The sequence below is a fragment of the Myripristis murdjan genome, chromosome 21 (genome assembly GCF_902150065.1).
Source record: "Myripristis murdjan chromosome 21, fMyrMur1.1, whole genome shotgun sequence".
In the NCBI taxonomy this organism is placed as follows: Eukaryota; Metazoa; Chordata; class Actinopteri; order Holocentriformes; family Holocentridae; genus Myripristis; species Myripristis murdjan.
In genome coordinates this window covers 5,296,217-5,424,585 of record NC_044000.1, presented here as the reverse complement: position 1 = coordinate 5,424,585, position 128,369 = coordinate 5,296,217, and the positions used below count along the sequence as shown (strand labels likewise).

The following is a 128,369-nucleotide window of genomic DNA, read 5'->3' as shown; positions in this document are numbered from 1 at the left end:
TTTAATGCATAGTGACCACCCAATTGTCATATCAACATTTTAATTAATATGAATATAGCAGCACTGTAAAAGATAACCCTTTAATATGTCCCTGAATGCCATTGATAATGCCATTATTGCAGTGTGAGACCCGAGTGTAGCTCCTGTGCAGATGCATGCTGGGATATGCAATGACATATTGGTGCTTCTGGGCTTTGGGCTGCATCAGCATTTGGTCTAGCTGAACACGCCAGCTTTGTCCTTTGGGAGAGTCTACAACTAATACAAGATGCACTGCACAACTGTCTTGCCTTTAGTGTATCATCACCAAAACATTACTCAGAGACACATAACATCACCATCATGTGCTGCGTCTGATTTGGATGTATTGCCACCTTGTGGACAACTTAGCCTTCTTATGGGGACCGAATCGGCCACAAACATAAACAGATGACTCTATCTATCGATGTATCTATCTATATACACGGAGAAATCTACTGGCAAATAAATGAAAAAATAAAAGTTAACAGTCCAGTAAAACAATGCCTTGTTCAACTATTTCAACGATTTCCTCTCTTACATTTTTCAGTATTTCTTTCTGTATTTTATATTCCATAAAATGATTTAGTGAGTGTGGTGGAGCAAGGACTTCACTGACTCTAAATAATTGTGCAATGTCCACAGCTTTTCTGCAGTCGGAGCTCCTGGGACTTGGGTGTGAGGAGTGTTCAAACAGCCCCTCTCTCCACGTCTCTGAGTTTGTGTGGACACTCCCTCCTCACGCGAAAGGACTCAGCAGTCGGTCTGCTAACTGCTTGCATCAGACTGAAGTTATTGATTATTGTCTCTCATGCAAAGTGGGTAATCAGGGGAGGTGGTGGTGTTCTCTGCAGTGGCGGCTGAATCTCTTAATTATCTGGATATTGCACCTTTATATCATGGCAGCAGCCAGCCTGGCCAGGGGTCTCGACAGCAGCCAGCTGCTGGCTTCATTATGAAGTTACACACCCATGAGGCAGCACTTTAAGTTTGTTGTCAGCCAAGGAAGGCAAATCCAACAGAGCAATGCCAGTGTGTTATGTTTTTTTTTTTTTTTTTTTTTTTTTTTTGCAGGAGTTTAATAAAAAATAATTAAGGAAACAAATAACCTTGGGCTGAGATCAGGTTTATTGTTAATGCGTTGTCTTACTCAATTACTTAACTAATGCTTGCTATTATATTTTCATGTATGCGTTTGTGGGCAACCATGCACTTTTTGTATTTTGTATTGACTTTGTTTGGCTTCACTTCACCACTGTGTCTGTTTTTTGTTTTTTTTTTCTTTCAGATGCCTTTCACAAGCATTTAAACATACAGCAAGTAATATGACACTGATCCAGCATCAGTAATGAGATGATAAATTCATTTTCTTGTCATTTTTTTAAAACAATATTTTAGTGCAATTTTTTTGATAACTTTGTTACCATTTTTTTTTTTAACCCTAATTTTTTAGTAAAATTTTTTGGGGACTTTTTTTTAAAATCAATTTGCTAATTGCCTTTTCCATTGTTTTGGAAAGAAAACAAGTAAATGAGTGAATTTGCTCAAGTTTCAAAGATATATAGAGCAGTCTATGTGGTTGCAGTTCATGTGTATCTGAGAGGTGTGGCAAGGCCAGGCTGCAGAGTGAGACTGTCTTTAAGAGCCATAAGCAGGATGCATGTCTTCCCAGTCTACAATGTAGGAGACATTTTTGAAAGCGCTTGCCAGAGTACCGCTCACAGTCATACGCAGTCAGGATTAATGAGTTTCCTGCAGCCTTAACCTTATATTATAAAATTATAGTGATAAGCATTGTTACATTATATATTTCTGTATATAATGTAACATGTAATTACCTGTGCAATTTTGAAATTCTCAAAACAGCAGTGAAGGCAGCGCAATCAGCTACTGTACTGTTCGGCTGGGATGAAAACCTGCTGACTCCTTCATGTCACAGAGGACACCACTGGTTTCGAGGGAATTCATCACCAATTTTACCATGGCGATTTGTGTGATTGTGATGCTGATTGTGATTACAACAAACAACAATGGCTTTTGGTGTCTGGCACTCCGTGAACCACATGGAGCAGTGTAATTTCCTGTGCTCCGAATGGATCTCTCAGCGGTGTGACCTGGAGGGGAGCAGCCTTCATCTTGCCAAATCTCTTCAACACAAAGATGGCTTTCAGAGACCACTGAGTCGACACTGCCAGCTCCCCAGCCATCAGCACATCCACTTACAGCTTGGGAAAGAGAAAGCTCTCAGCCACATCAAGGAACAGCGTCTGAACAGCTCCCACTGCCTGCCACGGCATATCAGCCTCATTGGAATGTGTTGAAATTCATGGTGCCATGATAACTGCAGGTGTGTGTGTGTGTGTGTGTTCATGTGCATGCACTTGCACACTTATTTAGACACACAATAACAGAAACTTCCAAAGCCTAACTTCCTCTTATTACCCAAGTTTGGCTGTGCATCTGGAAAACTATTAAAAAAAAATCATTATCAGCCCTCTAACAGTTGAAAGATCCACAAATCCTTTTTCATCGGGGATAAAATTAACTTGGCAGTGAACGACTACAGGTTTTGGCTTTCGCTTTCAAGGTCATCTTAACATTGAGGCTTGCATTTTTCCCCACGGCCTGAGGATATTTCAGCACTGCCAGAACTAGACTGGGATGATAAATCAACCACAGAAATAAACGCCTCTTCCAGCACACTAGCTTACCCTAACCATCTCCAGTGACACGTCCTAACCTTCAGATGTGCAGACAAATAATCTCACTATAATAGCACCGTATAATACTTTTGATAGCCTAATCAAGCAATTGCTTTTTTAAGATGGGTATCTACCCAAAACCTACCTCTATGCACTAGCATTAAAAGGTTAGTTCACCCATTTTGTGAAATTTAATATTATTTCAGCATTGCCAGGTTGAGTGGTTTTCTGCCTAATTGGGTGGTTTTGGTTTGCATTGTGCAGGGAAAATGGGTGTGGGAAGATGGAGAAGATTTAACATAAGAACATAAAAAATTACAATTGATTAAAAAAATATAGTAACAAATTGAATTAAACCAACAGATTTATTGTGTGCATAAAGTGATGAATTATTTCCTCCCCACAAAGGTTTTATTTCAGTGGCTTGCATAAAGCACACAGACTACCTGTAAGTGATACTTTTCAAATTTCTCGCTCTGTCCTATTAACCGTCACAATGTGTTAGTGGAATAAAGTGCAGGGAACGGGTCAAAGTATTTGCCGCAGCCTGGCCTGTGGTCATGCCAGTGTGCATGAATGAACAACAACAGCATCCATGACATCTGCGGTATGCAGATAAATATCTCTCATTCTCGACATTTTGAAGAATACTTTGAATCTTTGTCTCATCGTGTGAGATGTAACCGCTTGTGTCATTAAATAAATGAAGGTTACATACTTCTCTCCATATAAAGTAGGCTGCCTCTCTCTCTTTCACACACACACACACACACACACACACACACACTTCCCCCCTATACCAGCCAAGTGTGAGTCAGACTGTCTTAGCACCATGTAGTTCCAAAGGACTCACTACTTTGTTATTGGTAATATATTATGACTAATGTTAGCTGACACATCGCATAACAAGACAAAGTTACAAAAGAAAGTTTTACATTACAAACGAGTTAAATAGCTGTTTCTTACCTCTAATCTCTTATTCTCTAATCCGTTGTCACCAGACTGTCAAAGAAAAGTCCCTGACAGTTATTTAATAATCATACAGAGAGAAATGTGTGTTTACATAAGGGGATTTTGGAGGCGTATTTAAATCCATTGTTTCTGTGTTTTGTAATTTTGAGAGAGGCTTTAGCCTGAAACACTCTGGTCCTTATGTACCAGTAAAGACATCCACCCATCCATCATTTAACATTCACCAGTCTCCAAGACAAATTTGTTCTTCCTTTTCAGCTTTTTCTAGTCAGCTGTTTCTAGTTTTACACCTTGCTTATAAAGAGAGGTTTTTGTCACACATAAAGAGATTTGTCAGTAAAGTGAGAGGTTTGCGGAAGTCAACGGCAGTTATCACCCCCTTGTTCTGTTAATTCACAAATCCCTGCTCTTGTCTTTTTGCAGCTCCCACTGCAGAAAATGTGCCATGAACATTACACTGCAATTTATCATCACAGCAAAGGTTCCTCCATAATATTTTATTTTACATAATTCTGTATGGATAAAATCAGCTTTGGATGTCCTTAATCAGTCAGAAATTATTGTGTGTCCGGTGTATAAGCACAATGCACAGTGTCAAGAGCGGTTCATATATTAACGTGCATCTAAAAATGGAGTCTGATTAGGATTATAGCAGTCAGGGATCTGCAGAACTGCATGACTGCATAAATTAATGCAAATACGAGCAATCACACTGCAATCATGCTACTTCACATCCAAAGCCTGATATGGCTTTCAGAAATGCTGCATGTATTACTTGGTTTGAACAGGCTTGCCGGCATAGAATAGTGCACTGTCACCTGTCCATAAGAAGTGAGTGAGTGCTCTGAATACAGATGCTGACAGCGTGGGTCCCCTCAGGTGGAAATGGTATGGCTTTGAAGTATTATGAACAAGTCTTGTCAGGTGCAAGGTTTTTTGTGTGGACCTGACATCTGACAGATTTCACGTTGAGCAGTCAATGCCACTCAAATGCAGCTCTCGACACAAGATCAAGCTGGAAGCCGATCCCACTCACTCTCTCCCTCTCTCTCTCTGCACACCTGGTTCGTGGCTCACAGTTGCTGTCATCAAGCCAACACACTCAGGAAACATTACACATCTTTTCACCAGCATCTTAAAAGGATAATTCAACCATTTTGATATTATTTCACTTCCCCCCTAGCTGTTATGTAGGACAGTAGTGGTGCTATCTTCCTGAGTTACTGAGTGCTGGATGCTGGCTGGATGCTCCAAATGCTAACTGTTAGCCTCCTATATAAATACTATATAGACTGCTCTCTTCTGGAAAGAGATCTCAGGTGTTGTTCCTGGAATCTGCTGGAGCCACTCTCCCAGTTTGGGGGTCACAGCCCCGAGAGCTCCGATTACCACCGGCAACACTGTTGCCTTCACTCCCCACATCTTCTCTAGCTCCTCTCTCAGCCCTTGGTATTTTTCCAGCTTCTCATGTTCCTTCTTCCTGATGTTGCTATCATTTGGGATAGCTACATCCGTCACTACTGCCTTCTTCTGCTGTTTGTCGCCCACCACGGTTGATCAGCCACCACCAGCTTATCCGTCTAGATCTGGAAGTGCTGCAGGATCTTGGCTCTGTCGTTCCCTACCACCTTTGATCCTTGGACTTTCAGCCCCAATTCAGTGCAGATGTTCCTGTACACTATGCCAGCCACTTAGTTATAGCGCTCCGTGTGTATATACATATACATATACATATGTATGTATGTATATATGTATCAATCTTTCTATCTATCTATACATATAGATAGATAGGAGGCAGGAGGCTAACAGTTAGCATTTGGAGCATCCAGCACTCAGTAACAATGAGAGGAAGATAGCACCACTGCTGTCCTACATAACAGCTGGAGGGGGAAGGGAAATAATTTAACATTTTTCAAACTGGGCGAACTATCCCTTTAAGACAAGTCAGGAACAACATGTGCATCGTAACATTTTTTGTATCCTACATCCATAAACATTACAAACCCATCTCTCTTCCTCCCACCAACATGATCCCCTGTTGCTCACAGTAGTTTTAGTGAAGATTGGCTCCGTCAACCTGTGCCATCTTAGACTCTTCCCTTCATTATTATTAAATACAGTATTTCCAGTGGCCGCTCTCATGTTCCCCTTTCAGTCATCAGCCAAGCATGGGGATCTAAGGTTACCATTTTGGTTAATTCATTGTGTCGACTTTCAGCTAGACTAATGCAATGAATTATTGAATAAATAACAATGAAAAATTATAACCTGTCCATTCAACATGAAAGCCATGAATCCAAATGTTTGTGATGCATTATTATCCTGAAAACAGCTCATCTATTGTACCCAAGTCTCTCCATAAACACCCTTTAGAATACATTTTAAACCACTTTCTCTCCAGTTAAGGTTTGCTGTAGCGTGCCTCTTCACATTCACACAGTTACACACACACATTCGCATTCACACAACAGTCTTCTGCTGTTGTCCACTGAGCAGCTCTATTGTAGCAGTGAAGGATTTCGGTTAAGTGCCTTGCATAAGAGCACCACAACGGTTGTCGGCGAGTTGTTTTGATGGAGTTCAACTTTCACTGTTGGTAATGAAATCATCCCCGATGCAAGTGAGGTAGAAAATGTTTTCCGCTCCATTTCTTTGCTGTAATGAATCCTGATCTATCACAGTCGGAGATCAGGCCGCGGGACGTTGCTTTGTCAAGCCAGTTGACTCTTCCTCGACAAATGTGAACAGCTGAGTGGGAACATTGTATTAGAAACACACTTTTCACCAACTGTATGTGAGGCTCTTGCCCTTTAGCCCTCATCCTTGTCCATCTGATAGCCTAAACAAACACTGAAAGGTTATGTGTATGAGTATACATTCCTGCTGTAGAATGTGTAGGTCTCTGTTGGACAGTTACCTAAGACATACAGCTCTCATCATGAGCATATCGTGACAAATCCTGCAGCTTTAGTTTGCCTTTATTTGCACTTTGCATACTGTACATAGGATTATGACAGGGGGAAAAAGGAAATGGGATTTATGAGTAAAAGGAAACACTGAAATCAAATTAAATAAAAAATGTAATGGGGAACAAGGCATTTGTATGGCAGTAGTCCAAAGACTGGCTTACGACTGAAAGGTCACTGGTTCAGATTATCAAATATGGGCTGGGAAACAGAAAGAATAATGCTTGAGCACAACACATAACCTTCAGTTCTCCTGGTGAAGCTGTTCAGTTGCCAACACACAGAGTGTGGTTGTATTGGACAGCGTCCAGCTGTGAATATGTGGATCTGCATGAATATAAAACAGTGTGTCTCTTATTGAATTTGATTTTCTTTTTCCAGTCCTTTTTTTCTTATCCTGGTACAATGGAAGTACAGCAATTCCTAGCTGGCTTGGTGGACAACAGTATGTGTGGGAATAAAAACTCATGAATGACTCTGCTGGGCCTGGGTATTTAAACACCTAGTACACTGCACTGCAATTTTGTGCTAAGAGGGCCGTCCAACAAAAATAAAGCTGGCATCCAGGCTGGCTTCCATTCAGATTGGGGAGGCTCAGTGGACACAAGCCCCAGACAGAGGCACAGACACCCTGCCCCGCATCACTGGGCATGGCCTGCCGCTCTCCATGGCCTAAGCCTCTGTTGTTTCAGGAATTTTACATTGGTTTCACCAACATCATCACTGCTCTACTGTCACAGCTCCATGTCTTCAAGCTCAACAGTGTTTAAACAGCCTGTTTAACAGTCACTTCAGTTTAACAGTCTATAGTGGACGGTGTAGTCACAAGTGCGGACAGCCATAACCCTAGGGAGGACAGTGCACTGGTCACTGACTGCTGGCATATTTTTTAATTCATTTGATAAACCATGGGCTCCTGCACCTCACCACCCAGAGATCACTTACCAATCACTTTATTTAGTGCTGCTATGTTGATTTTTTTTTTTTGTTTTAATTTCTTTTGCTGGTGAATTCTGAATTTCTGTATTTGGTGCTTTTGTTCTTTTCTGCTCAGTTCATGCAGTTGTACTTCAGTGTGTTTCTAACAAACCTGAAACATAAAACACATCACTTCCTGTGTGCCAGAGGATTTTTCCCGGGATGGAGCTACCAGACACGGGATGTTAAGATCAGTGAATGTAAAAGCTTCAGTGAACAGATTATATCTTAAATGGCTATCAGTCGGTAACAGTGTGGCGAAATAGACATTTGTGTATATGAAGAAGTTACAACTTCTGAATTTCACTCATTACAGGGGTAAGTGTTTACAAAATGAATGTGAAGCCCAGAGTGTAAATTGAGCATTATTGTTAGGGTAGCAGCACAATAGTGCTGTGTGTTTTTTTGTTGTGGAGTGCCAGTGTGATTTAAAGCTGCTGACAGCACCAGACGCTTACACTGCACTAGGCTCTCGCTGGCTCTCTCCCTCCATCATTTGTATGGATGGGTACAGCCTGTCTGCCTGCCTGACAGTCAATCTCTGCCTCCCTCTTCCTCTTCGCTCTCTCTCTCTCTCTCTCTCTCTCTCTCTCTCTCTCTCTCTCTCTTTGCTCCTCTGCCTCATTGACGAAGCACTGCTATGTCCTTCCTCTCTGAGAGTTACCTCAACTGCACATCTATTTTCAGCAAACTTTTGCTTCCCTGTTACACCCCACTGAAACCTAGTGACCCAAACTCCATCAATTCTCAAGATTTGCCTTGTCAACCTGCTTGTCCTGCTGGTGAACCTTCCTCTCTTAATCTTGTTTATATAAATGTATGTATATATCTCTATCGATGTATCTATCTATAGATAGATAAAAACAAATATCAAATAAATTTGACATTAAAAAAATCTGCAACAGTATAACATGTTTGATGTTCCCACCCAATACAGTGTCACAGGAGGAGAAAGGAAAATTTGTTGTAAATTAAGTTATTTACAGAACAAGGTCCTGGTGTCCAGAGGTGAACAGAAAACACCAGAACATACAAAATGGAGATGCATGTTCAAAGGCTCAGGCTTGTCTCTTTTTTAACAGGAAAGTTCATTGACCTGGAGTGACAACGTTACAGACCCACAAATGTGTCCATTTGCTCTGTCTCTCTCGTCCACACAGACAATCAGTTAGTTTGACCATTCTTATGAGGATAAAATCGGTGATCTACAGATATATATGGATGCATTTGTATGTGTGGCAGAGGGGGAGAGAGAGAGAGAGAGAGAGAGAGAGAGAGAGAGGGAGAGAGAGAGAGAGAGAGAGAGAGAAAGAGGGAGAGAAAGAGGGAGAGAGAGGCCCCAAACAGTACCTGTATGTAGAATAATCCTTCAGTGCAGTGAACACATGTGTCTGCAGAGAGATCTAGCACCCCTCTGTCTACCTTTGTTTCAGAAACACTGTTGTGATGTTGTGTTTTGCTCCATCCACAACATTCATTTTTACGTCAGAATATGTTTGTACAAGATGTTTGCCATGTCAACTTGTCATGCAGGCCTCCCACATATTGTTTTCAAATAGTAGCATGATTGGAAAACATTTTTGAACTTACTAAGGTTTATTATGGAGCCAGATCATTGACTATGGACTATTTCTTACCCACCTTTTTATAAGAGGGTAGGATTTCATTAATCCTTCTGTTACCTTCAAATTTACAAATATTTTTTATCAACTGGGTTCAAATTGACCTCTGCAATTTAAACACCCACAAAATAATTTTAATTAAAAATGTTGTCCAAACTTATGTGTAAGGCACTTTATGTGTCAAGTTGATGACTAAAACAGCCCTTTAGATAAAACAAAAGCTCCCCCACTAAACCCCTTATACATCAAAGTTCCTGTGGGAATCAGTTTTTTTTCCTCCCAAATGTCACATGAACTATCAGTGGTTCTCACACTGCTACAGGAGGGCTATGTTTTGGTGAGGGCCCTAAAGCAGATTGAAGAAGGAAGAAGTTTATAAATGGCATGTTATAGTTATAGTTCCCAAGTGTAATCCAAAACAACTAAAACTAATTTGCATAAAATGTTGATATTTTGTTACATGTTTATTCAGCTAAGAGAAACACTAATGCTTACAAAATGTGACCAAGACACTGAAAACATGTCATCATGTTCATTTCATGTTTACCCACCTGACCCCATTAAATTACAAAAAAGTTAATCATATATTTAGAGACGTTGGACACTGAATGAGGTTAAACTGACCCCAAAGATAACAGAAGGGTGGATTGGTGCAGCTTGATGGACTATTTGGGTTATAAGTCATTTGAGAGTAACAAGCCACTGAAACTCAATTAGTTGATAGCATCTATTACCATTAAGGCAACTGATGGCATTCATTATAATGAACAGACTGATTGAAACATGTTTTATTCCACCCAGTGCTTCTTTCTGGTGTGTCTCATAGGGCTACTTGTTATTTACTTATCACTGTACCTGTTTTTAAATGGCTAAAATTACATAGTATTCCACACCCACTGGCCTGTGTATTTCGTGAAATTCAAACTATTCTCAGTCATTTCTACATTTCCTTGCGCATGATGATAATAGTAAAATCTTGCACCTTCCTGAACATATCCCAGCACCCTGGCTCCGGAGGGAGTGAAGCTGCCTTTCTCTCGGCAATTTCCGGAACATTTCGCGAACCCCTGCTCGTGCACGCCGCCCCGTCGCCGCTCCCCACGCCGCTCCCAGACTGCTTTATGTCTGGCTGCCCCGGCCGGCAGAGACCATGCGCGGTCGCCATATTACCAAGCACTCCTCCCCTCCCGTCTCGTCACAGACCGACAGCAGCGGTGCAGGAGGCGTACCGACCGTACCGACACAGGATAACGCTACTGTTGAGGAGGAGTGATACAGCAAAGATTGGACTAAAAAACCAAGACTCTACGGAATGGATTAAGTGTTTTTAACGCCACTGTTCTGTGAAGGTATACTTTTTGGCATCACCGTGCACCGGGCGAAAGGTTGCTTGTTTTCGTTTTATTTTCCTTTGAACAAAATTCAACAGCTAACGTTAATGCGACTCACCATAGTCTGTATTTAGCTAGTCGGGGGATGGAGACTGTGGCAGCTAGCTAGCTGACGTTACATTTCTGTCAGGCTAGCATTTAACACACAGCCGCCGCATACTGATTTTGCTTAAAGGACGAGTAGTTGTTCCAGTTGAGTATTTTATTACAGGAACCCCGAAATGTTGGCTTGTGTGTAACAAAGGGGCAAACAGCTAACACCGGTAGCTCGCCGCTAACTATCACTGGCAAGCTCATCAGCTGACGTTAGCTCGCGACTTAGCAAGCGGCCACTAGCTTCCTCTGCCTCGCGAACTGTCATCGGAGAGCGTTTAAGCGTCTGAACAAGGGTTAATATATCGGCGCAACTTTGCCTTATATTTGGGGAGAGCCATCCAATACTTGGTTCAGATATTTATTTTTGAGTCGTGTTGTCTGTTGACCGTAGCTTTGTCAAAACGGCGGCGTTAACGAACTGCAACGTTATTGGATACTACTGTCAGAGACCAACTACCTCCCGGATTCTCTCAAAATGCATCATCCGGACCCTGCAGGAGACTCTGGCAGTGTTAGAAAGATGGCGCACCCGGCAGTCTTTCCTAGAAGGGGTAGCAACACGGGCAGCGGGAGTGGCTCTACGTTGTCAACGCCGGCAAACGCGGTGGTCAATAACAGCCATGTCCCAGTCGATGATTTTCAGTCCTCCCTGTTGATTCAATCCCAACCTCCGGCTGGCTCGTCCTCCCCGGTCCCCCAGCATCCTCCTCCCCACAGCCTGAATCTGCACTCCCAGCCCCAGCCCACACAGTCAGCAGGAGCTCAGATGAAAAAGAAGAGCGGCTTCCAAATCACTAGTGTGACTCCAGCACAGATATCCGTGAGCACCAACAATAGTATTGCAGAGGACACAGAGAGCTACGATGACCTGGATGAATCCCACACGGAGGACCTGTCTTCATCAGAAATCCTGGATGTGTCCCTCTCCCGCGCCAATGACATAGCCGGAGCAGAGAGAAGCTCTTCTGAGGAGACTCTGAATAACTTCCATGAGGCAGAGACCCCTGGAGCTATCTCCCCTAATCAACCTTCACAACTCCACTCCCTGAGCCAGCCCCCCCAGCATGGAGGGACTATGGTGAATGGGATTGTTCATCACCACCATCAACATCATCATCATCATCATCATCAGGGGCATCATCATCCTCACCAGGCTCAGGTCCAGTCCGTCTCCTCTGGGCCTGTGGGGGCCCCATCTGCCCTCACTTCTGGAGCTTTACCTTGTGTCACCCAGAAAATGCCTTCTAACGTGGGGGTCCCCCAAGAGAATGTTGTCCCAGCTGGGCCTCCAAGTATTATTGCCCAGCCTGTGGGGGCCGTGGCCCTGGGATCTGTCCCTGGAATGCACAGCTCTGCCACGGGCACTACTGTTAGTATAGTTAATCCCCAGACCAGCAATGTTAGTAATGTGAATATGTTGAGCTCTGCCAACGTGCCTGTGAGGGGGGGGATCAGCACCAGTGCGAGCAGTGGCAGTGGTGGATTCCCTCCTAGTGTGATAAGCAGCAGTGGGGGGAGCGGAGGCGGAGGTGGTGCCGTTGCTATTGTGGGCAGCCTCATCACCAGCCCTAATGTCAACATGATCCAACAGCACCAAACCATCAACTCCAGCATCACTATGAGCACGACTACCACTACAACTGCTGCCGCTGCTGTCAGTGCCTCTGGGGTGATGGGACTTTCCAGTGGGACCCAGGGAAGGGTTGGATCTTCTCTGTCTCAGCCTGGCAGTGCCTCTGTCCCAGCCATGGCCGTAGCCCCTGTACCCTCTACTCTGCCCCAGCCCGCCCCAGCCCCGGCCCCGGCCCCAGCCCCAGCCCCAGCCCCTGCAGCTGCTACTACCAGCTCTCGTTTCAGGGTGGTGAAGCTGGACTCCAGTTCTGAACCCTTCAAGAAGGGCCGATGGACATGCACTGAGTACTATGACAAAGAAACCCCAGCCTCTGCCTCTAGCTCCTCGGCATCTGAAGCTGCATGTACCAGCATGCGTCAGTTTGTCCCTGAGAATTTTGCTGGGGCTTCAGAGAGGGAAAGCACCAGTAGTAGCTCTGTGAGTAGCACCGTCAGTACGTTGAGCCATTACACAGAGAGTGTGGGCAGTGGAGAGGCTGGGGGACCGTCAGCACCCCAACAGGCGCAGGATTATGCCTCCACCCCTCAGGCCTTCCAAGCACTCCTCCCTAGTGGCCTAAGCATGGGAGTGTCCCATACCCAACCTCACATGCACCCCCAGGATCTAACCCATGCACACCTGAAGACCACCGTGGCCCCCTCTGCTCCCACCAGCATTCATCAGCCTGCTGCCATGTCAGGCCATCAGACCACTATAGGGCACCCTGCTCCTGTTATGCCCCAGCAGCAGCTCACCTATGCCCAGGCAGTTGCTGCTCAGCCTCCAGCCTCCACCCAGGGCCTAGTGGGTGTTCAACAACAACAGCAGCAACAGCAACAGATAGGCTATGGCTCCCTGGCCCAACAGCCTCCTGTTCCAACCCAGACGGCCCCAGTGCAGGTCAGGCCTCCTGAGTACACCCAGCCTCACCCTGGCCTGCCCCAACCCGTCGGGTCTCAACCTCTATCCCATCAGGCTGCATCAGCTGCCTCTGGGCCAGGGAATGGAGCATGCCACATGATAGCGGGGCAGCAGCAGGCACAGGTTCTCCTCCAGACTCAGCCCCAGCAGACCCCCTCCCTCCAGGCCACCACCTCTACTATGGTTTCCCAGATGGGAGCAGCAGGCCTTGGTCAACAGCCTCAGAGTCACCCTGTCCCTCTGGATCGCCAACAGCAGCAGCAACCGCAGCAGCAACAGTCACTCCCAACCCAAACCCAAAACTCGGGCCTTGGCACCCAGCTGCCCAGCACAGTGCACCCTAGCCAAGTGGCTGCATCAGGTGTGCCTCCTCCCAACCCTCAGAGTGACCCCCAGCCCCAAGCCCACAACGGAGGAAATAGTGTCAGGGTGCCGACCCAGTCTGCTCCCCATATCCAGCCGCCCCGTATGAGCTTGTCCCAGGACCTCACCAGTGCCCAGGCCCAGGCCCATGCTGCCCAGGCCAGTGCCCTGTATGCTAGTCTGCCCACCTTCACTACCACTCAACTTGAGGATGCCCAGCGGCTGCTCCTCCAGCACCAGTCAGCTCTGCTGGGGCTGCCGAAGCTGTCCGGAGGGGAGGCAGGCTCAGGGTCCAGCGCTGGTCAGGGTCAAGAAGCTGAGGGCAATGCTGCAGCTGCTGCTGCTGCTGCTGCTGCTGCTGCTGCTGCCGCTGCCGCCAGTGCCTTATCTGCATCAGCCGGGCTCCTCAAGACTGTGGATGGAGAGGAGGATGGGTAAGAGATGTCATTTTCTGACCTTTTTATGTCTAGTTTGTTGGCTGGTTGATTGGCTTGACTGGTGAGTGGACAGAGGATGCTGCAACCAAAATCCTGAGGTTTGAGATAGAGCATCATACAATCATCCCCAGTATTTCCTTTGTCTTTAATGTTATATCTTGAACTGCGGAAATCTGCTTGCCCTTAAATATCAAAAGCTTTGAACTTGATGTATTTTGATACATGTGATTGTTAAGGTCTTAGGTTTTTGCTGTTTTGATTTTATTCTAAATCTTACAAATTACGTTGATTTGAGAACTTTGCTTACATCCTGAGTATTATCATGTTGTATTGTAGTCCAAAGTCCAAACAGTGAACATTACAAATGAGTGTGCTTTATATGGCAGAGGTCAGGATTCAGAGTGGGTAACCGAAGGATGTTTCCTCACCAAGTAGAAATTGGTAGCCTTGGTCAGCACTTTATCTGCTTTAGGCTGGTTTATTGAGGTGGTTGCTGTGATAGCTTTGAGTGGAAAAAATGTTCTTTTTGTTTTCCCAGATAGGTAGCACAGGGGTTTTCAAACCTTTTTGTGTTCTGGACGCCCAAGTTGAGACCCATACCCCCACTTGAAATGGTTTTGCCCTCAGAACTCTAATATGAAAAGATATTTTAGTATGTGCTAATTATTGAATTTGTCATACTTGTCAGATAATTTCAAAGTGGTGTGATTAAAAAGTAATGTTAAAATAATCACTGGTATTAAGTGAACTAACCTACTGAAACCTGAGCAAATTCAAACAATTATTATTATTTTTTTTAACATAAGTTAAAGACTTAAGTTAAAAAACAAAAATTAAGCAATTACAATAAAATGAAAGGAAATTTGCAAAACATAGCTAACAGAAAATTTTACAAAAAAATACCTAAAATTAGCAAAATGTTTCAGAAAATGAGAAGAAAACTATATTATCGTTTTAACTAAGTATTAAAACGATATATTTAAATGTCAGATCAGTGATGCTGGATCAGATTTCTTTTGTTTAAATGCTTTCAACAGTTAAAGTATCATTAAAATTAACCTATTCCTCATTTGCTGAGGACCCCCGTGAAGAACCCCCTGGGGTCCCCAGACCCCCTTTTGAAAGCCAGTGAACTAGCAGACAGTGGCCGGGCTGACCCAGGCTGTATGTCCTCTGTCAGTGGGCCACAGTGCAAGGCTCAGCTGGATGTGACGTCTCTTGTCTGTATCAAGAGGCTGCAGTGACTCTGCATTTAGCCTAGCAGACTGCTCCCCTGCCCGCCTCCCACTGTCTGCTTCACGGGGCACAATTTCTGCTGGGTACACAAGCTCACTGTTCACCCTTTCAGCACATTTGTTGTTGCAAAGCAGGAAACGGGGTGCAGGTTATATTAACATCTAATAAGAGGCAGAACAAGGCAGGTGGGTGCAATAGCAATGGAATAAACAGGAACACAAAACACTACCACTAACATTTAATTGTGTTTTTCTAGTTATTAAGCTAGGTAAAGAATTAACTCAGTTTTTTGATGACCTCGGGAGGAATAGTTGACTGCGTCTATGTTGACATGAAAACTACTGAACAGAAACACTTCCTCCATGCCTGAAAGCTTATTGATTTATCAAGTGGCCATTCTGTCTCTGTTTCTCCCTCTTCTCTTTCACACTGTCTCCCTCTCCCCCCAGTCACTGCCTTGGCCCAGTGGTTAATGCTACAAACTGGAGGAAAATCCCATGGAATGTCCTCCCCTTAATAAGTTTTAAGTACTGATTTTGAGGTTACTGGGGAATTTTAATCACCTAGCAGCAGCAGAAGTTGCTAGCATTTTAACTACTCTTGTAAAACTAAGGATTTTTTTCTGACCTGACTTGAGAATTTTTTTTAGAATGATGAGCATACCTGATTTATGACAAAAAAATATGATTGTCGTTTTTCTGATCATCGGACTAGTTTTAATTGACTATGTATCCTGTGATGGTAGTTTTGTTTCAGCATAGATATCAGGCCTGTCTGTCTTCATGGGCTACTCAGATGGAGAGTGAAGGATGGCTACTGTTATCACATGATGGCCAGCTCTGAGGAATGTCTAATCTATGGGGGATCGGGTGGATTATTGTCTTTGATGATAAAACGCAGCACTTGGGCAAAACCAAAGCCCTTGACACAAATGAGAAGACTGTCTTGGTGAGTTAGCCTCAGAGTTCAGCCCCTCTGTGATTTACCTGCTGTCAGTGAGGAACAAGCGCTTGACAAAGCCTTCTGAAAGCCGTGCCTCCCTGCTTGATGGATGGCTGTGAAACATCTTTCTCCTGTTGTCGATCAGCTAATCACCATATCAACAAGCTAACCCAAAAGGCATGAGCTGATGCAAACATACACAAGCTCACACTTTTTTTTTTACTGTCTTGTAGGAAGAAATTCTGCTATATGATGCAGAGTACTGTATTATGTCATTTGGTCTTTGCAACAAGGGCCATGCAAAATGGTCAGTTTATGCAAGGAAATATAAATCCTAACTAGCCAGGTATAATGGAAGTGGTTTGTCACTGGATTTTTTTGGGGAGAAATGCAGAGTTGTGTATTTGTATGATGCTATTTCGCATTACAGAGGCAATTAGGCCTACCATTTCAGTGCACAACAGTATTGAACTGTCATAGATCACAAAGTATTAGTATTATAAGTGGAGCTGAATCTGTTAGTCATGTAGTAGAAAATAAATAATTATCATTTTGAAAATGGATTAATCACTTGTCTTTTATCAAATAAAATATAAAATATTTGCTGGTTGAAGCTTTTTTTTGTGAATGAAATTAAAAATCATCAGATTCCTCAACACAAAGTTCAAAAGTTCTGCTTTGGATTTCAAGGATTACTCTCAGGATAAAAACAAAGAGTTTCAGTAATGATGTGAAGATTGCTCTTGACAGTCTCCAGAATTATTTTAAAAATTTGAGCTAACTTTATTTTAAAATCAGTATATTGGATGTATTGCAAACACATTTAAAGAGCTACTGTATAGCCTAACTCTATCCATTGCTTAGATTTAATTCCATTTCCCAAGAGCCTCACTGGCTATGCTGTGCAGTCAGAGACAGTTCAGGGACTATGTCAGTGACAGAAGGGCTTGCAGAGCTCATGTGCAAAGACGAGGAGTGGGGAAAAATTTAACAGCACAGACAACTGAGGAACAGTCAGTAGGGAAAAGACATGCATTGTGTCACGACTTACCAGGTCACTTTCTACAACTTGTAACCCCTGGATATATTGAAGTGGACAAGGATGTGTTTTATGCTTATTTAGCCAAATGTTGTTTGATAGGTTATTCTTTTTATCATAAAATGACAGTGTTTTAATATCTACTGTTGGTATGCTTCAGTTTCTAGTGAATCTTCTGTGTAATCTATGAATTGTGCTGGAAAATTGCCAGTTCAAACTATTATGTGCAGTGTAAATATTTAATCAATGGTGTGTGAAGTGCTGGTCTAAATTTGCTGTTTGAAACATGAAGGGAAACTCCATGCTGTTTGGTTTATGGTTGGCAAACAAATTGGCCAGCGGTGTAAGGTCTTGTTAGCCATAACATGACAAGAAAAGTTGAGTTTGTAAAAGAGCAAAAACCTTGGTAACAATCTTAACAAATTAGAAGACTTAACTTGATCTCTGTTTAAAATTTATATTATTTAATTAATATTATTGCATGAGACAGATGCTTATTGCCATATCATTGTTACCTGTATAATACTAAAGTTTAAAGTGTAATTCAAAGGACATCAGTTGAATGGTCACACCTGCAGTTACTTTGTACCAACATTTTCTAGTTATATCACCTTTGTAAAAAGGGTCCTATTGAAACAAAATACAGTGTATCCACTAAGGCATGTTTGCATCAAAATTTTAAAAGCAAGTTATGTGTAAATTTATGCAGCAAAATATATAGCAGTCTGGATTAAAATGTTTTAACTAAAGTGACTAAGCAGGATCAAGTCTATTTAGTATGATGGGCCAGAGCAAGTAAAGAGCCATGCAAGGACAGTAACTTCAGTAGTTGCTGTCCTGACCAAACACTGTTGTTTCACAAACTCTCTTTTGTCCAGTGTCTGCACATCCTAGAGCAGTCATTCTCAGTGGGTGGGATGTGGTCCAAAAGTGAACCACAGGTTGATTTGAGTGGCCCATGGGCATGTTTGCCCACTTGCCAACTTTTATGAAGTGCAGATATCCAGTACAATTTTTTTTTTAAATTTTGAACTACCTTTACCCAGTGCAGTCCTTTTGTTCAATCAATCAGTCATATTTAACTAAAAAGACCTTTGTAAAGTTCAAAAGAAAGAAAAAGTATGTCAAATTAAATTCGAACTTTAGTAATGTTTTAAACAAAATGGAAAAACAAAAATTAAATGTGAAGAAGAAATTTAAAAATACAAAAAAGGTCCTTTAAAAATGAGCTATCGCTACTTTCGCCTATGAAATTGGGCATTAAAAAAATTATTTGAATGCATATGCTCATATGCATATGCACTGCATCTTTAAAGGTAAAGTAGCATTTTTTACATATTAATGCATGTTTCATTTTACACAATCACTGTTGAAAACTTTACTCGGTCACAATGAACAAAATTTTAGTTATCTAGTTTTCTGCTTTACTTAGCAGCCCCTTTGTGTGTTTTGCTCTTGATCAGGGTATACAGTCTCAGATAACAGCAGTCCTTTAATGGTAAGCTGGATTTCTTGAAGCAGTGCATCTTGCAGGACACATTATTGCTGACTGAAAGAACAGTGTTTTGGTGGATTGTATTTACAGCCCATATGGCTTCCTGATGCTGGCAACTTCACTTGCAAACCCTGGTCTCCAGTCCTCTTGCTTGGCACAATGGGCATTTTCTGCACAATTAGCTCTGTCATTTGGATTACTTTCCAGTAAGCTTAGCTAGCACAACAGGTCCAACATGGACTTTCTTGTTTCTTGAAAAGATTTCTAATGCCTAAATTGTTACATTTTCTGTTTCATTCAATATGCCAAGTGTCAAGATTCTTTGTATTCTCTTGGGGTATTAGTGAAGACAGTAAGATTATAAGCTAACAGTTTACGATTGATTTTAGACTCTGACCAAACTATGCAATGTATTCTCCTCAGTCACCACCGCTCCACAGGTTTGTGAAGAGACTGTTTTGGAAAAAGGAGCAAGCATGTGTATGTGCAGGGGGTGCATAACCTCTAAAATGTCTACTTTTGACTTTGGAGGAAGGAATGAGTGAGCAAGCCACAATCAATAAAGGTCAGCTGCTGATGAACTCTGTAGGGTTGACGCCGTTTTTGTCATTGTAGCCTAGACTTTAAAATCACTTTTTAGAGCAGGCAGTGCTGGATCTTTTTCCTTTGTGTACTAATTGCATAGGAGCCAGTCCCTCTCATAATAGGTGATTCGTTCTTTGTCTGGTAGGAATGCATTTACGAGCATGCTCGGGCTGGGCAGGCAGCATGCCATATCAGTGGTTGTAAAGCTCCTCTGGTCTGTGCTGTGGTTCCTGTTGTCATGTTGTCTTTATGTGTGGGGTGACCCTGCGCTCCAGGCAGGGCTGAAAACCGGGGAGACAGAGAACACCAGGAGACACAGAAAGACAGAACAACAGATGCTATTGTATTTACCTGAGGTCTACTGACAAATCTTTAACAAATTAAGATGTGGGAGGGTGTGTGTGCTAGTGGGCAGGTTTCTGCTGATTGATGGCTGGGGTTTAAGGGCCCAGTGTCTAGTGCACAGTGTCTACATATAAACAGATGCTGTGACATTCATCTATAAATGTACATGTACAGCGCCGAAGACCTTTTTTTTTTTTAATGCCCTCTTACTAAGGAGGGCCTTACCTACAGCCACACGTTGCACATATAATTGCAAATGTAGTTCTACTCCCCTTTTTTCTTTAGCGCCTTGTGCATACTGGAGACTTCAGAGTGAATCCTGGAAAAGAATGAATCCTGAGTCTGTGTCCAGCAAGCCAGATATCTGCCTCTGCCTCACCTGTAACACTGGCTACATACAACCATTTGACCTCCTTTGATGTTACGAAGGATTATTTAAGGCCAAGCATGTTGGCTTGAGCCTGACTTAAGGCTACGTGTGCCTTTTGTGCCAATCTGCCATTGGGAAAAAAGTAGCAGAGGGCCAATTTTCTTCACCAGCCTGGAGGATGGCTGCAGTGAGGATGGTTGAAGCTCGATGTTTGTGATGCCTCTTCCCACCTCCTCCTCCTGCCATGTCTGTGGCCACAGTTCCCCTTACTGCAAGAGCTTGCATCAGAGGTGGCAAGTTCACCTGGAAATCAGAGAGCGCTGGGCTCCTGGTACATCTCCTGGAGTTAAAGAGGTCACCAACTGTGGCCTCCCACTGGTGCCCCTGCTGGAGCTTACCATCTTTACCTCTTGTATATCTCTTAGCCTGGTATTGAATCAATAAAGTGAGCCCCCTCTAACTTTTTTTTTTTTTTTTTTTTTTTTTTTTTGGTGGCAGGCGACAGGTTACTGCTCAATATCAAAAAAGTTCTGTTTGGGGAGTGGGAACTCATGGCTTGCTAGACATCTGTCAGTGTGGTGACCTTTTGTTGGGAATTTTAGGTATGTGACTTTAATGACAGTATATTGTGTGCCTTTGTTTACTTCAGTGTTTGATGCGGTGGGTAAAGAGGATCTGCCATATTATAGAGAAGATGAACTGGGTTGGATGATAAATCGTAAAGTTGATTAATGACATGGATAATTGAGTTTGACTGTGGCAGTGATAAATTCATGTGGTGTGCCTCAACTGTTTTCCACAGGTTGATTTTACTTGGTGGGAGTTGAGTGTAATAAGTGTGGTCTGGAGAAGAATTATTTGATTGTCTGTAGTTGTGTGTAGTGATGGCAGTGTGTTCTGTGGAATCCTGTCACTGTACTCCTATGAACTTTTAATCTAAGTATTAGGCAATTTGATACATTTCCCTTAACTTACAAGTGTTAAAGCTTGTGTAGGTAACTGTTTCCTTCATAATTTTGACAAATCACCATTATACACAGAGGATTTTGAGCCAATCTAAATGCGCTGACGAAAAAATCTGGTGTTCCAGGCTGCTCCCAGGGCTGCTATCTCATTTGTTAAAGTCTGTTTGACGCGGATGAAGTAATCACTTCAAGAAAGCGTTGCCACCTCAGTCCAATTATACACACCTGCACAACTTCGCTTCCCCTCCCCCCCAAAATTCTGTCTAGCCCCACCTAAGCTCCGGTGCTTAAGCTTGGTTTACCATAGCTATGGAGTGACAGAGATGGTTAGCTTGCTACCCACTTCTTACTCCCCACTGCATTGGCATTGGAGCCACATTCATAAGCATGCACAAGGGTGGGAGTGACTTGGACGAGCCACTGGTACCGGTACTGGTCAGGGCTGTTTGAGCTGTCAAATTTTTGAGCAAAGACTGCCTGCACTTAAAGGTCACCTACTTTAGTTTTATGTTCCTGTTAACAAACACCATTACTAACTGTGGAACCTTGACACTTGGTATGTTCATGTGTGGAGCAAGCAGTCACTGTAAGTCAAATGTCCAATTTTCAGTTTTAGGTTTAAGATTAAGTTAACTATATTTGCTGTAAGCTACATAATATTTTGAGTGTAGGTTAACACTTTTTGAGTGACTGAATGAATCTGTATTCACAAGTTAGCTTGTACATCATTGCGCAGTGTTAGTTGTCATCAACAGCACACTGGCTGTATGTGGGTTTGTTGTGGCCATAAATGTAGTTTTTTCCTTCCCACTATGGTTTGTCACCTGTAACTCCGGAGAACATTTACAAAAAATAGTCCAATTTAAATAGATTGCATCATTTCAGTTAAGGTTGCTTTTCTTTCACTCGGTTGAGCCCTTGTAAACACCTTTTCCTTTCTAGTGAAATAGGGTGCCATTTAATCCTTAGACATGCTGAAACTAACTTACAGTAGGTGTTTTAATAGCTGTTTTACATTTGATTGCATTCACTGACATGGATTGTTTTCCCTTCCATTGGGCGTGGGTTTTCACGTACAACACATGGCACTCTGTCTGCTTCAGTGGTTCACCAGCATCTTTTTAATGTGTTATGTTCTTGTCAAGTGTCAATTATTATTTTTCAAATAGTTAATTGTAGCTTATGATTGGCTACTTCAACCCCGAAAGTTTGTCTAACTAGTTCCTCAATATCCTCCTTGTGTTTTATATGTGTTTTAAGAGTTGGAAGCTGGAAGAAGTAGGAGGCACATGGCTTGTTTACACATTAGCTTAACTCAGAGCTGAGCACCTCTTTAGAGTCAATAGAGGTTTGTTTTACTCTGTTAGTTACTTCTCCTGTACTGCCTTGTGATGTATAAGCACCCACTGTCGTTCCCTGTTGTTCTGCAGGGCTGCTTAAAGGTCACCCAGTGTAGTTCCTCTAAGCATTGTACACTGAAAAAAGCATAAAGGAAGAGCCTCACGTACTCTTTCCAAACACCTGCTAATTCCTCTTTGCTGCTTTGCTCCAAGCTTTCGATTAACTGAAGCATATACACTCCATACACAGTTGTACAGATAGAACATAACAAATCACAGGATTGCTTCTTGGTCACATGTGGTTCTAATCTCTTTTTTCTCTTGTCAGTGTGGGCAAGTGACAAATACTTGCCACTTGTCCAATTTTTTTTGTTTTTTTTTCTTGCTTCTTTTGACAATTGGTCTGTCATTAATGCTGAACACTGAAGTGTAAGTGTATGTATCTGTGTGTGTGTGTGTGTGTGTGTGTGTGTGTGTGTGTGTGTGTGTGTGTGTGTGTGTGTGTGTGTGAATGAGTGTGAGGGCTCAGGGGAATGTGGGCTGGCGGGCAGCATGATGGCTATCTCTGCTGCTGGCTCTGTTTTGAATGTAATTTCCCCCCTGGCAGTGCAGGGAGCTGGTGGGTGCTGGGCCTGTCGCTCATTGTGTGGAGATCAACCAGATCCCCAAAATTCACAACACACAGAGGAAGTGACCCAACTCGACCCAACCCCACTCAGTCAGGTCTGCTGAAGCTGGTTGAGACCACAACTGGGCACACAGCAGACTGGACCAGATGGAACCAGACTGAAAAGAGTTGGGCATCATTGTTGTAGCTCTGTTAATCCTGCCATTGTGTTGGTTCACTCCTCCTTTCATCAGTGTCTCCTCTGTGGATTGTTTGATACCAGTGTTGGCATGGAGGATGCTACTTCTTCGTCTGTGTTAGACTGGTTGTCCATCTTATTCCTAGTTGTAGACAAAGCTGCACTTGTTAAAGGGATAATTCACCCATTTAAAAAAAAAAAAAAAAAAGAAAAAAGATAATACCCGCCCGCCCCCCAAACAACATGACACATGTGGTTATTCTTAAGAATAACCACATTAATTCACTGAAATTGTTAAATAAACAAATGTGTAGCAGGGTAGCAGGGTTTTTTACAGTCTAAAATGGTGTAAAAATGTTGTTTGTCTTCCAAAATAAAACAAAATAATAATAATAAAAAAAACTGAAGTGATATTAAACCTTTTTTGAGAGGTTAATTTGAAGAATGTTAGCTGGGGGGAAGTTCATCTCAATGGCAGGAGGCTAACAGTTAAGAGGAGTTGTCAAAGAGCTTTTCTATCTTTCTTTGTCAGTCAGAAGGATGCATACAGCCTTTTGTTATCATTTTCAGACCAAATGTCCCACCGTGACAGCCACAGCTGAATGAGTTCAGAGGACATGCTGTCTCTGGTTGAGCCCTGACACGTTTCAGTACTACTGTATTCTGTCAGTAGGTTTTGGTAGCAAGAACATGAAACTGTGACATTCTAGCTATGCACAACTTGTACAATACCAAATACTGACATTTACCTTGACAAATGGCATGTGGACTGTACATTTATATATCTTTTAAATATTGCTCATATTTTACAAAAATTAATCCATCCATTGATTTTTTTTTTTTTTTTTTAAATGGATGGATTGCCTGGATGGTCTGATTTGAATCGCTTTTCAAATCATCTCCAAATGTGGTTTGAGCAAAAATCACATTTCATGCGTTTTTTGGCCGTCCAGACTTTGTAAAATCAATCTGGATACCATGTAGATATGCGGAAATGGATTTGGTTGTACCTCCAGTTCACCTGAATGCGTGTGTTTGGAAACTAGAGCACCCAGAGTAGATTCAAATAAACATGGGACAAAAATTCAAACTCGACACAGAAAGCACCTGGGCTGGGTTTCGAACCCAGGACCTTCTTGATGTACGGCAACCATTGAGCCATTGTGATGCCCTTTTACTTATTTACAATTAATGAAAATGTAATATGTCAAATAAGTAATGTTTTAAAACTTAACTGTAATTTTTATCTCAGTTTACTCTCACAGTTTTCTAAAGGTGGAAACATTTAATTGTTTTGGCTGATTAGTCCAGTGCTGACGATGTTAAAAGTGAGCCTTTAATCTCCAAGCCTCTCTATGCCCTAAGGTAAATGGGAGCTGTGGTGCATTTTACTTTTGTTACATTCAGTCACATTACTGTCAGCTATTTATGTCACTGTATGGCAGTAGAAATGCTCTGGTTGTAACGTTGGTACAATAGTGCTCTGTGAGTGTACAGCTTAAGTGTTTGCTGTGATCCTGGTTTCTCGTTGGAAGGCTTGTGTTTTTATCAAACTTTGAGTGCTCTGTAAACATGCTGCTTCTTTAAGGGAGTTGGAAGTAATCTGCAACTTCAGCCATGTGGCCAGTATTTTTGTTTTATTAAAACTAGAATATCAGCCAATGAATGGATAAAATGCAGCTTGTTTGATTACATATTTATTTTAAATTTGATCAGTACCACAGTAATTATATATGGAAAACACATGAAAGGAATGCATACCCCATTCACTATAACTGCTTACATCACTGAATGGTGCAGGTGTATGTAGGTGTATGTATGATTAAAGGACCTTGTCCTCATAGACGACATCGCTTCCAGTGTATCTTTGTCTGATGACTGAAGTCTTGGTGGGTCCCTCTAAACCAGGAGGGTGATGATGTCACTTGGATTAGCTCCTTTTGCATTGGCCTCATCCTCTCTTTCCTAACTCTTTTTTTAATATCTGAGGTCAGAATGTGGTAGAACAATCGAGTGCTTTAGCACCACTGAAATGTGAGAACCCAATTAAAATGCCAGCCAACCTCCACTCAGTCTTCTCTTCATCACCTTCTTTATCCTCACTTGAACCCAAAAGTCAGAAAGAGGCAGTAACCAGCTACCTCTCTGGCAGGCTGACTTTTAGATTGGTTTACTAAGTAGCCCTGGTACAAGGCCTCCTGTATAGCATGTCTTTTGGTCTACAACCTTTTATAAGCCTAACTTTTGTGGCTCTCCCAACCATTGTCTCTATACATCTTCCAGGATGCCTGCTGTGTACGGCAAGATCTAATTGGATCTTCATGTTGACTTTAGACTAATTGTTTTATTGGTTGTTATGTTGTTGCTGCATTCCATCTGATTGCTTGTTTGATATTTAAAAAAAAAAAAAGTATGCTTGGATTTGAACAAACCTTGTGGAAAGGTTAGTCATGGGCCAAGAAAGAGCTGGTTAACTTTTCATGCTGACTGGTCAAAAGGCAGCATATAACTTACAAATGGATTCATGTAGCATGGCAAAATTTTGTGGAAAGCTTGCTGTTGGGGCAGGAAAGACCTGAATATGCCAGTTGGCCAAAGAGGGGGCATGTACTGGGTGTGTCCTATCATGAGAAGTTGCATAACTTTCGTAATGATAGCATGGTTAAATTTTGCTGGATCATGGTATGGTGTGGTGATATGCCATAAATACTTTTTTTGTCTCATTATAAATAATCAATTCACACCCCAGTCACACCTCCCTTTTTCCTGCCAATGGGATCGGGCATCCACCTGAGTAATCCACCTCTCTTCTTTTAAATATGGTGTTGACAAAAACAAGATGGCAGAGGTCATCAGGGAGAGTGTCCTTTTTAGTGGTGTCTGTGTCAATCCCGCAATCGGCAGCAGGAAATACCTGGAGCTAAGCCATTCAGGCCTCCAAACAACCCCGGACATCAGCAGAACATGGTGAACTTCTTCCAGGCACTAATATCCTGTGAACACAGTTGATCAACTGACCAGTATTGGAAGTAACTCTGACAGCGTTGCAGCATTGACGTCAGATGTTGGGTTAATTTTCTTTTTGAGAAGGTTTACTCATGGGTGTAGAGTGCAGAACTGATAATATTGCCAGTTGTCCTTCATTGTTTTGTTTGGGAAGTGGGTCTACTCAGGACATAATACTCTGATTTATACTGAACTTGCCTGCGTTTGTATTGTTACTGGTTATTGCTTCATTTGTTTGCATTCTGTTCGGTGGTTCACATTTTGGATAAGTGCAGGGGTTTCCCTGGCTTTTTGGAGGACTTAGTCGCTGCGTTTAGATATATATCTATATCTAGATATATATCTAGATATAGATATCTATATCTATATATAGATATAGATATATATATAGAGATATAGAGCTAGATAGATAGATATAGATATATATCCAAAGCCGTTTGGATATGGCCTGGTCTGGATCTTGCCTTTTACAGAGTGGAACACAAATATCTTGTATTCATCATGTTTTAAATTAGGAGGGGCAGTCTTCTCGTCTGGTGTTTTGCACCATGATGCCAGCAGCAGGCATGTGTATGCTAACAACAAACTGCAGGCAAGTTGAAAATTATCAGGAAAGCTCCACAAACTCAGTGTTTAGTATTTGAATGCCTTTGTTGGTCAGGTTGGGACTTGAATTCATCAGGATAAATGATGATTTGTCTGACCTGTGATTGAAATTAGAATATTGAATTTGATAGCCGCACATTCTGATTATTGCAGAATCATATTTTCATTTTTACAAATGTCTGAAATGGATCTGTACACCGCTGGTGATCATGGAAGTGTCATCCATGTAAATTTGCCATGGCCAGTTTGTTTATATTGCTCCTTGTCAGGTAACTTGAAACCATTGCTTGTCTCATCAGCCCGCTTGTGTTTGCTTCAGCTAACACAAGCGGCTTCAGCAGCTTCCAGGGAGTACAGAGCTAGTCTAATTCTTGTTAAGTTCACTGTTGCTGTGCCAGAACACAACTAGGCCTATTATATAGGGCTCTGTTCTGTCCAGTTGTGTATTGTTGCTCAGCCTGTTTTCGCAAAATGTGTAGCTAAAAGTAAACAGCATTTGTTATTTGTTATGCTGCTGACACCTCCCCCATCTCTACCACATAGACCAAGCCAGAGAGCACCAGAACACAACAGAGCAGCAATACAGTCCGTGTGTGTGTGTGTGTGTGTGTGTGTGTGTGTGTGTGTGTTGGGGGGGGGGGGTCCTCACTACACCCTGATGAATGTTTACCATACCTATTCAAGCCAAGTGGTGAAAGGATAAATAGAAGAATGAAATTATATGAGGAGGATGAGAGTGGGGCTGCAGAGTTACTATTTCTAATACAATTAATACAAGTTACTCGCACATACTACTTCCCTTTCTTTGTCTTCTCACCCTCTGCTGTGTGTGTATGTATATACATAGCACGCTTTGATCCCACATGTGCCACTGATTTCATTTGTCACTGCCCCTTTCTTTCTGATGATTTATTTTTCCATCAATAAAAGGGAATGTTTCACTTAATGTGTAGCGGGGGGAGCTAATGGCTGGTAATGGATGGTAATGGCTTTTGTTTTTAGTCTCCCTTTCATTTGTGGAACCCACCCCACCCCCATCTTCACCCACCACACACACACACACACACACACACACACACTAACATATATGCAAGCACACATTGATTGTCTCGCCTTGTTGTCCAGATCCCAAAGCTGTAACTGCTGTTTTTATTGGATTTTACCATTATATTTTGTACATGGAAGGAGATAGTTGGTGTGACACCTCTTAACCCACTTTTCTTAATTTTTTTCTACAGTGAGGACTGATTTGATCATGAGGCTGAAATAATTTAATAGATGGAGCTGTTTTATCAGTGCTGTGTAACCAATATTATTTGGCATCCGATTGATTGTGTGTTGACAGAACTAAGTACAGATGGGAATGGGCAGGGACTCCCCAGTACAATATGATTCACAATCTTTGGCTGCCGATGCAATACATATTGCAATTCTGTAATTTTTGCAATTTTGTAAGTAGAACAATTTGGCATTGTATAGTACCCTACTGGTATATTGGTCGGCCATTATTGGCCAATCACAGATATATCGTCATCAGAATATGCTGACTGATATGTGTCAAAATAAAAACGTTGGTAACAAGTGGACTTGCGTCATCGTTTGCACAGCTGCATCGTCCAGTCGACTAAACTGCAGCTAAACTGGTAATTGCGATGAATTTTCATTCCGATTGCCAATTCAGTCGTCAGTCGGCCCAAACCTAGTAACAAGCTCAATTATAGCATGTAATGGAGGTATAGAAGGTTGGCAAGGAGGCCTTCACCTCCAAATATCTGAATGAAAATGGGTTCTCTGGGCACCCAAGGATCTTCCCCTTGCAGACATGGCCACCTTATGCTAATCCCATGCAGAACACATGTTTTCCTTTGGCCTGTTGATCTTTATTTAAACAGTCAACAAATGAATGATACTAAACAGTGCTGATATTTATTTAGCTATTTATTTCTTAATTTTCTTAGTATTCATTTCTAGAATTGTTTGACAGTGTACAGTAATGAATATTGTTTTTGAATAGTCTTGAATAGAGCTATTTGTTTAAGAAAACAGCCTTCCGAGAACCTTTGCATAGTCATTTCGGTGCATAATCCACATAGAAGAGGTCTATTTTCATTCCAGCGTAAAAATTGTCGACACCGGCTGCCATATCAGTAGTCACTGACTTTTGCCCCTCTTGTCTTGGTTTCAAAATTCTGGCCAGGTGCTAATATTGTGCCTTTTTAGCCAAAGATAAAGACTTTTTAATTTTAGAATGATTGTACTTAAAGTAAATAAATAAATATGACAAATAAAATGTTAAAATGTAGCTTAACAATTAAAGAGAAAGATAACAAAATATAAGTAAAACTAAAAAACCTGTAATAAGGACGTCACATACAAAAGGAATGTATTTTTGGTATGTTGTGAATTCCCTCATGCTGTCTAAATGGCAGTCCCTGGTGGATAGGACAGTCACTACAATTGAACCCAATCATTCCCTGCTTGATGGCCAGTTGCAGGTGGGTGTGCTTCAAGTCACTATCTAAGGCTCCCAGTCAGAGCTGCAGGTCGCTGTTCTCCATCCAACCTCCCTGCCCTGAGAATTTGAGCCTGTTATGGTTATCTGTATTTGTTTACAATTCCTTTAGTGTGTTTTAATATTTTGAGTTCATTACAAATTGCAATTCAATCCAGCTGGTAATTGTTTCAGAAGTTGAATAGTATTTAGTTTGTATTATTAATTTGTCATAATGTATTGCTTTTATTGCAGAATCAATGTTTTGGATGGGTCATAAAATGAAATCTATAGTTGTATATTTTGATGCACTTTGATGAACTTATGAACTTTAATTTGATTTATGTTCAGGAAAAAATATTGATTCAGGGTTAGCATGGCAATATAAAAAAAAGTGATTCATCAATTTTTTTTTTCATCCCTAGAACTTACAAAATAGCTGTTTTCCCAATTAATAAACATTGTTAAGAAAGTACTCTGTTTGGAATTTAGCTGTTAGTGCTGTGTTTCTTAGTTTTCTAGAGGTTGATGGCTTATCGTTTGCTGGATGCTTGGGCAGGTTTCTCTCCTGTGTGTTTGAGGTGATGCTTACGGTATAGTCTGCATTGCCGCTCATACAAAAATGCAACAGGATTTCTGTCAAGGAGAGAAATGGATGGTCTGCGGACAAACTAAATGAATGCATTTTGTGACATGTCATAAACTATAAGCTTGGTCCCACCCTGTTTGGCAATGCCATTGTCAAAAGACACACCTCTTTTGGCAAGTCAACAGGGAAATTTGGTCAGTGCTCCCTTGACCCATAACCTTCCCTCCGGGTTTTGTGACGCTACATGGATTCATTTGGAAATTATGGCATTGTTTGTATTAAACCCTCCCCCTTTTCCACAGTGTTGTTGCTAAAAGACTTGAACTCGTTGAGACAATCAGTGGTCAAGGCCACTATAGCCTATGACCAGCCTTCCCGACGGGTTTCAGGCAGATTCATCCTGTTCGTTTTGAGTTATCAGCTGATGGACGGACATAGACAGTGATCACATACACCCCTGACAAGCTTTCCACCTCCTTGGCGGTGGTAATAAAACTATTAGCCGATTTGATTTTAAGATCTGGACCTATACTGCCATACAGTTATGTTCATACTAAATGAAAAAGAAAAGACGACACAACAACCTGTTAATGTTAGTAGGTTCAACTTTCTTTCTTTTTTATGCAGGTTTACCTTCACTGTATATGTTTGCTTATCTGCTAAATACAAAACCAATGCATTTTTTGGCACAGGGCTGTCTTGTCCTGTGGTTTCTGAGAGGTTGTACTGAGCTGTACATGTGATTGCTACTTTTACTGACTGGTTTAAGACAAGCTGTAAAATCACACTCCATTTACAATGTGTTTCCTGTGCAGGTCATGCTACTGGCCTAAGGAAACAGTTGTAACTCTATAGGATGATGAGTTAATCTATCTAGATTAATTCCTCTGTCAGTGAAAATCCTTAGTTGCAGCTTAATGAGCTCCTTTTTTCTTGAGGTAACTGCTGGTTAGTTAAATTGAATATGCCAAAAGTGGACTTCTTGAACCTTTATTTTATTTTATTTTATTTATTTATTTTGTTATAGGTTGAACAGCAAATGCTTTGTCACAGCAGGTAACAAATACATAGTTGCAAGCCCCTAGGGTCACTCATCAAGTATTACATTATAAAGTGCTGCTGATTGATGCTTCTTATTTAGCTAGCCGTTTTTATTTTATAGGCGTTAGTGGGCTGGCACTGACTGCAGTTACCCTAAGCATGCCGGCAATGTGCTGAATCATGGCCGGCATTCTTGTGACCAGTACACTGTCCAGTCAGCTCCAGGAATGTCATGCACGCGCACATGTACACACACACACACACACACACACACACACACACACACACACACACACACACACACAGAGAGAATGGTGGAGTGGATAACTCACCATTACTCTGTACCTGTCTACCTCTCTCACACGTTAAGACTCCATTTCACAGAATTGGCTTCTGGGCTACACTGATATAGTTTGAGTGCAGTAGGCTATTTTGAACAATCACTGTTGGAAATCCTATGAAAGAATTTTCATACAGCGTTGATTTTAATTATTGTCTTTGCAACAGTAAACGTCATTCATTATTGATGTAAGGTTAGCTAGCCACCTTGTATTTGTTAGAGGCCCTATTATGTAACCAGAGCTGGCAGATGGCTTTGAAATGAAACAAAAGTGTGTACCTCTCATCTAATAAATCGGAAAGGAAAACAAAGGGATTCTATTCTACCCTTCAGCCCTTGTACTGTCTTCTAATTTAAGGGTATATACTCAATCATCTGTGCTCCTCTCTTAATTACTTGCCTCACTGTTTTGAATTCAGGCAACCATTATGATTTATCCAAATAATATTGGGTTCCAGGAAAGACAATTTGAAAAACATAGTCAACTGGGTTGCATTACATATTAATTTCAAATTTACAGTTTTATTCATTTTGGTATCTGAATACATCACCATACCTCTAAGTGGAGTGCTACTCTGGCTCAAAACTCCATGGTCCTTCCCGTAACTGAGAGTATTTACTGAAATGTCAAAACCAGAGTGAATGTGGATGTTGAAATGGCTTATCATGAACTGTTGTGGGATTGTTGGCATTATTATTGTTCTTTTTGCTTAACTTGATGGAGATTTGGACATTCTGCATTCAGTGGTGATGATGTGAGAACTCTAGCCAGTGTGTCTTATCCCACTGGGTTTGAACGCCATTCATGCCCACTTTGTGTGAGCTAATCCCCTTCTCTATGCTCTGTGACTGAATGAGGAAAGAGAGGGAGGGACAGGCGGGGAGTTTTTACCTCCAATAGTTGAGCCAGCTGCTTCTCTGCTAGTGTTATTAGCATGCGTGGGGTGCAGAGACACTTGGCTTTCCATCATCTCTCTGTCCTTTAGTTAAGTGTACACACATCATTCACATTGCCTTGTTTCTTGGTAGCCTATGCTAGTGAGTAGCATGTTGAATGCTGCTGTATGTTAATTAGCTGTCATGTTTAGCATAATCATAGCCAAGCACTATGGCAAACTATGCATAGGTACTTAGTATGTTCATTATTTTTCATATGATTCCTGTAAGCACTGCATTGTTTTTAGCATCAGTGCCAACTTGTTGGTTGGCTGCCAGCCATGTTGTGCACTGCCACCAGTGCTCCACCGCCCCCTGCTGGTTGGCAAGCTGTGGACTGCCTGCATACACCTGGCTTTGTGGACTGTTCTGGCTGTGGTCCAAACAGTGATGTTTGCTTTCCTTGGGGAACCACTGAACATGTATGACTGATGTATTACTGAACACAGTGAAAAGTGCTAAACAATAAAGAACAGTCTAACAAGCCACTGTATACTAGCAGGTCTACCACAGCCTGTCTAACCAGAACAGTACAGAATCCCTAGTACCTTTAACAGGGCTGTAGTAAAGGTAATTTAACACACTTTGTTACTGGCTGCTTTAATTATTGGCTTGGCTACATTAGTCATATAACATATTTAGCACCTTCCCCAACAACCTGGCATTTGTTAGAAACCGCAGTATACTTTGGCCAGCCATAACTCTGAAATGTGAAAGTGGTCTGGAAAGTAACACATTAGCTTAGGCTATCCTTTATTTGCCATCCTTAATTGCAATCGAAATAAAGGCCATTCATATAATTTCAGGGTTTTCCCTGGCCAATTTTAGGTCTTAGGTGGTGGAGGGTGCGGGGGGTGCCCACCCGAGGGTTTTGGGAGGTCCAGGGGGGCCAAGCCCCCTGGCTGAAAATTTTGAATATATGGAATTGAAATGCATCAATCTGTCGCACTCTGAGACAAATCAAGAAGCTAGTATAACAATTTCAGAGTGTTTAACAAACTGCATTTTGATAAAAGGCAGTTAATTGGCAAACACAGATATTGATTAATTGATTTATTTGGGCATTAGATTAACATTTTATAATTTAATTATTTTTAATTATTTTCTCATATGTCTCCACACACAAATGGCAAGATCCAATATACTGACAAATACTGACAAAATAGGTAACACAAACAGTAGCAGGAAATGAAGTAAAGTACAGAAATTAATACAAAAACCAAGTGGTTGGAAACTAGTATATACAGCTGATTGTTTATGTTACAAATACGTCTCTGATTAACGTTAGGGGAGTTTGGAAAGTCACTAAGTTGTCATTGTATCAGCAAGTGGAACGAGGGAGAGATGGGCGGCCAGCGCACGGCATATCGGCACAAAAACAAACACAACAAACGTTACACAAATACGTTTCTGACTAACGTTAGGTTATTAAGTCACTTGGGGGGAGTTTGGAAAGTCGCTATGTTGCCATTGTATCACTGGTATTTGTGAGGGCTTGTGTTTTTCGCGCTAGGTGATTCATACGTTCCACCACCGCCTAGCCTACAGCGGATGTGTCGCGGCTGAAAGCCATCCTCTCAGCGTTCAAGCAGAAACTGTTCTCTGCAGTGATTGGTTAATTCCGTTGGCAGTATTTCATGACGTATGGCCCAGTGCCCGCCTAACTCCCTCTGGACAATCCAAGCTAGCATCAACAACAGATTCCTAAAGGAGCTGCAGATTGAATATTTCGATGTGCGTTTTTTCCCCTCTTTCCTCATTCATTTGATCTTGGCGGTCGGTGAAAACATCTAGGCGGTGCGCCTAAGAAATTATAAGGCAGGGAAAACCCTGCAATTTGTAGTATGGCTGACATGTCGAAGTCATAGTACATCAGTATGTTTGTAGCCTCAGTGAATGCTATCCACAAATGCAGAGAAAAAGATTTTTTTCTTCTTTATTCTGTATTTAGCATTGCTTTGAAAATTACATTGAATTTGATAAATATAGCCACAAGTGGTGGTTCTGGGGTTCAAGCGAACACTGACCATTAGAAATTGAAAGCTTTAAAGCTTAATTTAAAAAATCCACGATTTTTGATGTTAGGACAAACTGTCATCGGCTTATTGCCAAATTCGCGCCAGGCTCATGCACATGAGAGAGGGGCTGAAATGCAGCAAAGGGTCTGGACTGGATTCGAACACAGTCTGCTGCAGCTTAGCCTTTGTATTATGTGGTGCACACTCCACATGGTGAGCCACTGGGGTGCCTGCTAGATTTTCCTGTCTTGACTGAGGTGTTTTGCATTAAGGTAGTTTGCTTTGCAGGCTAGATAAGTAGAATTTTTATCAGCCAGTTTGAATGGATGTATCTCGAGGTCCTTATCTATCAACATAGGTCTTTTACCTTTCAGTCCCCCCCACTGTACGCTATAGTGAAGGGAATAGTGTTTTACTGGATGTGAAATAGTGCCCTCTGTCTTTCTATGTAGCCAGTGGCTTGCTTTCCTGTCTGTTTAAGCTCTCACTGCATGACTGGCTGGCACAAAGCTCTTAGCACAGCCATTCCACAGCCAAGAATGACTGCATCGCCCTCAATGAATCTCTCAGCTCAACAGAACACACACGCGCGCGCACACACACACACACACACACACACACACACACACACACACACACACACACACACACACACACAAATAAACACAAATGGCATGCAGTTTTGCTCACCTTATGTTGAATCACTGTGTTTTTGAAACAAGTAAAAATGATCTGCTGTAGAGAAGCAGAGGAGTTGAGCGCTTGCCAAAGAATGAGGCAAAAGAGCACATCTTACAGGGCAAACACTATGAAATGTGTTCTCATTGTGAGGTGTGAGTTCTGCCTCTGGAGTCTTAAGTGAGATGTTGTCTTTTATTTGATAACACATAAGCTTGTACATCGACCAAACAAGAAATTACCAGAAACTTAGCGGAACATTTTTTTAAACTAAAGTATTCACCTGAAAATGAACAAAAGTATTGGAAAAAAAAATGCAATTATTCTTTGATGAGAACTAAATAACTATTAAATGACATTTTATTGCATTTGAAATTAAATTACAAGAAAATTAGCATACAGCTACCACCCAAAAGAAAGGACTGAAAATGAGACCAAACTGCTTACAGTTCCCTGTAAGTAAAAATGTGTGGGGGACAAAATAGTCATTTCTAAAAGTTTCTAAAAATATACTAAATGACAGTCCTATCACTGTAGGCCTGTGGTCTTTTGAGTTTATGTTAGCAAATTAGTTTATGTTTGAATCTACAGAATAGTTTGATGAATTGGCCACAAAACTACATTCTTGTAAAATGCAATGCCTTGACATTTATAATCCACAGAGGGGTGACAAATTAAAGGAAAAACCAAAATGACGTGTAGTAAGGCACCAGAACAGCTTCAGTTCTCCTTGGCAATAGTTCTCATATTCTCTGGAACTGTCCTGGAGGGATGGAGCTCCATTCTTCCAAAAGATATTCCCTCTTTTGGTGTTTTGGTGGTGGAGAGTGCTGTCTAACATGTCGCTCCAAAACCTCCCTTAGGTGTCTAACTTGGTTGACATGTGGTGAGTGTGAAGACCGCAGCAAATGATTTACATCATTTTCATCCTCACCAAACCAATCAGTGAGCCCCATTGACACACACAAACACACACACACACGCAAACAAACACAAACACACACACACACACACACACACACATCATAGCAGAGCCAGGCCTGTAGCGTTCTCTCCTCCAGCATCTGATCAAGGAATCTGACCACATCACTTTTCTCCACATCTCTGGAGACCAGTGCCCATCAACTCTCAGATGTGCATTTGTCTTTGTAATGAGGCTTTATGCACTGCAGCCCTGCTGTGATATCCCTCTCTGTACAGGATTTTTTGGGAGAGTGGAGCTCCATCCCTCCAGGAGAGTTCAGAGACTTGGAGAATCTCTGCCAAGGAGCACTGAAGCTGTTCTGGTGGCCTTTGATGTCCCAACACTTTACTAAGACACTTAACTGTTGCTGTCACTCATCTGTAAATTGCATGACTATAAGCCTGGCTACACCGTACAAGTATTAGGCTACTGCCTCAAAAGCACATGTTGCGTGAACATGAAAGGTCATTTCTAAGAATGATTGATAATATTATTTCTCTTTTTGGTGTATGAATATACAGATGTAAGCACCATCATTTCTTAGCAGTTTTGTTCTTTAATTGGTTTATAAATTTCCACTCCACAAAAAAATTTGAGTAATTACTGGTTTAATTTCAGCCTTACTTGTATGACTATGTTCTTTTGTATTTCTAACTTCATAACCTGGCCTTCACCCTCATCTGTGCATGCCTAAAATATACCCTCTAAGTAACATTTACCCTCTCTGAATCAAATTGTAACTTAAACCTCTAACCTTGAAATATTCAATATCCTAATGTTGTCTGTTATAAGGCCTGATGAATCACGTATGCAGGTCTATTTCTTTTTTTCTTATACTGTGTCATGATGACAGGGTTGTTATTTGACCTCTGTACTGTAATATTAGAAGCTGAGCCAGCTTTCACTAAAACAATCGGAATGTCTCGGCTCCAGATGGATTAAGTACTTACATTTATACTTACCTGCAATGCATATTTGAATTAGAAAAGGATTATTTGTCAAAAAATGGTCTTAATTTTTGTAAACCTGTTAACACCCTAGATCAGCACCAAAACCATGACTTATCATAATTTTATTGTTGAGGTCTTTTGTGTATGATGTGTTACGAGATAACATCATTTGCCCCTGGGGATCTTCCTGCCTGTTTACTGTCAGTGCAGACTGGACTGAGAGGTACCGGTGCTGCTGATCCAGCCGTAACATTTAGAAGATCTGTGAAAAATAGCTTTAAGGTATTTTTGACACCATCCACTGGCAAGCAATACAGCAAACAGAGGCTCCCCTAGAGCTGAAGGCGCTGTAGAGAAGGAAAGATTGTGCTGTGGGTCCATCTTGTGGCTAAAAGAGAACACTACATGGCAATAATGAGGAGGTAGGCTGTTATTTCGTGCACTTTGAAGCTTTTAAGGACTTACTTGGTCACCTACGTTATTTTTTCCCATTCACTTGAAAAATATTTTAATATACATTCCAATTTAAAAACAGAACCTGGATGTCTAAATAAATGCCAGAACAATAGAAACATTCAGTTTATTATGACTTTTGGCCAGTAATATTCTAATTTAGAAAGCATGTTGTTCATTGTGAGCAGTTTAGTTCAGATCACATTGTAGCTCAGCCTAGTGGTTATGAAGTAACATAACTTGTCAGAAAGCTACTTGGTGTAGGTATTGTTTCATCAAGGAGTCATGAGGATGTGGATTAGTTTGTGCCCATCCAAAACCAACCAGACTCCTTTTCTCACATCTTCTCATTCACTCCTTCTCTCAGTTTTAAATTTTGCATCCTTATCAGACAAGGTGGTGCAAGAGTAAGGCAATGAATGACCCATTAGGTTGCTGATCTTTGTTTTGAGCCAGATGTAAGCATTTTTCTCATCAGGAGCACACAGATGATTTTAAATAAAGAGAGAGAAAGAAGGGAACTCTTGAGAGAGCTCAAGTTGGTAAAAGCATCGACTAGCAGACAGTAAAATTTAGGCCAAATTTCACTAGAGTAAACAGCAGTATACCTAAAAGACTTTGCTCAAGAGGATTTACCTTTTTTCCCTTCAAGATTTTTGGTCAGTTTTTCAATGTGCATAAACACAAACACTAAAGTGGGTTGAGCTGCGATCAAGTGTTTAACTCGCAGTAGACTAATCCTGAACCCCTTTTAACGAATGAACCCCTTTAAATCGTAGAGAGCCTCGCCGGTTCATTTTTTACAACTGCTTTGATCCAGTTTTCACAGCACAGTTTCAAAGTGCAAAACTGTATTCTCCCGATTTTGGATTCAGAATCCCCTCCACCATGTAACACAGCAATACGTTTTCAGATTATTAAGAAATCATCAAGCAAAACACCAATCAATAGGTTTTAAAATTTAGTTGACATAAATGAAAGTACATCTTAAGTTTATTTGGTGATCTGCATATGCAGTAATAAACATTGGAATATTGTATAAATATGAGGTTTGTATTCTGGGAAGTGAGGTTGTGATTTAGTCTTTTCCACTTTGTCAAGCCTTTTGTGTCTTAAGGTAAGAATTTGGCATTCAGCTTTGCAGCTTGCACCATTACATGCATTCAAATTGCTGTGAAAGCTGTGCCAAAGAAATAATGAATGTTCACCAGCAGATGGCAGCGCCCACCAGCCAAGGTGAAGGCATCTTTTAGCAGCAAGTAGGACAGTCCATACACACCCTGACAAAACATTGTGTAAGTGCATCAATATTAAAAGACATTATGTGATTGTCTTCATTAATTGATGTGAACGCTGAGTTGTACCAGTAGAGTAGGCTCCTTTTCTCAGTCAGGTCTTTGTTCAGGGCTGTAATAAGAACTAGTGTCAACAGGTGATTGAGTCAGCACTTCTATATAGGTTCATGTTATAGTCACAGTATCAGAGACAGCAGCATCACTCCATTTAGATTGGACCAGCAGTCACGATCAGCAGGTAGAATACTGACCCCAAATCTGTTTCCATCCAATTTATGAAAATGACGGAACATATTTTGGGCAATTGGGAAGATGTTCTTTGTTTTCAAGTATTGTTGGCCTTATTACATGCCTTAGTGGTATTCTAGTACACCAGTTTATGGTCATAGAACAATGATGGAGGTCAAATCAGTCAAACCAATCATTCGGTCAACCCTTTCCTCTTCTTTCCATTTTCTGTCATTAAATTTCCATTCATATTTTCTGTCCAAGTCACTAGCATATGCTGCCCAACCATGTACATTACAGCTTACGCTATCCCCCTCTTTAGGTGCATTTCTGTCCTGTCCTGAAATGACCTCTGATGCACTGCAAGGAGTAAAGAGCTTGTATCCATATTATTATCATGTGAAATATTATCATTAATGCTTTCCCCCCCTTTCTTTCCCTTATGTCTGTCTGCTGGCCTGACCTGGTTTCTGCACATGTGCAGGTAAGAGATTCTATTGACTTATTTTTGTTTGCTTGTTTGTTTTACTCACATGGATTCAGTTTGATAATTCAGTAGCTGAAAATGAATAATTACCCCCATATTTTTTAATATTATTTTTTCAAAAATGATGAACACGCTGTCCAATGGACTAAATAAGAATCATTTTATAAGCATTTTTGAGCATACCTACATGGCACACACACACACGTAATGTTTCATATGGCGATGTGAACCCCCAGTGATACTAGGCTAGTTAACCGATAGCCATCCATGCAGTGAAGAAACATAAATTTAGGTCAATAGTCAGAGGTGTGTTTGACACAGAGCAATTATTTGACGATGATTTGACTGGCTCATAAGTGCAAGTGAGCCAATGGGGTTTTATTCTGGTGTTTCCATTACGTTGATGTTTCAATCGAGCTGTGTTATTGAGCCGATGTGTTTTGGGGTCAGCAAACTATCAGCTTGTCTTGCACTGTTCTGCTGGTGGATGAAATCCTTTCATGAAGCAGGAGAAAAAGTCCTGTTTTTAGCTTTAAAGCTGTGAATTTTAACAAATAACAAACAAAAAAAAACAGTCATCCAATGCTTAATCCCAAGACCCATAGACCAGTGGTCACAGGCCCTGACATAAACACACATTCAGGGCATTTTAGGGTAATAGAGTGCAAATAAAGTGAATTTCCATTTTGCTCTTGCCTTCAAGAGCCATATAGTCTCTCACATCTCTCCTGCTTTCTGATCTGAATTTGTCACCTGTTCCACCTGCATGGTGCACTATGTGGAAAGCTGACAGATATGTTTATATGCAAAACATTCTGCAGGAACAGTTCTTGGCACATATGAACACAAATGTTGGTGTTTTGGTGTCATAATGTGTTACATGGCTCGTCAAGTAATGGTACATGACAGGATAGAAGGTGTTGATTTACACTGATATCGTTTACATCAGGTTAGCTGCATGTAGAAATTGTCTCAGAAAGATAGCCTCTGTGAATAATAGATAGGCCTTCTTTGGTGTCCATGCAGCTAAGCTGTGCTTATGATAGCTGTGCTGTCGTCAAGAGATTTAGGCCCTGACGATGTGGTTATCATTAGCTAATCCACTCACTGCTTCATCCTTTGCTCTGCACATCTAATCAGATACAGACACACTCGCACGCACAAACAAGGGAGAAGGCAGTGAAAGGGGTCAGGGCTTGAAGCACAGTTGTTTCACTGATTTATTGAACTCTGTCTGACCTGTATTTAGAACAGCTGATGCTTACAGGGAAGTACATTAAAACAGAAGGCCACCTCAAACACCCACTAACCTACAGTAGCTTTATGTAGATGTCAGTGTATGATAACAATGGATTGTTCTATGCAGTGTTTTGCAGAAATGCTGTGGGCACAATGAAACCCTGGAGCCTGTGGGTGACTTTATTTTAAATTTTTGACAGATTTTGTTTGCTTCTTTGTTTGTTTATTTATAATATACATTTTGGAAGCATTTTTAATAATGTTTTATTAATTTCGGATGTTTTCTTTAGTGAATTTTTATACTAATTGTTCTGGTAATTTTCTTGTAATTTAATTTAAATATGTAATAATAATTACTTATATAATAATGACAACAACAATAATAATAATAATAATAAGTTTCTGTGTAATTTTACTTTATTTTACTTATTTTTGACTAATTTTTTGGTAAAGTTTCTGTCCTTTGCAAATTTTCTGATTTTCTGAACTTTGTTTATTTTCTTGTAACTTTTTGCTACTTTGTTTCAAATTTTGCAGGACACTTCTTGCAAATTTTCTCCTCACCTTTTTCCCATGTTTTTGAAAGAAAAAAGGGGAATTTGCTCAGGTCTCAAAGGCTTTAGGCTGAACTTAGTGAAGCATTGATGTTCAAAATACATCTAAAAATTCCAATAACTGTCCAGAACTTGTTAATATCTCATCAGATATGTTATCTGTATTGTACATTTTGGTTACACGGTTCAGCTTGCTGTCTGCTAATTTGCATGTCAAACAAAACATGCCACTTTTTTGGTTGCTAAAATAGTTAAAGTTGTACCATCGCACCATTGCGCCATCGTCCAGATGGCACCAATATGTGAGTGACAGGACTGCACACAAGATCCGTGAACCTGAATGGAATGAAATGAGAAAGCCAATCAGGGCCTCTGTAACAGGGACGGTATCTCTCTCTCTCCGATGCACTGATCAGGTTTGATGGGGCTGATTCCAGTTACAAATTTGTAACCGATCACATTGAAATGAAGCATGTTATCTACACTTCTTATTAACAGTGGCACATTGTGTGAGCGCGCACAGCAGCCACACACAGTGGAACAGCACTGTGTTCAACAGATTGTTCTCATAGCTACGTGACACTGCTACCTACCCATGTGGAAATAAATCATTGAGTTATTCTATGTCAGTATGTGCTCAGTGCCACAGATGGTGCATGAAACAAGGCTTTTATTGAGTTAACATAGGAGCTGCCTCTGTCCAGTACATTCATATAGGGAATCAAATTCACAGCATATTAGAAATTAATATATGTGAGCTGCCAGTCTTAATCAACAGTTGAAAATAGCAAATGATTAATCAAATTCTGAAAATACTTAGTTCTGAAAGATTCTCTTTAAAATGAAATGCACGTTAAATATGGAAGGGCTCTTTTCTGTTCAAAGTAACTAATGCAGGGCTGTGACTGGGCAGGTATAGTGGTTGTTGGCTTGTCATCAGTTAACATTAACTTGTTCAGGGTGGTATTGGCTGGTTATTATGTTTGCTAATTTATCAGCACATCTGTAACACATTCCTAGACTGGGAGGTTGTGTGAGGGCAACTAACATGAAAACGCACTTAATATTTTAATATTTAATATTTTATGTATTTTTGTAAATTGAGAGCAGTGATATAGATGGAGAGGGTGTGTCTGTAATAAATGGCTTCATGAACCATCTCTGTATTTTTTAATAGATTTTTCCCTTCACTCATTCTGCCTGGCTCTCTCTGAGCCCAGTGGTGTCCCAATAGCCTTCACACTTCAACTTTTCTCACTGCAATGACACACACACACACACACACACACACACACACGATATGAAAAATTCCTTTTGGAATTCAGGAAGTATTAGGGAATCTTACAGTTAACCTATTTTATAGGAATCCACCAGAATGAGTTTTCCAACATGTTTCACACCTTCATCACTAATAGTTCTCAGCAAGTTTTCTCTATTGCAGCATAACTGTAATGGAAGCCAGACACTGTGCTATAAAATAGTATTAATAAACCTGGAAGGAATTACTTTTTTAGTTTGTGGAAGCACTTTCAATTTAGTTATGGAAGGCAGTTGAACAGTCATGAAATTTTACATGAGGACTAAGCTTGTATGAACAAGGTTTTTGGTATCTTAGATGTGTTCCTCCTGTATTGTTGAAGAATGTCATGATATAACTCATTAGCTCACCAATAAGAGCACTGTATTCCTGCAGCTACTTTTAATCTTGGTGGCCAAAAATGTCTTTATGCAGTACCAATCCATCAGGTTGCGCTGGATTGGCCAAGAGACCTGCTGACTGTGTGGGAGAGAGAGACGGGGAGGCATGTTGTGGTCCAGACTCTGGGGCATGAGCGAGAGAGAGAGAGTGAGAGATGACTCAGTTGTTCTAGTGGTGCTGTGGACTATTGGGAAAAGAGCAGACAGCCTCCCACCCAGCCCACACACGCCATTCTGTTCGCTGAAAGCTTAATAGAATTAATAGAATTAGCTGAAGGCCATGTAGCAGGTGTGTGTGTTGTGAAGCTATGTGACCTCTGTAGGGGTGTGAGTAATTTTTCCTTTGTCAGATTTCCAGTGAAATTTAATTCAGACCTCTGAGTGGTAATTTTAGGTGTGTATGTGTGTAGGGGTTTTACTGTATCAATTATGCAGTATTCCTTGGATAGTTGTGGCTTTTCGTATACACTCGTGTCTATGTGTGAGTCTCAACTGTTCTTACAGTGAATGAGTATGTTGAGGTCAGGTTTAGTAGCACAAAAAGGCCATTCAGTTTAGCTTTTTCTGACTGCCCATACCGTCATTCTCAATGACTGCACAAGGACTCCATCCAGGGATGCAAACAAAACCAGTTCAGGTACAAATTGTGCCTTTTTTTGGTTTGTCAATTTGTATATTCAGAACTGTGAATTGATACTTTTCAGTGTTTCCCCTCATTTGGCAGTGGCAGCCCATAGTTTGAACTTTTCAGAAATGTGTAAAATAACCAATCATTCAGATAAACAGTTAATGTGCATGCTGAGATTGGCACATTTCCCTGTTAGCCATTAATTTCCACTGGAAACGCTGCTGATGTTGATAATGTAGGTGAGGACAATTATTTTATAGCCCTCCACCCCCTACCCACTGCCACAGCTCAATAGTCAGGCTGTTGGAAATGCTGCTTCGTCCTCGTTGTAGACATATTTGTATTTTATTCAAGGTAGATTAAGTGTTCCTGCTTAGAATGAAACAGATGGCCCGCAATAAATGTTAAACCCTTAAAGTAAATTTGACTCACATTCTCCTGATAATTGTCTTTGGAAGTATGATTCAGCTGGTTTGCATAGTACAGTATTCTAATTAAAAAACAAAACAAAACAAAAAAAAAAAACATAAAATCAAATTGTAATACTTCAAGAATCACACTAATTACAAAATCACAATAAATATTCAATCAGCACCCAAGTAACTTGAATTGTATCATATTCCCATCCCTAGTTTCACCAATATGAGGCTTTGAAGGCCAGTATCAGTAGTTCTGGATGGCGCTACAAACAGCTGATATTTTGTGCCCACTAACGGCTATTCATCATCAGAGGAATGACCACTATTTATCCATCAAGTTACATAGCCAAAATCAGTATTGTAAAATTTCTTACTGAGTCTGACCAGTGGGTTAGCAGCTCCTTAAGGCAGAGAGGGGGCAGGTTTGACTGCAGACTGACATCACTGAGAAAAATCAACAAAGCAGTCTCCATCATACAGACACACCATGGCTGATATCTGTTTTAATTAAAACGTTTCTGATGCATCAGTCTGTCTCTAAACTACACCCACCGATATAGCCAACGCTCCCTCTGAATTGCACCCACAACTCAAGTGGCTTGAACAACCTTGAACCACCAGTAGACTAATAGAGAACCAACGTGTGTCTTGTCTGTCTCTCTTTCTTTCTCTCCATTTGTTTGTCTCTTTATGTCTCCATAGACTGCTAGTCTGGCCTGTGAAAGTTTTAAGATCTCTTGAGTATGGTAACTTAAAAGGCCTCTCAAATGTTCGACCACTATTAGCTGTCATCTCTAGGTTTTCTGTTGAATCTTATGTGTGTTAAAAATGACATTTCTTTAGTTAGTAATCAGCCCAGCCACATGGACCGATATTAGCTCTTTTTTTGTATGCTGACAGCAGTCTTACTTTGCGTTTAGTTGGCATTAACAATGTAAAGTATTAGGGCTTTGTTTTCATTAATCAAGTCACAAGCATGAGTGCTGGCATGAGTTCACAGTGCCTCCTAACTTGGCAAGCAGGCTGTTTGTATTTTTGTGATCAGAGGTGCTGTTGGGACAGTAGTGCACCTGCATTGCAGTTTGAAAAGAGCTTGGAATAAAGAGGAGGAATATATTATCTGTAGGTTTGGTGGAGGCTGGCATGAGTCTTGTCCAGTCAAATCAGCTTGTCTGTTTCCTTTAAATTTGTATGAATGGCAAATTTGTCCTATGGTCGAATGTTGCAAGGTGATATTCTCGATATCCCACCCCCCACTGTCCCTCACACACCCACCGTGTTATGTGTATTTTACTGTTCTCCCTGTTGTCATGGACTCTGTCAGCATTGTGTCTGTCCTGTGTTGTCAGGTCACGAAGCGCTGTGTGTTCTTTGGCTGCTAATCCTTCTAATGCCAGGTTTCACCCCACATAACTCAAACCTGCTGCTCACAAACACACACATGCACACCACACTTATGTAACACTGACTTGCTTTCTGTGTGTGTGAAGAAGTGCTTTGGGCAATTTCTTTCCCTGAACAGATGACAATTTTTGATAAAGAAGGTACTGATGTGTGTCTTTCTAAACTAATCAAACATTACCTTCCTTTTGATGTTCTATACAAGGGTTATACTTCTGTGTATTTGTAATATCAGCCATTATTGTAGAACTGATGAATGCTGAACTCATCTATGTGCAGGCCTTAATCTAAATTGATTACACTGAGACCCTTTGACTGAATGCCACACAAATATACTTTGACATGTCATTGCGGTTTCCATGGAGAGTTTGTGCCACATCCAACTGTTTTGTTTTTTTTTCTTCTTTTTTTTCATTTTTTCTTTTTTTGTTTGTGGAGGGGGTGGGATTTTTTCCCCTCCTCACAGACATAATCAAACTTTAAAATCTTGAATACTGTTATTTATATCTGTTTGGCAGCTTTACTTTAAAAATGTGAGCATTAGTCCTCAAAAACCCATGTTAGTTGAAACCATTCTCGTCATCATTTGTGTTTGTGTTTCTTCTTTCGGCTGCTCTCCCTCTATCTGATTCTTTGAGACTGTAGAGATGCTGAGGCGGTGGATCTAGGCCATTCTAGCTCTCTCTTTCTCTGTATCTCTGCCTCTCTTTCTCCCTCTCTCCCTCTCTCTCCCTGCCTCTCTCCCCCAGTGTCTGTGCGAGATCAGTGTAGAGCGAGGACTGAAGACTTGCTGCTGTCAGCCCAAATGCTCCAATAGCACCTCTCTCTCTCTCATGCAAGCCAAAATGGCCACTCATCATTCCTCCCTCTCTGCCTCTCTGACTGACTCACTCAGTAGCTCTGTGTCATTCTCCATAGTCAGGGTGTGTTAGAGAACCACTACCAGGGCTTACTGGTAAAGTCTATGTGGGCTCTACACTATCAAACTATAGCTCAGCCAAAAGCCTTTACAATTCAACAATTCAATGGGCCTCTTTTTTTTGCCCCATTGCAGTGACATGCCAGGCCTGGCCCATTACCTGTTAGAGATTACATTTCCCCAAAATCACAGCAAATGTGTTCCTCCTCTTTTGGCCTGCTGTCACCCATTTTCAACCAAAACAGTTCTTGCTCTTGAACTGGTTCTGAGTGGGATTCTTGGAATAATGATGTTAGTGAATCAGCCTGCATTTGCACCAGTTTGGAGTGGAGCCATTATGATGGAGTTGTCTCCGGGTCTCTGGCCACTGATTCCAGTGTTGCTGAAGCTGAATTCAGCCCGTCTGCTGGTTTGCTGGTCCATGACCCAGCTTGTCATTTAGGAGTTAATACTACCCCCTATTTTGTCCCATCCAGTAACACTTATCACCAGGTCCTTGTGCAAATTTAGAGTAATAGTTTTGTCTCTTCAGCAGACCACTGCATGCTCTGCGAATACTCCATTGTCTCCACCTTTCCCTGTAGAATAAAAAACGGTTCCTCAGGTTGTTGTCACAGTTTCCACTTCAGGTCCCGCAATATTTGGCTCTAGCTGGGAATCAGCTTTTCAGGTTCCCAACCAATTTATTTTTGCTTGAAATGCTCACAATAGTTCAAAATTAGGGTTGCGAACCAAATCAGTTCCTTTTTAGTAGAAAGGTCTGTCAAGATCAGTTAGTCGCAAACAGTAGACTAGAAACAAATTACACACATACGGTATTTTTTTTCACCATAGCTGAAAAGCATAGACAGTGTAGTTTGTCCTGTTAGTTGGCAGTGTGGTGCAGGGTGTTGGCATAGATTATAAGCCAGTTTATTCAAGCACATGTATGCCAGTCTTTCAGGTAAGGAGGTTTGAAAAGCAACAAGGCTATATGACCATGAAAACAAAACTGTCATATCTTCTTCCCATGAGCATACCAACTATCATGGTTATGCTTTTAATATATGTTTGTAAGCATACAGTATAAACTATTTTTGTATATTTGGTGATATTTGTAATGGTACATGAATTTTATTTATTTATTTATTTATTTATTTATTTATTTATTTCATCCATTTAACCCAACACCAGTCTGTCTCTCATACCCCTGCGTAGATATGTATCACTTCTTATTGGAAGTGATAGTACATAGGCCTTCCAGTTATTGGGTGGAGTTCAAATAACTTTCAAACCAATCAGTTGATGTTGAAATGGATTTCCTGAAGCATTTTGTAGATGAAACAAGACAAAACAAACAATTGTCTTATCCAGCCCATTGAATACTGTGAGTGAATGCTCCTATATTGAAGTTCAAAATATGAGGTTTGAACTCCTTTCACATGTCACAATTCTGGACATTGCATACTGCGTAGACTCAGGACACCTCAAACACTGTCAGCATCAACAAGAGGCTAAATGTTGAATGATACTAGCCAGGTGCCCTCTATTACTCTGTGACAAATAAAGTACTGTAAGCAGGCTACCCAAGGATTATATGACCTGCATATTCACCCCAGCCCATCAGTGTGTTAGGACAAGTGAAATTCCCTGCATTGTGTTCATTCTTTACCTGTTATTTCTTGGCCGGCTGTCTGTAAGCCGGCAGAGGCTCTGTGAGGGTTTGTTGTGTTTTCTGCGTGCCGAGGCACTAAGCCATCTCCAGGCGGCCTTTCAATGAGGAGTGACAGGTTAAGACCCTAAAGCACCGGGGCCCTGCCTGACACGCAGGGGTCTGGCATACAATCCTAAAGGGTGTCCGAAAAGTCTGGACTTGTATAGAAACTGCCAACTAAACAAGTGTCAGAAATGTTCGTCAGATGGGGAATTCAAACCACACCCCTTTTTGGAGAGCAGAAACCCTGGCTTCTAAACACTCAGTGGTCTGGACAATATATGTCCATCACAAAAAAATCAACAAAAAAGCATAGTAGAGATGTAAACAAATATGATTACATTATTCAGAATGAACAAATAATGCGTTTTTAAATTATGAATATCATCACACTATAGGCCAATTGTGTGTGTTTTAAAGAATAACCAGATCGCAGGCTCATTTGATAAACTATGGAATAAAGAGACAAACCTTTCAGTGAAAATGTGAAATAATTGTGAAAGCTTGAATTGATTGCAAACCTTAAGGAAAATCACCAGGACTGTTCTTAACTGGTAGTCAGTATGCATTGCACCACTGTGTGAAAGGAAATCGAAATGAATAAATCCTATGTCTAGTCAACGCAATGAAACATGTATGCCAAATCTTTTGTTCAAGTTCAAAGTTGTGAATTAAGATGTGTGGTTGCAGTAACAACAATTGGACCATCTTAGCTAAAATTAAAGTCAACATATTACTCCAAGATCATCCAGAACGTGGTCAAAGAGACCACTTGAATGAACATTGGTGAATGAGCATTATATAAGCCTAACTTTAGATTGTTAGGTTGATGTTGCAGCCTACATGGAATAGATACAGTTTTAATTTGGGTTGCTTGCTTCAAGATGGTGGATTAGCAGGTTGCATTTCCTCCATTTAATAGATTACTATTATGGCGATTGACATGGTATCATGTGAACTAGGTGATAAGAATGGTTTTGTTCTTCGGCTGTGGTATGAACATTATGAAATTCAAACCATCCAGACTTGAATGTTCAATCACTTACTCGTTTTGCTAAACTAATTGTAGCAGAACTCATCTCCAAGATCATACATGAACTTGTTTGAAATTCACAAATTAATGTTGTTCATTGAATAAAACAAGGAGAAGCAATCTCAAGGCATAGCCTAGCATTAAAAAAGTCTGTTCAGAACACACCCACTTCTGGTCGGTGACATGCCCATCATTGGTTTAAATTTGAATTTCAGATATAGATAGCAGCTAACTGTTAATGTCATGCAATAACACCCGTTATGTATAGTGCTATGGTTAATCCCAACTGACTTTTGGGTCACTCTGCTACAGTTTCTAACACTTTGCATCCAAACCCAGGAGGGAGATATTGCAAAGAAGGTCCCATTTACAGTGCACCTGGACATTTTACATGATGGGCTGATAGGTTCATTGAGAGCAACTTACAGTAAGTACATTAGTGCAGTAAGATTCAGTTTTTAGATCACCAAAAAGACACCAAAAGTATGGAGTGCAAAGGTCAGAACCACAGAACCCTTAGTTTTCTTGTAGCCAGAGAGTGATCAAGGAAGAAATAAGTGTTAAGAAAACTAGAATCAAGCCAAGGAGAGTTTCAAAGAAATCTTAAAATGTCTTAGTATTTGGGAAAGAGAGAATTATGCAGTGAGACTACAGTGGTGGTCATGACAACAGAGACTTGAGAACTGAGACTAAAAGTTGGTCCCCTTCCTCAAGCTATGGTGTTAGTGGGCTGAGAGCTAGTAGTGTAAAAGCTGGGAAATCATTGGGCCAGATGCTAATCTCTGTTGATGGTTTATGTAACTCCCAGCATCACATGACCAGACGTCACCACCTGCCCCGCTACTGTCTCTGCTCAGTCATTCACTCACCAGTCAGCCTCACAAACACAAAGAGGTTACAGCAAAGATAGAAAATCAATGAGATGCACACTGCAAGGCATACTAACTCTTACCACATACACAGAGCCATTCTAATCTTGCAAGCTCCCTTAGATCTTGCCCATCCTCAGCTTCACTCAGTAACACACACAGAGGCATGACCCAGATCTCTCCACTGAGTTTGAGGAAGAAAGATCGAAAGAACAGTCCTAGGAAAGGCTAAAGAAAGAAGCTGGCGGATACCATCCTGCTACTCTGGAGTGTATATGGCCCCCGCTGATCGACGGCCCCATGAGAGAGCAGGGGGTTCGGGTACAAGGCCATGACGAGATGGCAATGAAGCTATTGTTCTGGGAGCTGCAGCAGCATCTTAAGAGGTAAAATAAAGAAAGGGACTCCCTCCTCGGTGCACTGTAGCGCTGCATGGGAATAGACGCTGAGCCATTCACTACAGTAGCTGCACACAAAGGGCTGCCTTGGATATATTGTCTCCCTCACTGCATCTCTTATTCAGTGATTCGTGGCTGCAGGGGTAGCATTAGGATGAAGGGATGCTTTAACTGACTTTACAGGCAGGGTTGTTAGTGGGTCACTGGCTCCAAACAGGCACTGTACTGTAAACTCACTATTGTCAAGGCTTTGTACACTCGTTAAACATGAAAATCTATAAATGTGTGATTGGAGGGTGTATGGCAATGCAATGCAGTGTGGTATCTCATGGTGATTTTATTTATTGTACCATACACCATAGAAATATGATGCTAACTGTACTTGGAAGGTGCAAATGCAAGCATATAGTATGTGTTGTTTTTGCTTAACATCTCAAGGGGGGTATACTTGGGATCATGTTGGTTCAGTCAGTCCATGTCATTTAAGGTGGTCCTCTATTCTCCTTGCTGCTAACATTCTGGCAATGCATGAAGCTTGCTTTTTAAGCTGTTTTTTTTCTCTCTCTCTTTCATCATTATCTTCTGGCTGATCTCTGGTTACTACAGTGTTGTAACACTCTATAAGCATTATGTGGTGTTTTTGTCATGGCTATATTAGTTTTTCAAAAAAAAAAAAAAAGTGCTGAAACCAGGATAGAAGACTGTATACATGAAGTTAAAATGAACTTGGACAAAGTAGAAATTCAGTTGAACACAGCATAACATGCAAATGTGCATGCACTGTACTACACAAATGTATTTATATTTTGTTCATTTACACTCCACAGTCCAACATGTATTTGGGGGAACCAACCAACTTTTGGGCTTTTGATCATGTTCAAGAGATTGGTGCCTAAAAAATGAACTGTGCTCTGTAAAAACAATCTAGAGTCAAAACATGAGACTGTTTCATGAGGATTATTAAAAACATCTGCTTGTTTTTATCTCACAAATGCGGAGACTGCTAATAAAGTTTTTGTGTTAATTAACTCTGCACGAGTCCGCTACAAAGAACTCTTTTCACCATGTAGCAAAAATACATTTTCATCAAATGATACTATTTCTCAAACAAGATTACATATTTTTCACTTCTAAAAGACAAATAAAGTCTCAGTATTTTGTTAAAGTCAAAGTTTCTCCAACAAGATTACATATTTTTCACTTCTAAAAGACAAATAAAGTCTCAGTATTTTGTTAAAGTCAAAGTTTCACAATATTTAGTGTGTTTAGAATTAGAGAATCCCCATTATTCCAGCAGTCTTTTAGAGCATCCCAGAGTGTCATGTGAAGTTCCAGTCTGTTTGGCCTTTACAAATGTTCCCAGAGATGTTGAGGTGGGTTGAGGTCTGGTGACTGTGGAGGCAAAGTCATGCAAACTTGCTCTTCCTTGGTCTTCAAATAGTCCTGGCATGGCTTCAGTGCATGTTTGTTGTTGTCCTGCTGCAAAGTAAATCCTCTTCCACACACCTTGCAGTCAGACGGATGACATGCCTCTACTTCTCTTTGGTCAATGTGGAGTTGATCTTGTGCAAGTCAGAAACTCCACAACAGACAAAATACCCAACACACACCATGTCTGACTGGAGCTTGTATTGCTGTTGCAGGAACCTTGTGGCCGTTTCCTCACTGTGTGGAATTGTTGTACTATCGTTTGATCCAAGTTACACATGTAGGCTTGTGTTGTCACTAAAAAAGTGGTTTGGAAACTGCTTCTTTTTTATTAATTAAAGTTGTAGTTTGTCATGTTTGGACTGTACTTTTCTTATCTGGAGTAGGACAGTGTTTGCCCAATTGGCTTGCTGGTGTCTTGGATGCTGATGCTGTTGTGTCTCATGAAGAAATTAACTTGATAAATGTGAAAACAGATGGTGTGCTCACTTTAGGTCTGCCTGGTTTTGCTGTGGATGACAGTGACTTTGATTGTGAAAATCTGTCGTGCCGCATTAGAAAACCTCAGTTTAGCTGAAGTTTGATGCAGGGATAGTTTTTCAAAACTTGGGAGAACAATTTGGCCCCGGACTGATTCACACAGCTTTCTGGATATTCTTCAAAACAACTGGAAAATATTTTTCAGTGGGACTGTTTTCTTTCCATATAAACCATATTAATTTATTTATAGACAATATATATTACTGTTAAAAGACCAAAAGACCAAAACAACTCACACTGATTGTTATATTAATATCTTTATAAAATACACATGATGTGACAAAAGTTTGAGAAACTCATCATTTGTGTGATATCAAGATTTGTTTGCACCACATTCTCACATTTCAGTAGATATCTGTTCTAAATAATGCATCCTTAAATTAGAGCTGCACAATATGGACAAAATCAAATATTGTGATATCTTTGACCAAATGCTTAAATGTGGATTGATAGATTATGGGGATAACTATTGCTGCTTTATTGGTAGTTTTATGAGACTTTTTGCTAAACAAACCATTAGTAATGTGGATATGATGACTAAGCATGTAAGATAAATATTAGAATAGCTAGGAGAGTAATAAGTTCAGAAAATTGCATCCCTTTACTGTAGTGTAGCCCTTAAAAAGGAGACAGCACTTAGGCCAAATCCTGATATGATATGAGACTAGAGACTACTGTCTGGATTTTGCATATCATGATATTGATATAATAACATTACACTGCCCAGCACTGTCTTGAGTAAGACTTGAGTAAGATAAGAATTCTCACCTGGATAATTAAAAATAGATAGATATTTTTACATAAATAATGAACAATTCTAGGAAGCGGACTCACTTAGACCTGTTGTACATGGAAGTGCACATTTTTGTCTGCAGTTCTAAGATCTATATATTGTTCCTGTTACCCACTGCACATGTATTAAGCCCATTTTGGTTCATGTGAATGTGTTCTAATGCTATTTAGACCAGTGCAGGATTTACACTTAATGCCCCCTAGCAGCAGGAAAGCGACAATATATCCCATTTATTTTTTGTTGAGAGGAGCAGGAAATGGAGGAGTATATTTGAGACTGGTGAAAGCACCTCTCTATCTGAATTGCAATTGCTCCTCCAACTCCTCCAGTAAATATGTTTCAAGTTGAATTCAGCAGAGTTTTTTTTTTTTTTTTTTAACAAAACTGTGATGACACAGAACTTTAATTAGAGTAGAATGGACATTCCTATTCAAATCAGCACAACAGAATGGTTGGAGCGGCAACCGTTTATATGTGAATCATTGCAAGAACTCTGGCCATTGGACCGGACTAACTTCCACATCCCAGTTCGTGGTAACTATTTACTTTTAGGTACTACTTTCAGCAAGCAGCCACAGCTGCTGTTGGAGCACCTAACTACAAATGCCCATTCATTTTGAACCAGCCAAATGACCAAGAAATTTTCAAAAGGATCAGTAAATAGGGTGTGTTTTTTATGATTGCTGCACATATTTATTATGTGTTTGCCCATTCATGCTAATGAAGTGTCCCTAACAACTCATAAATGATGGAGAAAAGTGGACATTACAGTCTCAACCAAAACTCTGTTTATTGACAACAAGCAATAGCCTTCATAGAGTCTGATTATTTTTCCCAAATCACCTCAGTGGGTCACCTGGCAAGTGTCATTACATAGTAAAGCAGCATGGCTATCAATGAGCTGGCTGACCTACAGCACACAGTCGCTGCCTCTCCACCATTAGACATGGACATCCTCAGAGTCCACTTTCTTAGAAGTTCATTCAGTTTTGTCTTAGCCAGCCGTCAGTGGAACCCAGTATAGCCGCTACCTAAGACGCTTTCGATGACTGACTCATAACGTGCGCGCGTTTCTGAATGGGCACATTTGAGGTTAATCTCAATCCTTGAGCTGTAGGCATAGAGGCTATTTGGGTCCAGGTAATTGGCTAAACCCACTTCCAGTCAAAGAAGAGACCGGAAAAGATAAGTTTGACATTAAACCTCTTAGACAGAATGAGCCATTGCAGCGGTCAGCTGGGATCAGAGGTGATAGAGGCCTGAGCACATTTTAACATTTCACCATTAAATACCTGCCATGCTATTCTTTAAATTGTTCTTTTACCTACTAGAAACCTAGGCAGTATCACACTTACACAGTTGGTCCTCAAATTTGGTCCTTGGACCTCTTCCTCCAGGTAGTCAATTTCATTGACCTGTTCCTTGATAAGAACAGCTACCATCTTGCAGAACAGAAAACGGGCAGGACGCTGGAACCCATTGACCGCATTTTAGCACAACTATTTAATTCTAGGTCTTACAAGGTTGAAGACTAAGCATTGACCTGATCTGTCTCTGACATTGTCGTGGATCATCTTCTCTAGACATTGCCATACTTGCGAGTCCCTCTCTCTGTCTTGTTGTTTGGCTTTCACATTGAATTGAGAGGCTTATACATGGCATCTAAGCCACTCATTTTAATATTAGAAAGTTCACCATCACCTTTTAGTCAATGTTCAAAGTCAGTGTTTCAGAGAGCCCCTGAACCACTGAAAATAACAGGTCCTAGTCTACAATGATACCTGTGTGAGATAATAAACCAAACGAAGGATTTCTGGATTTCTGTGCTAGGACCTGCATAGTGTGTGTGATCAGAGGCAGGAATGTCAAGGGGTGTGTACACACATGCGGTTTGAGGTGTGCATGGAATGTGTGTGAGTTGCCTTTCAGGATATGTAGGGAGGTGTTTGCATGTATGTATGGACCTTGTGTCTTGAGAATGTCTGAGGTGGGAACTTGTTTTGGGGCTTCTGTGTGGAGGAGTTGTTTTGTAGGTGTGTCTGCATGACTGTTCAGTATGAAGATGTTTCCCCATGCAAATTGCTGAAAAGGCAGTTTTCTCTCTCTCTCTCTCTCTGTGTGTGTGTGTGTGTGTGTGTGTGTGTGTGTGTGTGTGTGTGTTAATGGTGTCTGAGCTTGTTTGACCTCCTGCCTCTCCCATATGTCCCTTATTATGAATTTCAGGTATTAATTGGTAGAGGAATATCTGCTGGAAGATATATTGTATGGCACCATAAAAGCCAACTAGAGGTTAAGGCTATTATGAAATTTTATCAAACTGTTTGCACCAATGTGGGAATTTTTACTCAGAGTAGTCCAGCATGGAAAAAACCAGTGCCAAATGACAGTTTATGTAGTTGTGTATTTTAATTAAATGGAGGCTGTAGAACTGATAATTTCACAGCCATAAGATCTTCAATTTTAAGAGCCTTCCTTTCAGGCTTCCCACAAACAAGACAGGTTTGAGTCATACTCGAGTACATTGAGCGGTCATCTTTTCACACTAATGATTAACCTTGCTCCTTGCAGTAGATGGATAGCACAGCTAACATGAAATAGTTCCTAGTCCCTTCTGGGACCTTGTCTCCTGCAAAACATTGTAGCTTTAATACTACCTTTTTTAAATGGCTTATAATGGGGGGAAAAAAGGGGAATTTAACACCAAGATGCCTTTGGAAAGTTGAACCCTGTTTGGCCTAGTTTGGAAGAATACCGTGATAATATAAGATTAAGAATTCCAAATGATACTTTTTTTGTGGATAAGACACTTGTTTATCTATTTTACCAGTATCAGCTTTGGTTTCAGTACATGGAGTAACATGTTGTGGTGTGATCATGATGATAGAGCACCAACATGCTTTCAAATGACATTATTCTTGTTTACTTCTATTCAGGACATCTGTTCTCCCTTGCCTCCATACTTTTACAACATTTAACAAATCCATAGTTGGTTTTTCCTAACTTACATATGGTTACTGTAATTCCTTGCAACTCCTTGGCTGCTAATTGTACCTACCTATGCAACAATCAACCACTTACAGTGGATGTTGTCATTTGTGGATTTTGATTGCCTTTGATGACATTTCCAACTCTCCTCACAAGATGCTGGTTATTTTTATCTTCTAACAAGCTATCATTAAAGCTTGCATTTTCCCATAGAGACATTGGTTATACATACCTATGGGTTATACTTGAAAAATACAGCTGACTCACTAATATTGCTAGTGTGTTCTCTTAGTGACATTTGACAGTATCATAGCCATCTTGGAGTCTATTCAGAGTTGATGCAAATATGTATGTAAACATTATGATAGGCATTTAAATATGATTCATATCCCTCTAAAAGGGTTTTATTTGGATGGAGATTTTACTAGGGGTAGCACATTTTGATAATAACATGAGGGTTTTGATGGTGTTTATGTTTGCCTGTGCATAGATAGATACACTTCCAAGTGGAGTTTGAACCTCGGACTCACACTTGATATCCAACTCATATCAGTAATTTGAAATAATTATTAGCTTTAATGTTTTCTGTGCTGCCAGTGTATTGCTCAGCCACATTTGCGATACTGTATACAGCCACACGGGGGCAACCAGGAGACATAATATCACTGCAATGAAGTCCACACCATTTGTTCTTTACACCTGCAGGGACCTTGTGGGCTTTTATTCTGCTACACTTTAGATTTACTGCCCTGCAATCTATCAATATGGCGTTGGCGCCGTTGGCTTTATGGCTCAGGTTGATTATTTTGAGATACTGGATGAAATTATGACCCTGGCTTGTAATATTCTGGGTTGGTAGCAGTGAATCCTGACATCATTTGGGATTCTCAGTCAAAATGAAGCTGCAGGCCTTCACTAAATAATAATTTGGCATCACAACCTCCAAACCTGCTTTCATACACTTATGTTGTGGAAATAGAGTTGACCACAGACTGATTATTAACCAGATATTATTTTTTGGTCACTGTGAAAAAATGTAGGAATAAGTCACCAAACATAGACCGAACACTGCTCCTTAATGGTTCACTTTGTTCTTATTTTATTTTGTATCCATTTTATATTTTTTTCTTCTATGTGTTAGTCTTTGTTCTCCTTATAAGGACAGAAACAGTTACATCCAATTTGCTCTCACTTAAGATAGGGCGAATGACCTTTATTATTTTCTTCGTGATATTTAATATCAGTGATCAAGGAAAGCGGCTGCCTAACACTGCTACCTTTACATAAACGCTGATCAGTGTGCGCCGTCCCGGTACAGATAAAGACCCTGTTCATGGCAATTCCTTGGCTGTGTGTTTTTGCGTCCCTTCTTCCGCCCTTCATCCGGTTTTTCCCGGTTTCATCCCCCTCCTTTCTCCAGCCCTGAATATCTTATGCTAAAAAAGAGTCAGCTGAGCGGCAGGTGGGGGCGTTCCCGCATGTATTATTCAAATAGCCTCTGTGTCGTCCAATAGGAGCCGACCTGCCCTGTTTTCCCTGGATAAATTATGCCGGTTTGTCCCGGGGCTGCAGATTTTGTGTAGCGCGGAGATGAGCTGACCTTGGATTGTGTTTTGTACCGCGGGTGTCGGTGCGCGAGCTTCACCGGACAGCGCTTTGTGGATGTGGCTCGCGGAGCTACGCGCGTGGAGGTTGAGCCGGGACGAGGCTGTCACAGGACGGACTGTAGAAAAATGAATAGCATGAATACGCCGTGCTACACCGTGGCAATGGATCTAGGCGTCTGCCAGCTCCGAAATTTCTCGATCTCGTTTCTGTCTTCGTTGCTGGGGGCGGACAGCTCGCACGTCAAGCTCGACAATAGGTAAATATGACATGTAACCGCACGAGCTCCCGTTGGCCTGATGAAAGTCACCAGGTGCTGAAGTGTGTGTCCCGCAGTCCAGATGCTCCTGCCTGATGGTGGGCAGCAGCAGCAGCCGACAGTGGCTACACGGCTGCACATATTTATCAAGTCTTTTCAGCACCAGGACATGATGCTGCAGTCTGCTAGAATCACGAGGAAAGTCACTGCTGTGCTGTGGAGGGGAAAGCTGCTTGACATTGGCAGCTTCACTGGACGGATGCCACAGCAGGTTGCATCTGCCTTAGCTTTTATGAAAAGGACAGCCTGGCCAAAAACCCGAATTAAAAGAAAAAGAGTCAGAATAAAGAGGTGTTGCTGTATTCCGATATGATGTAGATATTTCCAGAAGCTTCCCCTGCCCTGAGGACTAAAATTTCAACCGACCAGTCCATTATCCCTTGGCTGAAATTCACTCCGGGTGCTTTGCCGTAGGCTGAGGCCTGCCCTGGTGTGTGATCTTCAATCGGATGCCAGGATTGGTTTAAAATATATTAATAATGCTCTTTTGTTCTTTTGCAGCTCGTCGGGAGCCAGCGTCGTGGCCATAGACAACAAGATCGAACAAGCAATGGTGAGTTTCCAACTTGTTTCTCTACATTAATACAGTGTCAAGCACAGTGACATACAGTGACATCCAAATAATCCAGAGGATGACGAACTGCATTCAATGGATGACGTTTAAAAGATGGGATAATACCTGGATTACATAATCTTATAGCCCTGGAATATGGGAGCCTATTGCATTAGCTGACATGCTCTTTTCATCTTTGTGTCATTTAGCCATAGCCTAAACCTGTGTAACTGGAACCAGGTGCCATATGTGATACTTGGCAGCAAAGCAAGAACACTACGGTGTTGGGTAGTGACACTGTGTGTGGGTTCGCTGTTGAAAAATTAAGTGTAAAAAGGTGTAATGCAGTCAAAGTATATCACTTTCGCTGATCTCAATTTAAATGAGTCTAAAAGATGATATCTTACACTGAAGTTGTGCTGTGTATCTAGCTTGGAACAACACGAGCGCACGTAGGTTGAGTAATAAACGTCTTTTATAAGAATGTAATAAATGTTTTAGCGCGTTGGCAGGCGCTCCCTTCCTCTCTTGCGCCATTATTTCTTTGAAATCCACGCATTTTCGTGGAAAGTCCCAAAACGAAAAGGTTTTGTTTTCTGTTTCGCTCTGTTGTTGTCGCCGCTGCCGCTGCTCTGTTGCTAGGCAAACTGGAAGGCTCTGACAGCTGAGTATAAATATCTCGGCCGCTGATAGGCTGAGACTTCAATATGGGCAGCGTCAGTGAGAGGAGGAAGAGGCCTGGGAATATTCAACACAGATTGAACAACTCACCTTTTGTTTTCTGCGTGATTTAATACTCTCACTGGTTATGTATAGTTTTATATATATAAATAGTTTTTTTTTTTTTTTTTTTTTTTTTTTTTTTTTTTTTTTAAGACATTCTGTCTTATTTCATTCAACAAAATGCATTGTATTTTATTTGTATTTTTTTTCTTTGTTCAATATGTTTACAGCATTTTCTTAGTTTTCATATACATTTGTTTAACATTCTAGTACTGAAGCTGTTGGTTACTTCATGTTTAAGTGAAAAAGGGTTAGCTATTTTAAGGGTAATATAGGAAATATACTCATGTATGTAGCTGGGGCGATTTGCACCATTCACTATTACTATTTAGGGATAGTAATAGTGAATGGTGCAAATTGTATTCACTGTTACTATACTGTATTATTATGTGGTGCAACAATGAACCAGTTTCTCAGAAAATCATTTATGTTTCATCTCATCAACAGCTTAAGCTATGAAAACCAGGCTTTTCTAACACCAATTCACATGTTTAAATAATAAGTCATCATTTTCATGTTGATCTTGGTCACAAGGCCAGTTAGTGCAACATGTTTGCAACAAAACAGTCCCAGATTCATTACTGTCATGTGAAAATCTCCTAACTCCAATTTTGAGGGCTTTTGTCTATAAGCTTCTGCTAAATTTTCACCTAACATCAGTTATCAAATGTATTTTGAGTGTTTACACATTAACAGTGATCCTTTTAATGACAAAGTGTTGTTTGTTTGATGCTGCCAAGATCCTTTCTGCATACCCATCTCTCTCTGTGTCTCCCCTTGTGTCCCAGGACCTGGTGAAGAGCCATCTGATGTATGCGGTTCGGGAGGAGGTGGAGGTTCTGAAGGAGCAGATCAAGGAGCTGATCGAGCGCAACTCCCAGCTGGAGCAGGAGAACACGCTGCTGAAGACGCTGGCCAGCCCTGAGCAGATGGCCCAGTTCCAGGCCCAAGTCCAGACCGGCTCTCCCCCGGCCGCCCCCACAGCCGCTGCCGCTGCCCCGGGGCCCCAGAGCACCACCGCCCTCACTCAGCAGCCCGTCTCGCACAGCTCCGGCCCCTCGGCATAGCCCGGTCCGCCCGGACAGACTGACTGACAGTTTTCTGAATTCTGCTGCAGCAAGCAGAGCTAAACCATGCCTTCTACAGCAGGAGGCGACGCTGTTAAGACAAGAATTTGCACATATTTAACTCAGAAGGACGCAGCCAGTAGGTCGGTGTGGAGCGGTGCTTCGAGGCACGGTGGAAGGAGACAATCCCAAGATGCTGAGTGTGTGTGTGTGGTGGTGGTGGGGGAGGGGAGGGAGGGCTCGGTATCGGAGGAGAATGAATGGATGAACATTTGCCAAATAACCCTAGGACATATCAACTAGAATGTCTTATGAAGAAGAAACAAAACAACTAATCAGTGGCGACATTATACTCGACCCAAGAAAATAAAAATCACTGTGCCTGCGTCAATGGATTTCACGTGATGTCGATTTCTTTGATGGTGATGAAGAGTAGGAGACGGAGGTTATATCGGTTGTCGCCACGCTTTGCTGAACAATGTATTGTAAATAAAAGTGGTTCTCTCTCAAGAGTAGATGCTAAAAGTTACTGGGTGAGAGATGCGGGAGAGAAAAGCCTAATAGTGTGACAAATAAAGAATGTCAGCAATTATTATTATTATCATCACAGAGTCCCCATCTGGCATGGGGCATGTGGGGGGGATGTAGAGCAAACAGGGAACTGGAGGTGGTTCGAACGCAACACTTGGAAGCATTGATGATGTTATTTTACCTGGGAGTTGAGGGAGGGGGGGCTTGGGTTTATTAATGAGATGATGATGATCATCTATTTTCAGTATTTAAGTTTCGAGCTCCTCGGTTGCCCTGGACAAAGCTCATCATTGCTGTTCTTTCAACCCTGCGGTGGCATGTTTATTAAATAATCTCAAGCAGGGTTGAGACATTGGGCTAAGCTGCATTTTTTTCCCCCAAACGTTTGATGGGCAGAAGATGATGTATATTTCTGTATAGTGTAAGTACTGTGTAAAATAATAATGAGAGAAAAGAGGAAAAGACGACAACAGACGGTATCTAGGTCACACAGATTGAAGCGGGTGGGCTATAACCTGCCCGGTCTGTGTTGTCTATTTTTAATGCTGTATTTCAGGACTATGGAGATCTACAGGAGTTGAGGTTATTGAACTGACAACAGACAGGCAACAGTGGTGTCCATATCCCCTGCTGCAACATTAACTCTTACTGTAAAACCTTTTTTTTTTCACTTGATTTTTTTTCTGAAGTATTTGCAGCCTTGTGATTTTTTTTTTCCCATCTTTTTTTTTTTTTTTTGACAGTGAGGTACTCTTGGATGATCAAACTCTTAACACATACTCTGAATACCATGAAGACAAAACTCCGGACATGTTTTTTTGGGGGTTCTGTGTATCGGTTGTATGCTCATGTTCTGTGCATGTTTCCTCAGAAACCAGATGACAAATTGTAACATACATAATACAATTGCACTTGACAGCTGCACTTCACAACTTTCAATAAAAATGCTTAAGGAAGAATAATAACTTGTTCTCCTTCATTTTTTTTATGTATTTATGATCATTATTTTTGACATCTCTCCTGATGTGTGGCTATGAAGGTAGATACCCGGTGGTCTCCGTCTTTTAGGCGGGCCCGTGCAAATACATGGGCACTGATGGGTTGTTCCTGTGGCCCCCAATTGGAGTCACCTGTGGGATTATGTTGCTTCCTGCAGGCTTGCTATGTGGAGTTGGGTCGGTTGAATGGGATCCATGACTTTGTTTTTGACCCATTTATGAGAACGCAGTATCTTATTTACATTGTATTACCAAATTTCATCAGCATGGCTTAGTGAGATGCTGATGTAGGCAAACAACTGACATGAAAATCCCTGACTGTTTTGTGCGTGTAGAGTGTCCACAAAAAGTCAGCTTTGGACTTCAAGCATTTCATCGCAAAGCCTTGAATATGGTCAAACAGCAGTGGTAGAAAGACTACTAGACACTGCTACTCAAGTAGAATTACTGTTACTGTGCTGCTACTTTATTTAAATAGAAGTAGTGCTGTAAAAATCCACTTGAGTAAAAGTAAAAAGTTGGTCATTTAACTGTAAATTGTGACTTTTTAGAAACCAACCTCCAGATGACACCTTTCTAATGAAATTCTCAAGGAACACAAAGAAAAAGAATCCATCAATAAATTGCAGCCTCTTCTGAAATCTGCTGACTGATCAGTCACTGCTGATGATGGTCAATTTTAGTATTTAACCACATCTGGAGTTAATTGATGTCATTGAAAATGGAGCTAATACTTCAGTTAAAAAAAAAAAAAAAAAAAAAAGCAACATTTCAAAAATACTCAGAAATAGAAGTACACTTTAAGCCACTAAATTACAGTGACTTAAGTAAATGTAATAAATTTCTTTTACCCCTGAATTGAAGTCTGAAAATACAAAATTAAATCCTCTTTGTTTAAATCACGGGTGGTTTCTGACGAGATATTGATAGATCTGTTTTGGTTTCAATTGGGAACTTGGAATATTTCATCTCGTGCTTCTCCACTCCAGCATGCAAGTCAGGCCCGGTGCACATGCCTTACCTCTCGTCAGCTTACATCAGTCAGTAGAAAGCATTAAGCATATGGAACAGATATAGATATTAGATAGTGTATAAGGCAGAGTATTGATCTCAGAGTGGAGAGTCTTCTCAGAAAGTGTTTAAATAAAGGAACATTCTGATCTCCAGTTGTGGCCACATGAAGGACAGCAGGGAGCAAACACTGGCCCTCTCTCCTTTGACTGACCTGGATTCTGTGCCACCTTCAGCAACACAAATCCACATACGTCATTTCTGCACGACACCTTCACCTGATGAGCTTTATAATGTGAGGAGTTGCTGAACCGAGTGAAACTGAATGTGAGTCGTCCCTCTCTCTGCACCTGGCTGTCTGGTGTTGTGGCTCAGCACGTCAGCGGCCTCACGACCTGCTGATCATGTTGGACTGTGATGTTTGAAAAGCTGAGTGCATGTTCAAAGTAACCCTCGGCGGCTCGCTGTGTTAACCTAACCTGTTAACCCAGGAACTGCTGAAAGATCAGGAATGGAGTTATCAGAACAGTGGAAACCCTTGATGAAAACTCTTAAGTACACAAGTGACCGCCATAAGGGCAAGTTGTGTTAAAGTGAATACCCACTAGAAGCATGTGTGAACTTTTAAGACATTTGACAATCACAGCATCACCAAAGAGGAACATGAATCTGAAGGTGAAGCTCACCAACAGGGTAGACATTTATAGCAGGACAGCTGCTAAACACCAACAGTTCACATTTGGAGCATCCAGCCAGTATCCAGCACTCAGTCACAATGAGAGGAAGATAGCACCACTACTGTCCTACAGAATAGCTAGAGGGGAATAATATCAAATGTTTCAAAAAATGGGTGAACTATCCCTTTAAACCTAGCCACAATACAGCCTAATCTAAATGAAGGCCTTTGTTTTGTCACTTTTATTGCATTTCCATCGCCACATCACAAGTTCCCCGGCTTAATACTTTGACCATAATGCATCACAATTTTTCTTTTGTGCGTAAAACTCTTTTCATCAAACAAACAACAACAAGCCAGAGAGAGACAGCGATCCAGAGTGCAGGGCTTTGTGAAACTCACTGGCTGACTAATTGTTTGGACAACCCACTGATTAGTCAACCTTGAAAAGACTTTTGTACAGTTGGTGCACATTGTACTTCTGAAATAGTCTGCGTAGTTACCAATCAACTCTCAGGAGTCAGCCAGTGGGGGAAAACAGTCAACTCTCCAAAAAAAAACCCCAAAGAGCTCTGGATGGATGTACAAAGATGAAAAAGGCTATTTCAAGTGACTGGAACCAGGAGGATCAGGGCTTTTCAGTCCTCACACATGCAAAGGGAGAGCCTCGGCTTTCTGAGAGTTTACACATCCCACTGTTTATCTCCTGCAGGTTGTTCTTTTGTGACTGTGGATTATGGGAGACACACTCCCTGATGAGCAGCTGTTGTCTTTCACACACACACACACACACACACACACACACACACATCAGATCCAAGCAGAGCCTCTTCCTCCAGTGTTTTCTGCTCTTCACATTTATTTGAAAAAAGATTCTTGTCACGCAACACAGACAAATATCGAAACAGACTAGTATGGCACATTGTCAGCAGGAATCACATCATTGACAGCGCACACTCTCACAGCTTCACGATGCTGTCACTCACACACGCACACACTCACACACATACACACACAGATTATGAGCCAAGTGAATGGTAAAACAGAGTTTCTCCAGCCGGCGTGGTTTCAGACTGTCCATAGAAAAGCTGTTAGTGCCACAGTTTGCTATACTGTAAACGCTGATCGAGGGGAGGAAGATGAGGAACAGGACGCGGGAGAGGAAGAGGGATGGCAGGATGGAGGGCTGGTGGCGGCGGTGGGCGGGAAGCTCCTCTCTCTGAGGTCTGGTGGATCCAAGGCTTTCCTGTCAGTCTCCGGGCTCCTGGAGGGGCGGGGGGGGGTGAGCGGAGGTGAGCTACCCAGGCTCAGTGAGGGGGTGAGGGGGGAGGGAGAGTCTGGAGGCTTCCTCTGGATCACATTCCCATCCGGATGCTCTGGATGATCTGAAATATGGCTGGAATTGCACAGATTGGCTCCAGTCAGCACACAGCAATGGACGTTGAAGATTTTTTTCACCCAATTTGTTTTCATTCCCTGTTTGGCCATGCAGGCTGTGTGAAGCCTTTTGAAACTCACTGTGACTGAACGATAGCTCTGCTGTTTGTCTGCCCTGCTCATATTAAAATGCTCATTCCCATCATTTACAATCATACCCAGCACATTTTCATCACTAGCTTTAAATGACAACAATCTTACCACTCTTGCTAACCTTAAACACAGTCAGACAGAACAAATTCAGCTGCTTTCTGATATGTTTTAATTTGCATTTCAGGAAACACACTGCCTGGCAGGCCTCCTCAGCTAAGTTATGTTAAACTTTCTGAACTGCTTTATGCTGGAAGGTTACAAATGTTAAAGATGTACTGCAGTTAAAAAGCATAAAAAGTAGTTCCAAACATAGTAATAAGCAATAGTTGTTCTGAATATATACAAAATAAAACAGACACACACATGACTGCTGGCAAATTGCTCCTCACTAAAGTTTGCAGAGTGCGCTGAAAAATACCAAAATCTGTCCTTTAAGGCCAAATCAAATGAAGCTGTTTTTTTTTTTTTTAGTGCTGCCTTTAAATGAATTTAACCCCAGAGCAGTGTTCATAATTAAGAAAGAAAGCAGGTGACACCATCCTATTTCTGACTGAACTTTTAGCACATAAACCACAGCTAACAAAGCAGATTACACCAATATGAAAATAATGACTTCACCATACCCACTTTGTGCGTGTGTGTTACAATTACAATTACAATTATTTATGAAAGTGCTATCAAGTTGTTTCTTCCTAGCGCAAGGTTACTATGCAGAAACCGCTACCTGCCGAAACTACTTTCCAATCTACTAATCTAATCTACTTTCCGAGTCAAAGAGAAAAAATTACAAGGAAAGAGCTTTTTAATTCCCTCAAAAAATGGGTACTGGGACTTGTTGTTTCTTATATTAATATCATCTGATTTGTTTGCAGTCATTCATGAGGTAAAAGTGTTATTTTGAGCCTGGTTCTACTGCACTATGGGAGAAATTCAGTCACCACCATGTCGCCACCATGCCTCTCTCTCTATCCCTCCCTCTCTCTCTCACATACTCACACACACACACATACACACACACACACACACACACACACACACACACACACACACACACGTCTAGATATAAGGGTTCTTTACCTGATCCACATACAACAAATACAAAGAGGGCCAGCAGCCAGGGCCCCACCGGATACTTCTCCTCCTGTGGTCGCTAGAGGAAACACAGACACACACACACACACACACACACACGTACATGCTGATCAGCACAATTGCTGTGACACCTCAAGAGCCAAACGACACGTTTACAGTATGAGAGCTGGTAGGTTTCAGGAGAGTGGTTTCTATTTCAGCCTCTGGTGTTCACTGTTGTTTTTCAGCTGAGGCCTGTCACCACCTATTCCCGTCAGCACTCCATCAGCTCCTGGGCCGCTCTTACCTCAGCCTCCACACCGACAAGACGGGACGGAGGACGACGGGCCTGCAACTGAGGTAAGCTGTTCTGCCGGTGTCTCTCAATAACAACTTTGTGGCGGCGTGGAACAAATCCCAGCGCCTAATTATAAAGTGAAATCTGCACGGTAAGCATGGAGCCTTTATATGGAGCAGCTCGTATGGAAAAGATGAGTGGAAAAGCATGAGTCGGCGGTCTAGACCAATTTGAGAGCAGCCATCGGTACCACAGGATGATATCACCACTTGGGCAGCCCGTGTGCTGCTGTTCTGGACAATGACACAGTGAGCAAAGTGCTTGTTTTCTCCATCTAGGAACAGCAGTGTATCAGTAAGCACTCCGAGAGGGAACCAGCGGCTGAGCAGCAGCCACTTCTCTCCAGTGTTTGGCTCCACTTAGTGTTTAATGCTCCACTCAGTGAGAGAGGGACAGGCAGAGGCTCTACCTGTGCAGACAACAGGCCACACCCACTGCCTCCTCTCCAGCTGTGATGAGGGTCATGTGATGTGTGGACACGCAGGCTGTGTTCAGAATCACCTCCTCGTGTACTCTTCATACTAGGGCTGTAGTCAACCAAAGAAAATCTCAGTCGACTAAAGTCCTGAAATTTCGACCAAAAGTCGACTAATCGGGGGGGCGGCGGGAATACAAAAAAAAAAAAAAAAAAAAAAAAAAAAAAAAAAAAAGTAACTATTTTTAGATCAATTAACTGGGCAGTAGCCTACCTGGTAGCCTTGTCCGCCTAAATGAATTATAAATAAACATAAACAACTAGTATTTGCAGTATATAAAATTGTTTTTGACCTAATTATTTTGCACTGAATGTACACACTGGAGTTGGTCGGCTCTGACAGCGTTGCATCACGTGCATGTGCTAAATGTTCATTAAACGTTCTTAATTAAGCAAATATTCGGAAAACCAGGACTAATTTTTTCTTCAATTCAGAATATAGGGGCCTACCTATCTGTCTCCGCCAGTGGGTTGGGCTAATCCAAAATTGTGAAAACAAAGGGGGTGTTCTGAAGACAGACTGTTACCTATGAAACAGGGTGTTCTGAAAACACCCCCATTAGCACTAGTGCTTTACTCCTGATAAAATTAACACGGCAAATAATCGACCAATCAGATTTTGGTCAACCAAGAACTTATCGACCAATAAATCGACCAGTCGACTAACAGACTACAGCCCTACTTCATACTAAGTATGACGTCAAATTGAGTTTGTAGTGCGGTCCAACTACATAGTGCATGGATTTTGTGTACGCCAGAAATGCCTGGATCTATATGAGACTCATGCTTACTGTTATACTTCATGTACTCATTGAAACCAGATAGAATAGTACTGTATGAAGTTAGCGAGGAGATACTGTGTTCTCAAACAAAAGCACCACTCTTGGCATGAGGGTATCTGGCAAGTCATTTGTGAATAATGCTTTTATTTTGTAAACTGAAAGTGTGCTTATTTTGTACTGTGGCTGGCTTGAGAGTTGCTTGGCATCTCTGCAAACACTGAAGCAAATTTCCAAACAAGCGTTATTTGGTTAAACCGATCACATATTGCTAATCTACATGGCTACCTTGTCGACTGAAACTTTTGAAAACTTATTTAAGTGATGTATTTATGACGACAGAACAAAAAGTGTAGCAGCTTTTAGAGCCTGGTTTAAAGTCCAAATTTCGCGCTGGTCGGTGTGAAATACATTCTGGGATACTTAGCAATATACTTCAGTGTGAACAGTCTGCTGGTAATAGCATACTAATTGTTTGTTGAGTAAGCAATATGTAGTCCATACTAATTGTTGGTAGCCAATTACAAACACAGCCCTAGACTAACACTGTATGCATGTGCATCATAATCATATACAGGCCATCCCATAAACACTTTCAGTGCTTCCTATGTCTCCAGTGCTCACACTAATGATTATAATTAGAACAACTCCGAGCTGCCTCACTTTCAAAGCCTTGTTTTTCTCCCCATCCCCGCTCACAGCTGCTTGAACGTGTTCCAAGCTGTTCAACTTCAGCTTCACAGTGTGTGAGTTAGTCATTAACTCTATAGCAAGTATATATCATATGATCGACTCATCTGCCTCGGCAACCAGTTTGGCTTGGAGTCGTCCTGTTGGGTGACACGAGCAGGCGTCGTCTGTTGCTCTAAGAGTAAACCAAAAGTGTTATGAAGGTTTGGTGCCAGGGTGACACGTCATGGAGCCGGTCCAAAACCTCAGCTGGATGTCCCGTGATCAAACTGTGAGCTCTGCAGCTTGGAGGCTAACTGCTACCAAGTCGAATTTCCGGGTTTGTTTTGCTGATAGCATTGTTTTCTGGGGAATGTTAGCTAACAATTACATACCTTGGCAAGCTAGCTAGCTGAGAACAGATTAGAAAAACCACTCGGAAACTAAGTTACTCATCTCACATGAACTATAAATCGGCCTGCATGTGCTCCTGCCCATCAGGGATGCACCGCCGCCATTTCCAGTTGTGGAACAGTAACAGGAACAGTCAAGTGCTGATCAGTTTTTGTGTGTTTATTTCCTCCCTTTGATCCATTTACAAAAACTGATATCGTAAGTATCTGCTGTAAACAACCACTGTTCACTTGCAGTGGACAAAGCTGCACGGCAGCAGTGTGGAAGTGCTTTCAGCTGCAGAGCATGAGCAGTCACAAGAAATCTGCACCCAAACTGTACGAGCATGCACAAGGTTTTCATTATTTTAAAAATAAAAATAAACATTTTTTCAGGGAATCACAACAATATGAGAGTTGTATCAGCTGATAGTCCTATTCTAATAACAATCAGCATCCCTAGTATCCCTGCAGTCAAGTGCCCACAGGGTTCCCCCACTCCACTGCACATCAAATTCAAGAACAAATTCAAAGACTCTCCAGATCTTGTGAGGCGATATTCAATGACCCAAATCTGGCATGTTTTAGGACACGACATAATGAAAAACAGCGGTTACAATCAGCCACGACAGAGGCTGCAGGTTTTAGCAGTGATCTTGTCAAGTCAAGACATGTTAAATCCATTTTAGAGCTGCAATTCACAGGGGTTTTGATCCAGAGAGCTGAGGCATGCTGATTAATATGTGCTATATTTTAGTAACATGTACTTTCCAGCCAATCATTGTTTTTCCAAACCACTTTTAAAGATTTTTGGGCAGTGGGAACCACTGGATAGATTAGGCAAGGGATACAAAAGCTGCTCAACTACTAAAAAAGACACTAGGATTGAACTTGTGTGTCCATGCATTTAGGCATAATGCAGCATAATCTTTCCCTGGAAACAGAGTGTGTTTATTTTTCTTAGAGACAGTGGTTCTCAAACCGGGGTCCAGGGACACCCGTTGGTCTTTAATGGGATTCAAGGGAGTCCTCAGCAGACAAAAATAAATAAATAAAAATAAAAAAAAATCTAAAGAGGCTACTGATGTCACTATTGTTGGGTTCACAAAAATGTCACTGTCACCACTATCGTTTCCAGTTATATAATGAAGTTAACAATGGCAATCTTTCCCTATGGGTCTAACGGGTCCGTGACATGGAAACGCTGGAGAAAACAGCAGGATGAAAGATGAGGCACAACACTCCATCACCGTCAACACCATCACCAGCACTTAACATGTGGCTAAGAGAAAGACATGAGTATTAATCAGAGAAAGATAAAAGATCATGCTTTGAAGCGATGAACAGGTGAAACATCCATGTCACGCTAGCTAGCCTCTATATGTACCGCTTACTCATATGCAGAAAACCATCAAACCAAAGTCAATTTAAAAATCTCGGACTTTAATGTTTTCTTGTTTCTCACCAAATACACTTAGACGATACAACATGTCTTAAGAACTTTTACGGATCAATGAGATCTACTCTTCATTTCGGCATACATTCAAGACGCAATACAGCGTTTATTTCAACAAAATGTCAAGCTTGAGAACTGGTTCACCTGTTATTCCCACGGAGCTCTTCCATCAAAATAACATTACACCGTGGAGGGCGGCAACGAGCTAAAAAATCAAACTTTATTAAAATAAAGCGATGTTTGGTGGTTCATAATGTATGCCGAATATATCAGAATATCATAGTGGTTCAAAAAAGGTCTCAAGTCATGTTGTATGACATATGTGCGTTTGCCGAGAAGCAAGGAAACGTCAAGACTGGCATCATGCTCTCTCCACAGAGTGACCGTCGTGGAAGAGGGAGACTGTGATGCCTGCATCTCTGTGGACAGACAGCGGCTCACCAGCGTCTTGGCTACGTTGCCTCTCTGCGTGATGTTTTTGCTGTGTTTCTCGTTGGCCATGCGGATCCTCTGTTTGGCCACCATCTTCCGGAACGATGACAATATTCGGGGTAAATTATCGCCACTTCGCCTGTTGTTTTCTGATGCTGCAGGCACGACGGCACACTCCCGTTAAGCCCGCCGAAGTTTGCCACAGCAAAACCGGAAGCTTTCCGGCTTTGCCCGAAAAATAAGAGCGCAGACTTTTCATATTTGAAAACCCATGACATGTAATAGAAGTTTTTCCCCATTGACTTACATAGATGTACAGTATAATAGTGTGCTATATACAACGATATCAATTTTGTTTAAGACATTCTTTTCGTAAGTGTTAAAAGTCCACGAGAACTTTCTAACGCAGTGGTTGAAACTTTTATTTTGGAGATTGTAACCGGAACCTATAGGCTTTGTTAACGCAAGATTGACAATTCTCTCCTCTGCACCTGCTGTGATACGCGCGCTGCCAGAAGCTCGACTCTGTGGAGTGCGGGTGCGCGCACAGTACCGGTGATGGGTTCTGATTGATTCTACTTGAAACAATGTAACAAGATGATGGAGAAGAAAACAATGTAACAAGATGATGGAGAAGAAAACAATGTAACAAGATGATGGAGAAGAAACAATGTAACAAGATGATGGAGAAGAAACCATTTAACAGGATGATGGAGAAGAAACAACGTAACAAGGTGATAGAGAAGAAACAATGTAACAAGATGATGGAGAAGAAACAACGTAACAAGGTGATAGAGAAGAAACAAGGTAACAAGATGATGAAGAAGAAACAATGTAACAAGATGATGGAGAACAAAACAATGTAACAAGATGATGGAGAAGAAACAATGTAACAAGATGATGGAGAACAAAACAATGTAACAAGATGATGGAGAAGAAACAATGTAACAAGATGATGGAGAAGAAACAACGTAACAAGGTGACAGAGAAGAAACAAGGTGACAAGATGATGAAGAAGAAACAATGTAACAGGATGATGGAGAAGAAACAATGTAACAAGATGTTGGAGAAGAAACAACGTAACAAGGTGATGGAAAAGAAACAATGTATCAAGATAATGTAGAAGAGATTATGTAACAAGATGATAGAGAGTCAAGGGATTCCACTATTTCAATGGTTACTTTAGCAGGATGTAACAATATCACAGCAAAACGGTACCAATATTTTTGGAATAGCGTAATGGTAACAGGGAAGAAAAAAGTAGCCTAACACAGACACAAATCCTAATATAAATAAATATAATAGTAATGACGATGAAAACAGCACCATCCCCACCAACAACAATAATAATAATGATATAATTTTATTTATACAGCATTTTTCTAGGCCTAATCAAAGATACAAAGGGCTCATACAGTGGCAGGACACAAGTTAAAAGGATTAAATAAATAAACTTAATGAATTAATACATAATGCAGAACAGCAGGAGGTACAACACAGCTGCAAACAAAGTTACAAGAGAAAAAACGGGTAAAAAAAAAAAAAAAAAAAAAAGCAAAAGGCAAAATGGAAAGATGGGTCTTAAGAGGAATTTAAGAGAAGAGACTGAATTTGCTAGCCTGAGCTCCTCAGACAGGGAATTCCACAACCAGGAGGCCCTGAAAGCTATCTCAGCTCTCTCTGTTAAGGGATACTGCTAAATAAATAAATAAAAAGGCATCTCGATTGTGATAGGCTGAGCTACGATGAGTGCCACACCTTGCCATATCCATGTGAAGCCCATCCAAATGGTGTGTTTTTTGGCAACTAAGGTGCTTGTGAATCTGCAGCGTCAGTTTCAGCGGAACTAGTCTGCATTACATCATCTACCTACTCCATGTGAGAAGTGTGGCTGTCTGCGTAGAAGAAAGACGGAGGACAGAGAGAGGGAGAGCTGTTTGTGTGTGTGTGTGTGTGTGTGTGTGTGTGTGTGTGTGTGTGTGTGTGTGTGTGTGTGTGTGTGTGTATGTGTGTTGGGGGGGGGGGGGGGGGGGGGGGGGGGGGTTAGAGCAGCAGCATTTAGTGGAACTTCCTCTAATAAGAGCAGAGGTTGCCTAGCAACTGCATCAAGGTGTGGAGGGGGGGCGTTAGGGTTGCACAGCAAAATCTGCTGCTGGAGAGAAGAGGAGAAGGCAAACGGAGAGCCCTTCCCAGTGTAAACTCAACTTGGATTGACTTGGACTCACGCAGCCACCCACGCCTCAATCCCACCTCCTCCTATTTCTGTTGCTTCTCATACAGGCTCGACGGCATATTCATACGTGCTGATCACCTTCCATGTTAAACATTACGCTATTTTAGTAAGCTGTAAATGCTTTTTGTAATTTCTATCAGTAAAAACATACACTGTCAGCAGTAAAAGGTGCATATTTGTACTGTTTCCTCTAAATGTCAAGGTGCAGTATCAGGAGACAGCATACAAAGAATGAATGAATGAATGAATAAATAAATAAATAAATAAGGTCAAATATTAACTGGACCACAAGAGGACAAATAAGAACCCGATGTCAAGGGTACAAAAGCGGCACCTTAGAGGGTACTGCCTCACTGACAAGCCACTGTACCCCTCAAGGTGCAATTATGGGCTTTATTTTCTGGGAGTGTACATGTAAGCAATCCATTGTCTTTGACATGTAATCAGATGCTGGTGACTCAGTGTACAGTGTGTAGAAAGGGCTGGCTGCCCATGCACATGGTATACACCCTGAGTGGTTATAAGACGCATTTATCGCTTTTATGCCAAGGGTCATTTCTGAGAAAGACTGGATGGCCTTGAAACATTTTTTTTTATTAAATCAAAATCCTAGGATCAGCGCTTAAAGAAGCAGGACATTTTGAATATTGACTTGTATGTTTTGAATGTCTTGAAAAATCCAATGATGAAATTTCAAGTTGCATCACTTCAAAAGCTGGATTTCAAGCTGTTTTTTTTTTTTTTTTTTTTTTTTTTCATTTTTCAGACTTCAGTGTTCAGATTTTGTGAACAAAAGTCAAGTGTCAGATCTAAAAACACATAAAAAATATATAAATAGATGCACACTGTAGCTGCTTAAGTTCAATTGGTTAAAAATTCAGATAGAGGAAAAAACAAATAGAACACTTGAAAATCCTGTGATGGATATTTATGTTGATATAACAGCACTTATAAAGCATTTCTTGACTCATCGACACCACACCCCAAATTATGACAATCTTGAGTCACTGAATTCTTCCAGACAAGACCTTGGCAGCCAGTGAAAAGCCCTTGAACATGTACGCAGTATTTTTGTGCGTACATTTCCCCCTGCTGCATCCTGTTTCTGTTCACTGTTCTCTGTCCCAATCTGCCCTCAGGGCCCAATAAAGTTTCATCTAATCTAATCTCTTCTTATTTTATTGCTGTCCTTCGTGCTGTATGTATCCCTAACGTGTGTGCATGCTGTTCAGCAGTCAACATTGTGCCACCAGACACTGAATTCATTTGTTTTGCTCCCAGTGTGGACATTATGTGGGCTAATTAGTGCCCGCCCTGTGAGACACTGATCATTCCAGCCACCCAGCTGCTCCATGACATTGTCACTGCTGTGGTGGGCTTCACTAAGCCTTACATGTTCTACAGTACAGCCAACTGAGAGAGAGAGAGAGAGAGAGAGAGCAAGAGAGAGAGAGAGAGAGAGAGAGAGAGAGAGGGAGACCGTCAGATTGTAAACAGAGGTGCTGGCTGCAGATCAGATGTCCTTCTGCGTTCAAAGTCACTGTCATAGCATGACCTGGATTTTAGGCTTCCTTCTCTCCTTCTCTTACCATCCCTGGGGTCTCCTCTGTGTGTGTGTGTGTGTGTGTGTGTGTGTGTGTAGCCTACAACTCTACTTGTATTAGTGATGAGTGTCAGCTGAAAAGCAACACTGAGCAGAGATGAACAGAATAAATGAGAGACAGAGGAAGTGGACATAGATAGATAGATGGATAGATAGATAGATAGATAGATAGATAGATAGATAGATAGATAGATAGATAGATGATAGATAGATAGGTAGATAAACATGCTGCTGACCGTTTTAACAGTACATAGACTGTAAGAGTGGCAAGTACAGAGTATGCATTACTGACATGCAGGAATTTATTTATTTGCTGAAATTTGATTTGATAGGGATGATGCACCTGAACGTAGTCCCAGCAGAAGACATGCAACTGATGTGCTGCACACAGTTTATAGCTGCTGTTAATGTCCAACTCTCATCCCTTGTGTACTTCATGTACAGTATACATAAATACAGACTTTATAGTAATCATAAAATGACAGTACAATACACATATGGAAGTGAAATACATTGAAACACAGAAAAATTATAGTGATTGTCAAAAAACAACATCACATAGATGTTGCTGACTTTATTGATTGTTTACCTAATATAGGTTACTAAATATGAAAACTGTGTCAGCCCAAATGTTCTATTGAAGTGTTTTTTTTTTTTTCTTCTTCATTTATTTGATCATGTTGATCACTGAGATCAACTGCTCTTTTTCAAGAGTCCAGAACATTGACCAAATTAAACACAGGATAATTCAGGCAAAGAGTCAGCAACATACCATCAGCAGTCACATGTACACTGGCTATACAGTGAAATGCAAAGCAACACAATACTGTGCAACAAGCAGAGACACCAAACACAGGCGAGAAAAGGAAGGTCAAAATATACAGATATAAACAATATAAACAATGCAAAAGAGCTGTGCAGCATTGTAATGTCATGTGGAGCTACAGCAAATTCTAATAAGCATGCAAGAAAAGGGAAAAGTGAGGTCTTCCCAAGGGACAGTGAACTGTCATTTCAGAGTGTTTCACAGTGGGAGCTCCAGTGTCGACAGATGCTGCCTCTCTCTGCCTTACTCAGATGCTCCAGTGCCCCGGTCTTCACGCTCATGACGGTGAGCCTCCTTTAGGAAGGAGCCTACTTATGTTACAGAGCTTACACCCAACCTCAACGTTTCATAACAGGTGAAAGCACACCCCAGCTTGTGACATGAGAGCTGGACTCTGTGTGTGTGTGTGTTTATGCCTCGTACCTCCAGACAGCAGCCTGTGAACCTCTCTGCTCTGGCTGAGCGCTGCCGTGCGGGGAACAACAATCACAAGCTTTAGAAAAGATGCCATCAGATAAACACAGCTGCGTGAACGCTCGTATTGATGCCAGCGTGTCCCCGCGTGACCTTTAGAGCTGCAGCCTACAGGCCGCTCAGCACAACAGCCAGCCGCTGAATCACAGTTACATGCTCAGCCCGCTTTGAAAAGGCTTGTGTCGATAGATGGAGAGAGATGCAGATGGCGACTTTGTAATTTCACGTTTTTTTCAGAGCAGTTTCTTCCTGGCTTCACATTGTCTGAGGAAGCCTGCTCATGACTCAGCCGGAGGGAACCCAGCGGTTTGATGACAGGTCAAAGGTCATGCCCTACACCACCCTGCCTTTTATAGCCAGTTGCTCATCAACCAGCTGAGTTAATGACCTCTTAACTGAAATGACTTTATTTTATGGCTGCATTTTGACCTGAGGGGCTCGCAGCGACCAGGCCAGCACGTGGAGGATGAGGATGAAATTTTAATGATGCCACTTGGGAAACTGAGTTCCTGCAGCGGCAGATAGTGATAACTAAAAGACAATGAAAACAAAGGCCATTAGGCTATATATCCATATCTATATCTATCTATCTATCTATATAAATATAACATTTCGTAAATCATTTTATTGTTAAATAAAAAAAAAAAGAGGCAGGAGTCAAACTCACTAATCGAGTCTCTCTTCCTAGCACATTTTAATAAAACTTGGTGAGCAGGATGGTTTTTTTTCCCATTTTAAAGTGGCAGGTATTGTGTTCACCAAGTGTAGGTAAGAAGAAATTCTGTTATTTTTATTTTTGATTTTATTTATTTTTTTGGTTTTTGTTTTGTAGTCCCACATTCAGCGTGAAAAGGTTTCAAATTGCACTCTGCATTTGTCATGAAGTTTGGAAAAGTCATGTTCACAGCATGTGTTGCCCATCAAGATTAATTCCTGGAAAAAAGTAAACTATTACAATACATACATGCACCGTAATGCAATTGCATTCATGAGGCTCCTGAAATTGTTCATCAAACTGTTAGTAGTCAGGGGCTCCCACCTGAAACTCAAGTCTAGTCAAAGTCACTTCAGTCAAAGTATATTAATTAATATGCTGATATGATATTGATTAAGGTGCTCTATTTGAGAGTAGCAGAGTCTTTCCAGTGAGGCAGCATGAGCAGCAGCAGCACCCTGACTCTGTTAGACCTGAATGGAAGTGAACCTTCATTAATGTCATTAGTAACACCTGTCAAAATGGCTGCTGGGGAAAATGTCTGTTGTCACCACCAAACCACATGTGACAACTACAGTGTCAGAACATCCAACAAAATTCAGCTCAAACTATTCCAACGTGTCTTTATCAGATCCTTTGAGCCTTTAGAAATAGGGTTGGAAAGAGACACACAAGTTACAGGAGGAGATCCTTTCGGGTTTTTATCTGGGGTTTAAAAACACTGAATATAGAAATGGAACTCCTTGACTGGAATTTGTTGTGAAACTGCATTTTGTGAACAGGAATCAAGCAAATTGTTGGATGTTCTGACATTAGTAGATAGCTACACATGTGATTTGTTGGTGGTTTCTGTTGACTTGAGTGAATTTGCACATAAGTTTCAGGTGTGGGACCATCATGGGTTGTGTTCCCAAAATGATGAGCGGTCTGAGGGCCTGCAGGACGGTGCAGGCAAATGTGGCTAAATCACAGGACAAAATAAAGAGAAAAAAAGGGAAGGAGCGTATGGGCAGGAGGACAGTTTTAAAATTTGGGACAGTGCCCTGAGGAATTATCAATGAACAAATTTGAAAGGGTAGGAAGATGGAGAGCACATCCCATGATGGGGGCGTGGGAGAGCCTAAAAGACTCCACCACAGCAAGCCAGAGGAGAGGATCCCTGCCAAACTGAGAACTGAAAGCCCCTCTCCTCTGGCTTCTCACATCGCTGTCAAACTCCCCCAGTAGCGAGGCGCTGAGGCCTGTTTGACTTTTGCACCGTATACTGCTCAGCTGTCAGCGGTCTGAACGCCGACTTCACTCCCCTCTCTGCCGAGGAGCAGGAGACCATCCACCCACCAGTGCCTTCAAGTGCTCTGGACATCCTCCCTGACCACAGTGGAGTTGTCACAAGAGAAAAGGGTGTCTGGGTCAAAGGTCATCCCTCTTGGGAAGATGTTAAAACATGATACAGCTGGAGAGGGTGCAGGGGTTAGACATGACATTGGTGTCAAACTGGCCAGTAATGTTGAAACCAATTTAAATGATATATTCACTGTAACAGAGAGAGTCACTGCACTGTCTTTGGCTACACTAGTGGATCCTGGGTTTAAAGAAATGGGTGTCAGTCCTGGTAGCCATGCTCAGCAGGGACCTCAGCCCAGCTGCAGGAAGCTCTGGAGCCTGCTTGACAGCCATGTGGTTGCACAGCAGCATGTGTAAAATGTTTATCACTTTTTGTCTGCTGCTGAATGACAATGGATATAATGAAATGACTATGTTACCTTCAGTTTATCTGGCTATTTAAAAGACCTACCTCTAGCAAGGTTACAGGGCCCATGCAGTACCTCTGCATAGCAGCATCCTCTGTGCCATGTGGGAGGAGCTTCTCCACGGCTTGTGAAACTGTGAGCCAGAGAAGAAGCCCACTAAAACCTCACACAGTGGAGCAAATCCTATTTTTAAATATAAAGCTTTAAAAAAAAAAAAAAAAAATCAATATGTCGTACAATCATATTCCCCAAACCTCCTAATGACTCTTTTTGCCCCTTTTTCTCTTTGCACAATTATTCCCCAAACACTGATGATGAATTGGCCTTCTTTCACCTTGCCTCACAGCAAAAAGCTGTCACATAAATCTAAATCATAGTTATATACCAGTCACAGTGTAATTACAAGCAGTCATCACAAGTGTCATCGCAAGATCGATTGTAGCGTAGGCTGTCTGCATGCTGGTTGCTGTTTTTTACTGGCATACTGTTGTTGTTTTTTTGCCTTTTACAGAAACCTGTCTACCCCATCATTAATCTTGAACCCAACATTTCATTTTAATATGCAGCTTCAGAGGCCTCGGTGTTTCCTTCTCGGTGAATGACGCTTGGAGTGGAGAAGAGGGAGAGATTATCAGGAACATACAAAATCTTCTCTGCGGACCTCTGGAGCCTTGCCTCTGGAGTCAAACTGGAGAGTGAGCTCATTATTTTTCAGCCTTTAAAGAGATAGTTTACACATTTTGAAAATTTAGACTTTTATATCACTTCCCTGCTGTTCTGTAGCACAGTAGTGGTGCTATCTTCCTCTCATTGTTACTGAGTGCTGGATACTGGCTGGATGCTCCAAATGCTAACTGTTAGCCTCCTGCCATGAAAAGCAAATGGGAAAGCAAATAGCAAATTAAAATGGAAATTAATTTGATTAACCTTTTAAAAATATTGGATTGAGTAATGGATTTATGAATGCTGGAATTTATTTCCTAATAAAAAAAACTGCTCTGTATTCAGGCAAACTGAAACAAGGCAAACAAATCTGCACAGATGGCAAAATATACAAAAATCTGATGTATAGAATGAAATACATCAAAACTTCTACAGCACCAAGATGCCAGCAAGAATAATGTCAATATTTACTTATGAGCTTTTTTAACATAGTACAGCATAAAAACAGGATGTGCAAGGTGACCTCACATACTGTATGTGCACACAGTGTCTGGACATGCAAATGTGCATTATAACTAACCATCCACTGTATTAAATGTATTTAATTTACAGATGCAGATGGCAGAAAACGTTAGTAATAATACCCATGAATGTGCAGGATGTGCTGTAATAATGGTCCTTTGAGTGTCTGTGTTTTATTGCTGTGTTTTTTAGGCTAAACAAGCTGGCGACAGGGCAGGTGAGGCTGTTTACAGCCGCTTGAGGGGATAATTATGCAGAAAGTCTGCAGGATGGCATGCATGAGCAAAACAGCAGCTCTCAGACTTTTTTTTTGTGGAGAAATGCCTGACATGTTGCCTTTTTATCAATGTGGGCCCAAACGCAATGCAAGAACACACAAAACACACACACACACATGCAGAGAGAATGACAGAGAGAGCCACACATGCAGTATATCACTGCCGTGGTGCAAACCCACCCCATCATCTATTGTCACTACAAAGCCTCTCCATTGTAAGAAAACCCCACCCTCAATAGCCCTGCTTCAGATCTATTTTGGGAATGTAACAGTGAGAATATCTGACCCAAATTCAGGCCTGTTTACCTCAAACCTGCTCTCCTAATTACACCCCCTGCGGCCTGCACGGCAGCAGCGTGTGCTTTCAACTGGGCACGAGAGCAGAGTAAATAGTAGTTAACGCCAGCAAAACAAACCTGACACGTGAGAGCTGAATTCAGGTAAAGAGAGAGGAGGGTGGAGTGGCGGAAGAGGGGAGGAAATGTTTCATGTCTGAGGGTGTCACATGAACAAAACACGCTCTGTATGAAAACATATAGGTCAGACTCTGGCTTCAAACCCATTACATCCCCAACAAGCTCTCCATTTTCCTGTCCATTGGCTGTCCTCCCTCCCCTGGACGACCCCCACCCCCCCTGCTCCACCTCCATAACTGCTTGCAGTAATTTATATGTATTTTTAAATTCCTCACAGGCACGCATACACATGACCTTCATACTCGTAAACACACCAACTCCTCAGCTGCCACCGTGCCCGGTCTATTCCACGTCAGGAGGCTGAGTGGCTGGTTTGGTGCACCTTCAGTCTCCTCAGCCTTAAATCGCTGCTGCCTCCGCTCTGAATCCCTCAGTGCCATTGTTATGAATAAGACATGACACTGACACCTTTCCCTCGCACTGCTGGAGTGGAGCTGAGAGCTCTCCACTGCACTGGCTGTCCACTTGTAAGCCCTGGGATTGTCTTGTAGTTGGATAAGCTTTCCAAATGAATTTCTGGTCATTTGTGTATGATTAATCTCCTTTATAATAATAAAAATTCCATTTCTGACTCACTGCCACACCTGGTCCTCTTGATCATAAACTTATATGATTTTCCTGTTTCCTAATCTTACTGTATATTACCAGAAACAATCAATAATGATAACCAACAATTTCATTTTACCCATTTTGAAAAAAAAAAATCTTTCACTTCCCCCTCTAGCTGTTCTGTAGGACAGTAATAATACTACATGACCTTTGTATAGCGCTTTTCAGGATATCCAAAGTTGCTTACAGAGAAAAACAGAAAACAAATTTAAAAGGATAAAACTAGAATTAAGGAGTTAAAAAACAGAAAAGGGACAAAACAAAGCAACAAGCAGTAAAAGGGAGTTTAAAAAGTAATTAAGTAGGGAAAGCAAGTCTAAAAAGGTGGGTTTTGAGGGCTTTTTGAATGATGACAGGGTGGGGGCATTTTTGATATGAGCTGGGAGTGAATTCCAAAGGGACGCGGCAGCGACTGAGAAAGCCCTGTCACCCCAGGTTTTGCGGTGTGTCTTGGGGATGACCAGAAGGTTGGCGTCGGCAGACCAGAGGGCACGGATTGGGGCATCGTGGTGAAGGAGGTCGGAGAGGTAGCTAGGAGCTTGATTGAGGACCTCGTAGGTGGTAAGTAATATTTTGAAGGCGATTCTGTATTTAACTTTGAGCCAGTGAAGGTCATGGAGGACTGGTGTGATGTGATCTCTGGATCGGGTCCTGGTGAGAAGCCGGGCAGCGGAGTTTTGAACTGAAGTTTCCTGAGAACTTTGTTTGTGACACCGTATAGGAGGCTATTGCAGTAATCGTGTCTGGATGTGATGAAAGCATGAATGAGTGTCTCTGCAGCAGTGTGGGACAGGTTGGGACACAGGCAGGCAATGTTGTGGAGATGGAAGAAGGCGCTTTTGGTAACCTGGTTTACATGGGACTGGTAGGACAGGGTGGGGTCGAAGATGATGCCAAGGTTTTGAACTTGGGTGGAGGGGGTGACAATGGAACCGTCGATATTGAGAGTGAAGTCCTGAGTGGAACGGGTGAGGGAGGGAGGGCCGATGATGAAGATTTTGGATTTATTGCAGTTAAGTTTGAGAAAGTTGAGTTGCATCCAGTTTTTGACATCGGTCAGACAGGTGGTGAGGGTGGAGTGGGTGAAAATGGTAATGATCTTGGCGGGGAGATAAAGCTAGGTGTCATCGGCGTAGCAATGAAACCATAGGCCATGGCGGCGAAGTATCTGTCCAAGGGGGAGCATGTGCAAGATGAAGAGGAGTGGGCCGAGCACCGAGCCCTGGGGGACACCGTGGGTGACAGGGGTTATGCGTGATTTGCAGTTGTTGATGTGGATGAATTGATGTCTGTCAGAGAGATATGATTTAAACCAGGAGAGTGCAGTGTCCGTGATGCCGAGGTTGGATTTGAGATGAGAGATGAGTATTGAATGGTTAATGGTGTCAAAAGCAGCGCTGAGGTCAAGGAGGATGAGGCTGTTGAGTGAGCCGGTGTCAGAGGAGAGCAGGAGGTCATTTGTGACTTTGAGAAGGGCCGTTTCTGTACTGTGTTTGGTGCGAAAACTGGATTGAAATTGTTCATAGAGATTGTTTTTTTTCCAGATATGGGGTGATTTGAATAGCAACAACATGTTCAAGGATTTTTTACAGGAATGGAAGGTTGGAAATGGGCCAGTAATTTTGGGGGGATTCAGAGCTAGACTTCCCCCCAGCTAACAGCCAGTTGTTAAATAAACAAAGTGTGACACTGGAAGTGGGAAGTGCTGCTTAGCTCTGATGGCTCATAAGACAGGTGTGACAGGTGGTCTTTGGTGTAGCAGGTGAATACACACACACAAAAAAAAACAAGATCCTGAAAGTCTTTGCATGGTAGCAAGGACTTGCTATTTTTTATAAAGTGGGAAGAAAGGGAAAAAAGTCAGGGGAAAAGGTGACGAACCTCATGAGGTATGAAGGCCCCAGTTGGCTTTAAGTAAAATTATGGTAATGCTGTGGTCACTGTCTGAGGCATTTCTATGCACACACTACATCTGTACTTGAGCTTGTTAACATTACAAACAAATTATCCAGCTAAGTTGAATTTTTTTATTTTTTATTTTATTCACCCTTTATTTGTCCAGGAGGGCCCCAGTCAGATACTTGCAGGGAGTGCTGGTCTAGACAGCAGCACAATTATTCTCAGTCCACCTCAGGTCAAGGAGCTGATGTTTAACAGCAGCGTGTTTCCTCCACAGCAGTTTGTAAAAGACCTTGAAAAATATTCAAAGAGGGGAGAGCTTCTAAGGTGTTGATATTTTGCAGCTCGTTCCAGGCCCAAGGTGCATAACAGGAGTCGTGCACCTTGGTGAAATTTAAATAAATCTGATTAGTGTATGAAAGGATAAAACGCTGGAGATATAAGCAGGTAGTTTACCAGCAATGCCTTGGCAGTAAAGACCAACAAGTGTAGGTACAGAAAACACCATCCTAAAGATTCATATAAAATGAAATGGTGCATGCATGAGCCTGCACTTGTTGCACAACACGCAGCATGATATGCAGAATCCATTTTTTTTTATGTAAGGATAAAGTTGCATGCATGTAAATCATATCACCAGGGCCGGCCCGTGGCATAGGCAGTATAGGCAAATGCTAAGGGCGCCATCTGCTGGAGGGGCGCCGCTAGCGGTCAGAGGGACGCTGGCACCGGTTGTTCTACCGCATAGGCGGCGCCATTTTGAGCCAGGCCCACCCAATCAGAACAATATGTTTTCGGGATTAAAATGTTCATCCAGCCAGCCATGCCAGCCTCAGCAGAGCTCATGTGAAACTAGCTTCTCAGTCAATCAGCAGCTTTCTATCATACGTGAGTGCCCGCCCCCAGGCTGCGTCATCAGCATGTGACCCAATCAAATGAATGAGTTAAGCTGTGTCCCAATTCAGGGTCTGCATCCTTCGAAGTCCGGGTCCTCCGAAGTCTGGGTCCTTCGGAGGACCCGGACTTCAACCGAAGCATCCTCCCCCGTCAACTAACGGCTACGAAATGGGACGGTCTAGCCTTCGGAGTATTTCCTGGTTGCGTAACCGCCGTTACCGCCGTTTCCATGACAACAAACTCCGGAGACCGAAATATAACGTTTCTTTCTGTCAGACAAGACAGAACAGGGGTTTTGGTTTAACATATATGGCGTTGGATGTTCAAATGAGTAAAAAACGAATATTTATAATGTGAAATCTGAACTTTTCTCCGACTGAGCAGCAGCACGCAAAGCATTTTGGGATACAGGAGCCCGCAAAGGCTAGTCGCGGTGCAGCCTTCGAATCGGCTACCAACGGCTGGAAAGAAGGCCGCATTTGAAGTGCGCATTTGAAGGATCCTTCGACTTTGGATGAATTGGGACAGGCCTTCGCGCAGTGTTGTGACGTAACTGGCCTTCAAATGCGGCCTTCGAAGGATGCAGACCCTGAATTGGGACACAGCTTTAGTTTGCGCGCAAACGGTCCCTCCCCAACTCAGGAAGAAAGAAATATGTACAGGTAAGAGAAAAAAGAGAGACGGAGACGGAGTTTATTACGGCGAAACAGAGCAGTTTACTTGGCTTTTTCACCAAACCTCACCGTGTTGAGCAGGAGGAAACTCCTGCGGCCATTCCACCACTTGATTTAAATGTTACGAGTGCGAGTGCTAGTTCACCGGTGAGCTCAGCCGTCCGGCCCCGCTCCCAAAGCTACGCAAGTCCTCCTCCTCCTCCTTCATCCCTTCAGTCATGTCAGCAAGCCAAGCCACAGTAACAAAAATAACTGGGACCATTTCTGCTGCACTTAATAGCCTATGATAGATTTATTATTCTGAATAAGCTATAACCAAAATAACTTGGACCTTTTTATGCTGTGTGTGCGTTTTATCCGTTGTTTATAAGACGGCTGCTTCCCATCCTTAAATGTGATTGGCTGAGCCGCGTTCCATGCCGTTGTAAAATCAGTGTAACCCGCTGGCAGACCGCAGCACAACATATCCCTGCGCCAGTGTAAACGGACAGAGCGTTGCCTAGCAACCAACTACTCAGCTTCCTCGTTAGGTCACATTTGTTTCAAGACTTTTGTAAACAAAATGTCAGACTTTGTAGTGAATTTTGATTTGCTGGGTGGCCTGAGCCTGGATGAGTGGTTGGAGGAGCTGCTTGGTGTCTGTTAAAAGACACTGAATTCACCACCAGCAACAATGTTTTCGCCGGTGTGGTAAAGAAACTCCGCCGAGAAGGGCGTGACAAATCTTCCCACCACCAAGCCATAACCGAGGCAGACTGCCACAAGATGAAGCACTTTCAGGCACGAAGCTCAGACACACCTTGGGGGCTTGTCTGTAAAGTCTGGTTTGATGTGCAGCTTCATATGGGACGCAGGGCGAACGAGGGCAACCGTAAAGCCCGACTCTTTCAGCATACGCCAAGACGAAAATGGCCCAAAATATGTCACCCTGAATGCACAAAAAACCACAAAGATGCTGCCGAAAAAAACATAGAAAGCCTGAGGGGATTCATATATGAGCAGCCGGGTAACCCTCTGTGTCCGGTGGCCTCCCTGGAGAAATAGCCTACCTCTCCCTGCTGCCTCCTGATCCACCTGCCTTTTATCTCCACCCAAAGCGGACACAGTGTGACAGATGTACCGATGACCGATGTATGGTAAATTAACAGTATACTTTTATTATTATTGTTATTGTTACTACCGACGTTAGGCATACATCTGCGCAAAAACGCACCTGTTGCGAAACGCACGCCACCGTCCCTGCAAAGAGGAGTCCAAACACAATTGAACACTATTTTAACAATTGCACCATTAATGGAAATATCCAATTCAACATTAACGAGCCCAAATAGCCTGATGTGACATGATGATGGCGCTAGATGAAAAAGTGATCTTAGCGGTGGAGGGGCGCAAGAGAGTAATTTCGCCTAGGGCGCCAACATAGGAAGGGCCGGCCCTGCATATCACCATAGTCTAATACAGGTACAAATGAACTTTGCACAAAAAATTTATGGGCTAGAGCCAGAACAAACTTAATATAAAGTTTGTATAACTGGGCTAAGATCCTCCCAGGGGGCTTCATCCCTCAGGGCGTCTTCCTCACAGGATGTGGGTAAGATGCCTCCTTTACTAATTTAATATTTTGATACAGAACAAGGTTATGTTTGATATAATTATCCACGATATGTGTTTACATCAACACATTTCTTCTGTGCATGTAATATTAATATTTAAATAATTTGTGATTGGACAGGCAGTAGGCCTAGCTCTTACAGGGGGCTTCTCAGTCCTAGTTCCCCTAGTATTTATTGTTTTAGTATAATTTCCAAGAATAAGTCAGTATTTAGGAATTACATTGATTTTAATTCATTGTATTGCCTTTGTTGACTTTGCTCTCTACAATACCCGTTTAGAAAAATGTGATGCGACTTATTTTTCAGAATGTTAGCTGGGGGGAAGTCCACCTCAGTGGCAGGAGGCTAACAGTTAGCATTTGGAGCATCCAGCCAGTATCCAGTACTCAGTAGCAATGAGAGGAAGATAGCACCACTACTGTCCTACAGAACAGCTAGAGGGGGGAAGGGAAATAATATCACATTTTTCTAAATGGGTGAAATGTGCCTTTAATGAACATAAATGCCAGAGTTAACATAACTCTGATAATAACAACTGCAACTCAACAACTCAAACGAACTCCACCATCTCTGTCACACTGGACATGGATGGAGCTTTACACTGACAGGCTGCTATATGATTTTTATTAAAAGGCCAATACATTACTGGCCTGACCCATTAACACAGTGAGTCGGGGTAGACAAGTGTGTGATTGTAGTTCAGTAGATGTAGTTCAGTGCTGTGAAGGTCATTCTGGGTGACCGCAGCCAAGTCCTTTGGCAGACTGAGTTAATTATTGCTCGGTTAATGATTGGCACTGACAGAAACACCAATAACTCCTTTCAGAGTGACACACACGTTCATCGTAATACCCTTTATTAATATGGCACTTATCCAGAAGCAGAAGTGCTTTACAGGAGGCACGATAGTCAAATGAACAAGGGGCTGAAAAGAAGAGGTGGAGAAAAGAACACTGAAAATTGCACACAGTGATACACACACACACACACACACTCACACACACACACATGCACGCACAGTGAATTGAAAAACATGAATGTGAGCCAACGTGATGATAGCCCATTGTGAAGCACTGGGATTGGCTTGATTTGTCTTGGTGATTAGTTCAGGATTTGCCCCAACACTGTGACTCAGTCAGGGGATTCCCGGACTGAACGCTACTGGCATTTCAAGTGTTCAGCTTGGAGCACACACAGTAAACATAACATCAGATGTATGGGCATCGGTTAAAATGCAGGAAGTTTATGCTGCACGCACACTCAAGCCTTCATACTTTCCCTTTTGTTGGGCAAGCCAAAAATCCAGCCAGAGAGGTTTTTCACCAATCACCAGAAAATCACCAGAATCACCAAAAAGACCAAACAAAACGTATACATGACATCTGTCGATGCAGGCTCTCCTAAACTGGTCCAATTGTCCCATGAGAGCAGGAGTGAGAGGTGTAGTGGTTTTATGTGTTACCCCCTCCCACCCTCTTCAGCTATGTGACCCACTTTGAAGGCCAGACTCAAGGACTGCACTAAGAAATGTGTGTATTTGTGTTTGTGTGTGTGCGTGTATGTGTGTGTGTGTGTGTGTATATGTGCTTCCAGTCAGCAGCTTTTCCATTACAGTTTCATTCAATCTCTCCTGCAGTTCCCATAAATTTAAATAGTTCCCATAAGTCTGTCTATACTCTGTACCACGTGAAACTCAAAATATGAGCATACCAACACAAACAAACACACACGCACACACGCACGCACGCGCGCACACACACACACACACACACACACACACACACACACACACACACACACACACACACACACACACACACACAGGGTGTTTAAGGTAGAATGTAATAATAAGGCAAGGAGAGAATGAAGGCTTAATATGCATGGAGTGTAAAATATACCCATAATATGAAATGTAAGCAACACAGATGCCAGCATTTTATGTTTCTGCAAACCAACAAATTAGCTTTAGTGTCAGTGTTTCAGAACCAGGAATATGTTGCATATCAACATTTAGACGTTGTGGTTCATTGTCGTGGTTCAGGTAAGGAAAAGCTTCATTGTCGTGGTTCAGGTAAGGAAAGGATCATGGTTAATGTTATGAAATGTTAGGTAATGTTCACCAATGACTAGGAAACGTTTTCTAAAACAAGCACAGCTCCTGCTTGCCACGGGACTCAGTTCCCACTCTGCAGAAACAAAGTACTTTTGATTATTCCTTGTGCCACCCCAGCCTCCTGCTAATGCGGTGTGTTTCACTCGCTTTATACTACATCATGAAAACATTACATTTCAGCATATATACATATAGCATATTCTTGGTTACCCTTGGTATGCTTGGTTTGCAGAGATGTAAAATGCCAACAAGTTTTTTTCCTGACTGGGCATGTGAGATGTCAGATGTGAGAATATAATAGATGCAGTAGGAAACAGGTGTTTCCTTTCCTCAATCAGTATCAAAGCTTTTGATTCAACTGGCCTAAGAAGTTATGTTAGAATCTTTTTTTTTTTTTTTTTATGTTTGTTTATGTGGGGGGCTGTTTTGTTATGGAAGTGAATGGAGAGATAGAAATCCAGTACTGTGGATTATCAGTCCAGGGGAGCACAGAGCAACTAATGAACACCCAGGGAACTAGACAACCCAACACTCTACCAAAGTTTAGTTCAATAAAGCCTCTTGAGGAGTTGTTGCTGCACTGTAATATCGAAAAACTGTATAGGTAAAGAGGTATGTTCTTCTTAGCACTGCAGTCCGTATGGGCATTTCCTATGCTGAAATATGATCCAGGTTATAGGTGTAGTGGTTGCTCTTGTGTTCCACTATCTTTTTTCTTGTCCACTTTAATATCCCATTTTGTTTAACTGTAAAGTATGCTGCATTGTGCTTGATTGTATGCTGCATGATACAGTGTTAATATTCAATCTTTCAGCAGTTCCTAGGTCCAATTTTTTTTTTTTTTTTTTTTTTTTTTAGGTTAACACAGCAAGCCACTAAGGGTTACTTTGAACATGCACTCAGCTTTTCAAACATCACAGTCCAACATGATCAGCAGGTCGTGAGGCCGCTGACGTGCTGAGCCACACCACCAGACAGCCAGGTGCAGAGAGAGGGACGACTCACATTCAGTTTCACTCGGTTCAACAACTCCTCACATTATAAAGCTCATCAGGTGAAGGTGTCGTGCAGAAATGACGTATGTGGATTTGTGTTGTTGAAGGTGGCACAGAATCCAGGTCAGTCAAAGGAGAGAGGGCCAGTGTTTGCTCCCTGCTGTCCTTCATGTGGCCACAACTACGGATCAGAATGTGCCAAGGTTAAAAAACATGGCTTCCTTTATTTAAACACTTTCTGAGAAGACCTCCCATCCCCAGTCAAACCCTGTCTTATATCTAAGACAGTGTAAGATCAAGATGAAACATTATTGATCAATCACTGGAGGGAAATTGGTATGGAAGGACATGTGGACAGCAGTCAGAGATTGTATTTGAATTGCATGAATCTGAATTTGTCGTGCTTACAATACACTTCAATTTAAAACCCAAATTCGTAAAGCGCTGTTTGAAATTAAATGCAGTGGTCGGAAATGAAAAGTCATCACTAGGCTACTGAAGTTAACATCTAAATATAATTTCAAATTTGCTTCTCCCAAATTGATCAGTCACTTTCTCCTTGTTCACAGGTAATAATTTCCCCACAGTATAACTGGGCATTTTGACATTTGGAAATTAAGCGAGCAGGCACACAATGTTATTACTGTGTCAGTGTATATGGAAATGTTAAAGTTCTTGTTCATTAAAATCACTCTGGTGATGATGAAGCAGTTTGCAAAAATGACATTCAGCGATGGTGGCCCGCGGCATTTTATTACAAAGTGAATGCAGCGCTGGGTGCAGAGAGGGACGGCAGAAACTGCGCAGTGAGATAAGCACAGAGGCTGTGTTGTCTGTTTTGGAGACACTGGGGGGCTGCAGGGGCCAGGGAGCTGGTTTGGGGGGTTTAGGGGGGCGGAGGGCAAGCAGGACCAGAGCCACGGATCTCTGCTCATCCCTCTTTGTCCTGACGATTAGTGCTCTCAACTCTTTTTTGTCCAGGTCTTCTAGCGGTTATGTAGCCCTGGCCCGGTTCATATTGTCCTGCTGCGGTGAGACAAAACCCGTGCGCTGGTTTAGCAGCTAACTGCTGCTGTTTTACTGACCAACCTTTAGGGGAACAAAGCAGCGGCAGACAAAAGAAGCACAATGACGGCAAGCCTGAAAACCCGAGAGAACGCAAGAATGAAGGGCAGAGGGTGAGCGCACACACTCCCATGCACACACACACTTAAATGTACACAGAAACAGACGCACACCCGCATATCACATGCACATACACGTGCGCATAGCCCCCTAAGTGTACAAGCAGAAGCCAGCAAAAAATGCACAGTTCTGCCGGAGTTCAGCAAAATCAAATCAGCCACAGCAAGTCATGCAAACACTCTCATCCTCTCCTCCTGTGTGTCTTTGGACCCGCCCTTTGTGTGTGTGTGTGTGTGTGTGTGTGTGTGTGTGTGCACATGTGTGTCTTGTGCTTCTATCTGGGTGAGAACAGATTGTTTTCCTCAGTCCATACTAAGTCTTACTGTCTTTTATTTGTGCATGTGGTTAATTTGGGAGCACACTGCTCAGTTGCAAGGGTCATTCCTTATAAAATCAAGCAATTCAGAAAAAATGTCTCACCTGACTCCTCCAGAATCACCTGATTTTTTTTCTGCGATATCTTTCGCATATTCAGTGAAGCCATGCAAAATTTCTCTTTCACACTATGACTATTTTACAGTTAGTTACAGGTTCTCAAAGTACATGTGGAGAAGTCAAGGTTTCACCATTTTTTATTCATGTGTTATTTATCTCTGGCATTTTTGAGTCCTCATAACTAAATTCCCCATAGAGATAAAGAGATGACATTTTCAGGGCTGAACACATTGAGCTCTGTTAAAAACTGCAACCAAGTCGATTTTACATCCATGCTAGGTGTCACCGTCTTGAGCCAAACTCTGGCTTTTCTTCAACAGGATTTTTTCTGCAACAAACTTTGAGCATCAATATCTTGGGAAAAGTCGACTAAAAATTAAAGTTTCAACAGCAAAACTGCACCAGTTTAATGTGTATGACACAGGGGAAAAGAAACAAGCATTGGCATCCTCGATGTGTCATATGTTCTCTGATAATTAATCAGCGAAAACTTGAAAAAGTGAATTTTAGGAAAGCTTTCCAGGGTCATGCATCATGGGGGATAGGTGGTTGGTTAAAACCTCATTTATAGCGTCATTTTGAGACCAGGCTCCAGCTGTGGTGGGCTATGAGCTCTGTTCTCGCTATGATTCCTTCTGGGAGGCTGAATTTCCATGGGATGACCCCCAAGCCGGCCAGGCCTTGTAAAAAGCTTGTTTACTGGACAGAGTTTTGCATAAGACCTTTGGTAAGCATAATGGACTAGTCTGTGCTCTTGCCCTCTGTGTTCATGCCATTTAAAAAGACATGAAAACACGGCTGAGCATGAGCATCAGTCCACGCTTCAGTTTGTTTTTCTGGGCTTTCCTACTGGACATTTGTTTCATTATACCCACAACCCCCTGCGTTTTGTAGGACTTTTTTCAGGTGTCTCTATGATTTGGTGCCTCCCAAGCGTGAGAAGCATTGTTCTCACCTGACGAGGTGCACAAAGGTGAGGGGGTGTTCAGCACTGTGCATGTGCCCACCGCTTTAAGTCATTTCAACAAGACACACACCTCACAGCTCCACTACCTACCACTTGAGGGTCGTGTCTTTTATGCACGTGCTCTAAGCAGAAAAGTTGTTGATTTTGTCCAGAGTGCTCAAGGCGCCTTGTGGATCCTTTGTCATGATGACCGATAAACTTGGAGTTGTTTGCAACATTAACGAATGAAAGAGATGAAAGAGATGAAAGAGAGGCCATGTAACTTACCATGCTATGAAGCAACACTAGCTCTACCCTCATCTAGCAACAATACTTGGCTTTGCACTACTTTTAAAGCAAAACTGAATTTTGGAGCATTTTGGAGTCCACATGGTGGTGAAATCTCCTCATTAGCTGCTCTGTGCTCCCCTGGGCTGCTAATCCACAATACTCCATTCACTTCCATAGTGTGGCAAAACACCTCCCAAAATAACACTTTTAGCACATTAACCAATGCAATAAAGTGAATTATGCCAAAAAAAAAAAAAAAAAAACCTCCCATTAACCATTTTCTGAGGATGTTATGTGTCTCTTTTGTTGTTATTTTCCCGTTTGAATTGATAAGTAGATCTGACAAGTAGTGTCACTTTCATATGTGGCCAAACAGCTTGAAAAATAACACTTTGAGCACAAAGGCAAACAAAGACAATTATGTCAGTATTAAAAACAAAAGTGGCGGGGTTTTTTTTTGTGTGTGTATGATCACAATTATTTGTAAAAGTATGATCAGGTCGTTTCTTCCTGGCGCAAGGTTACTATGTGAAGATTTCCTGTAAATGCAACCTGCCAGATCTACTTTCCAATTCAAATAGAAAAAAAATATTAGGAAATAGCTGTTTAATCTCATCAAAAAATGGGCACTGGGAGTTTTTGCTTTTTGTCTGTCGGTATAATCTGTTGTTTTCACTTTCATTTATATGCTAAGTGTTATTTTCTGACCTGTTTTTCCGTGCTGTGGCAGTGAATGGAGCGATAGAAAACCAGTGTTGTGGATTAGCAGCCCAGGGGAGCACAGAGCAACTCATGAGGAGATTTCGGCACCGTGTGGACTCGTAAAGCAACCCAACACAAAGCCCAAAGCCAACACAGTTTTGCTTTAGTACAGTTGGTAGGCAACAAAATTCTTCTTGCACATGAGGACAGGAAAAGATGAAAGACAACACATCCAGCTGCAGGTCACAGGAGGAGAGGGGAGCTAACCTGATATTATGGTGAAACTTCAGCCTCCACATGCAAGTGGCTGTAGCCTCGAGCGTCATCCATGTCAGCAGTGACATGAAGTTGTTTACTTTTAGTCACGTCAGTCAAATGTGCATTGTCTGCTGAGGAAATTTTTGAAAAGTGAAGGTCACTTCTTCAAGGCTTTAGATTAGGATTGGGACTGCGGGTTTAGGATTGAGGTTAGCATTACTATAAGGTGTAGTTAAGATAAGGGTTAAGGTGATGGCAGGATTAAGGTTGGGGTCAAAGGTTAATGAATGTAGTCAATAAATGAACGTGTGTGCGTTCTGCATGCATGTGTGTGTGCGCGCATGACAGGAACTCCTTTGATGTTGACTTTTTTTTTCCCGTCTCATCAACGTTCCTGTTTCTCTTTCCATCTCAATACCCATTTTTCTTCTTTCCCTCATTCAACTTGCAGTAGCTCCTGCCTTTTTGATTCTATATCCTCCCCGTTTTATTTTCATGTTTGCCTGTTCTCTGCGTCCTGTCCACTGTTCTCACAGGATACAGTCTGAGAATTCACACAAAAATTCCTCAGGGTTTTATTGCCCTCTAATAAATGTCGGCAGCGTGCAATTATGTGAAGAAACCTGCACGTTGCAGTCATATTTGTTTGTTGCCCCGGTCTCTGTGGACCATGTGAGCCTCAGTCAGGTGTTGCACCTTACCTGATTTTGAGCCTCACGACACAGGGACACAAAGCTTTGTTAAAAAAAAAAAAAAAAAAAAAAAAAAACCTTTGCTGATAAATGGGGCTGCTTATCTGATATGATGGACTTAATGCAGTTTGATTGAAAGCGTGTTTTTGTCAATATACATGCAACAGGTATTATTTTTATTATTAATATTGGGTGCAATAGTACAAGTAGTAGTAGCAGTATTGTTACATCGTTTGGTACAATATTAAAAATATCACCTTTAAAATTCCATATTGATCATATTCTGAATTAGTGAAATGTGAATGCTGTCTCAAATGTTTGAATGTGTCAGTGTGCTTTATTTATGTGCACATTAAACCAGACTGGGTTCATAGAAGGCTGTAGACCTCAGATGTGATCAGTGAATGCCTGGCTGATGTCTCTGTCTGGCTTTTAAGACAGTTATCATTATTATGTTGCATCAACACAGTTTGATTTTCACGAGATATAAGGTGGACAGACTGGGCAGGTCACTCCCTCGGTAATATTCAAGGATACAAGGATACAAGGATACAAGGATACAAGGAAGTTTATTGGTCATTATACAATAGGTTGTATAATGAAATTAAAATGTGGTTCCCTCTTGACTGATTAATTGATTGTATAAAAAATAAAATTATTAAACATGGAGGAGTGCAGATGGTGCATTCATAACCTATTCATATTCATAGCTGTTAACTGTTAACTAACTGCCACTCAGTCGTGTCAGTAAAGCACTGATAGTGCATTCACATGTGGCTAACATTAGAAGAGAGTGCGAATTGAAATAACACATCCCGTATGAGTTCAATGTGGTACACATTTTTAATTTTCCAGTTAAGAAATGACTCTGTATTTTACGGGACGGTTGGCGGTCCTTGTGGTTTGTCTCATAAGCAAACCAACAAATTGTAGCAAAGAGTTACTTACAGAATCAATGCACCTCTGTCCTGCAACTGGAGGCTGGCTCACTGGAAGTTGGCCATTTTAGCTTTTTAACTAAATATTACTGGCAGAAACAAGAGGGACTGGCGACCTGTCCAGGGGGGGTTTCCCTGCTAATGTGCTCCGGGATACACTCTCAGAAAATAAAGAGCATAATTGTACCTTTAGGGGTACAGTGCTTTGTCATTGGGGCACTACCCTCTAAGCTACATCTTAAATTATTTATTTATTCATTCATTCACTGTATTTGAGTCCAATGATTAGCCCTATGGGGGGGATGTTTGTGTAGATTGTACTTTGTGGGACAGAAATGGACTCCTACTGTACCCCTGTCCCTGACAGTGTAGGCTCCAGCACACTGCAGCCCTAACTAGGGGAAGCAGTTTGAAAATGAATCAGTGGTAGAAACAGTTTTACTGCTTGGTAGTTAGTTATGTGTTTTGGTTTCCATCAGAACCTTAAATAGTAAAAATCTGATGTTTAGACAAAGGGAAAAGCCATTTTTTGCTCTGCCAGGGTGAACTGCTTTTGGTAGTGGGACTTGTTTCAAGATATCTGCACAGTCAATCCTAAATGCAAATATGCGTCAAATTAAGCCATTGCTAAATATCTGCAAATTGCAGAGGTCAGGTTTCCCAGATGTTTAAGATGGTTCATGCTGTTCCACATTCAGCCACATTGAAATCCATGATTGAGATTAATTGAAAACTGGACTGAGGCTCAGATGCACCGGCGACGTTGTGTTTACCTTTTAGATCAGAAGCCAGAGCTTTGCTTTGCACTGATGAGAGCCTCTGTGAGGAGTTAAACATCTTTGATGGTTTGGTCCTCTTCCCTCACTTGGATGTTCTTCCCTTGTGAATTCCTCAATGAATATGCAAAAGATTGGCAGGCACACACACACACACATACACACATTGTGTGCACTGCACGTGTGTGTTTTGGATAAACACAGTGGAACATGGCCTCCTTTTCCCGACCCAGCCCTGCCAAAGCTGTTTGAAGACAGCTGAGTCCCTCTTTCAGACAGCCAAGGTCAACACTTCCTCTCTCTCCCTTTCTGACGCACTCGCTCTCTCTCTCTCTCTCTCTCACACACACACACACACACACACAGTCTCTGTTTCTTTCTCTGTGCTAGGTGCCCAGGGAAGCATTCATGGAGAGATGGCACTTTTCCTTTATTTACACACTCTGTTCCTTTTTTCCAAAGGGAGCAGACTCTCAGCAGTGCTGTGCAGGAACGTGCTAAATAAGCAGCGTTCATTGCATGCAATCAATTTTTTTTTTGGTGAGTGGTGAATTGAACATATCCGTTCAGCACTAATGATTTGTGTTTGCCACCTGGAAAATGTTTAGGAGTGAATAATGATCACAAGAAATCATTACTCAAGGGTAAGACCATGATAAGAGCGATCTGTGTGACCTGTCCCGCTATATGACACATTGTCTAAGTGGTAGAACATATTCACATTGTTTTTATCTTGTGTTTTAAAAGTAATCTGGTAGGAGGAGGTTCTACTGAAAAATAATGGCTCATGAATAAATGAATAAATGAATGAAATAAATGAATGAATAAATTTGACAGAAGAAATGACAATGAACTATGTCATTATTGGCACTGTGAACTTCATTGAAAATTCCAAATTGTGAACTATGAATGTGAACTAGTTCATTTTAGTCTGTGTGAACTGAACTTTGAACTAGTTCTGAACTAGCTCTTGACTCTCAAAGTGTGTGTGTGTGTGTGTGTGTGTGTGTGTGTGTGTGTTATTAGACAGAATATCACTTGATATACATGTTAAATGTCAACAGGCAGTCAGGAGAATATCAATAAGCCATACATTATATTTCAGCTACATATCTATTGATATATGTTGTCTATCAATATATACAACATATGTACAATATATGTTGTTTGCTGAATTTGAACAGCAACTGACATTATTGCCAGATGTCCACTGTGTTTTTAGGAACCCACTGGAGTTCTGGGCAAGCCCCGTGCACAGGGTTAAGACGGGGGTCCTGGCTGGCTGAGGGCTGAGGTCGACAGGCCACACAGAGTTTATGACCTGTCACAGCACTGCTGGGCACGTCATGCCCACAACTGAGGTGGGATCCATACTAACGCTTTACATGCTTGACATGTTGTTTTTCTCCAAAGACAGTGTGACCAAAAGAAAATCAATGCTGCTGCTATGGACCTTCACCGACCGGCGGATGCTACAGTGCCTAACCACATGGAACGCTTGATTAAATTTGACCTTCGACCTCCATTGAGGAGTTTGTGGAAAAGCAAAATGAATTACACCACTTCCTAGAAACCCTGCATAAATACACAGAGTGCAGATTGTCCAGGCCTGAATCTTCCTGCCATGCCTTAGTGTCGTCTGAGAGAGTCTGTGTTTACATTAATAACAGGCCGGCCCTGCTCTATAGAATGCAGAAAATCCTGGGAGAAAATGTTTTGCATCGGATGTTTTTGTGGGAAATGGGAGAGAAAGCAAAAGCAGCGAGGAGGATGTGGCTCTGTTTTCTTGACTTTACCGGAGGACAATGTGGGAAGCCTCTCAGGAGGGCGTGTGCTGTGAACTTGACTTCACCTGCTGTGTTTTGAAAGCCAGAGAGTCAGTGTGAAACCGCTGCCTGGAAACACAGGAGTGTGTCTCATCTTGATGATGTCATCATCAGCCCGGCTGGATGGATGAGTTAACAGGGCTGCATACCAGACAGTGTGAGTCACTCTCTCCAGGGACACACACCTTGTAGTCATCAACAGTGAAACTCACCTTCCCCATGGCGCACCGATCACACATTCAACAACAGGAGAGGACGTTCTGCTGCTGGCTGCTGCCAGAGGCCCAGTGAGCAAACAGAGCCAAGCAGCCACGGCACCGCAAACAAACATCTGGCTTTGTCTGGGGTTGTTGCCATTTGTTTGATTGGTGTGCATATACACTCTCACACATTCATTTTCTGCAGTGATATATTAAAGGGATAGTTCATCCATTTCCCCCTCTAGCTGTTCTGTAGGACAGTAGATAGATAGATAGATAGATACTTTATTCATCCCGCAGGAAATTCGCAGTTTTTCAGCAGTATCCACAGATTACAGATTAAATAAATAAAAACAAACAAAAAAAAAAAATAATAAAGAATAAGATCTAAGTACAACAGAATAAGATCTGAATACAACAGAATAAGATCTAAGTACAACCCAGTGTGCAAAAAGCAATATGCAAAAAAAAAAAAAAAAAAACGTGTGCATGGGTGTATAAAATGTGCATAGAGGTAGGTCAATGTGCAAATTTAGAAGAAATATACAGTATACACAGATGATAAATAGCAGTAAGCAATATAAACACTATAAACAAGGGTTATAAAAAAGTAGTGGTGCTATCTTCCTCTCATCGTTACTGAGTGCTGGATACTGGCTGGACTCCAAATGCTAACTGTTAGCCTCCTGCCATTGAGGTGGATATTCTTAAAATCACCACTTTCTTCTATAGAGAACCAAAGTCTGGTGCAACTTTGTAGGCTGTCATTTAGCATTTTCTCCATTTGATGTGTAGTCCAAAATCCCTATGGAAAATATGAATGGGGTTTATGCACCACAGAGCCTGTGGACTACACATTGTTCCATGATATAAAATCTATTAATCAACATTGGGTTTTTATAATAAAATCTGCAAGTGAAATGCTACCACAGTCAGTCACAGCTGTCTGGTGATAAATAAAATGACACAAAACAAGGAAATCCATTTGGGTTCTCTATTTTTTCTCTGACAAACTGGAAACAAAATGTGTCACTTTCTATGTGCTACTCACTGTTCTAAGCAATGCCAGGTGTTTAAAACAGAGAGAGACTCAACAAATCATACATTCATATGAAAACTTAGACCATCACATTAAGTGCAGCACTTTACAGCCTAAAAATAACAAGGTCCCAACATGTATAACCCTGTTAACCAGAGGAGAGAGAGGGAGACACATTCAATGATCAGAAAATGTGATAACACACACGCCTGCTGACTTCTCTTGATGAAACACACCAAGTTGTGTCTTGATTGCATCAGCAGTAATTGAGTTATGGCTGATTTCGTGTTAGGCCATGCCATGGCAAAGCTAATTGTTTTGTGGCGGCTCTGCCTTGTAATGTGATTTTGCTGAAAAGAAAGGTAATTAGAAACCATATCTCAAAAGCCTTACGGGAAAAAATGTTATTGAAAACATGCAAATTAGCAATCCCAGTTTACAAATTTGTAGAGGAGACCCAGGCCCACACCCGGGCATCCATTTTAGACTTGTAATTATAATGCCCCCATCAGACTGACTGGGGTAATATGTGCTTGGCCTGTGATGGGCACAGTTATCTATCACTCACCTGATGCCAAAGTGAGGTGAGTGATGAGGAAAGACTCAACATGCACCGTGAGCAGTACTCTTGGGATTAGAAAACCACTGTAACAAGACAGGATTATTCACAGTGGAGCGTTTTGCCTCTTAGACCGCGACGTCAAGGTGATACCTCAAGAGCACCGTCGCTGAGAGATACCGATTTCCAGCACGTGTTGTGTGTGTGTGCATGCCCGCTGTGTCACGGATTCAAATTGATTCCTGCTGGATGGGTGAAATGGTTTTACTGGAAATCCTGCCAGTCAAGCCCAAAAACAAACACACCCCTCAGACACACACTCTCTACCAGAGTGACACCCTTGTCCCCATGACACACTGATAACAATAGCAGTCCATGAGGTCATGTTTAGCTGGGGTTTCGTCTGTGTTTGAGTGCAGCGTTTAAATCAAACATTCCTCATATGGGTGTGAAAGAAGGACCCACCTGTGCATGTATGTACATGTGTATGTGTGTGTGTGTGTGTGTGTGTGTGTGTGTGGGTGGGTGGGTGGGTGGGGACAGCGTAAGAATGTGACACCCCACCCGGCCTACAACATGGCATCTCTGTGAATGTTCTAAAAACTGGTCCTTGAAGCTCTGGATCATGGCTCCCGAGTGGGTCTCCATGTGACAAGGAGGGGTCATGTGTTCTAATGAGCCTCGGACACTGAACACTCCCCCCAGCCTCCCCCAACACACACACATACACACATACATACACACCCTCTCCAGAAATAAACAGAGATGGAAGATCATCACGCTGCAGAAAATCACAGTCTATGACCATGTGCCTGGAATGAAATACTATTAGACGTATGGCAAATGGGTTTGTCTGTGAGATTTAAAGGGATAGTACACCCTCTTTGAAAAACATGATATCATCACACTTCCCTTCTAGCTGTTCTGTAGGACAGTAGTGGTGCTATCTTCCTCTAATTGCTACTGAGTGCTGGATACTGGCTGGATGCTCCAAATGCTAACTGAGGTCGACTTCCCCCCAGCTAACACTCTGAAAAATAACCACCTACATGTTAGATTTATGATCTGCTTGCTTGATTTTTCAGGTTCATATTGTCTTTCTGATGCTCCGTGTGCTGTATGGCGCCACACTGATGTTGTAACAGGAAAAACAAAAAGAGAAGTTAAAGTTATGAAACTTGTATTGCCTTTTGTCTGAATTTCCCAGCGTAGGAGGGAAAAGTGATGCTGATTATTGTATTTTGAAAGGGGTTCGAGTCTCTGATGAATGAGGGATAGTGCTATTTGCTGAGAAGTTGACTCAGCACAGTGTTTGATGCCTGGATAGAAGAGATATGCAGGTCTATCCAAACAGCTTGGGCTTTAAATTCCCCTGATTGTTGTCTACAAAGGAAACAGGGCCCTAATCACATAAAATAACAGTAAATGTGTGCTGTTCACCTGGATAATTCATTAAAGAATGCTTTATTCTGCTCATAATTAGAATAGAAATAGAGATCAAATTCCAGTTCTAAAAACATTTCTTGTGATATTTTATGTATTTATATAATTAGTTATAATCAAAATTGGTTACACTCCTGTAGTTCAGTGGTACACTTTTGAAACCAGAACAAATTCACTTGATTTCTTTCAAATTGAAACTTAACTTGAAAAATGGCCAGATAATTTGTAAAACATTACTGAAAAATTAGCAAAAAAATTGTTAAAAATCACAAAATAAAAAACATATAATATATATATTTTCTAAATATATTTTTTAATATATTACAACAAAAAATAAAATACAAAGGGTAATTTTGTCAAGAAGATGAGAAAAGACTTGTGAAAATAAAAAGCCCACAGCTTTGTGGGTTTCAGAGGGATAAACAAAGAGCAGCGGTGAGCACGTTGCACTGCCTCCTGTGAAGGATCTGGATGCTCGGCGTGAAGCCTCTCCACAATTTGCTCTGCCAGTTGAAGCAAACAAGATCCAATCGCTGCAGCAATCTCTGCTGCAGTTTTCCAACTGCTCTCTTTCACCAAAACACCCAGCCTGGTGATCCCAGCCTCGCCTGTGACCTGGGAAAATCCATTCCTTTGGATTAGCACAGTCCGCCACACTTGCAGGACAGGCTGGATTCAGTAGAAACTGCTGTCTGTCATGCCTAAACCCACCATCCTGTACCACCCTGTTTCTCTGCCACGATGCGACAGTAGTCTTTTATTCAGTGAGACACCTGCAGGTGATAGAATAAAACCCTGCAGCTGATCATGAACTTGATGAGTCGTGATTATTAATTCTGGCCACTAAAGGCTCCAAACCACCGCACACAGAATACAGCCCATACCATAACAGAGCTGCCAGAGTCCTTCACCATGGAAAACAAGGCCTCATGTCGGCTTCTTTAAACATGTGCCACACCAGCACTTGTCCCACTTGTTCAGAACTGGGTGAAGGATGACTCATCTCACCATAGGACTTTTTCCATCGCTCAATATAGGCCACGCGGCTTGTATTTTTTGCACCACTTCACTTGTGAAAGACCATTTACGCTGTGCTCCCCAACAGTTGAATGTTTCTGTTCAAAATCGCTGCTCTTGCCCTCATTTCATTTTATGTATTTGCACATATAAAGAGCACAGTGAAAAAATTAAAAAGCCAACAACTTGTAAAGATATACAAGCACATGGAAATTTGGGGAGTGTGTAGGAGAAGACTTAAACAATGCAGCTGACAGATAACATAATATAGTACACACACCATGAAACAAATACTTATTTCCATTAGTGACAAAAAGGCATATGAGGTCCCTTTTTGACGATGGATAACAAATATTCTTTTTAAAGGTCCACTGGGTGTCACGGTAGATGGAAATGTATTCTAAATAGCAGATAACCAACCTGAGAATGAACTAACACAGGGCTGTTGAGGTTGATAACTTATGGTAACTGGAAAATGGATTGAAGTACAACTTAAAAAGGGGGATAACATATCATTACAACAACCATGGACAAACTGGGCAATCTGTAGGGTGTTAAAATTTGGTAAATATTCAGAATTCTGTTACTTTGATGTTACCAGTCAAAACTGACCAATCCTTCATAACTGTTTATAAATCTACCATAATACATATAATGTGACATTTTATAATACATCTATTATAAGTTTTATAGTCTGTAAGCCTCATTAACCTAAACTTACACAGCATATTTTGAGTAAAGACTACAAGAGTAGAGGAGTAGAAGAGTGAAGAGTGGAGAATCTCTTACCCTGGTAACACTTTACAATAAGAGTACAACATTTAACGTTAATTGACTTTAGTTAATGCCGTAATGGTTAATTAACTGTTAGTTAATGATTATTATGGCATTTACTAATATTAATAATATCTACAATAACCCTTAAATAACATATAAATTAATACCTTAGCATGAACAGCATTAGTACATGATTCTTAGACACATTAGTTAACAGTTAGTTAACTGTTACTTAATGTTCATTACCTGTTACTTAATGTTTATTACGGCATTAACTAATGTTAATTGTTGTAGTGTTACTGTAAAGTGTTACCCTTACACTCATATGGATAAGATAGATACGTTATTCATCCCGAAGGAAATTCACAGTTTTCAGCAGTATCCACAGAGTGCAAGATTAAGTAAATAAAAAAAACAAATAAAGAATAAAAGATGACACTCGAGATCTAAAGATCTAAGTACCCAATGTACAAAAAACAATGTGCAAAAAACCAAAAAAACAGTGTGCATCGATGTATACAATGTGCATAGATGTGGGCAATGTGCAAATTTACAGTATAAACAGATGATAAATAGCAGCAAGCAATATGTACACTATAAACAAGGAATATATAAAAAATAGAAATATGAACAGTTTAAACAGCAGAGAAAAAAAATAACCTAAACCTGAGGAACAACACGCTCCTACGGAGGTTCAGGGTTGGTGTGAAACCATGAGACCAAGTGACAGAACCCGACGCCCGGTACTGGGATTCAGAACTGTCAGACTTGAGCCTTTCAATTATTTTTTTTTTTTTGATTTTCACTGTTTCAAGGAGTGTAAGACCAAAAAAAAAAAAAAAAAAAAAAATCATTCACACCCATCATATATATATATATCTATATCTATCTATCTATATATCTATATATCTATATAGATATATAGATATATATAGATATATATATATATGTATGTGTATAGGCCTATATATACACTATATTACCAAAAGTATTCGCTCACCCATTCAAATGATCAGAATCAGGTGTCCTAATCACTTGGCCTGGCCACAGGTGTATAAAATCAAGCACTCAGGCATGCAGACTGTGAAACAAGACATTTGTGAAAGAATGGGCCGCTCTCAGGAGCTCAGTGAATTCCAGCGTGGAACTGTCATAGGATGCCACCTGTGCAACAAATCCAGTCGTGAAATTTCCTCGCTCCTAAATATTCCACAGTCAACTGTCAGCTCTATTATAACAAAATGGAAGCGTTTGGGAACAACAGCAACTCAGCCACGAAGTGGTAGGCCACGTAAAGTGACGGAGAGGGGTCAGCGGATGCTGAAGCGCATAGTGCAAAGAGGTCGCCGACTTTCTGCACAGTCAATTGCTACAGAGCTACAAACTTCATGTGACCTTCAGATTAGCCCAAGTACAGTACGCAGAGAGCTTCATGGAATGGGTTTCCATGGCCGAGCAGCTGCAGCCAAGCCACACATCACCAAGTGCAATGCAAAGCGTCGGATGCAATGGTGTAAAGCACGCCGCCACTGGCCTCTAGAGCAGTGGAGACGCGTTCTCTGGAGTGATGAATCACGCTTTTCCATCTGGCAATCTGATGGACGAGTCTGGGTTTGGAGGTTGCCAGGAGAACGGTACATTTCAGACTGCATTGTGCCGACTGTGAAATTTGGTGGAGGAGGAATTATGGTGTGGGGTTGTTTTTCAGGAGCTGGGCTTGGCCCCTTAGTTCCAGTGAAAGGAACTTTGAATGCTTCAGGATACCAAAACATTTTGGACAATTCCATGCTCCCAACCTTGTGGGAACAGTTTGGAGCGGGCCCCTTCCTCTTCCAACATGACTGTGCACCAGTGCACAAAGCAAGGTCCATAAAGACATGGATGACAGAGTCTGGTGTGGATGAACTTGACTGGCCTGCACAGAGTCCTGACCTGAACCCGATAGAACACCTTTGGGATGAATTAGAGCGGAGACTGAGAGCCAGGCCTTCTCGACCAACATCAGTGTGTGACCTCACCAATGCGCTTTTGGAAGAATGGTCAAAAATTCCTATAAACAAACTCCTAAACCTTGTGGACAGTCTTCCCAGAAGAGTTGAAGCTGTAATAGCTGCAAAAGGTGGACCGACATCATATTGAACTCTATGGGTTAGGAATGGGATGGCACTTCAGTTCATAGTATGAGTAAAGGCAGGTGAGCGAATACTTTTGGTAATATAGTGTATATCTATATATATATATGTGTGTGTGTGTGTGTGTGTGTGTGTGTATATATGTATATATATATATATATATATATATATACCCTAACCCTAACCCATTCTCTCGATGAGCTTCAAGAGGTAGTCACCTGAAATGGTTTTCACTTCACAGGTGTTCCTTATCAGGGTTAATTAGTGGAATTTCTTGCTTTATCAATGGGGTTGGGACCATCAGTTGTGTTGTGCAGAAGTCAGGTTACTACACAGCCGACAGCCCTATTGAATAACTGTTAAAATTCATATTATGGCAAGAACCAATCAGCTAACTAAAGAAAAACGAGTGGCCATCATTACTTTAAGAAATGAAGGTCAGTCAGTCCGGAAAATTGCAAAAACTTTAAATGTGTCCCCAAGTGGAGTCGCAAAAACCATCAAGCGCTACAACGAAACTGGCACACATGAGGACCGACCCAGGAAAGGAAGACCAAGAGTCACCTCTGCTTCTGAGGACAAGTTCATCCGAGTCACCAGCCTCAGAAATCGCAAGTTTACAGCTTCTCAGATCAGAGACCAGATAAATGCCACACAGAGTTGTAGCAGCAGACCCATCTCTAGAACAACTGTTAAGAGGAGACTGCGCCTTCAGGCCTTCATGGTCAAATAGCTGCTAGGAAACCACTGCTAAGGAGAGGCAACAGGCAGAAGAGATTTGTTTGGGCCAAGAAACACAAGGAATGGACATTAGACCAGTGGAAATCTGTGCTTTGGTCTGATGAGTCCAAATTTGAGATCTTTGGTTCCAACCGCCGTGTCTTTGTGAGACGCAGAAAAGGTGAACGGATGGATTCCACATGCCTGGTTCCCACTGTGAAGCATGGAGGAGGAGGTGTGTTGGTGTGGGGGTGTTTTGCTGGTGACACTGTTGGGGATTTATTCAAAATTGAAGGCACACTCAACAGGACAATGACCCCAAACACACCTCCAGGCTGTGTAAGGGCTATTTGACCAAGAAGGAGAGTGATGGAGTGCTGCAGCTGATGACCTGGCCTCCACAGTCACCGGACCTGAACCCAATCGAGATGGTTTGGGGTGAGCTGGACCGCAGAGTGAAGGCAAAGGGGCCAACAAGTGCTAAACACCTCTGGGAACTCCTTCAATACTGTTGGAAAACCATTTCAGGTGACTACCTCTTGAAGCTCATGGAGAGAATGCCAAGAGTGTGCAAAGCAGTAATCAGAGCAAAGGGTGGCTATTTTGAAGAAACTAGAATATAAAACATGTTTTCAGTTATTTCACCTTTTTTTGTTAAGTACATAACTCCACATGTGTTCATTCATAGTTTTGATTCCTTCAGTGAGAATCTACAATGTAAATAGTCATGAAAATAAAGAAAACGCATTGAATGAGAAGGTGTGTCCAAACTTTTGGCCTGTACTGTATATATATTAAACTTTTGACCCAGATTTGGCTACATACATCTATTTATTCACATTTATTCACATTTTAAAATTGATATCTCCAGTCAGCAGATTCAGGTGGTCAGGTGTGCATCTGGCATCAGCACACAAACACTGCAATTGAGCTTTTTCCCAGCAGCCACTTTGAAACGAAACAGCAGGTAAACAGAGGTGTTAGTGATGACTTTACTTGGGCTTCTGTTCTATTCAGGTCTAACAGAGTCAGGGTGCTGCGGCTGTTCATGCTGTCTCACTGGAAAGACTCTGCTGCACTGAAATGGAACAGAAGTGCAATTAATGTCACTAGAAACACCTCTGTTGACCTGCAGCTTTATTTCAAACTGGCTGCTGTGAAAAAGCTCCATATAGGGTATATATGGGTATATAGGGGAGGGTATATATGGGTGTATAGGGTAGAGAATCCACATTTCCACACAGCTGAGAGTGTCTTACCTTCAGACCTCCATGTCAACACCACTTAGTCATTGTTCCTTATAAAATATTGAGGTGAGCAGACAGTCTTGTGTCAAAGTCAAGCCAAATTAATGGACAGCTCACTGCACCAGCATTATTGTATGTTAAGATAAGCAGGATGGGATGATAACTGCTTATCATACAATAAGGGCCATGTGAGAATCATTTTTGTCCCTCATTTAGTCATTTAGTTTTCTCTAGTATTTTCCAATTTGAAGGCAGCACATTCATTTTCTGTTTTAGCCTCAGTTTTTTTGCCCTCAAAAAGGCAAAAACATACTTTTATTTGGAAGAAGGGCATTTTGTCATATTACAAAAAAAAACAAACAAAAAAAAAAACACTTGGACTACGCAGTATGAGCACTGTGTAGTCCGTCCCAGTCTAACCTTAGCTTTCTCAGGATGTCAATGCTGGGACGCTTCAGTTTCACTTCAGCAGACAAAGAACTATTGTGGCTGGGAGCCGGAGAGCTACCTGTCTGTCACGTAGGTGACACAGCACACAAACACAGCTCTTATCAAATAGCTCTATGGAGCTCTCAGTTTAAGGGCTCAGGTGGTGTGTGTGCATGGGTGTGACCCTCAGGAGCATTCTCAGCAGTGATACCTGACACCCTGAGTGATCACTGCAAGGCGCAGTAATGAGCACATTGCGTGGGAACAGCTGATTAACACTGTGGAACCAAACACAAGCTGGCTGGCTGACAGCAGTCCTTGATGGTTTTTCTGACACAAACACACCGTCCCCATCCTTTATTCCAGTTAGTGTTGACTGAGGCTTTGAAATCTAGTAAAATGTTAATAGCTTATCCATATATTTTGATGTGTGTCATCACAAGACAGTTTGGCATTCTTGCATTTGGCTTTGTGAGTCAGCTATTGTCAAAGCAGCATTTGCTGAAATGTTTCCACACTCTATCAGGCGTCTGCCATTTCTGGTTGTTTCATTGATTCATTGTTACTATCAGTGTGTTGGATTTCACTGCAGAGGGTTTAGTGATCATGACGGTCTAAATTCTGTTTTTTTTGTTTTGGTAGAGCGTTGGCTTGTATAGTTCCCTGGGTGTCGTATGAGTCCACATGGTGGCAAAATAATCTCATAATCTCAGGTTTTCCATGCTCATCTTGTAACACTTAAAGTGGATGAATAAATGTGGTCAAAGTGGATTATGTCAATATAAAATACAACAAGTCACATTTTTTGTGCAATTACAATTATTTGTTCAAGTACAATCAGGTCGTTTCTTCCTTGTGTAATGTTACTAGGCTGAAGTTTCCTGCAGACACTACCTGCCGGATCTGATTTCCAATTCAAATGGGAAAATAATAGGAAAAGAGCTGTTTAACTTCCTCAAAAACTGGGAACCGGGACTCCTTCTTTTTTATTTTGGCATAATCTGCTTGGCTGGCATTGGTTTATATGCTAAAAGCGTTATTCTGATAGCTGTTTTGTTATGGCAGTGAATGGAGAGATAGAAATCCAATATTGTGGATTTGCAGCCCAGGGGAGCACAGAGCAACTAATGTGGAGATTTCACCACCATGTGAACTCACATATCACCCAGGGGGACTATACAACCCAACACTCTGCCAAAGTTCAATTTTTCTTTAATGCTTTCTCATAGACAACCAGTTTAGTAGTTTGCTTTTTGCTTTAAAAATACTGATTTTACTGAATTTTTTGTTTTTACAGTAGCTTCACCAAAATCACTCTTTTTCTCTCTTGACTGCATCAGTCAAAACATGATGGTGACCTCATCTTTTTAGCGTTGACCAACACCTGGATGTTTTCATTCTTCTGGTTTGCTGACTTGCTCTGTGTTTCCCTGTGACACCAATCAGACGAGGCCTGGAAACTATGGTGTCACACTGTTTGCTTGCATCATCGCTTGACGAAAACAATAGACAAATGCTTTTCCCTTTCTCAAATGCTTTCAGTCTCTCACGCTGCTCCTCCACCACACACATACACACACACAGTCACACAGTCACACAGTCACATAGTCACACACAAATGTACCATGTCCCAGAGTTGCCAGTGGGCTAAATAAATGAGGTATTCAGACTCACAATACATGTGATTTGAAATCAAATTTTCTGCTCCCATTGCTTTATTAGGTAGGTGATCCTTTGGATTACCAGTTCAAATGGCCACTAATCACGGGTGGCTTTTCCAATAAAAAATGTATCTTGTGCATGCATGAAATACACCATGTACTATTTGAGTACATGTTCTTGAGAATTACACGTGGCTTTCCCAAAGGATATGGTAGAGAGAAAGCTTCCCAGCATACTTGAAGAGCACAAACTTAACCTTTAATCTAAGAGCAATTTCAATCCTAACCTAATCCTGAATAAGCAAATCTCCAAGAAACTAGCCGATAATTCTCCCACCAAAAAGTCGATCCCTTATTTCCTGTATCAGTTCACACAAGCAGACTGATGATGGTTTGAAAGCTGACACAGTTTTGGATAGATATCTTTGAATTTGGCCATTTTCATGCTTAAAATTTGCACAAATTTATCAGGATCCAGTGTCTGCCTCAGAGCTTCATTTTTTTATCAGGATGAGAAAACAAAAGCTGGAATCCCACACCAAAAAACACATCTTAAAGCAGACACTGCAGCTACTTCTCAGGATGGAAACGTCTCTGAAACACCATGCATAGCGTCTTTGAAAGCTTTGAAATTCAAACATCTGCTATACAAATACAACTGATAAAAACGTATTCAGTCGCTGCAGTCAGGAAGGAAACCTCCAACATATCAGAGGTGGATGACGCTGACTGGCTGATGTTTGAGTTCTATTAAATGACCAGAATCAGCCGAGCCAAATTTATACCTATGAATCAAAGTGGCCCAAAAACATGTATTTATATTTTGTTTGCCAAAGAACTTTATTGACTGAGGATCTGTGCCAGTCAACATCCTTTGCACTAGTGATGACAGAGAGAAGCAAAAAACACAAAAACACATCCAACACAGCATGGGGCCAAGCCAAATAGAACTGTTCAAACACACACATACACACACACACAAGCACAAATCCTGCGCCTGGGGTCTGTGTGTACACACATTCATCTTGGTCACTCATAAGCTCAAACCCACATTCCTTCAGACCACTTTATGAATTAAAATACACAAACAGATACATATACGTACACATGCACCCTTCAGGAAATGTGTGCACAGAAATACAAGATGCACGTGAGAATTAATGGTCAACTGGCCTGTCTGGGGCCTTGCTGTATGGAGTTACTTACCAAACACCCTGGGGTGAACTTTGATGAGATATAGATTGAAAATGATGGCACAGTGAAGTACAGTAAGAGAACATGAAATCAACTTGGCTGTGAGGAGAAGTCAGTTTGCAGTTCAAACCCCTCCAGGAAGCCCAGACACAGGGTTGTTGTTTCCACCCGCATGGAAAATGTTGCAAAAGACGTCATGAAAACAGACATGTTCCCATCTTTGTGATGAGTAGTAGCAGGGTTATTGTGTATGTATTATGGTTAGACTGATATATCACTTTGCAAATGTATTGGGGTGATATTTTATTAAACAATCATATCTGTCCATGCATTATGATAAGATATAATGTAGTTAATGTAATTAGCCAATAAAACACTGGCACCAGCATGATTATTTTTTATTATTATCATCATTACTCAAGCGTTTCAGTGATTCAGCAAAGAGTTTTAGAGATTATTATGTAAAGTGCATTATCACACACGGTTTCAACACACTTTACAATCAAATAAATAGTTGGAATAACAGCATAAACGATCAAGAGTCATAATAAAATTCAAAAGTCATGATAAAATGATAAACTAGAAAAGTGCAGTTAGTAGAGTGCAGATCTCTGCCGTGGGGAATCTCCCTCTCTGGTGCTTCGACAGCTGAGGTGTTAGGATTCAACCGCGATATAAAACAGGTTTTTCAAAGGTTGTGAATCACTGCAACCATGAGAAACACAGTCTGTGCATAAAAAATATGAGGCTGATAGGTCCAGTAGTATACAAGATTAGCTGCAGACAGATACACCCAGCACATGGACAGAAAAAAAATGCTTTCCCCGCTGTTGTAAGACTTTTCCTTTACACTGCTGACTCAGCACAACATGTCATAGCATCGCTGGAGTAGAGTTAATCATGATCAGGTTCCACAAGCTTCTTTATTCACATTTGGTCAAGGTTAAAAAAAAAAAAAAAAAAAAAAAAAAAAAAAAACCTCACGTCACATCCTAATTTCCCGCCAGGTGCAGAGCTGATGGCAGAACAGAGAGAAAAATGCACAATTACAAACAGCCACCTACTGATATTTTAGAGCCACGGTTGGCACTAAGGATTTTACCAATAACCTCAAAGCCTCAGTCTGATAAAGTATAAACAGGTTAGGCACAACAGACCAGGCATGGTTTGACATTCAGTGATGTTGGGTGTCCATACAACTACATACAGCCATACAGCCATATCAACAGTCAAGCCACACATGACTACTTATGTGCAAGCAAAACTGAGTCGGGAAAATGTCAAGCCACATATGAATACTACAGCCAAGTGGACATGGTGGTTTACAACACAGCCGGCCAGCGAGCCAGCATCTATGACAGTTAAGGTCTCTGTCAACACACATGATGAACATGAAACAACTTACCAATGGTGTATTCATCCAGTGGCTGTCACATGAATCCATCTCTGAGCCAGCAGTTTGGTACATCTAAATGAAAAGGCATAATGTCCAATGTCCACAATGTCAACCATGAGAGAGCTAGCCAAACTTGAACGTGACAGGATGAACACCTCGTCAAACACTGATCATGAAGATGTTGCACCTCTAGGTTTTAACATTTCTGCATAAAGTGATTTCAGCAATGCTCACATCCTGACACTTTTATTGTCATGAAAAACAGCAAGCGGAACAGAAATAAATCAGACGGGCTGCCAGTTTTTTAAAACTCCTGCTAACTGAGGGGCCTCCGATTCAGATTTGTGGGGCCCTACTAAGGGGGTTCTATAAGAAGACATTGCAAGCAGGCCACAGCATCCCTGCTGGTGCTGTCTGCAGTGTATGACTGGAACCCCATTGCTCTGAAAAGACTGTTCAGTTCTGAGAAATGCATCCATCCCTGTTTACCCTAACCTTAACGTGAAGAAACCCCTGCCTAAATTTGACCAAATTTTTCGGACTATTCGGGTTTCAGGATAAAGGCTATTTGTTTTTGGGATAACAGGCAGTCGGACTAATGGGCTTTCATTCCAAGGGGACATTTTCCAGACTATTGGGGTTTTGAATAATGGGCTTTGAGACCAATGGGCAGTCCTCATCAGGTGTACCCACCACCACCCCACACCCTGCTCCGCTACAGCATCAGACTTTTTCAATGTCAGACGACAGGTTTATACTGTGGAGGTTTGTGGTGGCTACCGCCGGTGATAATTACATTTTATGGTCAGTCACAATGACATTTGCTTTATACTTCACTAAGTGATGCCACTGTTGACATGATTGTGATGGTCATTGTGAACATCGCTGAGACTTCAGCTGGCTTGAAGTTTGACCCCATCACGGTTTCAGTCGTCATGGCGACAGCAGAACATTCTTCCTTTTGCCAGATTAGTTTTAATTTCACATAACACCTGCATCAGCAGTAATCGAAGATCAGAGATTTAAATTACCTGGTATCCGTGCCTATATGACACTTAACAGGCCGATTACATGCACAGCAACACACTACAAACTGACCGGTTCTAGTTGTACATCGTTCCTATAATCCTTTGGTCCTGGGGGAACACGTATAACTCACTTTTTATTCACAAAGTATGTATTCACATTTGTGCTCATTTTATGAAATTCCACCATACCTCAACTGAAAAATATATTGCCACTGAGCTTCAAAAACCCATATCGGTCAAACCCCTCAAAGTACTCATTTTCACACAGATTTTTCTTTCACTAAAACCTGAGTTCACTGGAAAGCAAGTGGGCTTTTTATGCCCTCCCTTGCCAAATTTGTTTTCCTGACACTTCATTAGTCCCCATTCATTCCCATAAGATGGAAAGTAGTGAATGAATGGCGATGGCAGAGTTATGGAGCTGAGGCTGGACGGCTGGGCCAAGCCACTGTGCCACCCCTGCCAGTGTCTGGTCATGGAAGGTAACTGGGTCAGGAACCCATAATCCTCCTCTACCCTCTCTTCCATTCATTCCCTGTTAACGGGATCTGTAGGTCAAGAAGAGGGAAGAGGACAGGGACAGATAAACACAGAACAAGAAGATAGGGCATCTAGTTTCTGGTGCATTGTAATACATTGGTGAAAAAGAGCATCTTGTGTGAAGATCTTCATCAATTGTGGTTATAGAAAACCCAGTCACATCTCACCTGCTGTTCTCAGTGTGTGCCTCAGCACAGCAGTGTCCTAACAGAGCCATTAAACTGATTAGACATGTGGATCAAAGCTAACCATGAGCCAATAACAACACATTACGGCTCTCACCTTACTTGTTTGGCCAATAGAGAGAATTACAACCAGACTACTTAGAGGGTTAAAGCGATGGCACTCGCTGTCCTCACTCTGGCTTTTTTCCTCTCTTTACTTCTTCCTTTCCTTCTTCCCTTACTATTTCTTCCCCCCTTCCTTTTTGTTGTTTTTTTCTCTTTCTTTCAAAGACAGTCTTTCTCTCCTTGTACTCCGTATTCCTCCCTCTCTCAGCCTGTCAATCTTGTGCTTCACTTTCTCTCACCCTCTTTCCACAGAAATACGGCTGAGATATGGGCATGGAACCAAACCGTGTGTGTGTGTGTGTGTGTGTGTGTGTGTGTGTGTGTGTGTGTGTGTGTGTGAAACTCTGCCAACCTGAACCTGCTGACCTGCAGCTCTGACAGGACCTTAGCTATCTCTCTCTCTCTCTGCAGATTAGTTGGAGGAGCTGGAGGCCAGTACTTGATGACTCACAAACGGCCCCGTTCTCTTGATTCACAGGCGGTCGTTCTTGATTTATGTCATACCCGTTACGAGAGACGTTACCCAGAAGTACCGGATACTCCCGATCCAAATTTAAAAGTAGGCCACAGTTCTGTCATTTCCCACACCATAGCCGTATTTTCTGACAGAGGTGTGAGCGAGAACCCAATTGTGAAGCCAATTTGCAATCACGTCTTAAAGGAATAGTTCACCATTCTGAAAAAAAGTCATATTCTTTCACTTCCCCTCTAGCTGTTCTGTGGGACAGTGGTGGTGCTATCTTCCTCTCATTGTTACTGGTGTTACTGGTGGTGGAAACTGAATAAATCTCTATTCACAAGTTACCTTGCTCATACATTGCCTAATGTTAGTTTGTGATGTTAACACCTTGCTAACTCAACCCAGTCACAAGCTAATTGTCATCATCAGCACACTGGCTGTATGTGGCTCTACTGTGGCCATAAATATCGTTTTTTTTCCCTCCCCACTATAGTTTGTCAGCTGTACCCCTGGAGCATGTTGACAGAAATTGTGGAATTGAAAGAGCATCATATCAGTAAAGGTTTCCTGTCTTTCACTCCCTTTTCCTCTCTGGTGGATACAGGGGACCAGACAATCTGCAGACCTGTGGAAACTAGCAGCTACAGGTACTTTAATCATAATAACAATCACATTTGGTTGCATTGATTGGCACAGATTGTTTTCCCCTCCGGTAGGCATGGCTCTTCAAGTGAAACGTATTGTTGTTCATGTAAGTGCCAGCAATACGACTTGTTAAACAGCATGTGCGTACAGGTGTGTGATGCTCGCGATCCGCAGCCGTCCCGCAGTGGAACAGCCTAAAGCCGCTCCCTGCTGCCTCAGCATTTCCCAGCCTCAGCAGAAAGATCCATACTGGAGCCAAGAAGTAGACCCATGAACACGCACATACACACACACACACACACACACACACACAAACAAAACCAAACCTTTTCCACATTCCAGTGATCCTGTCCAATTGTCTGTGGAGATTCTCAGTCATCCAGGTCATGATATGCAAGTAAGGTTAAGAACAAAGTCGACTGGCTCTGAACTGAAGAAGCTTCCTGGAGGAGAAGTGAAACGTCTTCTGAAATCCTACTATCAAGTCCAGTCGACGTTGTTCTTAACCTTACCTGCACATCCTGTCCAGTTGGTAATGAAAATCAAATCATGAAAAACATCTTTTGCCGAAAACATGTACGCCGTGTATAAGCTTTACATATTGTGACCATCTTTGTATTGGCTTTGCAGTTCAATTCAATTCATTACCTGATTGGAGTGCAGCTGATTTTTTCCCTGCTTTTGTCCCGCCAGGCTCTTTGGTCGGATATTAGCTATACCAGTATTTATGATGAGGCCTCCTATGCTCTGTCTGTGGAACTAGGTCAGCCATTTCACTTAATTACTTGTGAAAACATGTTTCTGTAAATTTTCCCACCCATATAATCTTTTTTGAAATGTTTATTCAGTTTTTTTTTTCGTTAATTTTGAATATAGTACACTTACCAGTGCCAGAAGCAGTAAAAGTAGCAGTAGTAGTAGTAGTGGAGAAACAGGGTTATGTTATGCTATCAGAAATGAGATTTTCACTTCGCTGCTCAGTGACACACTTCTCTGCTCTACATTTGAAACAAGTGGAGCAGAGAAAATAAACCCCGGACGTGAGTTTAAATGTTGCACATTACAGGGTGCCCCAGTGGCTCCCCAGGTAAAAAATAATCTAAAAAATATATATATAAAAAAAGGTGTGCATCCTATCCACAGCTGCTGTATGAGTTGTTCGGCTATAAATACCTTTGCATTGCCACATAGAGCACAGTGTGCGCCAGTGTTCTGCCACTTTGACAGCTGTTGACGTAGGAGCAGTAGTTTACCTCCGTCCTGAAGTAGGACAGCAGGAAGAATAAAGGATGGAGAGGCGGAGAGAAAGAGGGCCAGACTGGGAAATACTATTTTTTGAGTACAGGTCCTCAGTGAAACCTTGTATTTGTTGGGAAAACAGATCTTGTGTGGGCTACTTAGCTGACGTATGAATAGGTTTCGACTGCACAGGCCTCACTGTAATATGTTGTGTGGGTAGCATACTGAGGATGATAAAGCTACAGTTATTTATACAACTATATTTATACAAGTCTGTCTCGTGGAGTAAGGAGGCATCTGGCCGTAGGAGGAATGGTTATTCTAAACATCTGAGTAAGAGCTGCGTGATTTTTACGTAATGGATCCCAGTTAAGGAGAATGAAATCTCTTCATCTCCTTGTCAGTTTGTATGAGAAGCCAGGGCAGAGCAGAAAGCAGAAGGTTTTTACGTAACAAGCTCATCATGTCTGCTTCCACCCAGATAAGAGCAATAAACCTTACAACAGAAACAAACATACTGTACACCCACATATACTCACAGATGTGTGTGTACGTGTGTGTGTGTGTGTGGCTGCTGATCTGTCTGTACAGGATTCAGATGTCTTTGAAATTCTTTCCAAAACAAAAGCCTTAAAGTTGTGCGCCGGTGTTTTGGAAACACATCGAGGTTCCTGTGTCTCCCTGAGCTTCTTCTGGTTTCGCTGATTGCTTCAGGGTCACAGACACTGATTGGAAACAGGAAATGTGTGGTGTAACAACAAAGTGTATGAGGTCAGCGTCGGCCATAACTCACGCTCTACCTGTCACATACACAGAGATTACATTAGCACACTTTGCTGCACTCGTTCCCAAACTGGGGTCTGAGAACTTCCAAGGTCCTACAAATCCCTTTTTGATAGAATTTATCAGGCTGATTCTCTCGTTCATTTTTGTTCATTGTAGTGTAAACCCTGAATACGTACAGGGCATATCTACAATGTAATTCTGTAATTCACATGGGTTTCTATCAGCTATATCTTACGCAAACAATAGTCTGTGGTTTCATGTGAATTAACTCTGCATTTCCTGTCATCACTCCGCCAGAGGAGCAGCAGCCACCACAGAGGCTTAAGTAGATGACTTGAGTTTGAAATTGTTTGATTTCTTTATTGAACACATTTGCATGTTGTAGGACGCAAACAACACCTTTCTCCAAAGTGCTAAAAGATAGCTGGCAAGTGATGCTGTGTCTAGCCTCTTCTTTTCCTCCGCTCTCTATCCTACCTTCCAGGCTCCTGCCAGCCACCGTAGCTGAGGACGAGCATACACCCCTTTTCCACCAAAGAGGTTCCAGGGCTGGTTCGGAGCCAGTGCCTGACTTAGCACCGATTCTTTGTTTTTCCACCGCCCAAGCACCGGCCAAACTGGTTCCAAATCGGTTCCAGGCAAGCACCAACTTCGAGCAGGGGCTAAACAGGGGCCAGAGAAAGAACCGATGACGTGACCCACCACGTCATTGGTGGGCGGGGTTACAGACCCAAACGGGAACAGCGAACGCTATAAACGTATAGCTAAACATAGTCGTCATTCGTTCCAACCATGAATACGACGGGTAGCCAGCAATAATTGCGTTTTTTGCCTCTGGATTGCAATGTAGGCTTGTAAAGACACAAGCAGTATTTGCATTTGTCGTCCATGTTGGTTATTGATTCCAAGCGAGCGTCTCGCACACCCACGTGATCACGTTTTCCACTGACGTCATGACGTGGCTCTGACTTGGCTCCGCTTGGCTCTTGGCCGGTGGAAAAGCAAACCGGTTCTTTGTTGGAACCAGTTAAGCACTGGCTCTAGCACCAGCACCGAACTAGCACCAGGTTCTTTTTGGTGGAACAGGGGCAATAGAGAGCTTAGACTGCACAAAATAGTACTACCATTGATGATTGTTTTTCCTTAAAAATGGCAACTTTTTATGCCATTTCAGGCTGTAAAAATTCTGCTACACAATCAAACTCAAGCTTTGTTTATGTAGTAATTTCAGTGGATTTAGGAGGTTATTTTGATAGAATGTTAGGCGGGGGGAAGTCCACCTCAATGGAAGCAGGTGAAAAAATGGGTGAACTATCCCTTTAACAATTAACACCTTAAAATCTAACATCAGGATTGATGTCTTCACAACACTTGTAGCACAGTTTGGATTAGACGACATTGCTTTGCTCCATTGCTTTTGTTCTAACTTCATTTCACACTGTTTATGTTTACCTTGACAATTCTATCCCTCTAAGTTGGGGATAGCCCTGCTCTGGAGTGGGATTTAGTTTGTCCTAAGAGAGGAGAGGTTTACAGGGCCGTGAACCTCGGGCTGACTGAGTGTAATATGAAAAGGATTAGTATTTCCATTGGGCAGGGAAGGACCGAGGTAAACTCCACACAGCAATGTACAGATAAGACACAGACTGGATGGCAGAGACTATAGGTCAATCTCTATTTTCGGATCAGTTCTGTCTCGTGATAGTCTACCAACCGAGCAGCACACATTTAATGACAGAGTGTGTGTGTCAGTGCAAGACCTTTCCTTGAAAGGTGGGACTCTCGTGATGTCCAATCTCTGTATTTGATAGGCATAGCAAAAGTTTAGCCGAGTATCTGTCTGAGGTGTGTCAAGTGAACCGAATCAATCTGGTGCTGTATGTTTGACTTTTAGGTCAGCAGTTTTTCTGTGTCTGGAGGTTGAATTCAATTACATCTGATAGGGAGGGGACATTGGAAAAACAAGCTGAGGAAATCCCCCCCTCTTCTGCAAAAGAAATGGGTCAATCAAAACTATTCAGGTGCAAGTGAGCACGCGTTCATGTGATGGAGACATTGTTTGTGTGGCGGTCACTGTTTGCTGGATGAGCTCCTGTCCATAAAAGGCCTTATCCACGTGCGGATACAGGACCCACAGCACAAGAGTTGAGTTATGAAGCACCTACAGAGCAGCAAATTACACAAATATCAACTCATGTAAATAGATAAAGGCTGAACCAGCCAACTCTGCACACCAGCAGCCCCAAATGGCTGCAGGAGGTAACTGTTTGAATTTTGAGGACTTAAACATAATGCTATGATAGCCACACTCCTGTAAGGTGACATCAGTAAACTAAACTAAACAGACTTTGATGTATTCATTTAACACATTTTGAGGTCTTTTATTTGCTCATTTTCTTGCTGATTTGACAATCACCTGTTTTCTGTTTTTGAAAGAAATCAAGTGAATTTGCTCAGGTTTCAAAGGGTTAATGTGAATGTGCTGGGTGTTGGAGGTGGTCTAGAGGTTCAGCTTAGATCAACGAATCCAGCTTTTCTGAATAGAGCACTCGCTCACTGCTTTTGAAGAGAAAGTGTGTATTTTGCTCTCAAGATTTGATTTGTAAACCTCTGTGTGGACAAGATTTCCTTGTGCTGTCCATGCAAACACTAGAATTTGGGAAAATATGGGGAAAGTGCAGCATCTCAATTTAGTTGGCAAAAGGGATGGAATGTTCTTCTCTGGTGTCGCAAAACTGAGATTTAGGCTGATGTGACGGGTGTATTTTTACATGAAAATCTTGCCTAGTGTCAGTATGATAATGACATCACACTCTTTTCATATTGAGCTCTCTCTCTCTTTCTCTCTCTCACTCTCTCTCTCTCTCTCTCTCTCTCTCACACACACACACACACACACACACAGTGTCCTGAAGTAAGAAGACATAAATAATGGAAGAGATACCTGCTCCTGTTACGACACAGGTGGTTATCTGTGATCAGAAACACATGCACAGGCACACATCCATATTCAGCCTAGGTGTGGCAGTAGGGTGATCGGTGATGCATAGGGGGTATTGGTGGCAGTAACATACCTGCCATCTGTTGTAATAAGCAGTGCACTGAGCCCAGCGCAATGACATGATGACTTCAGATCTGTAGGTGCAGAGTCAACTTTGGCCATGAGAGACCTGGTTAAGCTGCGTTACAGTTCACTGCAGCATGCAAAAATCTAACTGCTTTCACTTTTGGTTTTTGATGTCCACGACATGATATCATGAGTACATTTTGATGTTAAAAAAATAATAATAATAATAACGCCGGCAGTATTACTCTTAGTATTGTTATTTGGGACATCATCTCTTTCCCCAGCATCAGAAGTAAGAAGCTGGATCAAAGAGGAAGGGGAAATATGAGCTGGTTTGTTCATGGAAACAGGGAGACTCATGAAACATCACATGAACTGCTTGACATCAGAAACACCTTATAGGGATGGTTCATCTATTTTGAAAAACTGTGATATTATTTCACTCCCCTCTAGCTGTTCTGTAGGACAGTAGTGGTGTTATCTTCCTCTCATTGTTACTGAGTGCTGGATACTGGCTGGATGCTCCAAATGCTAACTGTAAGCCTCCTGCCATTCAGGTGGACTTCCCCCCAGCTAACCGGAATCCAAATTGTTAAACAAACAAAGTATGAGTTAATGTGTAGCAGAAATGGTGAGCATATCAATGGCAGAACTATTTTCTTGTGTGGTCCAAGCCCTCTGTGCTCAGGCTAACAGTTAGCATTTGGAGCATCCAGCCAGTATCCAGCATTCAGTAACAATGAGAGGAAAATAGCACCACTACTGTCCTACAGAACGGCTAGAGGGGGAAATGGAAAAATATGTCAGTGCCAATGTGTCATGATTAAAATGAATTGTGTTGCTGTGTTACTGGCATTAACACCAACATAGAAAAAAAAAAAACTGTAGGACACTAGTGCTATCATTCTAATTTTGAAATACATTTTCCATCCTGTATTAATCCAAGAAAGTCCAAGTTAACACCATGCTACGATAACAGAGTCCCAGATATTCATACAGGGAATGGTAGCTGCCAAGTGCAAACACAGGCTTCTACTCTATTTGTATGTGAGTTTCCTATATACATGTATAAAAAAAAACACAGAGTAGCCAACAAAGCTGCATGTTCTTCCACAACCCCCCATCCTCTCTACATAGGATCATGCAGATTCAAGCAAATGGTTCCCTCTTGTGTCTATTAGGTGTTATTACCCAACCGACCGCAACCAAACTGTGATGTGATCATTTCTCTACCTGCCCCTCGCCTGCCCTCCTTATTAGAAACACATTAAGAGGGACTGCTGCTCTTAATTATCACTATTAAATAAAATCTACTCAGCTGGAACCTGAACGCAGTTAAAGCTTGTTTTACGTTACAGTTCATAAGACTTTGAAAAGTGAAAGAGAAAATTTTAAAAAATGGTGCAATGTACTGTGCAAACTTAGCAGTCCTGAGATGAGGTTGTTTTAAATATTTTACTTACAAATATATTTACATGATAAACCGAATCCATTAAAATGTTAACAATGATCGTGTCTACGTTTACATTTTATAGTTCAGGAGCAGCAAAATGAACAAATTTAATTTGAAAATTGCTATAAATATATATTTCTATGACCCTAGAGCCATCATGTAAAAGGCAGTTTTTGGAGAAGAAATAGATATAAGAGCTACAGAGTTATATATGATGGATTATTTTCCATATCATTCATATAGATAAAAATGCCTTCATTTGACCATAACAAAAGTCTGCCACAGGCCAATCTGTTCTGCCCGCTGAAGCTCGTCCTGCTCATTTGATCCACAAGAAGCCCACTTGGGTGCCAAAGTTGAGTCCATCCCGGACGTGGGAGAAGAAAGCCTCAGGGTGACAAGAGGTGCAGGGTGTCACGCAGGGCCTGTCCGCCACCGTGTCATCATGGATGTGCTCAGGCAGGATCCCACCTTTTTGGAGAAGAATTCTGCGATGGAGAATCGACAGCTTCAGTCCAAAAACCAAAAACCACGTCCAACCCCAAGATACTCTTTGTCCTGTATGTCCCATCCAAAACCAAAACCTGTCCTAACGCTGCACTCCACAAACACATTCCAGCTTCACAGTATGTAACGCCAGGCTGTATCATTCAGCGGCCTTGTTCAAAAAGGTCAATGAGTGCATTTGTCATCTGTCAAGAGATCCTTTCCGTCTTACATATTTCTTTCAGTGCTTAAAATATAAATCAATGCCTTGGCCCTGGGTGAAGAAGGACATGTGACTGCCATTCAATCACAAATGATCACTGAGAGGTCACAACCTCTCTGTATTCAATCAGACGAGTGACCCCAGGGGGAATGTTGCTATGGTGATGAAGGTTTACTGGAAATTGAGCAGGTCACCCACTCGCTCTGTTCAAACATGTGTGGTATACAAACCTGATGATGAGTTCAGCCTAATGTTCAGCTGAGCATTGTAATATCCAGTTTCCATCTCACTGGTAATTTTCTTGAATCTTAATTCATCACAAGTGGCAGAACTGATGGTTTAGGTCATTTGTATTCAAGGAGCTGCCTGGCTTTAAGAGAAGTGGGCCTGGGTCAATCTGATGGCCGACATCAAATTGGTCTTTTATTCAAAATCTGATGTCAGCCAGTCAGTAATGCACCTCTGATATGAAACAGTTTGACTACATATTTACCGCAGAATTGATCAATACTAAACTGGTTGTCTATGAGAAGGTATTAAAACAAAACTGAGCTTTTGCAGAGCACTGGGTTGTATAGTTAGCTGGGTGTTATGAGTCCACATGGTGGTAAAACATCCTCTTTAGTTGCTCTGTGCTCCACAATGCTGGATTTGTAACTCTCCATTCACTTGCACAGGGCAGCAAACAGCTCCCAAAATAACACTTCCAGCACATAAACCAATGCAAACAAAGCAGATTATGCCAATATAAAAAACAAGAAGTCCTGGTGCCCATTTTTTGAGGAAGTTAAACAAAAAAAAAAAGGAAGTTTCCTGTTATTTTCCTATTTGAACTGGAAAATGGATTCAGCACACAACATCTGCAGGAAACAGAAACCTGATCGTACTTTCCCAAATCATTGTAATCACACACAAAGTTGGTTTATGCACTAAATTTGTTATTTTGGGAGCTGTTTTGCTGCACTATGAAACTGAATGGAGAGGTACAAATCCAGTATTGTGGATTAGCAGGCCAGAGGAGCACAGAGCAGCTGATGAGGAGTTTCACCACCATGTGGACTCACCGAAGCTCAGTTTTGCTTTAACCTGAAATGATTCTAATGGCATATTCTGATCTGGTTTGAATTATTCTGATCAGCAGTAACAATAGTAGTACGACTATTGCCCTGGGTTTCAATGGATAGACTTATTGTCCCACGGTCTAAAGGCTGCTGCAAAGGCTTTTCAGCCCTACCAATAATCAAATCAGGCAGCAACACTGAACATTGTTGCATCAAATTTAAGGAATAGCCTCAATCCAAACTTCTACTCAGTTCTATTCTGTAGTGATATTGTAATAACTTGTGTGGCGTTTGCTGTACCTGTTAGCGAGGCGGATGTTGACGTGAGGTCTGGCTGAATGTGGATCAAGAACACAGTCAGGATGGATGCAGGCGAAGTCCGGAGCCCGCTCTCTCCCCAGGGTGAAACAACACGCCCCCACTGACGGCCCAACTGCCACAATTATATCGCTCACCTGGCAACCAAATTCCCTCACCATTGCGCCTACTGTCGCCATAGCAACACCCATCAGGGTTCCTTTCCAACCTGAGGGCAAGTAGAAAATGAGGTGTTTACAAGCTTTGAGGCAAAAACATGCTTTGCAGTGGGATTAAAAAATAACTATGTGGTCAAACTGGTGATTACACCAGCGCAGTCATGATCAAGTAAAAGAGGAAGACAGGAGGCGTGTTAATGTTTAAACAGGGCTTCACTTTTTCTGCATTTATGCCATCCATAAACCAGAGCCAGGCTGACAAAGAATTTGATGTGAACACATTTCAGTTTCTTTCTATCCTTCTTGCTTTTTTGCACACTCACATAACATTGTCATCCATACTTAGCCATATTTCTCACTCACACTGTGTATTCTGATGTGTTGAAATTGTTGCTTGCATTATTTAATCCTTTAGAAATCCAGCAGCCCGTGTGCAGGGTTTTATTTAATCCTGTACACAAAATTCACAATTTATTTGTGTTTTTAATTTTGGGTATAATTTTGGGGTAATGTTAAGGAATTTTACTTTTCCTGCTGTATCCTTTTAGTTTTTACAGCCACAACTTAATTTCCCAATGGGGACATTTTGTAATTGCTCCAAGGGGAAATTCAGTTTTCATGTCACAGATTCTGAAACCCTCCAGGACATCAATTGTGTCCCCAGCAGTGATTTGTGTCTTTCTCAGCTGATCCTGACACGCACCTGCATGAGCGGCTCCGATGACCTTCAACACTGGGTCAGCAAACAGGATGGGCATGCAGTCGGCCCCTGGAGCCGCTAAGACAACCCCGGCCTGATTGGTCACAATTGCATCGTAGCTGTCTGGCTCGGCTTTCCCCATAACCCACACATCACTGGCATGGTTCACCTGCAACAGAGACCCAACACAGCCCAGAGGTTATTTAACTCCAGACTTCTACAGTCTGAGATACTTAGGCTTATGCTTTGTTGAGCTACGACATACTGACATGACAAGCGTGTCTGTCAGTGACACGCATCATTAAGCAGCTGGTGCATACTTCTGGATTAATTACAAGAACAGAGGATGATGCACATGCTGAGGGCTGTACCCGAATAACAATTTCTAGAATTGACTCAGGGACGACATTTCAAGACAATGATTTGATGATTCGTCAAATCATCCAATTGTTTTTTTCTAGAACGGTGATGGAGTGTTTCACATTTCCAGTGGTCATTTTGTCTTTTTGGTTAAGGTTAGGTTTAGACAGAGAATAAATGTAACTCAATTAGTTCTGTTCATTCCTGGGAAACGAAAACTCAAGTCCTCCACCGTTCTTTGGTTAATTAAACCAATTAATTACACATCTACCAGATCTAGAAAATGTAACATTTTTCCATTCCCTACTGCAGTATTTTCCCGGTGCATTTTTAAGAGAATGTGTCTTGTGCAACTGCTTGACTGGAGGAATCTCAAGTTGACTCGGTTGATTCAACTTGTGAACTTTCAGGGGCCATCCCTACACATGCCTCATTTCACACTGGCAGGTTTTGTACATACTGTATACTCCAACCTGGAGTCAGTGTTTCCCCCTAGGTCGAAACCAGATTCATGTTGGGTGCATAAAAAATTCAGATATTTTGACCTGAATTTCAGAGTTTTGGGGTTGACATCTGTCCATTTTTGATTATGCATGGATTACACTAATATATTACTCTTGATGTGAAGCATTTATTGCACTTACAATAACGTAACACCCCACCTTTGGTGAAACAAAGATAGCAGAGCAGAGGAAAGAAACTAACTTGGATGTAAATGACTCTCACACTGAGCTGAAATGAAACCAGTGCACATAAATTAAGTAGCATAAATTAAACATTTTGTTTCTTTCGTGGGGGGTGAGCTGCTCCCCCACAGTAGGGGAAACACTGTGAGTTATTTATGAACAACTAGAATTGCACATGTGCAAGTCCGCATATACGTCCACACATGTATAAATTCATAACTACATGAATAAATTTAATATACTAATTACATTTTTATGTCATCTGTACATGCTGTAAATACATATTTTCCCCCATGTTTCTCTCCTTTGTAACATATTGCATATATCCTCAGAATTGTAAAACATAGTACCAATTTCAAATTTTCATTGTTGATTTAATGTTAAATACTTTTTTGTTTTTATTTTCATGTCCATATTTTTCATTGATTTCTTTTTGTTTCATTGTAGTCTTCTGTTGTCATTATGCATACTCTGTAAACCTGCTATTATTTATTTATTTTCAGATTTTTCAGACTAACATGTTCTAGTGCTGCTTAATTATACCAATTTCCTGTGTTCTGTTTTTGCTGCATCTAATTTTCTTTCAGAAATTCTTTGAGTTGAATCTAAGCTTGTGCTACTTTAGTGCATGTAAGGATGTACCTTGACCATGTGTAGTGGTTGAGGGTGGAAGCCGGCGTGGACAGCCAGTCGGCGCCTGTTCTCCTCCACCACGGCCCGGCCATCTCTTCTCTTGCTGCTGCTGAACAGATTCAAGGAGGACAGAGTTGGGATGGAGCACACCCCGCCTGCACGGGTACTGAAGCCGTGGCCAAAACAGTCTGCTGACGGACAGACACAGAGAGAGGTGAAGGGAGAGAGACGGTGAGAGGGATAATGTCAAGCAACACCCTGCTGATCCTTGTGGAGGAGTTTTTCTTCTCATCTTCTGCTGCACCACCACACCAAACTCCACTCATAAGTCTGCCAGCTCAATGTTGCCTTGCTCATTAAACTCCTGCCTCCATATCTGGCACAATAATTATGCCATTAATAAATAGTTATGAGTCACTCTTCAGTTCAGCATACACTCAATACACCAAGCAGCACTCATTTCATTAACATTTCCACTTTTACAACAGATTTGCCTTTTATTTCATCAGTCCTCTTCCACCAAAAAATGTGCAAGCAACTTCAAAGCAGTTTTTTGATTGACCACATGCATGCTGAATTTAGAAAAATGCCCTATCCATTTATAAAAGCTCTTCTGCCATAACATCTCTAATATGTAGTACAGGGAGCAAGAAACTTGAATGGAGTCTGGCTTGAGGGTCTCTCCATAACAAGGCACGTATTGGGGCCAAGAAGCGTCACCTGGAATGAGTGTGGATGTCAGAGTGGTGACATCTCCCTTCAGTGCAGGCAGCTGCTGCAGGAAGGTGGTCACCTCTTTGTTGACCCTGTCGCCAGGTGAGTCGGTGTGGGCGAGGCTGCATCTCTGACAGGTGAGCTGGTCTTCAGACGTGTAATACTCAAAGGAGTAGACCTCTGTGAAGAGCTGCTTCTGGTACAGGAGCAGGATCTCTTTACCCTGCCGGCTCGTTAGAACCGCGACTGAGCTCAGGTCCAGCTCGTCCACGGTTTGCTTGAGGCGGCACAGACACTCCGTGATGGTGTCAAAGTCCAGGACGTGGACGCTCCTCCTCCCGCTGAGCAGCGGCTCGGTGAGCGGAGCGGAGCCGCAGCTGCTGCCGCCGTTCGCCTGCTGGAAATATCGCCCACACAGTAAGAAAACGAGTGCGTCTCCTGCAGTGAGGGGTGAAATCTCGGCAGCAAGCTGCTCCAAGGACTTGCCATTGCAGGCTGGACACCGACCATGAATCAGATCTAAAATTAAAACCCCAAACATCTTAATCGGACTAAGAATAAACGGCTCTCACCGACAGACCTGAGCCGTGTGCGCACGCCGAAACGCCCCATGCCGCATTTATGGCAGGGAGGGCCGATGCTTTTCCACTCACTCACTATCTCTAAACAGTCTTCCGTTTGACTGCGAGTTGCTATTCCAAAAAGCCGCAGCGGAGATTCTCTACTTCCTGATTTACATTCTTGCAGGTTGTGTCCGCCTCCCGCGGAAAACCCTCGTTTCTTGTTTCAGCGTGCGGCGGTGCACGCCGTCAGCACTTTTGAGGCTGTGGCGAGGCGTGCACCGAGCACGGACACGTCCAACTTGACTTGCAAAGTCCATTTAACACAGCGAGCAGAGCGAAAACAGACGGGAAGAGCCGCCCGCCCCCGTAAAAACAGCTGACTTTTATTATTTCAGTGTTATTCATGAATGAGGAAACTGCGGTGTGAGTAAACATGCTGTGTGTGTGTGTGTGTGTGTGTGTGTGTGTGTGTGTGTGTGTGTGTGTGTGAGTGAGAGAGAGAGAGAGAGAGAGAGAGAGAGAGAGAGAGAGACAGCTGCTGACTGCTACCTGACCCGCTGAGTGCAGGATGTGGGATTTTCCCAGGCCTGTTTGTGAACCACAGCGCCTGCATCATTAACAACAGCCAAAACAAAGAAAAGATTTTTGAAAAGTTATGTTTGAGGACATAGGTGAACACTTGTTAATCATGTTCTCCGAGCTGATTGTGTTGTAGATTTAAAGGGATAGTTCACCCATTTTGAAAACTGATATTTTTTGTCACTCGCCCCAGCTGTTCTGTAGGACAGTAGTTAGGGTGACCAGATGTCCCGAAAAATTCAAGGCAGTCCTGAATTACCAGCAGGTTTTCCGAATCCCATCCCATTTGTCCCGAAAACTAGACTAAAGCCAAGTTTTGATTAGTTATTGGCTTATAAACCATTAAATAGTGATAGCTGTGAAACATTATTTTGGTGTCGCCCACAGACGGCCACTGTCATGTGCATAGCCCACATGGCTTATGGCTGTTGTAGGTTTGTAGCTGTTTACAGTAGTGCCGTGAAGTGATTACTATGCATAGTGGCAATGCATGGCTATATGTTGAATTAATGCCAAACAGCTGACCTCATGTTCATGAACAAAAATAATTTTTAGTTGCCTATTGAGTTTTGGTGTTCACATGTTTTATTGTTCCTATTTGTTGACACTGGGTTGCTGAGGTTCTTCCACATTCCAAGTTGGAAATCTGACTTTAGGAGGCGCTGCAGTTGAAATTTCTGTGAGCTTAGAAATTCCGACTTCCCAGTTCCAGTGGAGCGCACCAGACCTTCCTCTCATTGTTACTGAGTGCTGGATACTGGCTTGATGCTTCAAATACTGACCTTTAGCCTCCTGCCACTGAGCTGCATGGCTAACATTGTTAAAAACAACTGCTGCAAAATGGGCCAACTATCCCTTTAAATAAATGCTACCTCACTTGAATGCAGCTTTCCATGTGATGGATGCTATTCCAGTTGATAGTATCCACAGTTGGATTGGCCATTAAAGTAAAAATGGGCAAAGAGCAAGATTTTCCTACCCCATAGAACAAAATAACCACAATATATCTCCTGATTTGGAACAAAAACTCCCAGTGGAATTTCTAGGCAAGCGCAAGCACGCTGAATTATTCCAAAACAGTTTCACAAGATGGGACAGACGTGCTTTGGGCATGACAAAGCACGACAGGATATCACCACAAACAAGACTAACCAAAGCAAGGCTAAACACAAGTTACAACATTCAGAGCCTAGACTGATAAATAACAAACCATACACAAATCTAGAGTTATACAGTATACAATGAACATACACAATACCAGGGAGAAGCCCTATTTAAGTGCACTAATGAGGTGAATTCAGGTTAATAATAATAATAAAAAATAACTAATTAAGAACCTTAATGTGATTAGTAACACCTGTGTTTACCCTGCTAGTTCATGTCAGGCTGCTGTGAAAAAGATCTGTTGATGTCAAAGGCTTAATCCTTACGGTAAAGAACCTGGGCTTCTTCTTATTGGTGTCATCTTTGGTTGATTTTTAAAGCTAAAACAACACACTAAAAAGTGCAAAATTCGTCTGACAGGTTATTAACAAACACTATATTCACAGTATAAGATGTTACTCACACTTTGAGCTTTGTTACTTTTTAGT

The 128,369-nt window shown here is 41.7% G+C and overlaps 3 protein-coding genes across 7 annotated transcripts in view; 1 reads left to right on the top strand and 2 right to left on the bottom strand.

Annotated features, from left to right (window-relative positions):
* The first annotated feature begins 10,426 nt into the window (after positions 1–10,426).
* Positions 10,427–61,703, top strand: tsc22d1 (TSC22 domain family, member 1). Of its 2 annotated transcripts, none has more exons than XM_030080114.1 (3): positions 10,427–14,075; positions 58,306–58,357; positions 59,929–61,703. In XM_030080114.1, the coding sequence occupies exons 1-3, from the start codon at positions 11,221–11,223 to the stop codon at positions 60,205–60,207; spliced, it is 3,186 nt and encodes a 1,061-aa protein (XP_029935974.1). In that variant the 5' UTR covers positions 10,427–11,220; the 3' UTR covers positions 60,208–61,703. The 2 variants fall into 2 exon arrangements, with proteins under 2 accessions (XP_029935974.1, XP_029935975.1); XM_030080115.1 differs by lacking the exon at positions 10,427–14,075 and adding an exon at positions 57,157–57,744.
* A 2,448-nt stretch (positions 61,704–64,151) lies between these two features.
* On the bottom strand, positions 64,152–70,764 carry serp2 (stress-associated endoplasmic reticulum protein family member 2). The gene is made up of 3 exons (XM_030080131.1): positions 70,595–70,764; positions 66,031–66,103; positions 64,152–64,819 (listed from the first exon to the last, which is right to left on the bottom strand). Exons 1-3 carry the CDS (start codon positions 70,676–70,678, stop codon positions 64,779–64,781), a joined length of 198 nt encoding a protein of 65 aa, XP_029935991.1. The 5' UTR covers positions 70,679–70,764; the 3' UTR covers positions 64,152–64,778.
* A 49,322-nt stretch (positions 70,765–120,086) lies between these two features.
* Positions 120,087–128,369, bottom strand: part of lacc1 (laccase (multicopper oxidoreductase) domain containing 1) — an 8,744-nt gene continuing 461 nt past the window's right edge. Inside the window, exons 1-6 of one of the 4 annotated variants that reach the window (XM_030080119.1) lie at positions 126,216–126,515; positions 125,642–126,032; positions 124,931–125,112; positions 123,246–123,411; positions 122,367–122,592; positions 120,087–120,784 (exon numbers count right to left, since the gene is read on the bottom strand). In XM_030080119.1, coding sequence (XP_029935979.1) covers positions 120,616–120,784; positions 122,367–122,592; positions 123,246–123,411; positions 124,931–125,112; positions 125,642–126,032; positions 126,216–126,254 — 1,173 coding nt within the window. In that variant the 5' untranslated portion in view covers positions 126,255–126,515 and the 3' untranslated portion in view covers positions 120,087–120,615. Of the gene's footprint in view, positions 120,785–122,366; positions 122,593–123,245; positions 123,412–124,930; positions 125,113–125,641; positions 126,516–128,369 lie in introns of those variants that run through there. The other 3 variants (XM_030080117.1, XM_030080118.1, XM_030080120.1) reach the window with 3 other exon arrangements.

Bases quoted from the DNA above. Each gene is read 5' to 3' on its own strand.
- tsc22d1 (XM_030080114.1), top strand. From the start codon at position 11,221: ATGCATCATCCGGACCCTGCAGGAGACTCTGGCAGTGTTAGAAAGATG. The intron at 14,076-58,305 runs GTAAGAGATGTC...GTTCTTTTGCAG, and splicing joins GTGGATGGAGAGGAGGATGG to CTCGTCGGGAGCCAGCGTCG. The intron at 58,358-59,928 runs GTGAGTTTCCAA...CTTGTGTCCCAG, and splicing joins ACAAGATCGAACAAGCAATG to GACCTGGTGAAGAGCCATCT.
- serp2 (XM_030080131.1), bottom strand. From the start codon at position 70,678: ATGGTGGCCAAACAGAGGATCCGCATGGCCAACGAGAAACACAGCAAA. The intron at 66,104-70,594 runs GTGAGCCGCTGT...TGTTTCCTCTAG, and splicing joins GCAACGTAGCCAAGACGCTG to CGACCACAGGAGGAGAAGTA. The intron at 64,820-66,030 runs GTAAAGAACCCT...GTGCAATTCCAG, and splicing joins ATTTGTTGTATGTGGATCAG to CCATATTTCAGATCATCCAG.